This window comes from Sciurus vulgaris (genome assembly GCF_902686455.1).
Source record: "Sciurus vulgaris genome assembly, chromosome: 14".
Lineage (NCBI taxonomy): Eukaryota > Metazoa > Chordata > Mammalia > Rodentia > Sciuridae > Sciurus > Sciurus vulgaris.
This window is the reverse complement of record NC_136475.1, coordinates 24,451,093-24,584,819: the sequence shown is the minus strand read 5'-3', so window position 1 is coordinate 24,584,819 and position 133,727 is coordinate 24,451,093. Positions and strand designations below refer to the sequence as shown.

The 133,727-nt window shown below is 36.6% G+C and overlaps 3 protein-coding genes across 4 annotated transcripts; 2 read left to right on the top strand and 1 right to left on the bottom strand.

Moving 5' to 3' along the window:
• Nucleotides 1–15,439: 15,439 nt before the first annotated feature.
• PPP3R1 (protein phosphatase 3 regulatory subunit B, alpha) lies at nt 15,440–76,976 on the top strand. The gene is made up of 6 exons (XM_079111225.1): nt 15,440–15,989; nt 48,271–48,310; nt 69,541–69,717; nt 70,772–70,831; nt 71,445–71,629; nt 75,864–76,976. The coding sequence occupies exons 1-6, from the start codon at nt 15,987–15,989 to the stop codon at nt 75,909–75,911; spliced, it is 513 nt and encodes a 170-aa protein (XP_078967351.1). The 5' UTR covers nt 15,440–15,986; the 3' UTR covers nt 75,912–76,976.
• Nucleotides 76,977–77,152: 176 nt separating this feature from the next.
• On the bottom strand, nt 77,153–92,868 carry PNO1 (partner of NOB1 homolog). Of its 2 annotated transcripts, XM_079111503.1 has the most exons (7): nt 92,613–92,868; nt 92,234–92,383; nt 89,659–89,742; nt 88,280–88,340; nt 87,951–88,068; nt 82,681–82,751; nt 77,153–82,112 (listed from the first exon to the last, which is right to left on the bottom strand). In XM_079111503.1, the coding sequence occupies exons 1-7, from the start codon at nt 92,814–92,816 to the stop codon at nt 82,045–82,047; spliced, it is 756 nt and encodes a 251-aa protein (XP_078967629.1). In that variant the 5' UTR covers nt 92,817–92,868; the 3' UTR covers nt 77,153–82,044. The 2 variants fall into 2 exon arrangements, with proteins under 2 accessions (XP_078967629.1, XP_078967630.1); XM_079111504.1 differs by lacking the exon at nt 87,951–88,068.
• A 431-nt stretch (nt 92,869–93,299) lies between these two features.
• Nucleotides 93,300–118,516, top strand: DNAAF10 (dynein axonemal assembly factor 10). Its single transcript, XM_079110881.1, has 8 exons — nt 93,300–93,497; nt 100,121–100,221; nt 102,960–103,090; nt 105,232–105,333; nt 110,709–110,824; nt 111,682–111,816; nt 114,155–114,252; nt 117,077–118,516. Exons 1-8 carry the CDS (start codon nt 93,315–93,317, stop codon nt 117,282–117,284), a joined length of 1,074 nt encoding a protein of 357 aa, XP_078967007.1. The 5' UTR covers nt 93,300–93,314; the 3' UTR covers nt 117,285–118,516.
• Nucleotides 118,517–133,727: the final 15,211 nt, after the last annotated feature.

Below are 133,727 nucleotides of genomic sequence, written 5' to 3'. Positions count from 1 at the left end.
TCCCACGCATGAAACTCTCACTGGCTTTAAAGAGAACTCTGCATGCAAAAGACACATGGGGGTGTAGTTCGGGAGGAGAATGGGGATAGTAGGCAGAATGTGGGTGAGTTAACATTCCAGTGTGTGTGTTAATTCTAGTGCTACCTTTTGCTGGTGTGCCCCAGTTATAACTTGGTTGACAAAAGAGAAGCTTTTAATATTGATGATTAAACCTAATCAGTCACCTAGAATTAAAATATATCTAATTCCACCATAGAGAAGCTCGATTTCAGATTTGTGGCTTCCTATCTATCCTAAGATCTTAGAAAGATTTTTATTTCTAAATGTTTTTAAACGATTTTCTTCCCCGTGGACTCCTATCTCTTCATCTGTCTGGGCATTGTAAATTACTTCTATGACAAAAAAGAATCCCTTGCAATATTAGAGTCTAATCTCTAGTGACTTTTCTTCTTAAAAAGAAAAGGAAGTCCCCATTAGTTTTTTGTTAGTTACATCAGGGCAGAGAAAACATTTTTTTTTTTTTTTTTAATTCCAAAAGCTTTCTGTGATGCTGTCTTTCAAGGTTTTTCTTATTCCCAGAAATAAAAGTAATATGTGACTAAGGGATATTTGATGATCTTTTTATAAAGGGTTAACACTCCCCACTTCAAAAATTTTGCTCTAGGAATCTGTTCTGTAGCCAGCAGACTAAAATGAGGTTCTGAATTGAAATGGTTGCTGAGCCCAAGAAAGGAAGAAGTGCCTCTGCATTCCTTCCAGAGACTACAAACTCTCCTGCTTTTGCCCTGGCAAGTTTCAAAAGGTCTTTTAGAAACAATAAGAGCATAAGCCTTTGGAACTGGGAGGGATGATGCTGGGCCTTCATTTATTTTAAGTCCTTTATTTTAGAGATAATAAAAATGCATCCCAGACATGATTCTATGAGGCATGTTTTCTATTTCTACTCTTTTTTAAAAAAGTCATTTTAAATTCAAGTCCCCATTAACAGTATTCATATACTACTAATGTGTTGGGACCTCCAAATTTGTTGCGATTGCTCTATGTCCACATGGTAGAAGAAATAGGGGAAGTTCAAGTTTGATCTCCAGAAAGGACTGAAAAAATGCAGAGCAAAACACAGAATGAAACGTAAATGCCCGATCTAATTCACCTCCATCCAAATTAGTAAAACACATTATCAGATTTCAGGATAATCTGTTGACTGCTTTGCCAAGAAATCCTTCCACAGGGACACTCGTTTTCATTTTATAAGTCTGATTAGCCAATTAGTGGTCTTGATTGAAACACATTTGAAAAAGCTGAAGAGGAGAAATCAGATTTAAGAATGGATGTGAAAACACCAAATCAGGATTTAAAGGTAGTTAGGTGTGATCTTCCTCCAGTCATTGTGAGCACTCTGTCCTTAAACATTCTAAATTAACTTAGGTTTAATACATTTTGGAATGATGAGATAAGACGAGAATAATTGAATTTAGTTTACATATCCAGAAGAATTCATCACTTCTCCTTAATTACACATCTGTCTTCCTCCAACTATCACATTCTTGATTATGTGACTATAGCAGGACATCTGTAGTGCTCTGTCCAACCCACATTAGGAGACACAACACCACTGGCCACAAAGTATCTCTTGAAAAATACAGGCCACTTAAAAAGGAAACACTTGGACATTTTGAAACATGCAAATGAAGAGAGATTCATTTTTATGACATCAAGTCACAGAGTTCCAATTTTAAAAAAAACACTTTTTTCTTTCTTTGCTTTGCTTTTTGCCATGCTGGGGGATTAAATCCAGGGCCTCAAGCATGCTGGGCAAATTCTTTACTGTGGAACTACATTACCCTATCACAAACTTTAAAAAGAGCTAGGAATGTACCTCAGTCCCTCAGTGGTACAGCACACTTGAATTCAATCCCCAGTACAAACAAGCAAACAAAAAAACAAAACACAAAAATCTCTTCCTATTTTCCTATTGTTTTCTTGTATTTCTTTTCTTCTTTTAGGCTCTTGCACTTATTAACTACTATTGCTCCAGTCTCTGTCTTCATGGATCTTGTTAAAAGAGTAACAGCTAAACTTGTAGAACTGAAAATGTAAGAAATAAAAATTAATTTAAAAAATATTTCTTAGCTTTTCAAACTTATTTTTTATTCTCAGATTTTCACTTTTCTGCCTTATATTAATATAATTACAAACTCCAAACATGAAATATAATCATAAAATGGTATTTATGGAGTGCTACATGTTCAGGCAATGGAATCATAAACCACAGTTGTGGCTCAAACAAAACAAAACAAAAAAAAGATAGTTTAAAAATTAATTTTCTTCCATCTCACCCCAATTAGAATGGTGATTATCAAGAACACAAGCAACAATAGGTGTTGGCGAGGATGTGGGGAAAATGGTACACTCATACATTGCTGGTGGAGTTGCAAATTAGTGCAGCCACTCTGGAAAGCAGTATGGAGATTCCTCAGAAAGCTTGGAATGGAACCACCATTTGACCCAGCTATCCCACTCCTTGGCCAATACCTAAAGGACTTAAAATCAGCATACTACAGAGATACAGCCACATCAATGTTCATTGCTGCTCAATTCACCATAGCCAGATTGTGGAACCAACCTAGATGTCCTTCAATTGATAAATGGATAAAGAAACTGTGGCATATATATACAATGGAATATTACTCTGCCATAAAGAATGATAAAATTATGGCATTTGCAGGCAAATGGATGAATTGGAGAATATCATGCTAAGTGAGATAAGCCAATCTCAAAAAAACCAAAGGACAAATGATCTCGCTGATAAGTGGATAACGACATATAATGGGGGGTGGGAGGGGTTAGCATTAGGGTTAGGGTTAGGTTTAGGGTTAGGGTTAAGGAGGGCGGCAAGAATGAAGGAAAGAAGGACTGTATAGAGGGAAAAGAGGGGTGGGAGGGGTGGTGGGGGAGGAAAAAATAACAGAATGAATCAAACAACATTACCCTATGTAAATTTATGATTATACAAAAGGTATGCCTTCACTCCACGTACAGAGAAACAACACGCATCCCATTTGTTTACAAAAAAAATTAATTTTCTTATTCCACATATCTGCTTTTTATGTATCTTGGAAACACATTTACTGTATAAACAAAATTGTAATTTAAAAAGTGTTTACTGTTACATATTACTATCTAATGAATAAAAGCCCTGGTTTAGGAAACAATAAAGAAGACTGTATGTCTGCTATTTCTATATCGAGCTCAAAACATTCCAAATGAGAAAATGTGGGTGAGTTTGTGGTCATGAATGTCTCCATGATCTGAGTGTTTATACAGTTAGAGAAGTTGGACTATTGCTTTTCTTCTCATCTCAGCACTTGGGCTTGCTGTCATGGCTAATGGACATGCCATTGTAGCTATTATATGAACTTTTGGGGCCCTTCTTTATGGAAGGAATGGACTTTAAAAAAAAATAGTCTTAAGTTTGGGTTTAGGTGTCTTACCAGAGCTCTCCAAGTCAAATATGCCACAAGAACACATGCATTGGTGAGAGAAACAGTTATAAAAGAGCAGGATCCTATTTCATTTAGAGAATAAAATGAAATGCATTACACAATACATGGGTGTACACATGACACACACATATGCACACATGACATGTATACACAGATATGGTCATGCACCAAATTGTAGAATAACAGTGATGAAAAGCTTGGGTTTGAGAGTCACACAGACCTGTGTTCATCCTGTAGCCCTAGTACTTAATCTCCATTCTTCTTAGATAAACAAAATGATTTTCAGTTATCTGACAAGACTTAAAAACAGCCTATGGTAGAGACTTCAACATGCTTAAAATTATATTTTATGAACTACTAAAATTGATTTCCATGCTTTTGCAGCCAAACCTACGATTCTTTATGTTCTGCTAACCAGTCAGGCTCAGATCCCTCCATGCTTCTCCACTAATGCTGGGTACTTGAGAGCTCTGTTGGGGTTCAAAGTCCTTAAAACTGGTGATCACAATAACACTCCCACCTGCCACTACCTAAGCATCCTGTAGCCCTTGTCTACTATCACAAGAATATGGCCATCTCCACCACTGCTTGAGCTGAGTCTTTTTAGACTCCTTCATGATCTCAACCCTATGTGGATGTGAGATCTCAAATGCATATCCTTTGAACACCAGGATCTTTTAGTCTTGGGCCTCTGAAGACCAGTCTTTTTCTCAAAGCATCTGCTAAAGGCAAATGATCAAAATGCAACATCTCTGCTGTTCAGATTAATGAAGTTTTACACTATACTGAGACTAACCATTACTAATTAGACTTAACATTTACATATTTAGGTTTAACTTAAAATTAATACTTGTATGAAACAGGTTTGATTTTATGCTCTCTTTAGCCTATATCATTGAGAAGAATTTCTTGTGTTGCTGCAGAACTAAGACAAAACCAAGAGATATACTCATACTTAAAGAAGGACCATACAGTGGGTTTTAGACTTCTCAACTAGAAGAAAGGTCTTCATTCCATACTATCAAGGTAGTTTTGCAACGAAGAACAGACTGAGTTGGGTGTGGTAGTGCACATCTGTAATCACAGTAATTCAGGAGGCTGAGATAGGAAGATTGCAAGTTCAAAGCCAGTCTCAGCAACTTGGTGAGGCCTTTAGCAACTTAGCAAGATCCTGTCTCAAAGTACAAAAAATAAAAAGGGATGGGCATGAGGCTTAGTGGTTGACTGCCTTTGGATTCAATTCCCAGTGCCACACAAAACAAAACAAACAAAAACAAAACAAAACAAAACCAGACTGCAGTATGTCATGGTGGGTAGTACTCATATTTTGCATTTACTCAACTGCATGACAGAGGGAAATTGTTTATTCATATCTAAGGATTTACCCACCATTGTAGACAGTGCAATCGATTTTGAAGTATTTTCTATAATCTTCTTTGTGAAAATAAAACCATCCTCCAGTTCTTGGGTAGATCCACTCTAATTACTAATTTCAGTGCCTTATAGGATCCCATAAAGAGAAGTAAGGAAATAAAGGGACCTAGAAACTAAGTGTGGGTTGGAAGGGAAAGTAGGATGCGGATTGCAAAGGATGGGTTTTGATATCAGTATAGGGGAAAGAATACAGCTGAATTACAAATTTCTGGGAGGACCTGGATGCAGTTATTGTGCTGGATACTCTACTCACTCTTTCAGTTTTCACTGTTCCCATTGCTATTTGCAAAGTCATTCTTTTTTGGCAAACTGCTTATAAAGCTACAAGTGCTGATTGGAAAGGATACAAGTCATGCTAATTGTAAAACCTTGAGGGTAAATGAGAGAATCTCCTTGCTCAGGTAGAGTAATAAATGATTCACATAGTGGTGTCTTGGAACTAAAATGGGCAGCAATTTTGACATAAAATTGAAAAAGTTAATTGAGGTTAAGAATTGCTACTGATAAATTTGTGCCTAAAGTAAAATGGGTCCTGAAACTCAACTGCTTTTGGGTTTAGGTAATCTACTCATATGTTAATCTCTCTCTTCCCTCAGATGTCACTTGTGTGGCTGCATGAACTCTATCTGATTTTCATTATGATTTTAAAATGCTCTTTAAAATTACAGAACATACAGAATTCACTGGAGAAAACTACTTACCAAACATTTCATATTTACTCATTTTTATTTAAATTACTTTCTTAGAGATACCATTTCCTCATTCTGTCAAAATGCATAAAATATATCTGCACTGTAATATCCAGTTGTAACCTTGAGAATTTTAGCATTATTGTAATTTGTCATTTATGCAGAAATAAGATCTATTTACAGTTTCATAAATTTTATCTTTTACACTTTTATAAATTGTTTTAAAGAACATATTTTAGAAGCCTATTGATTAATTTTAGTGATAAAATAATGAATAAGCAGACATGGCTCATTTCCTGAATTCACAGTTAACATTATATTGTATAGATTTATTCCTACTAGTATATTTCTTTAAAATATGCCTTTATGGATACTTTTAGGTTTCTTGAAAGAATAACATTATAGAGCATATGCTAGTGAATATTTTAAACTTGCTTATAATTTGGGCCTGAAAAATCAAATTTCTATGGTAGTTTAAATCATTGTAAAAACTAATAATATAATCAGTCAATTCTTTTTCTATACAGAAGATATTTCTAAATAAGAATATTGCACAAAGAACCCATTCCACTAGGAAAACAATGAGAATGAAATGCCTAGAAAGGAAATCAGGCTTGTAACTGTATCTAGTTATGATACTTTTGTCAAAGCAAAATTGTTTCAATATATCCATAGAACATAGCATAAAGTAACAATGTAGACTGGTTTAAACTTCTGTCCATTATTTTAGGTAGGTACCATAAAGAGAAAAGAATGAAACGATATAAAATTTTGTATAATTTTGAGTGCTATATGTGCTTGGATAGAGAAACACTGTAAAGTACTGTGTGTCGCATATAGAATATTTATACAGTATGAATAGGTGGGTTATATGAACAATAGGTACAGATTATACTTAAATATTACACACAGCTGACCCTAGATCATAAGACTTTTTTTTTTTTTTTTTTTTTTTTTTTTTTTTTTTTTTTTTGGTATCAGGGATTGAACCAGGGTACTTAACCCTGAACTACATTTCAAGTCCTTTTTAATTTTTTAATTTTGAGATGAGGTCTTCTTGCTAAGTTGCTGAGGTTGGCTTTGAACTTGCAATCCTCCTGCCTCAGTTTCCTGAGCCACTGAGTTACAGGCATGTGCCATTACACCCAGCATGAGACATTTCAAAAAGACAATATCTTCAGCTATTCTTTTTAATTGTCAAAGATTTCACTTTTTAATTGTATGGATAGTTCAGTATGTGTCCTTAATGTAGTATTTGCATAAGTTATTTGCCTCTTCATTTAAGAAGTAATTGATAAATCAATTTTGCTTATTTTTAAGGTTATCCTGAAATTTTGAATTAAGAGGATTATCTCTTCAATAGATAACAGAGTCAGCAGCCAATGTCAGGACAGCCTTAATTAACCCTTACTGAGTAAGTAAAAAATTGTTGCTATGTTAGATATACTGTCTTCAAATCTAGCCATTGGATACATATGCAATGTTCAGCATAGGCAAGATGGGTTAATAATAACAAAAGACCTTAAATAAATATTCTTAGAAGAATATTTATATATTAAGGATATGGACTCTTTAGTGTCATCCATAGGTTGCATTTTTTCCTGTATATAGAATAGAAAAACTAAAAAATGCCAAAAACAATCAAAAGTCAAACAATAAACAAGGAAATCATCCCAACACATGACAGGGGGATCATTTCCTTCATCTACAAAAAAATTCTTACAGACAAATTTCCCCAAGAAAAGTGGACCATGTCCACAGGGATATATTATTAGACATTAAAAGGTCAAAACTTAATGGTTTGGGGTTGTAGCTTAGTGGCAGAGTGTTTGCCTAGCATGTGTGAGGCAAAGGTTCAATTCTTAGCACCACATAAAAATAAACAAATAAAATAAAGACATGCTGTCCATTAACAGCTACAAAATTTTTTTAAAAGCTTAAACAAATGTTCAATAAGCCAGTAAATTTAAAAATGCAAGCTGAGATTTGAGTTGTTTAAAAACTTATAAAACCTACATTTAGAAGAAGCATCGATACACAGTGTGCATAACTGTGGGAAATGGGCACTGCCGGTGAATATGTACAACATCACAAACTTTCTTGAGGGAAATTTGACCAAACATATTAGGTATTTAAAAAAATCATACACACAGTTTTAAAATGCTATCATCAGGTGCGGGGGTACAGGCCTGTAGTCTCAACTACTATGGAGGCTGATGCAAGGGCCTCTCTCTCTCTCTCTCTCTTTCAACCTTTGTTTTGTTTATGTAAGTGATGCTGGGGATCCAACCCAGTGCTAGGCAAGCACTCTACCACTGAGCCACAACCCTAGCCCCCAAGGGTATCTCTTGGGCACAGGAATACAAGGCCAGCCTGGGCCATCTCACAAAACAAAATGTTTTTATCCTTTGGTTCTATAATTCCACTACTATAAACATATCCTTTAAAAAAAATAGTTTTTTTTAGCGACCCTGTTCAGAGGCAGGCTATATTAGGGAAAAACCAAAAACAGCAAAAATGAAAATTCATAGGGGTTATTAAGATAAATTTAAGGCAGGTGTTAACATTACTGAATATATAAGAATTTAAAAAATAATATTCTTGAATACCAAAATATGTGAGAAATAACCCTAAATATTAAATGGAAAAGTAATAAAACACTGTTACCAATTAATACATATACATAAGATTATATATATATATTCAAATATAAACAATGAGTATGGCAGTATGATTACAAATGATTTTCCTTCTTTGTACTTTTCTGTATCTAAAATATTTTCTATAATAATCATATTATTGATCCAATAGTAGCCCTCACCCTCCCCCCCCCCACCACCAAGGGATCCTTTAGGATTAAGCTATTCCATTTTTTTTTTATTGTAAACAAATGGGATACATGTTGCTTCTCTGTACAAGCTATTCCATTTTTGTCACTAAACAATTACTCAGTGTCCAGAGTCAGGCAAAAGAGAACAATGTTGCTCAAAAATAGTAAAGCGATATTCAGAGTAGTTCCCTCTAATGGAAAGAGTGGAAGTAAAGGACAGGCAAAGACAAGTTACTAATTGTTACTCAGTGTCCCCTACTCCCTCCACAACTCTACTTAGAAAATGCCATTCTAAGCTATACTCCAGTTGTGGTTTACCCACAGCTAAATGGCACAATAGTGGCATTTATTCTCCATTCCCAAGAGAAGTCAGCAGGGATTTGTGAAGTCCACCACCTAAAATCAATTAAGCCCTAGAACATATGAGTTATAATCAATAAAATGTTCCCTTTCTAGGAGTCAGCCTGATCCTGAAGTATATAACTTTTCAAATATAGAATGAGTTAATAAATGGATATTCTAGCTGAGTGTGGTTGGCGTATGCTTGTAATGCCAGCGAATTGGGAGGCTGAGGAAGGAGGATCGCAGGTTGGGGACCAATCTTGACAATTTAATATGGCCCTATCTCAAAGAAAGGAAGAAAGGAAAAAGAAAGGAAAAGGAGATAGTGATGGTGGGAGGTTGGGAATATAACTCTTGTATAGCACCCCTGAGTTCAATCCCCAGTATTCAATACCCCCAAATGAACAGACATTCTAGTTTACTCATTTCCTTTATTTTCAAAAATAGCCTGTTGGCTGGGGATGTAGTTCAGCGGTAGAGCACTTGCCTAGCAGGCACCAGGACCTGGGTTTGATCCCCAGAGATGGGGGGGGCGGGGTGGGGAGGTCTTACTCTTTTCCCCTTTGGGAGCCACAATCTACTTTTTCTCTGTGAAAAATGCTCACACTTGAAAGAACTGAATTCAGCATGTTGCATGCATGAACTCCTGATTCAGCACTTAGGAATGTTATTTTTAGATAGACTGTATAAAACTATATACAACTGAAATACTGATCCTTTATTTATTAAAGATCTAAGAACCATTGTGAAATAATACAATTATCTCTTCCTTCATGCCTTTTCTAAGTTCTCTGTGCATTTAAAAATCTCTATAGTATTCTGATTGCTACTTGAAATCTACGAATGCTATGGGTAAAAGGTAGAAATTGGATTACAGCAAAAGTCAAAAATACTTAGTGAACACAAAGTACAAGTTCATGAATTCAATTAACCATTAATTCTATTTAGTTCCTATTTTTTATAAGCTTTTTATTGCATTGATCTTGAAATAGCTACATTAAACACATTTTATTATGGAATATATGCATTTTGGTAAAAGTACGGATGGTATTCTTTAACAAGTTTGTCTTCAGTCTTGCTACTGGCTACCATTTTATGATAGCTCAGATATGAACTAAATAACTATCCATATTTCACACAGAAATGGACTGGAGCCACAGGTAAGATTAGAACCAGGGCCTCACTCTGGCCTTGAACAGGATCTTACATGGTGAGCTACACTTGCAGATATTTTTGAGTATATAAAAGTATTAGTCAAGAAGTATGATGAATTGTGCCACAGTATTTCTATTTTACTTTAAAATCTTATTTTCTGTCATGTTTAGGTAAACAGTATAAGTTAAATGCTCTTAGCAAACTACTAAAATGGAAATATGCTCAAAGACCAAATGACCAGGTTTTTTCTTAGCAGTCACAGACTTTTTCTTGGCATTCACTTTTATGTACAAGAGACTAAAGAAACAGTGAGTTTTCTAATTCAGAGGAAAGACTTAAGACAATCTAGGACATCTTACATCTTGATGGATATACAAAGGCATAAGCTAACCGCCTGCATACCTGCATCTGACTTGGTCCTCTTTGACCACACTGCATGAACCGCTCAGCAGCACTGTATAATGATCACCCTTTGACCTTGAACTCCTCTCCTTCAGCTTCCAGGCATCACTGCTCAGTCTTCTGCACTTCTGGCAGACCCATCACCTATTATTTCCTTTCTCCTTACTACACTTAAATGGAGACATGACCTTTAGTTCTTTTTTTTTTTTTTTGTCTTTTCTTTTTTGCTTTTGGAACTGAGGATAAAACCCAGGGTAGGTTTCATGAATGTGAGGCAAATTGCCGCTGAGCTACATCCCAGTATGCTTTTAGTTCTGTTTTGGGCCTGGCTCTAATGCTTCTCTGGTCTCTGTCCTCTATTTTATGAATTTAATAGTCATCTTTATGCAGATAATTACTGAGTTGTTAACATACTCCTATATAGAAAAGTAATTAGTACAGAAAAAGAATAAAGTTTATAAAGAGTGTTAACAAACTACCTTTAAAATCACTGTGGGTTTTTCCTCCAACACACATTGGATGCTGATGTAAGAGGTTTAGGAATAAATCCTAGGAAACCCCGTCCCCCATCCCTTTTATTTTGGGCATAGCGTTTAATATAGAAACAAGTTATACAATCAATTTGCCTCAATCCCTCCCCCCGCATTCTTCCTCATTTATGAGCTTTCCTGCCCAGTATGGTGGCACCTATAGTTCACTACTGAGGAGAGTGGAGGACCATTTTCATCAAAATCAAGACCAGCCTGGGTAACAGTGAGATTCTGTCTCAAAAACTGAACAAAACAAGGGTTGAGGAAATGGCTCAGTGGCCAAGTGCTTGCCTGGCACACATAAGACTCTGGATTCGATCCCCAGCACACCACCACATCACCTCCCCAAAAACAAAGTCAACAAAATTTGTCCTAATTCATGTTTCATTTAAGTAAGGGATAGAGGTTCTATTCTGAACAAATTCAATGCTATTAATTCTCTTGTGGAATTGGAAAAGTTGTATAAAGTCCCTACTTTTAAAAGTGGTTATGTTTAAAATGAAGGAAAAAATTCCATCTTGTACTTGGGCTGTTCTCTCCAAACACATTAATTCATAAAGATAAATATTTTAAGAGTATTGTTTTCTACTATTGTGTTCATTCAATAGCAAATACACAGAATTTCAGTTACATTATAATCTAGGCAGGCTTTTATAGGAAGGTCATTGTTTATAGGACTCTTTGTGAAATGGTTTCTATGGAAAAATGAGTTTCCAAGATGGAATTTAGAATTTGTAGCACAAACCTCTACTACTTAGCAAGAAAGGAATGGCCCAGATTCTCTGCCAATTCAGGTGCCAGGGAATCCTTCCTTGACCACGCCTTGGAGTAGGGGGTTAGCTTTCACCCTTGCTTTCTCCTCACTACAAAAAAGGATTCAGGGAAGGAAGGTGATCTATTCTCCAGGCAACCTAAGCACCCACTCACAAGGGAATTTTAGGTGCCCAAAAGGTACAAAGTATTTTAAAATCTGGGATTCTTGAGCTAGGATATTCTATCTAGAGAGTTGATGTTTCCTCTAAATCCATGTTAACAACATGTATGTACTGAAAAGGAATTACTTCATGTGGTTTTCTTTGACTCTTGTTTATAATTGGCATTGTTTTCCTATGTATGAGTATTAAAATTGAGTATGGTTTGTAGCTGACATTAGAAAATACAATCATAAAAAAAAAGTGGATACTTGGGGGAAATAATGTACTGGAATACTGTAAGGAACAAGAATGGTGAGTTGTTTCTTCTGTAACCCTTAAATGTTATATAAAATATGACAGTGATAAATCATTAAAGAGTAAAGCAGCATTTGGATATCACTAAGACTGAGAAGATGTACAAATCATAAAATAGCCTGTAACATTTAAAACTTTTTTTTCTTTCTGGGGATAGAGCCCAGGGGCTCTCTACCACTCAGGTACATCCTCAGCTCTTTTAAAATCTTTATCTATCTATCTATCTACCTACCTACCTACCTACCTACCTATTTAGATGTTGAGGATTGAACTCAGGGGTGCTTTATCACTGAGCCACATGCCCAACCCTTCTTATTTTTATTTTGAGGAAGGGTCTTCCTAAGTTGCTTAGGGCCTTGTTAGATTGCTGAGGCTGGTCTCAAACTTGAGATCCTCCTGCCTCAGCCTCTGGAGTCACTGGGATTACAGGCTCACACCGTCCATTGCATCTGGCTAATTTTTTTTCTTTTGAGACAAGGTCTTGCTAAATTGCAGAGGCTAGTCTCAAACTTGCAATCTTCCTGAGTAGCTGGGATAACATGTGTGTGCCATGGTGCCTGGCTCATTTATACCTCCTTAAAAATAATTGTGAAGACATCCAAGTTTGAGGTTGCCAATGATCAAATGTGACTGTAAACACTGTTCTCTTTTAAAACTTTCCTTAATTTTCTTTCTCCCTTGCAACCCTATTACCATCTCTGTCCCCACCCCCATCACTAGATAAAGAAAAAGTTGAAAATATCAGTTTCAATTTCTGTTTCAAAGTTGATCTTGACAGCTCTATTTCATTCTAATGTTCATGTCCAGCTTCTATCTCAATATTTCTACTGGGATTACTCATCAACTCGAAATTTGGGAAAAAAAAATTTGGGGTGCTGGGATTGAACACATGCTAAACACATACTATACCACTGAGTTATATCCCTAGGCCAAAATTCTGCATCTTTAAAACCAAACTTCTCTCTTCTCAGTAACCACACTTGTCCCCACTTCTCTTTTTCTCTCAGTGATATCATTGTTTTCTATCATCCAAACTCAAACTAGTCATCTTTTATCTCTCCACATCCACTAAGTTGCATTTTCAGTCCATTTTTGCTTTATGTCTTTCATATTCACCCTTCCTTTCCTCTACCACTGGTATTTATCACCACATGCCTGTTATGATTCTTTTAACTGGTATCTGTTTTTGGTACCTCTCCCTTCAACTTACCTGACATAGCACTTTCTGATAAACATTTTTGGTTGCTAACATTTCTAGAAAAAAATAACCCACAAAAACATGAGATTTATTGCTTGTTTATTTGCCTAATTTAAAAAAAAATGTGTTTGCTTTTAGCACTTATTCCTTCTAATACTAAGCTTCAAACCAAGACTTAAGGGAAAGAAAAGCAGAATGACCACTTACAGTTTCTTTATCATCCTGGTGTGTGTGTGTGTGTGTGGGGGGGGGTTGGGGGGAAGACCTGGATATTAAATTTGCATTTTGGACTTATTTCTCACTGGATTCAAAGAAATTCATTTCAGGTCAGAGATCACCTGCAATAAACATGTATTTTATGCAGTATACCCCTGAGAGAATGTTAAGTGGTGAACTGTGGTAGATTTGCTGGAAGAGTAGGAGTAAATAGATTGGCCTTACTTCTGGTTTTGGTCAGTAACAGAGACTAACCAATCTTTCACAATTTCCAGCTCTCTAATTTCTGATTCAGGTTCACAACAGATATTTGTTGAATGATTATAGTAAGTTCCCTCAAATATAATGAAATTATGGGTTAATTTAAATCTACTGCATTCTATATAGTTCAAACTACTTCTTAGTATTTAATGTTCAATAAAAATGATAACTTGATTTTTACTGAAAATGTCCAAGGGACATTCCTAAGTGCAATAACAATAGCTCTGAGAAGTAGAGATGAGAAAGGAATTGTTTACATAGTACTTTTACAAAAAATCATCTTAATTTTATGATAAAATTAATTTAAAATGATATATCTAGAAAATGTTACCCATATTTAGCAATTAATAACAAGTAGTAATACATCTACTCAAGAAACCCAGATCAAATAGTGGAAGTAACAGCGTTACTTCTTGGCCTTTTCTCGATACGGTTACTCTGTGATACAACTTGTATGTCTAATTACTTTTCCTCATTCAACCCGACACAAAACCAAAGAAGCTCTAGAGAGAGGGAGAGGGGGAGAGGGAAAGACACACGCACAGCCTTTATAAGAAAACGAGCTTATCATACAGAAAAATAATTAGCACAGAAAAAGAATAAATTCTCCTTTTAACAGACCGTCTTTAAAAACAGTATAGCTTTTTATAAAACTACCCTAAGAATTTATCAATAAGGAATTCTATTCACTCAGAAAATATTCTATCTGCTCCTTTAGAGATACATACACATGCCTGCTTGCATATAGACTTAAAAAGAAATAATTGGTTAAAATATTTGCAAAATGTTTTCTTTTCATTATTCTCATCACACCTGTCCTGACGATTTTCTTTTTTGTCTCGAGCATAACTTTTCTTCTCATGCTTTTCAGAACTTCTTTTCCTATTGTAGTCTGAATTTCCTGCCACCAGAATGGATATAGCTCTACTAAAGGGATTCACTGGGCAATGTGCCTTGGAGTATTTCTCAAAAAAACAAACACGGCTGCACCCTGCCAAAGAGCAACCTGGAAGGTTTACGGAAATTAGAGCTGGGTGGGCAAGTCTTTGCGGGAGTGGGAAGCAGCCACTGTTGTCCAGGGGCTACCCAAGCTCAAGCTGCGGCCAGCTTTGCTTTCCTTGTCTTTCCAAGCGCGCTGCTGGCCGCCACTTCGCTACAGCGTGGTCCTGCGGGTGCTGCACTGGAGTGACGACAGTCCAGATGCGCCCTGCAGTTCTGTAGTGGGTCCAAGTTGGTACGCAGATGCAAAGATACCTTTGATTTCCACTAGCCCCAGGACTAGTGGATTTTTCCTCTTTTTTTGGTGCGGCGCCTGGGTGGTTCTGACACCATAAGGCCGCTCGTCTGCTCCTCCTCCCCCACGAGGCGCCCACTCCCGGGCCCAGGTACCCCCTCCGCTCGCTGCTCGCTCACCCCTTCGCGTTTCCTCCCTCCCGGGGCACCCTCGCATTTCCTCCTCCTCCCTGCCCTACCTTCCTCCCAGCCCGCCTCCAGCCACATGACAGGAAGGGATCCGCCACACGACGTCACGGACGTCTGCGCCCCCGCCCCTAGCCTCCCCCCACCCGCCCGGCACGCAAAGGGCGGCCCGCGGAGGGCGAACGTGGTCCGCGCGCTCCGAGCTCCCCAACCAGAGCTCGCCAGAGCGCCGCGGCGGCAGCCGCCGAGCCGGGCGCGCGGGTTCCCGGATGTGCGGCGCTCGCGGAAGCTCCACCCCCGCCGCCGGCCCCGCGCGCCCCCGCCCTCCGCCCCGCGCGCCACTGCGCTTCACTCTCCCCTCCCTCTCCCGCCCTCCCCTTTTTCGTGCCTTGAGGTTGCGGGTCAGCGCGAGCCACTGCAGTGAGTCCGTCACGGCTCCGGCGCGAGCGCAAGGCTGCAGTCCCCGAGCCGCCCGGCCCTCTCGGTCCCCTTTCCCCCTCCTCTCTGCCTCTCCGCCTCTCCTTCCTCCCGCCGTCTCTCCTCCCGCGCGCTCTCTCTGAATCTCGACCTTAATTTCTTTCCCCCCGCCCTGCCCGCTCCCTCGCGTGCCCAGTCACCCAGCCGGCGCGGGCCCCGCGGCGCCACCTCCCCTCCCCCAGCCCGCACCCCCTCCCCGGGCGTCCCGAGGGCCGCAGCTGGGCCGCCGCCGCCGCTTCCTGCGGAGCCCGTCAGAACCGACTTTTAACCGCGCGAGCGAGCCGCCGACCCGCCGAGCAAAATGGTGAGACCTTGGCTTCCCTCCTGCACCATCCGTCCCCGCCCGCCGCTGCCGGGCTCGGGGGAGAGCCCAGACGACCCCGGTCGGCTTCCCTCGGTGGAAAATTCGAGAGACCCGGGCCCCACCGGTGCCCAGCGGGTGCGGACGAGCCTGCACTGCCCGGTGCGTTGGCGGCCGGCGGGGGCGGCGGACCGCCTGCTTGACAGGACCGCGGCCGGCCTGGCGCTGCAGCTGGGCCCCCGCGCCCGCCCCCGGGGCCTCCGGGGCGCCCCTCGGCCGCCCCACCCGCGCCCGCCGGGATTCCGCCCCTGCCTCGACCCCCGCCGCCCCCGCCGTCAGCCCAGTCGCTGCGCGTTACTCCTTTCGCAGCCCTCCTCCACGTGGAGCCCCCTTACGCCCCCAGACTCACTCTCAAGTTGGAGGGTATTCCGAAATCCCGTGGAAATGAAAATATGTGGCAAATGGCGCTTTATGTAAGACCCACTTTCTGTCTAGAGCTGCTGTTTCTCCCACTCACTCCCCATTTTCTACCAGTGAGTCTTGGCAGGAATCCTGCCCCTTACTTCCCACCTCTCTTGTTAGTATTTATTTCGCTGCTGTTTGCAACCTTCGGGGTTTCTTTCGTTGCTGCTTCTCCCTCTGCACTGGCGAACCGGAAGGGTTCAAGGTGTATAGTCATCAAAACAAGACAGCTTGGTCTTGGAGAAATGGGGATACTCGTTTTCTGTTGTTTTCTTAACTACCCAGGGTTTTTTATTTTCTTTGTTACCTTCGTGTCTGTCTCTCTTGGGCTGGTTGTTTTTGAATCATGGCGATTTAAATTTGTCTTTCCTTACCCTCACATTAATCCCTAGGTAGAATTCACTGCTGTAGTGTTTCAGACCGACGCTAGGGGTGTGTCTCCCGCCTGTCACTGTAGCCAAGAAATCAACGACGCCCTTTTAGCCTGTTACCTTACCGGTTTACTAGCTCCGGTTAGCCGGTGTAGTTTCCTCTTTGTAATCAAGAATTGTATATACATAGTGGGAGAAATTCCAGGTGCTATTCCGTATGTACCAGTTATTTGAACATGAGACTGGTTTGTTACACTTCCTCTAAAAAGCCTTTGAACAATTGTCCGATTTTTAGACCGATGTTGGATATTACCTTGCACCTTTAATTGTGTAGTAGTCCACCCTGTCTGTAGAATTTAGGTACTTCAGAATGCGGAGGTGGATGAGTGAAGAGAGAAGTTCTGTTGATTGCAATTGAAAATCAATTTGGTAGTGATGGTGAGGGGAGAAAAGGAAATTAAAATATTCAAGTAAATCAACTTTATTTAAAATATTAGGTGAATGATTAAGTGTTTTTATTAGCATACTTAAATCCAGACTAGGAAAAGACTTAATAAATGAGTCATAATTTTTTAAGAAATATTTTTTAGTTGTAGATGGACACAATACCTTTATTTTTATGTTTATATGGCGCTGAGGATCGCACCCAGTGCCTCACACGTGCTAGGTGAGCACTCTGCCACTGAGCCACAACCCCAGCCCCGATTTGTGATTTTGATATGTGGAGGAAGTTTTCCTCTGCCAATTTGGGAAAACAGTTTAGAGACAACTTTCCTAACCAAAGTCACAAAATTTTGTGTTTTCCAGACTACTACAGGAAACAATTTGGAAAGGTGAGATATAGAGTACAGCCGTTTTCTTGGCTTAGTCTTTTGAAGTTACAAATTGCACTTCAGTGCTTTAATAGAACTTCTAATGCATGTATTTTACTGATCAGGATCTTAAAAGATCTTTGTCTATTGCACTGAATTTGCATAAGTTCTGCCATTATTCTACACCACCAACGCCTTAGCTCTTAAATTTGTCCTTTTGGTACTCAGTATTTCCTAACCTTTTAAAACTTTTTTAAGATGTGCTGATGATACTGTTTTTCTTCCAAGCCATTATTTTTCTGCCCTTTCCAACTTCCTTTTAAGTTTTCTAGTATACCTTTGACTCTTTTCTCTTCTATTCTCCCAGTACCATTTTAGGACCTACATAATTTGTGGTGACAGTGATTTCTCAGCTTTAGGATTTTGGTCTGTTGAACATAGCATTGGTTTAGAAATGTGAAGATCATTATCTATCTATAACTCAGTTTTACCATATGTTTATTGACTCACTCAAATAAATCAGGCTTGAGAGGTGTCTAGTTAATTTTCCTAGTGAATTGAACATGGAATTCTGAAAAATTTCACTCCCTTTTGGATATTTCTATTATAACTTTTGCTTTTGGTATCATGAACAAACTTATTTTTGTAATAGATTTTACAGTATTTATATAAATGAATAATTCAAATAAGGAGAACATAAAAGGGATTCAGTTCCATCTCTTAAGGACTTTTGCTGATAGGTATTTTAGTTGCTGCCTTTAAAGTAGTTTTCTTCTTCTTTTTTTTTTTTTTCCCTGAGCATTCGTCTTTTCCTTTCTTCATCCCCATTTGAATTAAGCATCCAGGAGGATGAGATTATGTATATGTTATAAAAAATATGAGTACTGAGCTCCTGGGAATTTTCCCTGAACCAGGTTGTTTTTGGTGGAATAGATAATGTGGATTTTGTTCTTGAGGCTTATATAAACACAGTCTATTAAGTTTTGTTTCTTAAGACAACTTTATATTTTATGGACTTTGTCTTTGCACTTTTCAACTTTTCGTTATGATGATCTTCATCTCCATGATATTATATCTTGAACTTAAATTTATTGTCTGCCTTGACAATTTTTTTCTTTTTCTTGAAAAAGGCAAGCAACCAGTCTTAAGGCCACAGAATTAAAATTCATGTCAGTTATGAGGAGACAGTTTCTCCCCTCATGTCCCATAGTGGATGAGAAAATTAAAATGGTTCATGATACAAGGTAAGGAAGCTGACTAAGGGTCGGCAAGTGAGAGCAACAGACAAGCATAGAAGAATCAGGCATCTATCATTGATAGATAGGTAGGCACTGTAAGGAAGTCAGGTTGGGCCAGGAGGATTAAGCAAGTCAGACAGACCATCCCCAGAGTCTGGAGCAAGCAATGGGGACTTACTCATATTAAAAAATACTTGTAGATTTTGTCTGCTCTTTGCTGGTTACTGTGTTTTGTGTTGTGGAGGATATTAAGGTAATTAAGGCAGGTTTTCTACACTCACTTATGTGGAGAACATGAGACAAATGTCACTAATTGTAAAATAAGTTAGCATGTGTTAAATCTTGTAAGAATTCACACAGAGCATGATAGAAAATAGAGGAAAGAGTGAGATACGTTGGGAATTAGGGGAGGCTTTATGAAGAAGGTAAAAATTGTGCCGGGTCTATTCAGATTGCTGGGTACAGTGGCCCATGCTTGTAATCCCAGTAGTTTGGGGAGCTGAGGCAGAAGGATCAAAAGTTGGAGGCCAGCCTGGGTGACTTAACAGGATTCTACCTCAAAAATAAAGGCTGGGGATATAGCTCAGTGATAGAGCATCCCTGAGTTCAGTCCCCAGTACTGTCAAACAAACAAACAAACCCCAAAGAGGTTATTAGAATTATAAAAGAGAGAGTTGGAAACATCTAGAAAACACTTTAAATCCTGAAGGTATGGAGAGACAGGATGTTCTCAAAATGTGGTTCCTGGACCAGCGGCATCAGTAGTCATCTAGAAACTTGTTGGTCTCCGCCCTGGAACATCTGAATCCAAAACTGGGGATGAGCCAAGCAGTCTAGATTTTACAAGGCTTCCAGGTGATTGTGATGTATTCCAAATTTTGAGAACTACTGTTTGGAGAATATCAAGGAATGTATTTAAATTTTAGTCAAGTGTTCATCTGTTTAGCACTGATTTTATAAACATAAGACATGATTATTATCTCTAAGCACTTAATCAAGTGGGGTAAACAAGACCATGATTATGCAGTATGGTGTGCAATTGACAAACAAAATGGGGTGCTATAAGAGCATGTGGCAGGCTAGAGGCTTTATCCAAACTGGGATTGGGAATCACTCAAAGCTTTCTAGAAGATAAGGTGCTTAAGCTGAGTCTTAAAAGAGTGAGTATTTAGCCAAGGGGGAAGGATACTTCTAATAGGGAGCTTATGCTCAAAGTCGTAAGAGGCCTGAGCTGTACAAAGCATTTAAAGAACTAAAATGCAGACAGAGCCTGACTAATAATGGTTTGACTTAGATTTTTCAACTTTATGGTAGTGTGAAAGTGGTAAGCATTCAGTGGCAACTACTTCAATATACATTGACCATTCTGATTTTTACTTTCAGTACAGTATTCAGTGAATTTTGTGGGATATTCAGTACTTTATTATGAAACAGGTTTTGTGTTAACGTGATTTTAGCCCTACTGTGGGCTGATGTGTTCTGAACACCTTTAAAGAAGGCTAGATAAATTACGATAGATTTAACAGAAGGTAATTCCAGTGTAAATTAAAAGTACATTAGTTTAGCATGATTGAAGAATAGTGGAGTAGTGTGGAAGGGAGAAAGTGTCAGGGAGATTCAGGCTAGATCATAGATGGGTTTTATATATCACCTGAGGGAGTTAAATTTTTTCCCCCTACAATCTCAATCTTGTATTTATAACCAGGAGAATGGACATTGTCTCATTACTTTAAGAAAGAAATCAGTTTGGTGGCATTGTGATATTAAAATAAAATGGATAGATCTAGATATGGGAATCTATTAAGAAATAAGTACAGTAATTCATATGAGAAATAAGATCCTGATAGAATATAGTAACAGCGCAGCTGGAGAGAAGCAACGGTGCAGATGGAGAGGAGGGTGTGAGATACATTTAGGAGGTAGAAGAGAGGACTTGATGACTGTTGGATTATGGGGAAGAAAAGGAGAATCCTGCTTTGGTGACTGGATAGGTGATAATACTGTCCATTTAAGCCAGTATTTGTTGAGCACTACTTGGGTTAGGTTCAGTTCTGGGTTATATGGCAAATACTATACCTGTCTTCCAGAAACTTAAGTTCGCTGGGATGACCATTAATTTCATCTTTAGTCTTATCTTTGGTAACTAATGCTTGGAATGTTGTGTTGCAAGATTCTAAGTTCTGTAGACTAGAGTGCTCTGAAAATTAATAGTGCCCTGCTGCACGGTATCTTGACTTTAGGAGGTAGCAGCAGAAGGTTGCTTGCCTGGAGGTTGAAAGCAGCACGTATGTTTGTGCGGTGATTCTCAAAATGTGGATCTTGAAAAAGCAACATCATTTGGGACCTTGTTAGAATGCACATTCTTTTAGGAGATACAGAAGAAGGAAATTTGGGGGAGTGATGAAGGTTTCTGTTTTGGACGTGAGTCATCCATGTGGCTATGGCCAACAGGTATTTGACTATCTATATCCAGAGTTCAGAAGAGAGATCTGGATTTGGATTAAAGATTTGGGAACTGTCTATATTAGGCAGTAGTTGAAGCCATGAAACTAAATTAAATCTTAAAGAGTATAGAATGAGAAGCAAAGAGGGTAAACTCTAAAGAGCATTGCATCTAAGAGGCAGATAGAGGATGAGGAACTTTTGATAGTTACCAATGAATGGCCAGAGAGATAGTTAGAAAATTGAGTGGTGCCAGATTGAAAGGAGTTTTAAGGAAAAAGGAGGAAGAAGTAAATAGATACTATAGAGATTAGGAAAGTAGCACTTAAATTTGTCTTTTGGAAGGATTAGGAAAGTTCTTGTGACTTTAGCAATAGTTTGTTGTAATGGCAGCAAACAAGGCCAGGATGTAGTGAGTTAAGTAATAAATGGGTGGCTAGGTGTTGAGTATTGATTACTCTTTTTTTGGGGGGGCGGGGGGTGCTGGGGATCAAAGCCAGGGCCTTGTGCTTACAAGGCAAGCACTCTACCAACTGAGCTATCTCCCCAGCCCCTTGATTACTCTTTAAAGCTTTCAATAGAAGGAGAGAAAATGAAGGCTAGAAGAGTCAGGTTTGAGGAAGGATTTATTTTGGGGTCAAAGAAATAAGCCAGGAAGAAAAGGGAGAGGTTGTCTTTTGAATTTTTTTCAAAGGGAAAGGATGAGATTATTGACAGTTTGATGTCCCTAAGGAGGTAGGAGTCAACATGACTCCTAAAATAAGAGGAGGGTTTTTTTTCTCACCCTTTGACATAAAAGGGAAGGAAGTAAAGATAAAAATTGTTATGTTGTAGCCCGAACAGGAAGTTGTTTTAAATTGCAGATGGCTTTAACTGTTTGACTTCAGTTTGATTCCATTGGGGAACAATTGATTAATCTGGAAATAAGTTTCTGGATGCTTTGGAAGAAGTGGAAATTGTAGCGGGGAGTGTAGCTTTGTGGTATTACAGCTGTGAAGTTATAAGGATTTGAAAGTGAATAGAGATGGAGACATTTTAAATATAGAGTTGAAAAGAGAAACTATGAAGAAAGTCATTAAAGGATGTCCCAACCTTTACAGCCTTTATTAGCTGTAAAGATAGTTCTAAATTATTAATACAATATAGGAAAGTTAAAAGAAGTTATTAGAATAAGGTAAGTTTGGTTTTGGAAAGTGAATTGTTGGTCTTGAGACATTCCATTGAACCTTTTTAATGAAGAAATTTAATAGTATACTTGAAAGAGGCAGAGTTGAAATGTTTCTTAAGTTGATAGCCGAAGGATGGGTTATGATGAGGATTAAGAATTTACTGGTGGAATTGGCCATTAGAATAGTATTGATAATGTTTAAGACAACTCGGTTAAGTCCTAGGTGCTGAAAATAAGATCTCAAGGGAGTATAATCTGTATGACTATGGAAGCCTGCCTTTTCATTGTTAGATTCCAAATATTTGGTTATAATCATATTAAGCAGTGTTCAAAGAAGAAATGTGAATAAATAAGTAAAACAAAGAAATAGGTGATGATGAGACAATAAATGTCAATTCATTTTTGAGATATTTGTGAAAAAAAGGACAAAGGATAGTTAATTTTTGTGATTTATAGTTAAGAGTAAATTACTGGGATGGAGGAGGATGTAGATATCCTTTAGAACTGGAAGAGAAGCCAGAAGAAAGAGCTGGGCTGTCTGTGGCGCATCTGTAATCTCAGCTACTCGGGAGGCTTTGCAGACCACAAGTTTTGAGGCCAGCCTGGGCAATTTAGTGAGAGCCTTTCTTAAAGTAACATTTTTTTAAAGACCTAGGGATGTAACTCTCGTAGAGTGCTGTGCTTGGCTAGCATGCATTGGTGATTTCAATCACTATATTTAACTCACTGGTGAATTTAATCACTAGTAGGGTGGGAGGAGAAGAAAAAGAAAGTAGGGACATCAAAAGAGAGAAAAAAAATCAGTCAGAATGAGGCAACTAGGTCCTGGCCTTAGATCCGTCTTAATAACTGTTTATACCAGGTGTCCTAAATCTCAGTGTCTCAGGATAGTTTGAGGGAAGATCATTTGCTGAGTTGAGATTGAGACTGAGACAAATGGGGTACCATTGAGGGTAAGAGCTGTGGAAGAGGATTGTTATTGACTTGGGGAAATTTAGTAATAATATTTAGTAATATTACTAAATAGTAATAGAATCTAGGAGAGGGCAGTAGTGGGTCAGTGACTTAGAAAATGAATCTAGGAAACAAGGGTTCTAACAAGAGAGATTAATTCTTTGCCAGTCTTTTTAGTCATTCAGATTTATTCATGCTTTTGATCAAGTTACGCAGGTCTAGAGGGAACCATTTTCTGAGTTTACTATTGAACAGTATTCTTAAAATTTTTATTTAAACTAAAGCTACTGCATCGATATATTTGCTTAAAAATTCAAATGATGCTGAAGGATATAAAATGGAAAGTCTGTCTTCCCTAGCCACTCCTCCCCTTGTGTTAAGTTTTATGTATATTCTTCTAGGATGGAGTTCAAAAATATTTTTCCTTATTTCTTTTATGTGAGCATATAGATTTAAAAATAATTTTTATTAGAAAAATTACAGAGGGGTTTAGTGATAGCATGCTCCAGGTTACTCATTATAATCAGTTTTATTCCAAGGTTTTAAATCATAGTTTGAATGTAAACATTGAGCCCAAAACAACCTAATAATTCTAATTAGTTGGCAATTTTATAATGATTTAGGTTGTTGGTACTTTATCAAGAGTCTGAAACTATGACAATATTCTTATGAAATTATTCTTAGAACAGTTTTTGTACTTATTTCCACTTACCATCGTATTAAGCATTAATTACACAGATAACAAATTCTTGAAAAAAAGACTTCCAAAATATAGTGGATAATGCATCTATTTTATTTCAAACTTTTACATTAAAATTTCTTTATTTTCATTTTACTAAATAAGCCTCTTTGGAAACTCTTACCCATTCTCTCCATTCCTGAATTTTCTCTTTACCATTCCATATTCCCTTCATGGTCATGTGTTAACTGTTAATTTTAGCTAATATATGAGTCTGGGGGCAGGAACAAAATTTTGATAAACAGAATGTGACTAATACATGTTTTTTGTTTGTCTTTAGTTTTCATAGTCTTGTACTCTAATACTTAAAATAGTTGATTTTTTTAAAAAATAGGAAATCCTTGAAAATTCAGCACTAATTCAACAAATTTTACATTTCCAATTTCTTTCCTCAGAGAGTTGAGTTTTCTTTTGTTTACCTAGCTCTTGTGAGAATCATAGGGAAGACCACATTGGTAGTACTATTGGTTTCCCACAAAACATTTCTGTAGATGAGATGTCATAACTTGTTTTACTGGCAGTGTTACTAAATTGACCTATGCTTTGACCAGGTCTCTTTTGTAAACAATGCAGAGTATTCATTTTTATTTGTATGTTAGAATTAAGTAAACATTTTAAAACCCAGGAACAGCAGGATAAAACATAGCAACCTGTAAAAAGGATCAAACCTTTATTCTTGGTACTTATTAGAGCTATTTAGCACTTTTTATTTTTTTACCTCCTATCTAGTTTCAGGAATGGTTTTCTTTTATATTCTTCTGAGTGTGATGCACAGGTAAACCCCTTTTTAGGTTATAATAAGCTGACATTCTTTAGTATTTGTAAGGCAATCTTTAATAAAGATTAGACTCTCAAGGAAAAATAAGTGCTAGTGGGTAATGAGAAATTGGTGATTTTATGTCCGTTTATAATACAGTTTTTCTCTTCAATAGAATTTTAAGAAGTATAAACTAACTCATAATCTTTATCAAATAAAAGAGTTTATGATCACAGGTATATTTCAGGTCTGCCTTCTTGACTGACTGTTGTGCCTTAACCTTTACAATCTTATTTTTTTGACTCTTATCTCTATTTTCTCATTTTCTTGTTTTTCAAACCTCTGCAGTTCTGTGATGTGAAGGTTAATAGATATTTGCTGTACATAGTTGTCTACTGTTTAAACTTAATGTGAATTCAGTTCTTCACTTAAAATAACTACATTAAAAGTACTCGGTAGCTACTTGCAAAGGTATTACATGGTGAAAGAGCAGGAGTATGGAAGCTCTGTTTTCTCTTCCTCTAATAAAACCACCAATCCTGTTATGGGGACCCTACCCTCATGACAATATCCAACCTTTATTACATCCCAAAGGTTTTATCTCCAAATACCATCAAAATATATGTTCTGAGGACTATGTTCTGCCCTCATAGTCCCTAAAGTCTTAACAGTTTCAGCATCATTTCAAAAGTCCAATCTCATGTGAATCAAATATAAGGGAGACTCAAAAGCAATATTCCTCTCCGTAGGTGAACTCGTGAAACTAACAAGTTATATGCTTCCAAAATACAATGATGGAATAGCTTAGATATTTCTTCCACTAGATATTCTAGTTCATTGCTCTGTGTCCCAAAGTTCTAATACGTGAATTTGTTCTTTGCAACTGCATAACAAAGATGGCCCTTGCTCCAATTTTATTACCTTATTCCTCATTTTTCATCTGAGACCTCATCAGAATGGCCTTTATTGTCCACATTTCTACCAGCATTTTTGTCAGGACCACTTAAATAATCTCCAAGAAGTTCTAGACTTTTCCTTCAATTCTCTGAGCCCTTACCCACATGGTGTTAATTTGTGAGGGCCATGTCCTCATGACCTAATCATTTCTTAAAGGTCTCACCTCTTTTTTTTTTTTTTTTTTTTTTTTGTTGTAGGTGGACACATTGCCTTTATTTTATTTATTTTTATTTTATTTATTTTTATAAGTGCTGAGGATTAAACCTAGTGCCTCACACATGCTAGGAGAGTGCTCTTGGAATTCTCTCTTCTCTTGGCTTCTGTTGACATTTTTTAGTAATTGTTATTCTTCCCTTTTGACCATTTTTAGTCTTCGTTGCTAGCCTTTTATCTGAGTTTGGTTCAAGTCCCTCTTAAATATGATTGTATCACTTTCTCATTTAAAAATACAGTGTATTATAAAGTCTAAAATTCTTGATACAACCTATAGACTCCATAATTATTTTGTATTTTTTAATGGAAATATTTACTCGTAAGCGGATACTGGTATGGTCATACTCTTTTCTCCCCTTTACTACTACCTATGTTATAAGGGCATCATTAATTGTAATCCGTGTAGTGTCTATAATATAAATTGACTTATATAGTATCATTAGACAGGAAAATGTATGCCATTCCCAGCATATTAACATTAACCAAGTGGTGTCATCTAAATTCCAAAGTAGCAGGCTACAGAAGAATATGGTACTGTGTAAGGTACAGAAAAATATTGTGTACTGTTCATTTACTTTGCATTTTTCCTCTTGACTCAATTTGGCCATTTATCTGTTTTGGAAAAATTTACACAATTTCCTAGATCTCCATAAATTTTTCCTTGTTTCCATAACTTATCTTCGAATACTTTTTTTTTCCTATTACTCTTATCCGTACCTTTAAAAACTCCTTATTATCTTATTTGTTATTTAGTATATCTTCATGTTAATATTTTTATTAGGATTTTTATTGCTTTTGTTACTACTGTGGTCAGAATGACTTTGGTTTTGAAGTGTCTGCACCCAACTCTGTTTTCCTTAATCCATATTATTTTCAATGTGTAGTTTTAAGAACATGAATTTTTTTGAGGGAACATAACTGTTATAGCAAACATGCTCTTCCATTTAGATCCCCCAAATGCCTCTTGAATCAACTACTTCTTTACTCCCATTGTCACTGAAACATTTCATTCTCACGTGAACTATGTGTCTATAGCCTACTTACTGCTTTTTTTACTGTCTCTAGTTTCTTCCTCCTTTATCTCTCTTCCATATTGCCACCTGAGTTTTTCTTCTGAAATGGAAATCTGTCAGTGACTTCATTTAAAAGTGATTGTTATATCTTTTGGTCTTAAAAATTTACAACTCCTTTGCATGGTATTTATGCCAACCCTTATTTCTGGTCATCCTAATGTGACCCAAACTGCTTGTTTCTTAAATGCCTTATTCTTTTGCCCTTATTTGGTGCCATTGTACTTTCTTCTATCTAGAATGTCTTTTCCCTTTCTTTTTTGGTGTACTTGAGAGAATTCTGTGTTGGTGGCATTTAGTGAAAACTTTCCTAACTCCCTCAGGCAGTTAGTGGCTGTTTATAAGTAAGTTTCACTGTAGTCTCTGCATATTATCAGTATGTTTACCTGCCACCCCTCCTAAGATCTGTGAGCTCTTCTAGGGCAGGTGAAGCATTTTTTAATATCTTTGTAAATCTAGTCCCCTTTGTGGTATTTCTCACGTGATGCAGAGATGCACTGATGCTAAGTTGTATTTATCATCTAGAGCTAGGTAGATCTTTGCAAGTCTTGTAGATAAATGCTTTTAAGGCCACAAGTAAGTTAGGTACAACAGGAAAGCCTTCAGAAAGGAAAGTGTTATTGATTTTAAAAATTACAGGACTTCTTTTTTTTTTAAATGTTTCAAGATTCTTATATGTCAGACTAGACAGTTTAATTAAGGGAAATTCAAAATTTATGGTTACTTTTGTTTACTTAAGGTAATTTATCTTAACATTGTTTTTTGTTTCTGAAATTCTAGGAATAGCTGATGAAGAGATGACAATTTTAAATCTTTAATTTCCTTCATTTAGCCAACATTTAATGTTCATGAATTATACATATCAAACACAATGTCAAATACAAAGCTAAAAAAAAAAAAAAAAAAAAAAAACCAGCCACAGATATGTCATAGCATAGACTGAGTTAGGCATGTGCAGGGAAAAACTAGTACAATGTAAATTCTTCAGTAGAATGATTGTTAAGATGGTAGGCTTTTTCTGGCTACTCTGCTTGGCAGTTGCTCTGGCAACTGGACTTTTTATTACTGATTGTAGTCACATTACTCATGGAGTTGTATAATGTCAAGCAATAGTTTTAAGAACTGAAAAAATATTGTGATCTTTTTGTTTATATTATTCTTCAGTGAATTTTATTTGATATTCTGGAAAACAGAATCGGACACTTACGTTGGAGTACACTGAAATCTTTTTTTTTTTTTTTTTTTCTTTTTCTGTATCTGTAAAATGGCCGCAAGACTGCTTGCTTGATTCAGAATTCTTGTGGGTACTGGGCTAGATAATTATCTTAAGATGCTTGATAACTTGCAAAATGTTCTTTATATCTTTATAAAAATGAAACCACTAGAAACTAGTGTGTAATTTTCTTGGCAGGTTTGGTTTTCATAATCAGTTCTTATTTCTGTGGAGTCCTCTCTGTACAGTAATATTGATTATCAAAGTATAAAAAAAGTATCAAATGTATCAAAATGGCTTAAACAACAAGGAATGTATTATTTGAAAGCATGAGGAGCCCAGAACTGGAACGTAATAAAAAAGTGATGTTTAGTAGTACATCACTTTTATTGAGGACATAAGCCCTATTTACTTTAAAGCTCTATTGCCAGGAGAGGGCTGTTATAATATCAGATACCAACATCCGACAAAGAGTAGGAATTATTCCCTAGTGTCTCTTTCTTATTAAGGAGGAAAACCTTTCTTGCAAGTCTCATGGTAGGCCTTTTTTTTTTTTTTTTTTTTTTAAGGTCTTATTATATTCATCCTGGCTCTTTCATACTAGAAAATGACCAAATTCCTTACTGTGTCAGTTAAGTTCTTGTAACCTGGCCCTTGCTTACCTTCCATCACCAGGGACTGGGCCTTACAGTGCTAAAAGCAACCTCATCAATATTTTATTTGATACTCCGAACAAATGTCACAGATTACTGATAGATTATAAATAGTGAAAGCTGTTATCTGGCTGCTGATGTTATACTGTCTTTCTTGCCTCACTATTATATAGCTGTCCCCTCATGTGATCAGCCTTTTCATCAAAATATTTTCTCTGTCTAGTTTCCCTAACCAAAATTCTGCTTCCACTTTGAAGGATACTATCTTCCTTATTAGCCCTTTGAAGTAAAGAGGGCTATTTTTGGTTAGAGGTGGGTGTGAGTTGTTGACATTGTTTTAGACCACAAGTTGGAAATTGTTTTCTACTTAGAACCTGGTAGTAAATATTTAGACTTTGCAGGCCATATAGTGTCTTGCAGTGATTCAGCTTTGTCATTGTTGTAGGAAGCAGCTATAGATAATTCAAAAACAAATGATCATGACTGAGTTCCAAAAATAACATATTTACAAACACAGATGATGAACAGTTTTTTATATATGATGCCAAAGCACAAGCAACAAAAGAAAAAAGATCCACTGAACATTATTAACAATAACAAATTTATGCTTCAGAAGACACCAAGAAAATGAAAAGATAACTCTCAGGAGAAAATGTTTCCAAATCACATATGAAAAGAGACTTCTATCAGAATACATAAAGAATTCTTAACAACTCAGCAATAAAAAGATCTAAGTTTTAAAATAGGCAAAGGGTCTTAGTAGATGTTTCTCCAAAGAAGATATATAAATGTGAATTGCACATGAAAAAATGCTTAGCATAATAGTCATTAGGGAGTTACAAATCAAAATCATAGTGATCTACCACTTCATACCTAATATGGTGTCTGTCATCAAAAACACAGGTATTGTTAAAGATATGAAGAAATTGGGCATCTCTATACATTGCTGATGGGAATATAATTATAGTTATTTAGAAAATAGTTCTTCAGATGTTGACCATAAACACACACACATATCCAAAAGAAAGTATGAAATGAAGCAAAAAATCTATACCTGAATGTTCACAATAATGTTGTTCTGAATAGGAAAAAAGAAAAAAAAAAAAAAAAAAAAAAGATCCAAACCTCTCTTGACTAGTGACTGGATAAATAAGATGTAATACAGTCATACAATGAAATATTATTCAGCATTAAGAGGTACTGATTCTGGTAGCAAGCATGGGTTAACCTTGAAAATATTCTGCTGTGAAGACATTTGCAAAGGATAACATATATAATTCTAGTTATAGATAGTATCAAGAATAAGCAAGTATATAGAACTAGCAAGTAGATTAGTGGCTACTTAGGACTGTGGTGGGAAAGTTGGATGATTACATTTGGGGGGTGATGAAAATACTATAAATTTCATTGTGGTAATTAATGGCTGCATAATCCTTGAATGTACTAAAACCCTTGAATTGTATACTTTAGGTATCTGGATTCAATGCTGTATGAGTTATACTGCAATCAAGTTCTAATAAAAACAAACTAGTGGTAGGACTGACTTGGCCTGGGTCCATTGTTTGATGAGTCATAATAGACTATTCTTCATTCTCCTGGGAAGGAATTTCCTTCTTTGGAATGGCACCTTACTATATCTCTTTTATCATTTACCCTTTTCTGGATACTCCAGTATTTCATTCAAAATTTAAGTACCTGTTTCACATCTTCCTTTAAGTTTCAGCTTTTTACTTTAGGTTTATTAGTATCTAACCTTTAGTGTTCCTTGACTCTTCTGGTTGGTTGACTTATACTTTCTCCCTACTTTATTTTGACCATAGTCAGTGTGGATTCTTATCATCATCTAAACCATCTCACTGCTAGAACTTTAGTTTCTCTTTTTTGAGATTGTTTTACCAATTCCAGTTACTGAAAATGCTGTGCCTACAGAGTTTTGGGGTTTTGGGGTGATTATGTGTTTTAAAACTTAAAACATACTACCCAAAGTAGTATTGCAACCTACAAGTAGCGGGATGATTTCCATATTAAGGTATTTGTTTTCCATCCTTTTACTTCTCTTGTCAGCTGTCTTCACCTGTCTCACACCCTCTTATTGTCATGTTTGTGTACTTATGACTCCTGTGTTAAAGGAGTGACACATTTAAAATCACTATGCATGCCCCTGTGAGTTGGTAGTGATAAGCCACTTGAATTTAAGTGTTCTAAGATGAGGAGAAAATGACTTCAGTAACATTGCTTCTTATATAAGAGAGTAAGACTGTGGCTTTATGATATAGTTAAAAATATTACAGGAATTATCTTAGTTTGAGTTCAAATTTGGTTTCTACCACTACCAGCTGTGTGATCTTATGCAGGCTGCTTAATTTTCTTGATACTTCTATTTCCCCCCTAGATAGTTTGGAGGATAAATTAGATAACGAACATAAAATCTCTAACAGAGTGCCCAACATGTAAATGTTGTTTCATTTTTTTTGCATGTACTAAACATTAACTTTCCTTTTTTATCCATAATTGTATACACAGTTCTTCTAAAGATTATTTTCTAGATCCATTAGTTTCAACCTTAAAAAAAAAAAAACTTTCAAAACCTCACAAAATAACATTTACTTTGTTTAAACTAAAAGTAATCATTAAAATTTAAATTAATACATCTGAGGTGCCTGAACGTAATTTAAGAATTGTTTTTTTTCCTCACATTTTTTAAATCGGTGCATTATAGTTGTACATAATGGTGGGATTTGTTGTTACATATTCGTTCATGGACTCACTATGACAATATAATTTGTCCAATATCATTCCCTAGTATTTTCCTTTTACCTTCCCTTACCCGCCCCCTTTCTCCTCACCTGGTTCCTTTCCTCCATTCTACTGATTTCCCTTTGATTTTATAAGATTCCTGGCCCCTGACATGTTTCTTTTGATTTTTGCTCCCTAATTTCCACATACAACCCTTGACCTTATGAGTTTGGCTTACTTCACTTAACATAAAGTTCTCAAATTCCTCCATGTTCCTACAAATGACATAATTTCATTTTTCTTTATGGCTGAATAAAACTCCATTGTGTATATATACCACATTTTCTTTGTCCATTCAGCTGTCAGTGGACACCTAGGCTGGTTCCACAGTTTGGCTATTTTGAATTGTGCTGCAATAAGCATGGGTATGCACATATTGCTATTATGCTGCCTTTGGAATAAATACCAAGAAGTGATAAAGCTGGGTCATATGGTAGTTTCATTCCTAGTCTTTTGAGGAACCTCTGTACTGTTTCCATAGTGGTTATACTAATTTACAGTTTCACCAACAGTGTAAAAGATGTTCCTTTTCTCTACATCCTCTCCAGCATTTATTATTGTTTGTATTCTTTTTTTTTTTTTTGGTACCAGAAATTGAACCCAGAGGTACTTAACCATGAGTCACTGAGTCACATCCCCAGTCCTTTTTTATAATTTATTTAGAGACAGGCTCTTGCTGAGTTGCTTAGGGTCTTGATAAGTTACTTTTGATCCTCCTGCCTCAGCCTCCTGAGTCACTAGGATTACAGGTGTGTGCCACCGTGCCCGGCTTGTTTGTATTCTTGATGACTGCCATTCTAACTGGTGTGAGGTGAAATTAATTTCAAAGAGTAATTCTGTTCTCAGAATAAAACCAGATAAAAAGAGATAATGGACTTTTTGTTTCTGTTATTGGTTTTGGTAAACTTAGACTTAAAAAGATTTCTAATAAAGCTTTTGCTGTGTGTCTTGCTGCTTAAGAGATAGCTTTATACCTTTGGGAGTGAAATCTTATTCTTAAATCCTTCAGTTTATTAATTGATTGCTTACAGTGTTTTAGGTACTTTATAAAATACCATTCTTACCTTTTTGGACATAATACTCAATATCTTGAGAGGCTTTAAAAATGTCGAGAGTTTCATTTCTGGACAGATTGGGAGTTGGCATACAGAGAAAGTAGCCATTTGCAAATAGACTGTGTTTAAAGTTTATATATCAGTTGTTTGGGAGTTCATATATTTTTCCAGTTAAAAAATAAAAAGGGGTTTGTGTAATAAGGATTTACAAAAGCATATTTCATTGATACTTAAAATATTTAAGTATCTGTATGTCATGCGCTGAAGAATAACTAGTGAACAAGTGCTTTGCTGTCATAGAGTTTGTAATATAGTAAGGTAATTATGAGAAACTAGGATGGGAAACTGATGCCATGTGTAGAAACATCTCTTTGTGTTTAACTTAGGTTATAGTTAAGATAGAATCTTGTCTCATCCGTAGTCATAGTAATTGTGTAATTATTTTTTCTGTGAAAGGGAGACCCAGAATCATGTAGTTTACCTTTGTGTGATCAGTAAATATGGAAGTACTTGTGATTTTATGTTATAGTTAATCAGCAATCCATTTTGAAAATTTTATCTTTTTATTTTTGTACCAGGGTTTGAACCCAGGGACACTTAACTCTACTACTAATACCCCCAGCCCTTTTTTATTTTGAGACAGGGCCTCCCTAAGTTGCTGAGGCTGGTTTTGAACTTGTAATCCTTCTGCATTAGCCTCCTGAACTGGGATTACAGGTGTATACCACTGTACCTGGAGCAAATTTTATCTCTTAAGGTCATTTAAAAGATAATTTTATAGGGATAGTGTTGGTAATTTCATATTGTCTAGCAACATGCATAATTATAACTGAATCAAATTAAATTTATACTGTGCTTTAAATATGATTTATAGAAAGAATTCAACTAACAAAAACTGGGGAGTAATTGTTGTTTGTCCCTTTTGCTACTCACAACACTTTCATATTAAACATTTTCCTTGCTTAATTTCCAGAACCCTATTTGAAAGTGAATTCTAATAATTGAATGAATATATGTGACTATATATTTATATACATCCCCATATACTTATTCTATTATGGCATAAGAAAATAACATAGATTATGATAGAACAATAAAGAATATTAAAACCTTAGAACTATATGCTCTCGTTTTCTCCCCTGTATTTAATCATTTGTTTTGTCATTGGTGAATTTTGCCTAGTTCTTTAAATGTTGGTATTTTACTTTTTGATTCATGTTCCTTTTTTTAATTTTATTTTACTTTTCTTTTCTTTTCTTTTTTTTTTTTTTTTAATTTTGAGATGGAGTCTCACTGTGCTGCCCAGGCTGGTCTTCAGTTCCTGTATTCAGCCTTTAAAGTGCTAGGACTACAAGTGTGCACTGCTGCACCCAGCCTCATGTTCCATTTTTGGGAGGTCTGGGTACCAGGGATTGAACACAGGTGTACTTGACCACTGAGCCACAACCCCAGCCCTTAGAGACAGGCTCTCACTGAGTTGCTTAGCACCTTGCTTTTGCTGAGACTGGCTTTGAACTTGCGATCCCCCTGCCTCAGCCTCCAGAGCCACTGGGATTACAGGTATATACCGCCAGGCCTGGCTCATGTTCCATTTTTAATGATTTCTCCCTTGGTTGGGGAAAGTGATCAAAAGCTATTAATTTCCATAGTTGTGTCTTAGGTACGCTCTTTCCCCTAAACCCAGTTTCTGTAATTACTTGCTGAATGTCTGCTGGGATATCCATAGAATTCCTACTATTTCAAAATTAAAATATGCAGTATTTATACTTTGATCATGCCTAGCATATAGTATCACATTTGGGCATTTTCCCCTTTCTTCTCTAGTGATTCTGTTAAAGGATATAAATAGTAGGTTTTTACTGTCTTCACATATGGAAAAAATATTTCAGAATATTAATTCAGCAATATAAATAGAAATTTATACAGTAAAAGTTGTACTTGATCTGGACAGCTCAGTAAAAGTAATAAGGTGTGTTAGAGAGCAATCATAGTATAAATGGAGAGATGAATAAATTAAATCAAAATAGGGAATTTTTCATTAAAAAATATCATTAATGGTTCTCCACTAAAGAAACTAGGGTTTTTAAAAGAAAATAACTAATTCTAGGACAGGGACTAGGAAAGTGCAATGCATGTCTCTAGCATCTTGTTCCAGAATATAAGGAAGTATTAAGAATGGTGTGGACTTGTCAAAAGCACATAAGAATGAGCCTGAAGGGGAGGGACTGCCAACTGATTAAATATTGGGCAGTTAAGGTATCCTGTAACAATGGTGATGTTATGTGCAGAACAATGAATTCACTTATCATCATTGCTAGCAATCATAGAATTTAGTTCTTAATGGGAAGGCCAAGTGACAAAAGTTAACATTACCAGTAATGAGAAAAATCAACATTATCTACCTCCTGATATTTGGAAAGAGCACATATTACCACCTCTCTGGTATTTTACATGAAGTGCATAACCTGTATCTAAACATGAGAAAGCATCAGGCAGATCTGTTGAGGGCAGTCTATAAAATCTCTTTAAAACATCAAAGTCCAGACATGAACAGACTGAGGAACTCTTCCCACTTAAGAGTACAAAGAAGTGAGACTACAAGTAATGCAGGTTTTTCTTTTTCTTTTTTTAAAAAAGTTTTGCTATAAAGACTACTACTGAAGCTTCTTTATGTGTATTACAGGATAATATAAAATCTTATGATAGAAACACAGTAGACTATTAGGACAGGTAGAGTAGATCTATGGTCCACTGGTTCTTTTGCTAAATGGGATTACTTTCATTTTCTTTGGTGATTTTTCTCTTTCAGTTCCTTAAATGTTCACCCTGTTGGTGATTTCTAAATAGTTCTTAAGATTGACAATTTTCAGAGTTATTCAGGTATACTTGAGGATCCACATGGTGTTTTCCAGGGAGTCTGTGAGGTCAGACTGTTTTTATAACAACATTACAACATTGTCTGTCTTATTACTGTGTTCACGTTTTTATAGATGGTACAAAAGTAATGATTGGTGAAATTGCTGGTACCTTAGCATGAATCCAAACAGTGGCACCACCATACTGTAGTAATAGTCATTATATTCTTTATTACCATATAATTGCAGTTTTAAAAGTTTATCCTTGATAAAGCAGTATTTTATTAAATATCAACCATCAAGTACATGTATTCTTAATATTGTATGATGAAGTGATGTATGTGTAAAGTACCTTTAATATGTGAAGTTATGATAGTTGTTTTGAGGAAAAGCAAGTACTTCCGTAATTTAGAATCAGCAAACATTTACTGAGCAACTACTGAGTTAGGATGGGTGGTACTGGGGTTTAAACTCAAGACCTTGTACATGCTAGGTAAGTGCTCTACTAGTGAGCTACATCCCTAGTCCTAAGTACTTACATAATTTGTAAAGTGAACTAGTTGCTTTTTTCATTGAATACCAAAACTACTTGAGAAAATAATCAACAAAATTCAGTTATTTAGATTTGTGTTTTGATACACATTTTCACAAAACTGAATAGTGAACCAGAGTCACTCAGGGAAAACAACAAGAAAAAACAGAATACCTTGGCAAAGAATAGAAGATGTAAGGAAAAAAACAAACAGTAACTTGAGAACTGAAAAATACAATAATTGATACAGTAGCCCTGTGAGTGGGCTTAAAAACAGAATAGAGCAGATAGAGGAAAGAATTGGTGAACTAGCAGAGAATAGAAGTTATCCAATCTGAACAAAAATGAAAATAGACTGGGGAGGTGGGGCACAGCAGTGTGCAGTATTTTGGGGAACTATGGGACTATAAAATAAATTTAACACTTGCACCATTGGATTCACAAAAAGAGAGGAAGAAGGGCAAGACTGGGAAAGTAAGAAATAACAGCTGAAATTTTTCCACATATACAAGAGAAACCTACAGATGAAGAAGCCAGGCAAGCATTCAACAGGATAAACCATTAGAATCCAAGTCAAACTTCTGAAACTAAAGACAGTCTTAAAACTGGCAGAAAAGAATATGTTTTATGAGACCACAGTCAAATGATAGCTGGTTTGCGTCCATCAGAAGGATAGACCAGAAGGAAATGATGCTATTTTTCAATGCTGAAAGTAAAGAACTATCAATGTAGAACCTTGAATTGGGAGAAAATACCCTTCTGGAATAAAAAGGAATAAGACAGTCTCAACTGAAGAAGACAAGAGTTTGTTAGCAGCAGACTTACTATAAAAAAGTTCCTAAAACAAGTGATGAAAGATGGAGTTGGAACGTCAGGAAGAAGGAAAAAAAAAAAAAAAAAAAAAAAAAAAACATACAGGTGTAAAAAGGGTGAAAACAGTAGATTGACTTTCCCCTTTTGTGTTTTCTAAATTGTTTGACAGTTGAAGCAATTTTAGGACAGATATGATTTTATGTAGAGGAAAATTTAACAACTATAAGTAGGGGAGGGTAAGATGATGACACAAGTAGACTATGAAAATTTATGTAAACATAATGTAGCATAGAATGGCCACTAAGAAAACTATACAAAATATATGCAAAAACCCTAGGTAAAATGAAATTCTGAAAATATTTAAGTAGCCCATAGGAAGACATGGTGAAATGAGAAACAGAGAATAAACAAACTAAAATGGCAAATTAATCCCTAATATACCAATAATAACATTAAATGCAAAACATCTAAATATGCCAGTTAAATACTAGCAAGTGAGTAGAGCATTACCCAACCATGTAATGTCTCCAAGAAGTTCATTTTAAATATAATAGGATAGCCAGGTTGAAAGTAAACGGAGGGAGAAAGATATGTTATGCAAACATGAATTCAGAGGAAGCAGATGTGAATATGTTAAAATCAGATAAAGGAGATCTCAGAACAAAGAAATTATTAGATAGTGGGCATTATGTAAGATAAAGTTCAGTTCACCAAGATGACATAGTAGTCCTAAATGTATGTATGTCAAACAATAGAGCTGCAAAATACACGAAGAAAAAACTGATAGAGCTCAAAGAAGAAATAGAGAAATCCCAGATTATAGTTGGAGACATCACCTCAACTATTCTCAACAAATACCAGAACAATCAAGCAGTAAAATCAGTAAGGATAAAGAAATATTCCTTAATGTGATCAGTCAGTAGTATCTAATCCACATTTACAGAACACTGCATTAAATTACGATGGAACCACGTCACCTTTTCAAGTAGACCACAGAACATATACTAAAGGTAGGCTATATTCTGGGCCACAAGAACAAATCATAAGGTCGACACCTTATGAGGCTGAGGCAGGAGGATCACAGGTTTGAAGCCAGCCCCAGCAATTTAGCCAAGACCTTGTCTCAAAATAAAAAATAAAAAGGTCCAAGGATGTGGCTAAGTGGTTAAGCATCTCTGCATTCAATACCCAGTACCAAAAATTTAAAAAAAATAAAATGAATAAAAAGGGCTGGGATATAGCTCAGTGGTGAAGTGCCCTGGCTGCTTTTAACCCACAGTACCAAAACAAAAACAAAAAACAAATGTCAAAGAATTGAAGGTGAAATCAAACTAGAAATCAGTAATTGAAAGAAAACTGGAAAAACTCCATAAGCACCTGAAAACTAAAGAACATATTTCTGAATAATCCCTAGGTCAAAGAGGAAGTCTTAAGGGAAATGTAAAAAATACATTGAACCTAATGAAAATAAGGATACAACATGGAATTTGTGGGACATAGCTAAAAGCAGTGCGGGGAGGGAAATTTACAGTTTTAAATGCACACCTTGGAAAAGAGGGAAAAAAATAAGTAGCTGGTGGTAGAATATATGTCTAACATTCATGAGGACCTTGGGTTTAGTCTGTATTCTACAAAAATTTAGTTCCTACCTCAAGAATATAGGAAAAAGATGAACAAAATGAAATCTACCTGAAACAAGCAGAGATAACAGAAAAAAATCAGTGAAATAGAGAAATAATAGACAAAATCAAGGAAACAAAGAGCTGGCTCTTCAAGAAGGATCAGTAAGACTGACAACAAAAGAAGGCACAAATTTCTGGTATGATGAATGAAATATAGGGAGTGTCATTATACACCCTGCAGAAATGAAAAAAAAAAAAAAATAGGGAACTATGAAAAGTTCTGTACACTTAATTTAACTTTGAAGCAATTCAAATTGGAGGATTTCCTTAAAAAACTCAAAACTATCATACTTCTCCCAATATGAAATACATAATTTTTACAGCCCTTTTGCCTTTATAACAAAATCTAAAAAAGGACAGTATTAAAATTAAAGCAAATGGGAACATGTAGACCAGCATGCCTTTTATCAGTGTAAATCTCCAAAATCCTTAACAAAATATTAACAAATAGAGTTAAAAGAGTTACTTTTAAAAAATTATATGCTGTGAGCAAATAATGCTTATTCAGTCATGCAAGGAAGTTTACTATTTGAAATTCAGTCATTAAAATCCAACATATTAATAGGATAACGAAGAAAAATTCTATGATCTTGTACATCAGTTGATAAAATTGAGAAAACATTTGATAAAATTGAGCACCCATTGTAAAACCAAGAATACCTGTAGTAAAACAAAAACGTGAATAGAGAACTTTCTTAGTTGTTTAAGGAACATCTATAAAAACCTAAAACTGACATTATGTCTGATGGTCCAGGAGTGAGTGCTTTTCCCATAAGATCTGTCGCAAGGTAAGTATGTCTGTTTGTACTACTCTTTCAGCATGGTGTTGGAAGTTTTACCCATTTTAATAAGGCAAGAAAAGAATATAAAAGGCTTACAAATGGGAAAAGAAGAAAAACTCCCTATTTGCAGATGACACAATTGTCTACATAGAAACATCCTAAGAAATCTACAAAAACAACAAAACAAAACAAAACAAAACAAAAAAAAACCCCCAAACAATTTGTAGAACTAATAAGTGAGTCCAGCAAGGTTGTGCAGGGTACAAGACAAACATACAAAAATCATGGTTAATATTGGATAGTAGAGAAAAACAGGGTTGGGTAGTTTAGATGTCATTTATTTAATGGGAGATATATTTTAAGTGTAACTTTGAATAATAACTATGATTATCTCAGGCCCCATTATTCAAGAATCTTCTAAAAATTTAACATATACTATGTGCCTTAACACATCTGCTAGATTGATCGAGCGAGTTATAGAGTGCAATTATGATAGTATTTTTAGGTTTTAGGCATTTTTAGATTTTGTTTTTTCCTAACATTGTATTTCTATTGGAAAATTAGACACTAATAATGATACACTATATTAATGAGTATTCCTGCCATATGATAATGTAATAACTGATTTTTGTAGGATATTCACAAAATCCCTTATATCACATTTGCTGTAACTAAGGTTCTGATAGATTTATGTTGGCAACAACTCGTACTCCTGAGATCTATTGTTTTGTACAGGCCTATAAAAGACAGTAACATACTCTATTTGGTAAACTTTTTGTCTCCTGTACCAACCAATAGGATGCTTTGAAGAGTTTCTTGACATTCAGTTTCTGTTTTCTCCCCCTCTTCCTGTCTTCTTTACTGCTTGCTTTGCCCTCTTTTCTTAATGTCTGTATCTAAATATGTCTAGCATTTTCATTAGTAGTCAGTAATTTTGGTTAGAAGGACCTGTTAAAGTCATCTAGTCTAACTTTATATTTCTTCCATGAAGAAGTTAGTGCCTTCAGGGTCACTTCATGATTTTTTAGACAGACTTGTTGTGAAAGTTTCCTAGTAGCTTTTCTTGGATATTTCCTACTTCCATCTTTTGATCTTTTTATTTCCTCTGTCCAAATTATGTATCCATAATTTCATATCTTATAAGACTAAGAATAAGGAATATTTGTTCTAAAACAATTTTTAAGATGGTCAGTGATTTCAGGGAAAAAATTGATTTGATTAGGATAATTACATTAACTGGGAAGCAGGCAAATTTCTTTCAGCAGAAAAAGACATTTGGGTTGATTCCTAAGGTAACCTTTGAAGTTCATATAATTTAGCATTTTAAAGAATTTTTGCTGCATAATGAGTGGCAATTTGGGGATCAAATCAGTAGGAATTAGGAAAATGTCTTCCAAAGAAAAAAATTCTGGCAAAGAAATGAAGAAAATAGATTTTGGATCTGTATTTTATTTTATTTAGAATGACTTTGATCAAAGTGTCAAGATTTGGGAGAACAAAAATAAATTTTATTGATGTATTCTGTGAAGTTTATAATATTTTCAAAGGATATGCTCTCAGAATATTTAGATATTTATCTTTGTCTTACTAGTAGACTTTGGGAGGTGACAACATTGCCTTACTTGGTTATAGGCTCTCCTTGTGAACTATAAATATTACTTCAGGACTAGAATGCTGCTTGTTTAATTAAAATATGTGTAGAAGGTCCAAATGCTCAATATATAGTCTTGTGGAAAGGAAACATCAAGGAAAGTGAAAATCTAAATTAATAGTTGTACTTCTAAGACTTTATTGATTCTTAAACCAACTGTCTTTAACACACTGATACTTAAAATGCTGTTTACACTAAGTTCTAGATTGTTACCATGTAACTATAAAGTCCTTTCTCAAAATAAATTTAGGACAATGTTAAATCTGGCGAAGGATATTAAAAAGTAATACCACAGGTGCTGTCTTTATGGAGTTCAAAGTCTAGGGGATTAAGTAAGGGATGAAAGAATTATAAATGTCAAAATTGCTGTAACTAGTAATAGTTTTTGATTTCTGGGATTACTTTAAGATGAATCTGGAAAATGTTATTAATGTTTTTTGCTACATGTTTCTTATTAAAACAAGACTCCTTATCATTTCAAATTTTGAATATTACAGTTATGAAATTTGATTTATAATTTTAAAGAAAGTGATGAGATTATTGAGATTTATGAATGTTACTAATGAATTCCTTTAATATTTAAAAATTTTTTTCCTAGACTGTTTACTTAAATATTGTTAAAGATTTTTGCATCCGTGGTTATGAAGAAATTCTAGACTATGTGTGTGTGTGTGTGTGTGTATGTGTGTAAAATAATGTTTGACTTTGGTATCAGGGTAGTGCTAATAACTTCAAGAGTTCAGAATTATTCCTTCTACTTTCTCAGGTAATTTTTAAAGTGAAGTGCTTTTTTACTTTTTACTTTTGTTTTTGTTTTGCTTTTTTGTGAAGAGCACATAACTGCATCTTTTTAATTGAAATTACTAGACCAATTACACGTAACATAATTAGTATAATTCTAAAAATGTTTGCATTTGAATCTATAATCTTGCTATTTACTTTCCATTTCTCATTTGCTTTTTAGTTTTACCTGTTTGTCTGCCTTCTTTTGAAATGAGTATTCTTTATGGTTGTATTAGTTTTCTCCTGAGAAACAGAACCAGTAGGAGAGAGATGTATCTATAGAGATTTATTATATGTTTCCTGACATGATTATGGTGGTTCTGAAGTTCCACTGCCTGTTTTCTGTAAACTAGACATTCAGGAAAACTGGTGGTTTAAGCTTGAAGGTCTGGAGGCAGAAGAGTTGATAATATAAATTTCAGGCCTAGTCTGATGGCTTGAAAAGCAAGAGGCACCACGGGCAGGCCAAAATCAGCTTCCCTCTGCCTTTTTGTTCTAATCTGATACTTAGCAGAACTGATAATACCCACCTACTGCTTGCTCACTTTGCCATTTCAGATGCTAATATCTTCCAGAAAAACACCCTCAGCAGACACATTCAATCTTTAACTGGTTATCCCTTGGCCTACTCAAGTTAACAAATAAAATTAATCATAAGAATAATCTATTTCAGCCCACACCTGTAATCCCAGTGGCTCTGAAGGCTGAGGCAGGAGGATCAGGAGTTCAAAGCCAGCATCAGCAAAGGCGAGGTGCTAAGCAACTCAGTGAGATCTTGTCTCTAAATAAAAAACAAAATAGGGCTGGGGATGTGGCTCAGTGGTCGGTCGAGTGCCCCTGAGTTCAATCCCTGGTGCCAGGCGGGGGAAAATTCATTTGGTGTCTTTTTTTTTTTTATTTTAAAGAATGCAATTACTCTAAGGTTTACAAATATACATCTTCAATATGCCATGTTTTACCTTTTTTTATAACGACATAATGTTTCCCTTAGGTAAGATCATGACAATAGGATGCGGTTTTTTCTCTCACTTTTGGTGCTGTTATTTTACTTGTACACTTTATATATCCCATAATATATTGTTATTTTGATTGTTTTAAATAGTCAATTATATTTCAAAGACATTTAATAATGAGAAGATGTCTCTATATTTAATAGATATGGAAAATGAAAAAATTCTCAAGATAATGTGGCCTGGGAAAAAGGAGTGAAAAAGAAGGCCATGCACTGACAGCCTTCATCTCCCAAGACAAATGTTTTCCAGGTGCCAGCTGCAGTCAGGAAGGAAGTGTCTTATCACCCTTAAAGAAACAGTCTCTAGGAGCCATTAATTTCCTCCAAAGTAAATCCTCTCCAGACACTGCCCACAGACCCCCGACCCAAAAAAGTTCAAATTCCTGAGTGCACAAGGAAACTGGTATGTTTACTAGACCCTCAAAATAATCTATATAAACCCAGTCTCTTTCTTATTTCAGTGGCTCATTTTCCACCAGGAAAGTGGGTCCTCTGGTGCCATTTCATCCCTGCATCCCCCGTTCCGGTGTGAAACTTTGTTCCTGAATAAGCAGCTGAGATGAATTTGTGAGGTTTGCGTCCTGCCTGGTCTTTTTGTACTAACAATATTACCGACATATTTTAATTTTTTGGTCTAGATCTAACTGTCCATCTGGTATCATTTTATTTTGCCTGAAAAGTTTACTTTGACATTTTTTTATAGTGAACATCTGTTGGAAACAAATTCGGTTTTTGATTACCTGGGAAAAGCATTATGCCTTAATATTTGAAAGATATTTTTGCTGAATATAAAATTCCTAGTTTGACCCCAACCCCACACCAAATCCAATTCTTTAAGTAGATTTTATTATTTATTGACCTTCTTGTTATTGAGAAAAAGATCTGTAGTCATTTTGTCATGACTACAGATGGTACTTTTTTCCTCTCTAATTACATTTAGAATTTTCTGTATCACAGGTTGGCAAATTTAATTGTTTCCTTCTGCTTTGGGTTCATTGAACTTCTTTGTGGGTTTAATCTTTTCTTCAAATTTGAAACAGTTTTTACCATTTTTTTTTAAATACCATACATGTGCGTGTGTAGATGCAAATTTAAATTTTCTTGATGAAATTTACATAACAAAATGAGCCATTTTAAAGTGCAGTTCAGTGGCATTTGGTATATTCATAATGTTGTATGATCACTATCTCTATCTGATCCAAAATATTTGCTTCATTCGTGAATAGACACTATAGCCATTAAACAGTTACTCCCTATACCTCCCTTCTGCAGTGCCTGGCAACTACCAATTTTCATTTTGTCTCTATGGATTTAATTACCAGGAAGTTTCATATAAATGGATTGATATAATTTGTGGCCTTTTGTGTTGGTTTCCTTTACTTAGTATGTTTTTGAGTTTTATCCAAATTATAACATCCTGTTAATATTTCATTGGTTGTCATATATTGTGAACTTTATGTTGTGCTGGATTTCAAGTCATTCCTTTAAATATTGTTAGTTTGTTTCAACACACTTAAGTTACTTGGAATCAATTTTGAAGCTAGCTTTTAACTTTCAAGTATAGGTCTAGAGCAGCATTTAATTCATGGCTAATATAATCATTCTAGGACTCCCTTTAGTACCTGGTGTGGTCAAAGGTTTCTCTACTCTGGCTGGTGGGAACATGAATTATTTCCAGTTTTGAACAAGCTCCAAAAATTGTTCAATCTGCTACTACTTCTTAACCTGGCCTTGGGAAGTTTTCTCTTATACCCAAAGTCTGGAAGGAACTTTCCTGCAGATTTCCACAGTTCTTTCTCTCTGCACCTCCTTTCTCTAAGATGCTCTTCCCCACAAATCTAACCTGTGCTTTTTGAACTCCACGTATATCTTACTTCTCAGTTTGACAACAGCATGTACCAGTAATGTAACTTGGAAACTTTCTCTAGACAATAAACTGGGATAAACCTAGGGCTTACTTCCTTTGTTTCCTTGTATCAGCAGTCTTGGATGTCTGAAAAATCCTTTTTTTGGTGGGGGGCGTACTGGGGAATGAACCCAGGGGTGCTTTATCATTGAGCACCATTATTTTTATTTTGAGTCAGGGTCTTGCTAAATTGCTTAGGGCCCCAGCCTCCCAAGTTGCTGGAATTATAGGCATTCACCACTGAACCCAGCTGAAAAATACGATTTCATGCTGTTTTACAGATGTATTAGTTTTTATACTGGACAAGTAGTTTCACATAGCATTAGTTCTTCAAAGATCTTACTGAATTTTCTGATCAGTATAAAGAAATCTATCTTGAATTCAAGCAAGTGGATTTATCAAGTAATCTTGCCAATAACTTGGTCATATGGTACAGTGTTGATTTTTGCAGCTCACTTGTTAAATAATATAGATTCAAAACTTTTAGTTTTAGAACTTGTTCTTTTCAGATAAATTTTATGGTTTTGTTGAGAGATTCTCTCAGCAGTAAATACCCTCACATTATTGAATATGTCTCTCGTAGTAGCTGTCATTATTTCAGCATTTCCCAGCCCTATATTGGAGCTGTCAGCTAGAAATTTACTATAGAACTAATCTTTAAACATGCTGGCTTCTTGTAATTGATATATAAAAATTTGCAAAATGAAGTATGTTTTTTGTTCAAATATAATTGAACAAATTTAAGCCAGGTACAGTGACACATGTCTGTAATCTCAGCTACCTGGGAAGCTGGGCAGAAGGATTGCAAGTTCAAGGCCAAGACTCTGTTTTAAATTAAAAATAAAAAAGACTGGGAATATGGGTCAGTGGTAGAGTGCCCCTAGATTCAGTCACCAGTACCAAAATTGATTTATTTAAATAAAAATATTTATTTAAATGTGCATTTGTTTTTGCTTTAGATTCAGGGATAAACAAACTATAACTCATAACCCAAACTTAAATGAAATACTTGCTGATAAATTTCATAATCCCTGGGAAAAGCTCTAAAACTTTTACTATTGACTAAGCATGATGAACACTGAATGTGAGGCAAAATTATTTTGACTACTTTGACAGTCATATTATGCCATGTTTTTCTTGATAAAAATTTCAGAAAAATCTTTTTTTTTTTTTTTTTTTTGAATGGCCAACAAATCACAACATTCTTGCTATAAAAGTTTAAACAGTACAGAATGTGGAGTAAAAAAGTGGGAATTGTAGGGTAGAAATGATGCTGCTGCTTGGGAGGGTAACTAGAGAAATAAGTCTGTCTCTTAAAGGACTTTTCATGGCTTTCTGAAGACTGTTGATCTTTATCCTGAAGGCAGTAGGGAGTCATTCCATTTTAGCAGGGATATGATATGATCAGTTTTGGATGGATTGAAGTTGCAGTAACCATTTGGATATATGGATTCCAGATTCACAAGAGAAAAGAAATATTCAGTGTTCATGGTAAAGTCCTAGGAGCCTGGCCTGGCTGGTTCTTGGGTCTTATGGATACTGGCTAGCAAGAGTAATAAAGATAAAGGAGATTAATGGTATCATTTATATAGAATTGATAACACTGTAAAGGTCAGTGTACTGGCAAAACAAGGGCCTGGTTTCAAAATCCTGCCTGAAACTACCATATAAACATATTACCTTTCTTTATAAAATGGTAAGGGTACTCATTTAAAAAAAATTTAAAAATAAAAATTCACAGTAACAGTGAGTAAGTAAATACCAGTGTACTCTTTTTTTTTTTTTAATACTTTTTAGATGTTGACAGACCTTCATTTTTATTCATTTATTTATATGTGGTGCTGAGAATTGAACCCAGTGCCTCACACATGTCAGGCAAGTGCTCTACCACTGAGCCACAACCCCAGTCCACCAGTATACTCTTGAAAACCTTGCAGAAAGCATATTGAAGAGGAGAATAAGGAAAATGAAATATTTTAAAATTTAGGCACAGCAAGAATATGTGAATAATCATGGTAAGAATATTAAAGTCAACTAATAGGCAAAATAAATCTTCTCAATATCAGGTTCTATTTTTTTGCTATTTTTAATCTTCACTTTAATATTTATTTGCTATTTAAAGTGACTTAAAATTAAATTAACAAATTCTGGAAAATTGCATTTACCTACTATAATTTTCAAGGAAGGGACTAGTTAACTGGCAACCTAAAAAGAATTGAAGATGCTAATTTCCTGCTAATTTTTACTTAGACCTTAAGTTTACATAGGATTAAAGACAGTTTAAAAGCCAGCCAGTTATACTATATGATTTTCCCCCCAGGCTTTTTTAGTTGTCTCTTAGGATATATAACTGTAATCAGATACTCCAATGTCAATTCTCTTGTACACTTATTGGTATTTATTTGCTAGTCAGGTTTAGATAAATGGAATATAGAATGCTTGGTATTCAATTTAACACTGAACTTTAAAGATTCAATTTATATTACTTTTTCTGTAGACATTTTAAAATATCTTCACGTTTCCACTTCTGTGAATCTGTTATACTTGGAATTTTCACTGTTCTAGAAGTACTTATGGTACTATTGGTAATCAAATGATATGATCTATACTAGATATTTAATCTCTTATCCAGTCCTCAAAAGTTGTTAAATGTAGGCATTGACTTAGGTCTGGTCTGTAGTTTTTCTAGAACATGTTTTTCCTTACATATATATCATATAGAATCCTAGTATAGGAAACAGCTGATTTTATACTTTTTTAAAAAAATAATGTAGAGTTTCAATAAATTGTAAGACTTCTCATAAAAAGAAATATTTGAAGTAGATTTCAAGTGATTGCCTGTCTTGGACTCACCTGCTCATTAATATTTCCCATATTTTAATTGTACAGCATGTAGAAAATTTTCTTTCATGCAGGTATAAATGGTAGTAGGTTTCTGGTTTTTCCTTTGCAATTTCAGTAAACTCTTTTCTTCAATTAAATAGAGATAGTAGGAGAAGTCCCCCCCCCCACCCCCCGAGTTCTCCAAAATGAGTTCACTCAGCAATACAAGTTAGAACACTGACAGTATCCAATATGTGAAAATTTGGTTTATAGTATATTTAGGGTATATAAATATTTGAAATATATTTTAATCAAATGCTTGCTTAAATTCTAAGTGGCAGAGCCACAACTCAAGCCGGTTTGAGTAAAGAACTCTTTGTACCATGTTGTATGACTTGCTTCCTTATTAAGTTAAAAAAAGTTCAATTTATAAATCTAGACATAATAGTTTATAACTTATTTTCCTTTGTTTTGTGACTTAAAGTGTTTGGTAGATTTTAAAGAAATTGGTGCTAATCTTATGATTCTTTCTTTTCTTTCCCCAGGGAAATGAGGCAAGTTATCCTTTGGAAATGTGCTCACACTGTAAGTTGAATATTCTTGTTGTGAAGAATTTCTTTTATAAACCTGTATGTCTGTTTGTGCATGTATATGTGATCTACCTTTATAACGTATGTTTGTCCATATAGCAAAGTTAGCCCTTTGGTGTTTTAAGATGGGTAATGAATTTGACAAATTGGTTTTCAAACTACCAGAATAAGGAGATTTTTAAATAGACTTTATTATTAGTATCTGTACTAAACTGTAATTACAAATAAAACCCCAAATCTCAGTGACTTAACAGAAGTTTTTCAGATTAAGAAAATGTCAGTGTAGATGTGTTGGAGCTTTTCCTGTTTGGTGACTCAGGGGTCCACACTTCTTTGTTTTGTAATGCCAACAATTCTATGCCTGATTACCAAGTGATCTGCACTACTTATGCTCACATTATGTTTGCAAGAGTAGTCACACAGACCAACCACACTGGCATGACTAGAAAGTACACTTTCACTGTATTGAGGAAAGAGAAACAGACAAGGTGCATAGCATCCATTAAATCTGGGGCTTTGTTTTGTTTTCTGAACAAATGAAATTACTAATTTTCTTATTAGTGTTTTAAATCCTTTAAAATAAGGAAAATATTAATGGGCAGGGGTAGGGGCAAATTCAATTCTCTGTTTTTATCTGACTAAATTGCAAATTTTCAGAATAAAATCTGTTGTCTAAAACCTTTTTCTAATATTTAGAATGTTTTAAACTAAAAAAAAAGTTTTGTATTTTCATATACATATCTGATAGAAGCTTAATAGTTAAAAGATTGAGTTAGAATGAGCTAATTTACTAGTATTTATATTGCAATAAGATCTTTAAAAAAAATACTTAGGCCAGTGGTCTGATCACCTACAATATATGATGGTAGCCCTTAAATGGAATGCTTTATCAAGGACATGCTAGTTTTGACAACCCTTTAAAAAAATGTAGGATATACCTCTACAGTTTTCCACTTCAACATATTTTAGTTTTGTTTTATTACTGTTAGCCCTTGGTGTTAGGAATTAAGTCTTTAAAAATGTACTGTTTGAGCTGGTCATGGTGGTGCACACCTGAAATCTAAGTGATTTGGGAGATTGAGGCCGAGGATTCCAAGTGCTGGGGCAAGCTTCAGCAGCTTGGCAACACCCTGTTTCAAAATAAAAAATAAAAAGAACTGGGGATTTAGCTCAGTGGTAGAGCTCACCTGGGTTCATTCCCCAGTACTGCAACGCAACAACAACAACAACAAAATCACTGATATATAGGGAACAAACATACCTATTCTTCTCATAGTCTATGCTAGTCGTATTCTAGTATTTAGAAGTAAGACTTAAGTCTTTGATAATTCTGTCCTTATTGTGGTTCTATTAATTCAGTCCTGTCTGCCTTACTGTTTCTCTACCTCATTCCCCCTACATCTTTAAATCCTAATTTCTTTGTCTTCTAAGCAACTTTATTCCCTTAGTTGTTTTAGTTTCCTTTTATATTTTTCAATTGTAGTATGTCTGTTGGTGTTGACATCAACATTTTATGTTAAGGGTGGTCAACATCATTTAGACCTTTTGGTATTTAGAAACTTTAAAACTGATAAGTGTGTATCTCAGATTCCTTTGGACCAGAGTTCTTTTTGTTTCTGCCATAATGTACTCATGTCAGATTTATAAAGTAGAAAATGAGTTGAAGTTTGTTCTGTTTCGATTCTGATTGTGATTTGGGTTTTTGTATGGGTGGTGTTTTGGAGTCAAAAGCTGTCTATTTCACTATGCAGTTTCTTGATTTTAGTTTGGTCAGTATGTCTTTTGAAAACTCAGTTCTGCAGTGTGGCTTTGTAAATTGCTTCCCTAAATTACCCACCCCTTGTCTTTTAATGGTTTCTAATATTAAAAAACATCTCTGCTTTAACTAGCTAGAGTTTGATTTCGTTGTCTTTAGTTGAACCCTGAATAATACAATATAATTTCAGGAATGATATAGGCTATATTATTAAAGGTAATGGAAATTTAGATTGATTATCTGACCTGGTTGGATTTGAAAGTAGTGAGGATCCGGTTGTCAAGAAGAAAGAAAGAAAAAAAAAGAAAGAAAAAGAGCATTGGTAAACTATGGCACAGTGATTAAAGAGTGAACTTATTTATTTTGTGATTTCATAAAATAAAATACTTACTGAAGGCAAAATTTGGGAAGGCAAAATTTGAGAACAAAGAGATACTGCAAAAGATTTTCTGGAGAAAATGAGGAACGTGAAAAGTCTGATTACTTCTGACTATCCTCTAGAGAACCTAAAGAAAGAAAATCAATGCTAAGTAATTTTGTTTGAAGGACCATTTGATAGACTAGGAAGCTTATGTATATTCTTTGGAAAAAATCAGATCTCTGGTTTGAAAGTGCAGTGTTTGGGAAAAGGAGAGAGATCCTTATGCCTGGAATGGAGACCATTGGTAGGTTAAGATACCATGAGATTCCTGAACTCCCATATCATTCTCTTCTTCAGAGAAAGCAGCCCTTTTTAGTTTGTTTGATGAGACTTGGTCCTACCTTGCTTGGGGACCTCTTACCCTTGCAATGAAGTGTCACTTCTCTATTATATTGTTAAAACCACTTTTCCCATTGCCTTTTATGTTTTGAGCAAGTCTCCCTTCTTTCCCCATAATACTTGTCAGTTTCTTTTATTCCCATCACTGCTTTTACACTTTATTTTCCTTATAGCATGAAGAATAAACAGGAAATTACTTAAACTGAAATTACTTATTAATTGAAATTACTTAGTAATCCATTTTACCTTCCATTTTCAAATTTCTATAGTGCCTTAAAAAATGCTAATATTTATGACTAATTACTATACTCTTTCCATCTCAACCACTATTTGCATTTCACTTCACTTTTTCCTCCCAAACTTGCCATTGTGAATACCTTAGTTAATTAGGATTATAGGTGGCATGCATTTCTGTCTTAAATGTGAAATAAAATGTTAACATTGAGAATGTTGTTTGAATTGACCAAAACCAGACCTAATTATGTATACAAGGGTTGCTAAACTGCCTATTGGCAGTTTTTATTAAAAAAGTTTTGTTGTAGTAGACATGTCCATTTGTTCACATGTTGTCTGTGGTTATTTTTGTGCTGCAGTGGCAGAGTTCAGTATTTGGAACAGACACTATGATATAGTTAACAAAACCATATCACTATGACTTTTTTACTACTTGACTTTTCATAGAAAAAAATTGCGGAACCCTGTTGTAGCCTATAGTGGCATTTTGGGTTTGAAAACTAGCATTTCTGTCACTATTACATAGCTAACATCTCTGGGATATTATCAAGACAGGGAAGTTACAGACTGGTGCTTTTGGTGTTATGTATACAGATCTCTAATTATTATTCTGGCATTGTTAACGTTAGTTTTTAACTGAATCGAAAGGGTTTCTTTCAAGATTATGCTTTGCCATTTATTCAGAATGTGATACAATTATTCCTCTTGTTGTTGGTAGCATGAAAGGATGTGGAGTCTGTAACGAACAAGGTTTCAGACTAATAGAGTTGGAGTTCCATGTTACTAGTACAGCTCTGATAGTGATGATGTTCCTAGGAAGTTAAGTTTTTTCTCCCATCAGATAACAGGTTGTAAGGAAACTGTTACTTCCCAGATTTTTCTTTTTTGTTCTCCCCTTAAGTCTGAGACTAAGACTAAGTATACTAAAGCATAAGACCCGGTGTATGTTCCTTTCTACACATTTAGAATGTCTCATGCCAGTTTTATTTTATTTTTTTAAATGTGTGGTAAATATTTAAAGTAGATTTCATACACTATGAAAGCAGTCCATTTCTGTCACTAAGGATCTGTAGTTAACAACTGGACCATTCTACCAGTTATGAATATCTGAAAGTTTCCTGTGTCTATTATAGTGTTCCCCCCTTCTGTTCACTGTTTGGTTTACTCTAATATAATGTATTTTTTATCATATTTTATGTATAATTTGGATGAATTTCCCCAAAATGAACTTGTCCACATTGAAACAGCCACTTTTTTGCCCACCCAATGATTATAGTAAATTTCTTTACTTTTTTGCAAAACCTTTTTATTATTGGAAGAACTTAGTATTACTGCAAACAGCTACTATAATTTATAAGATTGTTAAAACCAATGCTTGATGCATTTGATTATTTATACTTCTCCGATCAAGTTAATTCCTCTCATGTTTTCTCATGCCTTCAAGCCTAGCTCAATTCATTGTTCTCTTTGAGACCTTCTATAATTGTCCAGGCTTCAGTGTCTCTTAACTTTTTTCACAGTTACTCTGTTTCCTTCTTTTCATATATAAATTGTCCTTTAAAAAGGTAGAAAGACTGAATGATAAGCTATACACAAACATCCACAGAGTGCTTACAATCTAAATACTGGAAAAAGAGGCATACATAAAATGGCAATGTAAGTAAAGTATTACTAGAAATAAAAGCACAGGTTCCAAAGAGGGAAAATCACCTTTGGTAATAAGCAAATTAAGAAAAGCATCACGGAAAGGCTGATGTTTGAAATTGTTTTTGAAAGCTATATAGGATTTGAAAGTTGATTAAATATTTGACTGGTCTTGGTTGTTTCTCCCTTCCAAACTGCTCAAATTTTACTCATACCATCAACATTCTATCCAGACTTTTAATTCTTTGCAATTTCTTATCTTTAATAAATGATTTTGCCTTCTAATTCTTGAGAAAACTGAAGATATATTAACTTAATTGTTTCCTCACCCCCACCTGCACTCACTCTGCCTCCTTTCCTTCAGTACCAGGTTGGAGTTCTGCCTCTCTTTTTCAAGGTTAGCCTTTCCACTGTGTTTTGGACCTCCTCCTGTCTTTAGGATCTTACTTTGTTAATTTCTCTCTCTTTTATGTCTTCAGCGTGTCTCTTTCTTCAGTTTAAAAATACAATCAACTTTTCTTTGATTCCAATTCTGCATATGTCTTTCAGTTTTCCTCCATTCTTCCTCGTATTTGAGCTTCTCAAAAGAAGAATGTACACAATTATTTCCATTTCTTTATTTCTGCTGATTTCTTGGCCTGCTGCTGTCTGGCATTCTGCTGTTACTCCACTGAAACTGTTAGTAAGGTCACCTTATTTTGACACATTTCCTTAACTGGCAAGTGTGGTGGATTCAGAAAACCTGTAATATAATTTTTGACTTTAGGGAAATTTGAAATCAAATAATTATTACTTTTCATATGTAATAATGTTATTATGATATGTTTTTAAAGAGTATCTTCTAGACATAATAATTTAGCTGAATAATTTCAAGGAAATGATACTGGGGATTTGATCTAAAATAACTGAGGCAGTGCTATAAATATAATATTTCTCATGTGTTAATGGTTAAAATTCAACAATCAATATATGAGATTCATTATACTCTTTAAACATTAGTTTTGCAGATGAAAATTTCCTTTGTTTCTTTTTACTTTTGTGCTGTGAACTCATGGTAGTTTTATTTAAGTTATTTTAGGCTGTGTGACTTTGTTTCTGTCTATTGGCTAACCTGTCTGGACTGGGAAATGTATACTTTTGGAGTGATTTGCTCCAGGTTGAGCTTAGTTGTAACTTGGCATGATAACTTGGAACAGTGACTGAATGCATGATACTACTTTAGATAGTTTAAACAGAGGACTAGATTGGTCACAGTTCAACTAATTTTTCATTGTTGATAAAAGCAGTATAAAAGTGAATGGTTTTGATAAAATTAGTAAATACATGGACTGTTTTGTAGAATGAATTTAGATGGAAAATCCTTTTATCTGAAAAGATTTCTTAACTTGGCTTTCGTTAGAAGATGACCCAGGAAGAGCTTGGCAGATGCTAAAGGAATGTTTCTTTTTACATAATCTGTAGAAACTTTGAAGATTTTCTGCCCATTAGAACACTGCTCCAACTTTGCATAAACAATTTTCACATACTAGCAGTTTTGTTTCTAGTTTGAATATTTACAAATGACTTGAAAGTTTGGACTAGTGATTTTGTGCTGTTAATTTCTGCTTTTAATCAAGTCTCAGAGGTTTAAGAGTTTCTATTCTTTACCTAGACTGAGATTTAGCTTTGTTTTGATTTTTTGTTCCTCCTTGGTGATGTGGGTCTAATTTGGGACCTAATGCATGCTAGGCAAATGCTCTACCACTGAGATACATCACTAGGCCCTTGTTTTTGTTTTGAAAACAAAACTTTTTTGGAGAAAAAAAAATCAAACTAAAGTTCATTTGATTTCTTCCTTCATTTCAGTATTTCTTTGTTTTTATTCCTATATTGTGGATTGATTTAACTTACTTCACTTTTTAATTATATGTACTTGAAACTTTCATTTCTGGTTTACCAAGCCTTTATTCATCATATCAGAAATCTTTGGAGGAAATCTTTTTGTGTGTGTGTGGTGCTGGGGATTGAACCCAGGGCCTTGTGCTTGTGAGGCATATACTCTACCAACTGAGCTATCTCCCCACTCTGGAGGAAATCTTTTTACTACCATTAATAGTTCAGTTTGAATGTGAAAAGGTCAAAGTGTTTTTGAAACATTGTATTTCTGTAATACCATTTATTTTATCCAGTGAAAGTTACTTAATACTTCTGTATACTTTTAGTAAAGCACTGGGGTTGAGTAATGAAGAGAAAGATGTTAATCTTGATTTGTTCTTACAATCCTTTTGTTTTTAACATCCCTGGTTTCTCTGCTATGTTTTGGATATTTCGAGTTGTAGACAAGTAGTCTTAAGAAAAGGGAAGATTTATCTGTTTTTATTATCCACACTGTCAAATGTTAGTATCACGGTAACGCTCACAGAATTACAGTTTCAGTTATGAGGTCTGTGACATTTTAATATGATTATCTGCTATGAAGGTGAAGTAATTTTGTAGCTAGTATGTGGAAGCCAATTACCATAGGTGGTTAAAAAGGCCTAGCTGTCCATCTAATAAAAGTATAAGTTCTTGGGTCTTTCCAAGACTGTTAGAGCAAAAGAATAAAAGATATGAAGAGTATAAGAAAAGAATAACTTGGTTGAATGAATACACAGAATAATAATATTGGATCAATAGAAATTCCAGGAGCTGTTACATAAAATGGAAAGGGTAATACTCAGTGAAATAGTAGGAGAGAACTTCCCTGAAAAATTGAATCATCTAATTAAAAAAATCTTTTCTGATTGCTGAGAAAGTTAAATGAAAAAAAAATATACATTTATTCTTTACTTTCATTATAATTTTAAAATTTCAAGAATAAAAAGGAAACCCTAAAAGCTTCTTGAAAAAGTTATCTAAAAAGAATAAGAATCTACTGACAGTGGACTTAGCAGCAGCAGATGCTAGTAAGCAGTAGAGTCATTTGAAGTTCTAAGTTCCTAAATCCAAAATTTGATATACTAGGCAAATAGTCACTCAAGTGTGAGAGCAATTAATGGCATTTTTCAGAAATTTAAAGACTTGGGGAAAATTTACTTTCTCTAAGTTGTTGAGTATGATTCCAGTAAAATGAAAAAAAAAAAGGTCAATAAAAAGATTGAAATGAAATTCAAAAAGATACTGGTACCAAAAGCTATTGGTATCCCTACGATACCAGTAAAAATCACAGAATAACAACAATGCCATGGATCTTGAAAACGGTTCAAAGTAGAACAAAGTAAAAGACAACACTTGAATATGCATTTGTGTGTGTGTGTGTGTGAGAGAGAGAGAGAGAGAGAGAGAGAGAGAGACATGATGGTGGGGGGGGGAGGAAGGGAGGAAGGAAATACTGTATTTTCTTTTTTCCAAGAGATTGGGGTGGAGAGTAAAACAAAACTAAATGAAAGTACAACTTGCATTCAGGTGCAGTTGATAAAATAAGAGGAAAACCTGGAAAGAGTGCTGGATTGGGATTGACTTATGAAACAAAGAGAAGCAAATTGTTCAAGTAAGATGTATTATTGAACGAGGAGACAGTACACATTTTGACTTAATGAAGAGTATAGTAAACAGTGAGAAACAGTTTAATATGTTTCTGTGATCTTATAAATCCATGCCTTTTCATCAACGTACCGTTTTGATTTGAACCACAATATAGATAAACCAAAAAGAGAAAATCAACAATACAAACCTTCAGCAGGAAAATCAGTAATATACAAATTGGGAGATGGGTTAGAGGAACATCTTAGAAATACGTGATCTAGTTTTTGTCTACGTGGAATTGGAATACTTGTATTGTTCCCCTTTCTTCACATTTATACCCAAAATGCAGATTAGAGGGGTTTAGCAGTAATGTGTAGTATCTCTTAGCCTAAGCCTCAGTGCTAGCTTTTCAGATGGAATCAACAAAAGAAATTAGATGAGAAAGCATTTCAAGAAGTCTGAGTTACCCAGCTTTGCTGTTGAGCTTTACAGCATTAAGCACTCAGCATGTACCTACCTCTCTAGGTCTGTTTCTTCATCTTCAGTGTTTCATTCTCAAGTCTTCTTTCAGTCCTTTATATTTTATGACTTTTCCTTTCTTTTTTCTTTTTGGTATCAGGGGTTGAATCCAGGGTACTTAACCACTGAGCAACATCACTGGCCCTTTTTATTTTTTATTTTGAGACAGGGTCTTGATAAGTTGTAATCCTCCTGTCTCAGTCTCCTGAGTTGCGGGGATTAACAGGCATGCACCACCGCACCCAGTATATTACGTGGCTTTTCTGTGACAGATTTTGTGATGAAAATCGCTGAACTCTGAATTCTAAGAGTGTACAATTCTAAGAGTGTACTTCTAGGGTTATTGTCAAGTGTTTAGTTTGTCTTTGGATAGACAGCATTCATTTGGCTGAGTGAATTCTAGTGTTTTGGGTCATTTTGGCTCATATCTTTTCTATAAGGTAGGAGGAAGTAAGTGGTACATGGTGTTTACATTTTGAAGGAGCATTCTAGAAGAAAGAAAACACAACTACCATTATCAGTAATGAAAGAATTGAAATCACCAATGTTTAAAGGATAACAAGAATGTTATGAATTTTATGCCAATAAGTTCTGCACATTAGATGAAATGAACAAATTCCTTGAAAAACAAACTACTAAAACTGACCCAAGAGGAAATAGAAAATCTTAAATTCTTTCCATTAATGAAACTGAATTCTTAATTAAAATCTTCCTACAAGGAAAACTCTAAGGATAACGAACTTTACAGGTAAATTCTGTCAAACATTTAATGGAAATAAAAATTATCAATCTTACCTAAATTCTTTCAGAAAATAGGAGGTGATATTACCTTGATAGTAACAAATACATTATAAGAAAAGTACCATAGAACATAGACCAGTATTCTCTATGAACATATGTCCAAAAACCCTTAAATGTTTGCAAGTCAAATCTAGTAATGTTGAAAAAAGGATGTTTGTTACCCATTCATAAATTAAGAACAGAAGGGAACTTTTTCAGCATGGTAAGGGGCACCTACAGCTAACACAATGCCTCACCTAAGATGGGGGGAAAATGCAAGAATTTTTATTCTCATCACTTCCAATCAACATTTTATTAGGACTTGTAGTTACTACATTAAGTCAAGAAGAAGAAAAAGGTATTGTGATTGGAAAGGAAAGAATAAACATCTTTAATCTCAGATGACATTATTTTACTTACATAGTAAACCTAGCAGAGTAAGTTAATTCAAAAAGATCATTGACTGTAAGGAAATTATCCAGAAATTGGGAGAGTTTCTAATATGGTATCACAGCACAATTGGGAAATTAAATTGACAAGTGTAGTTTATAATAAAAGCCATGAAACACTCAGGTATAAATTTAGCTACATGTATATAAAATCTGTATACTGAATTAAAAAATTTTACCAAGAGAAATATAACAGTTCCTAAATAAATGGAGAGATATTACATATTTGTACATTAGATTTGATATTAAGATCAGTTTTATTTGTGCTGATCTGTAACTTCAGATAATTCCAAATTCTAGCAAGATTTTTGTAAAAGTCATCAAAGTGATTAATATTTAGTGTGGAATTGCGGGGATCTTACAAAAATAAGAATTTGAAGAAGAAAAACAAAGAAGACAGTGCTCCCTGAATTAAAGATTTAGCATTAAACATAAGACATGGCGTTAGATAGACAAATAAGTAGAACAGACAAGAGCATCCATAGCCCTGTGTGTGTGTGTGTGTTGTATAAGTGTGTGTAATTCATTTTTGACAGAAATGCCACAGGTACCATTGTAAGGAGAACCTTTTCAACAAAACGGCTGTATTTCTGTGTGAGATAGAATGTTTCCTCTGCTCCTGCTTATACCGTATAAAAATTACATGGATCATAGATTTAAGTATAAGAGCTAGAATTGTGAAATATCTAGAAGAAAGCATAGGAGCAAATCTTCATCACCAGGGATGGGTAAGGATTTTTGGTATATATAGAACTGAATCATAAAGGAACAAACTTGGATTTCATCAGAGTTAAAGTTTTTTGCTCACCGATTGGGATAAAATACTTGAAAAATCTATACCTAACAAAGGAGTCATTATCAGTACACAAAGAAAATTTCAAAATTTTGAAAAAACTCAGTTTTTAAAAGCACAAAAGATTTGAATAGGCAGTTAACAAAAATATATGAAAAAACAAACAAAACCACATGCTGGCAAAGATGTGGAGCTACTGGAATTCTCAAATGTTGATGATGGGAGTGTAAAACCACCTTGGAAAACTGAGTTTGTGAAAATTAAACCAGGCTTATCTTGTGACCCAGAAATTCCAGAAAAACAGAATAGCTCAAATTGGTCAACAGCAGAAATGTCTAGCAACAAGTGAATGCCTAAACAAATTTATATACCTTGCAGTAAAAAAAGAGCACATTACTGACATGGATTAATATCAAAACCTTGGCAATGTAAAGAAAATAGACACAAGAGTACATATTATACAATCCCATTTATATGAAATTCTAGACAGAATATAGTTGTAGCAAGCAAAACCAAGGTTGCCTGGGTTTGGTGAGAGGAGGGTGAGTGACTGCAAAGGGGGGCGGAATGTTTTTATTGTGAATGTAGAGATGCTTACATAGGTGTATACATTTTGCAAAACCTATAGAACTATGTACTTAATTAATTTTTTGAGTACCATTCACCAAGTTGGTTTAACTTTTTTTTTTTTTAGCATTTTAATTATAATTTGGGAATTCTTTTGTTGCTGATGTCTGCCTTTTGCATATTTGATAATTGCTTGATACTTTTTGAGGTATGTAAGAATTACATTTTAGAAGCACCAAAAGCACACATTATCTCTTCCATTCTAAAATAATAAAATATTTCTAAAAGCTACATATTTTAAGTGGATGACAGTTTTTCATATCTAATACAGTACAAATGTATGTGACTGTGTATTTTATAATGTCTTTCAAAATAATGGTAGCTCTCTCTTTGCCATGTTCATTTGGCAGTTGAACTGTTTTATGCGGTATATGAATATTAAACTACTGGTCTGTAAGTAAAATCCTTATAAAATCTGAGGTTTTTGGAGCTACCTTATAAGGTTTTATGTGCTACGCCCCCTGGTGGTTTTTACTTCTCATTTGAGGTAATGTGAAAACACAATCATTACCTTTGTAGGACATGAACAAAGACTTTAAAACTTTTAAATTAGTATTTATGTTGACAAGCTTCTCAATAACTTATGTTGATAACACCATAAGGTTTGTTCTTGTGGTGGTTTGTACAAGTGTTATTCAATACATGTTTCTCCAGGTTATTTTGCTATAGCTGATAGTTCTAAAATACTTGAGATGTTCTGAAATCCTGTATTGGAGTAATATTTACTAATAATTCTCATTTTATAGTGTAGTTCTTAATTTCTTGCCATATAAGAGAGATTGGGGAATCTCTTTTTAGAAATATTATGTACAGTCAGGATGAGCCTGGAACATCTTATGGTGCCAGAAATTAAAGAAATGCTAAAAAGCAAAACAAACAAGAAAACCCACAGAAAACAAACAAAAACCCAAAGATATTGCTTATAGGCTTCATAAGAGCAAGCCTGAAGTAGCACCTAAAGACCAAACCTGGAACAGTTTGACCAACAAAGGAAATAATGATAGTGTTGGGTTTTAACTCATATAGTCAAATAAATATAATTAAAAGAATAAATTGAGAAAATACCATTTTTCTTTTTCATAGGAGCATCTCCATAAATGTAGAAGAGGGAAAGAAATTGATTCTCAGGCAAATATCACAAATGTTGCAGACATGACCCACTGATGGATGCTAAAATTAAGTCATAATTTGAGGAGAAATAGAATATTTGCATTTTCTCAAATATCTTCCCCCAGGATACTTTCTAACTTTAAAAAAAAAAAAAAAAAAAAAAAGTGGAGAATTGGCAGACACCAGAGATTGAAGTTACTATTGCTAGTTGTGGGATGTGTCAAATTATTTCTGTGGTGTTTCTTCCCCAATACCTATATTCATTCTAATCATGACAAAAACATCATTAAACTTAAACTAAAGAACCTATCACAAAATGCTAGCCCAAAAAGTGTTTTTTTTTTTTTTTTTTTCCTTTGCGGTGCTGGGGATCGAACCCAGGGTCTTATGCTTGCAAGGCAAGCACTCTACCAACTGAGCTATATCCCCAGCCCTAGCCCAAAGAGTTTTATGGTCATAAAAAGCAAAGAGAAAAGAGCTGTCACAGATGGGATGAGACTCAGGAGAAATTACAAAAAAGAAATTATAGAAGTAATAAGAGTCTTCAAATGCTCCTCAAACAGGTTGTCCAAAGGTTAACATTTACAGATTGAAGTTAGTCATCAAAATCAAGAAACTAACATTGGTAAAGTAATATTAAACCACATATTTTAGTGAGAAAATGGTGAAATTTGAAGTGTTCTCCCCATTCTGTCCAGGATCCCAGACTGCCTTTAGTTATTTCTTTCAAAATACCAATTCTAGGAGGATTTTTAAAGTTTAATGTGTTTGATTTTGATTTTGTTGTTAAATCATTATTTGATCTACTGATTATAAAGTGGACATTAAGAATTTTCCTACAGGAGTAATAACTCTATTATTGCCTTTTTCTCTTTACCATTATTGGGAACCATCTAAAATTTGAGGAAAGTTCATTTATTTATTTATTTTTCATTTGTTAAATGAACACGTTTTTATTACTAATAATTAACAAATACATAAGATTTCAACTGGTAATGAACAGAAGATGGAAATTAGGTTCATGGTAAACGAGAAAATGCTTAACTCTCCTGAAATCTTAGCACCTCTGAGTGATCTCATATCTTTTTTTCCACTGATGACTGGTTTTCACCCTTTTCCCTTGATTTATGGCTGTCCATGTTTACTTGAGCACTTTTGTGAAAGCTTATTTTTATTCCATTGCATTCTGTTTCTTTTCCTTTTTATTCTAATAAACCTCATATTTGAAGTAAAAATTTGGACTTCCTCATGTTGTTCTTACTTTTCATAGTTTGAGAGGTGGCTTAGCATATATGTGTTAATAGCTGTACTTTTAGAGCCAAACACCTAGTTCTCTTCTCTACTATTTTGGAAACCCTTAAAATCCACCCCCCAAAAATGAGAGAATTATGTAAATATGGTAAAAGGAATTCATTTGTCTGTCTGAAAGATGGATGAATATGTAAGCTTCTATCTTTATTATTATATTGCTCTAATATAATATGTGCAGTTGAAAATATTAAAATTTACTATAGCAACGTAAGCTCTCTAAAAGAAAATTCTTAACCATTTTGTGTGATAACATTAATGAGATTCTGAAATCACTTGTTAGAAGTTGTTACCATCTAAATTTACATATATCTCTGAGAATACTCAGAGTGCACTGATCCAGGTAGGAGCTCAGCAGTTTAATTCAGTGTTTGTAAGCTTTTCATCAATTTCTTATTAAAAACTTTTTATGTGTTATAAATTGAGAATAAAATATCTTAAGTTTATAAGACTAGTGCTTTTTCTAATATAATTTAATTGAATATATGAGTATTTTTTGCTATTAAAAAAAAGTAGCCTTCCTAAAGGTATCCTTCTAAAAAGTGGAAAATAACATGTGTTTTCAGTTGGCAAAACATGTGAAAAAGAGTATCTCTGAGTCACAAGTTGAGTCAGGAGGGTGAGGTTTGTTTGTTTTTCCTTGTTCATCTCTTTTTAAGGGAGCAGGATCCTAAGCTGTAGGCTTAAAAAAAAAAAAAAAAAAAAAAAATTTTTTTTTTTTGTTGAAATGTGTTGCCACAAGTTGGAATTTGTTCTTTAGTTCTAACCTGGTACTGAGTGCAGATCTGTAAATATACTTGAAAACATTTAAGTGCTAACATTTAAGTGCTATTTAAGATGTGATTGATCCATTTTAGAGATCTCTGCCTAATTCGTAGGAGGTTAGTAAGTGCTGGTATTTCAAAAATTGAAGTCTTGCTTCATACTCTAATATTCTGCCACACATCTAGACCATTGCTGGCAAGTGAAAGTACTTGCATAACTGCTTCTCTGGTTATAGCAGTGACCAAATAAGTCACTTTGTTCATTGTCTAATAGAGCATTTTACTACTTGTTTTTGAAAATCGTATTCTTAGATCTTGGCTTTAAAAGACATTCATGGCTTTATTTTCCAATCTAGACTCAACTAGATAGTATGAAGTATTTAGTCTGCATCTTAACTCATCTTTGTAACTTAGCCGGAAAGGAGGAAAAGGAGGAGGAAATAAATGGGCGATTGGAAAAGAGATACTGCCTCCTTACACATTTTACTGGCTTCTTAAAATTCAAAGTGAGGGGGCTGGGGAGATAGCTCAGTTGGTAGAGTGCTTGCCTTGTAAGCACAAGGCCCTGGGTTCAATCCTCAGCACCCCCGCAAAAAAAAAAAAAAAAAAAAAAAAAATTCAAAGGAGTTTCAGGGGCAAAAGGTGTGTGGGAATGTTGATCAATAGAAAGATTAGGTAGAGCTCATTCCATTTAAGTCATACTTAGGGGTTGTTTAAGAAGCCATTTGTTGTGAAGGTAAAGTGTGATCATTGGCATTTTGCCTTTGAGGAAAGTTTTATGTACTCATCCAGAACAACTGTCAACTACATATAATATTTTGTAAGATATTTAAAACAAAAGGAAGTTAGTGGATTTTAAATGTTACCTTACGGGCTCTTGCCAGAGTGAGTTAAATAATCACACAACTGTGAGATTATATAGTTAATAATACTCTCCTTTCTTTAATCAGAAAAACTAATGGTATTCTCATAAAGGAACATCCAGGCAAGGACCTTCCAGCAGAGAGTTCATAAAGAAACAGAGGTGTAAAGTGTATATCTGAGCAGAATTGTACCAAGAGCTATGTAGCTAAAGAAAAAGTGGGGAAAGAGGATGGAAACTTACACTAAAGCTAAATATTGTCAAGGGTTTTAGGTTTTTGATCTTGTTTGTTGTTAGAAGCCACAAGAATTAAAAAAATATATATTTTTAGTTATAAATGGACACAATATCTTTATTTATTTTTATGTGGTGCTGAGAATTGAACCAGTGCCTCACACGTTAGGCAAGTGCTCTGTTACTGAGCCCCTCAAAAAAATTTTAAGCATAAGAGCCAGCAGTTTCACTGATTTTGCCTTTTAAAAAGAATAATGGTACCTGGGCTTGGTGATACATACTTGTAATCCCAGCTACTCAGCAGGTTGAAGCAGGAGGATTGCAAGTTTGAAGTTGACCTGGGCAGGTTAGCAAGACTCAAAATAAGGGTTGAGGATGTATCTCATCGGTAGGGTACTTGGCTAGCATGAGTCAGTCCTTGGGTTCCATCGCTAGCAACATTCACATGTTTGTGCACAAACACAAACAAAAGGATTAATGTTGGCAATGTAAAGGAGGAAGGATTGAACCAAATTTATTTGATGATTTTCTTCTATTTTACTTTCCAAAAAGAAAAAAAAAAAATCCTCTTTTTCTTTCTTTTTTCTTTTTTGTGCCAGAGGTTGAATCCAATGCCTTGTATATGTGCAAAGCACTTGTGCACCCCAGAATCACACCTGCAGCTCCTTCAAAATTCTTTTTTTTTTTTTTTTTTTTGTGGTGCTGGGGATTGAACCCAGCAAGGGCCTTGTGCATGCAAGGCAAGCACTCTACTAACTGAGCCATATTCCCAACCCCCAGAATTCTTATTTTTATTCAAGACTATGAAAGACTGTCTTCCTGATTAGTAGGGTTTTCTAGTTGACAATCCTTTAAATGCCTCAATTTCAGTTTCTCATACTAGTTACTTTCTAAACAGTTATGTATGTCCATGCTTCAACATATGGAATATGTTTTCTAAGTATTATAGTGCTGCCTTTCTTCTTTTTCTCTTTCCGTTAATGATACCCGCTAGAGGAAGTGATTTGTCTACTTTTGTGGAGATGTCATTTTTTCTTTTCCACTTCTAATATTCCTACTGATTATTTTTCCATTCATCACCTTTTCTTGTCTATAGGACAAGGCAAGTATGGAGAGGAGGGTACCTTTTTAGCAAAATCTATAAATTTCGAGAAACTGAATGATTTTGTTACTGAACTGAGGTCCTTGGGTCCAACATCGGTGGAAACAAAACTGAACCTGAAAAAAATTTAAGCACAGACAAGGATTTTATATGGGGCTTCTGCCTAAGCCAGAAAGGAAATGACACCAGTCAGATTTTCAACTTTTATGGCATCTGCTATGTAGGCAGGAGCTTTGTGTCTTGATGTCATCACTTGTAGAGGTGGGATCTTAGTTTTGCCTGTGCTTCCATCATGCTTCTTCATGCATTATCTTATTACCATTGTGTCTGCATCTTGGGGAATGTTTTACCATGCTGATAAGGTAAAAGTAACTGAGTTATTTCAGTGACTGTTCTTTGCATGTGCCTTTTGCTAACCATCAGGAATTTGTTCCTTATCATCTGAAAAAGTGATGTTATTTTCAGAATGGGACAGACTGTTGTCCTATCTCCTTGGCCTTGTCTTGGTGATTTTACTTTGTCTGGCTCCATTTTTTGTTATTTCTGCTGCCCATACAATCTCCAAAGCTGATTTTAACAATTCACAATAACTAAATTAAGGAATCATCCCAGATGACGGTGAGTAGGTGAATGGATTAGGAAAATGTGGTAAACTCCATTTTGTGTACATACACACACACACACATATGCACATATATACATACACACACACACATATGCACACACACACACAAAATGGAGTTTTACTCAGCCATAAAGAAGAATGAAATTATGCCTTTTTCCAGTAAATAGATAAAAGTGGAGAACATCATGCTTCATGAAATAAACCAGACTCAGAAAATCAAGGGTTGAATGTGTCCTCTCATGTGGATGCTAGAGCAAAATAAGACAAAGCAGGAGAGGGATTGGATATCATAAGGTATAGGAAAGATCAGTGGAGTAGGAGGTTAAGAGGGAGGAAGGAGGGACAGGAAAGGGGAGGAAATTTAGAATGAATCTAACAAAATAACGTTTGTGCATATATAAATGTACCACAGGGAACCTCACCTTCATGTGTGTGTAGAAAGTACCAGTCAAGGATGGATAAATGATGAGCAAGGGGGAAGATCAGTAAAGGGAAGCAGGTGGGAGGGGGGAAGCAGGAACTGAAATGGAGTGGTTTGGATTCCATGCATGTATGATTTTGTTAGGATGGAACCAGCTACTATGTATAACTAAAATACTCTATTTAAAAAAATAAAAGCTGAGCTGACATTTCAGCCTCTCATCTCCTGGCATGTGACCTTACTCCTGTAGCCTTGAAGACTGATTCACTTTTTAATTTCTTATTTTCTGGTGTGGCTCTTAATCCTAAAGGGTCCTGTTTTTTCATAGGAGTCCCTGTCTCAATTTGGTGAATGGTTTGGTGTCTGGTTAGTTTTTCTTTAAATATTGATGGCATTTTGACGAATAAGTTTTAAGTCTCAAACATTCATCGTTAGTATTTAAACATTTATTGAGCATCTATTATATGCCATATATAGGAAACCAGTGAAAAAACTGGGCTGAGCCTTGGGATAGAAGAGACATGTAAATAAATAAGGGAAAACATTTGTAAGACACTCCTTACCCAAGAGTAAGGGTATCTGAATACCTAATGGTTAAAGGGAAAATAAGGTTTATTTGAATATTTTGCTTTTGTCATCTGTTCTACTAAACAACTGTTCTTTAATACAGCAATAAAATGTTTTATACATTTGATGTGATCATGAAGTGTATATTTGAATTTTTATCAGATTATTTCAAATGTGTGTTATTTTACTGTTTGAAGTGAATATTTTCATTTATTCAGTGTAAAGTTTTCTCATAAGATACAGTATGTGTGTTCCTGATAAACCATACGTAGTACAAAATCATGTGTAGGAAAAATATCAGTAGACCAGACACTGACACAATTTATAGAGCACTGACAAACAGTAATGATCTTTAAAAATATAAGTACAGATTAATTCTGGCATTTATATTAAACACCACAGTTCACTTATGAGCCTTAAACATTTATTTAGAGATACAAGTTCTTGAGGTCATTTATTTCAGTAGAAACTAATTTTAACATTAATGGCAAGCCAATGAATATAGCCACCTTTATTAATAGTATTTCGAGGGCAGGTAGTAAAAAATGAAGAGAAATTGTATTTGTGTCTTCATCTGTACCCTTGGTTTTCACCAGAAGCCTTGAGGTTCTTGAAACCTTTAAACTTGTTATTAATTTCTCTACAGGAAGATACTTAACCCCCTCCCCTCTTGGTGCTGGAAATTAAACCCAGGGCACTTTACCACTGAGCTCTCTCTCTTCAGCTCTCTTTATTTTGAGTTAGGGTCTTGGCTAAGTTGCTGAGGCTGCCCTTGAACGTGTGGTTCTCCTGCCTTAGCCTCCTGAGTTCCTGGAATTAAAGGCCTATGCCACCAAGCCCAGCAGGAAGGCACACCTTCTTTCCTTAAGGTTTTTATATATTAAGACTTTCTTTTTGAGAAAACCTGCCCCTGATCTTTTCATAACATAACAGACCGTCCCTGACTTATGATGGCTCAAAAGCCATATATACCTATTTAACAGAAAATATACTTTGAAATTTGAATTTTGATCTTTTCCTGGTCTAAGTGATATGCAGTGTAATAATCTCAAGATGCTGGATAGCACCGCGAGCTGCAACTCACAATAAGCCCCATGATCATGAGGATGAACAGCTGATGTTATACAGTGTACTATTTCCAATGCATATATTCAAAAAATTATATGAGGTGTTGACTATCTTAGTATAAAATAGGCTTTGCATTAAATAATCTTGCCCAACTGTAGGTTATGAGTGTTCTGAGTGTGTTTTAAGGTAGGCAAGGCTAAATCATGATGTTTGCTGATTTGGTTTATTATATACATTTCGCTTTTATGATGTTTTCCATTTATCATGAGTTTATTGGCATGTAACCCCATCATAAACCTAAGAGCATTAGAAGAATTTATGAAGTTTGCATGCTGTACTGACATTACTCCCCCGTCAATTATACATGAGCTAATCATATTAGAGTCTTAACCTATATTTATATTCATATTACAGCATTATCTTATTTAAAGTAAAACTATCTAACCAGACACCAAACATTCAGCAAACTGAAATAGGGACCCCCCCTTCCCTGCTTTCATGAAAAATAGAACTCTTTAGGATTAAGAGATTAAAACCTTTCTGGGAAATACTAGAGCATTATCTGTAGCATTATCAGTCTGTACTTTAGTAGTGCAGATAATTACATACAGTTGTGTAGCATTTTAGTATAGAATCTTTATAGTTTAAATATGTTCTTATTTTTAAGTTCCTACAATGAGGATGCCAAACATTTAAACTACTCAAAACAGCAGTTGGGCACAGTGCTATACACATGTAATTCCAGTAACTCAGGAGTTTGAGGCAAGAGGATTGCCAAGTTCAAGGTCAGCCTAGGCAACTTAGCAAGACCCTGTCTTAAAAAAATAACAAGGCAAAAAAAAAAAAAAAGGCTGAGGATGTAGCTCAGTGGTAGAGTGCCCTGGGCTTAATACTTAGTAATCGCTGGAATAAAACTAAACTAAAAACCAGTTGTGGTATCTTCTCTAATATATCTGTGATATATATATATATTCATGGGCAGTGTGACCTTTGCCTTGTTAATTTTCTTTAAAAAAATTGGTGGCTTTGTTTTAATTTTTGGTATATATTTGTATTATTTCTTTAAGCTGTGATCAAAAATTTTAATCTGAATTAATCTTATATTTTAAAGGAATGGACAATAAAATTTAGAAGAAGATGACTTAAACCCTTTTCAAGAACATATGTGGGAAAAAACCTTTAGCTGGGTGGGTGGTGCCACCTATAATCCCAGTGTTTGGGATTATAGCGTCTCAAACTAAAAAATATTAAAAAAAGGCTTGGGGTGTGGGTCAGTGGTTAAGTGCCCTTGGGTTCAATCCCTAATACCAAAATAAAACAAACTGACATGGAATTTTTATTTAAGTACATACAAAGTAATGCAAACATTTATTATATTTTATTTTATTTTTTGGTGGTGCTGGGGATTGAACCCAGGGCCTTGTGCTTTTGAGGAAAGCACTCTACCAACTGATCTATATCCCCAGCCCACATTTCAAGATGTTGAAATGTGAATTTTGTTAGCTTTTTTTTTTTTTTTTTTGGTTTTGGTCAGAGAAGTAAAAACTGTATTTTAGTTATTAATACTTGCAAAGAGTTTCAAGAAGATCTAAACTAATAATATTCAAGAGGCTGGTCACATTGCCTCTGAGAAAGGGAATACATGTGATGGGGTAAGATAGGAAGGTAACATTAGAATTTTTTGAATTTTGAATAGCCTTTGAAGTTTGAATCAAACTATTAAAACCAAGGTAAATTAAAAGAAAGTGAAAATGAATGAAGGTACTTTAGGTCAGAGCAGAGATTGATTTAGCTTGTCTAGTAGGACCTCTGTGATCAGCTTAGTGATGTCAGTCTTCAGATATTTTGTGTGGCCTCCATGATCAGCTTAGTGTTGTCAGTCCTGGGATATCTGGGTACTCTGTGTATAGTTTGTTGTATGTTATGGCAGGGACAAACAAACAGAAAGGTAACCAAATAAAAATATTTACGTTGTACTCTATTAGGAGAAATTATTTAATCGTATATGTAACTCTTTTAATGAAATTGGAAACTATTGGATAACCACTGGCTTTTTTTTTTCCTATAACCTTTATAAAATCATTTCTAAAAATCTTGCTTTTTTTGTGTTTCCTTTTAGTTGATGCTGATGAAATTAAAAGGCTAGGAAAGAGATTTAAGAAGCTGGATTTGGACAATTCTGGTTCTTTGAGTGTGGAAGAGTTCATGTCTCTGCCTGAGTTACAACAGAATCCTTTAGTACAACGAGTAATAGATATATTTGACACAGATGGGAATGGAGAAGTAGACTTTAAAGGTAAGAAAAATAGGTGTTTTTTGGGTTTTAATCACAAGTTGTGTATAGCCTTATAGCTCTATATACAAAAATGTCTGGAACTTTTATTTCTTAAGTCTTCGTTTTGGTGATTTTATAATACAATATTATGTCAAAACCTTAAAATCCTTAGTATAAACATTTTGATGAACCAGGATATTTTACTTTTTGATTCATAAGTGTTCAAAGTATCTTTTAGGGCACTCTGCCCCCCAAAAAGGAGATTCAGTTTTTCCTTTGTTTTTAGAAAATAATTTTCACTCTAGGGTAACTTAAAATATTAGAAGTTGCAGTTTTTAAAAATCTTTTTTCTTTTTTAAGAATAAGACCTACATACTAAACAGTTAAACTCTAGTGATAAGGATGTGAGTGTTATATCATAGTTTTAATTTATTTTAATCAATCTAGATTTTACAAGGACATTGAATAGTGTACTTTTGCTAATATTAACATGATACATCATTTTATACTTTAATTCTATACTAAATAAGTAAATAAAGATCTCATTTCACTAGTAATTTGTTAGCAGGTTTGTCATTTTAATTTGAGAAACTGAATTATAAGTGAAGGAATTTAAAACCAATTATGATTTAGTGTTTATGAGGTAATGATGAAAATAATAAGTTTGCATGCAGTTTCCAACAGTGTATTTAAATGATTCAAAATTTTAGGACAGTAATCCAAAATTACTTTTGTTTTGGCAAAACAGTTTATAGTCTTTTCTTTAAGTCTCTTTAATTATATTCTAAAAGGAAAGAGTTAAATAGCTTAAATAATTTGTTTTTGAGTGATATGGTTTATAGTACTTAAATATTCATTCAAATTGATTAACCTTAGAAGACTCCAAATAAAAGAAGACAAACGTATAGCCTTGATTGTGGATGTTTTAAATTTGGCATTTTCAATTTTCAACACTGCTAATACGGAATTGTCTTGTTCAAGGAAATATCCTTTTGTGGGTATGTAAGGGAAATATTGGTTTTCTATATAAAAAATTAAAGTTCTGATTTGTAAACATTTAACTCTTGTTATTCAGAATTCATTGAGGGAGTCTCTCAGTTCAGTGTCAAAGGAGATAAGGAGCAGAAGTTGAGGTGTAAGTATTTTACTTTATTGACTTCATTATTCCTCCTAAACTGCTACTATCCCATATTACATTTCAGACTTCTTTTAAAATATTCTAAACAATTGCTTTTATTCTAGACTCTGAGACATAACACAAATTTTACGTTCTGATGAAAATCCTTTAGGACGTTTTCAACTAGTATGTTTGAATACTGTATGGTTATAGTTTTTAGTTGTATAGAAGAAAATTAGAATTTCCTTCTACTGAAAATAGCCATATAAACTACATACATGGTATGGATAAGAGGGTTTTTGTTGTTTTTGTTTCTAATGAAAGTAGCAAGAAATGTTCTAAAAAACCTAAGAGACTGGACCTGTTGTTAACATCCCTAGTTCTAAGTAAGGTTAAATAACCTAGGCTACATACACTGTTGGCCCAGCCAGTCTTAACTCTATAAGCCCATCCTCTTAACCAACTATGTTAATCCCACCAAAGGGCAACATCTATATTTAGGAAGAAGTCATCCTCATAGTCATAATTCTAGATGTTTGGTAATTTACTGTTTCTCACTGAAAGTACTCAATGTGTGATTGCCTTACAACTGCCATTGATTTTTCTTCCTGTTTTTTTTTTTTTTTTTCAGTTGCTTTTCGTATCTATGACATGGATAAAGATGGCTATATTTCCAATGGGGAACTCTTCCAGGTGTTGAAAATGATGGTTGGGAACAATCTGAAAGATACACAGTTACAGCAAATTGTAGACAAAACCATAATAAACGCAGATAAGGATGGAGATGGAAGAATATCCTTTGAAGAATTCTGTGCTGTAAGTATGAAAGAACTGATGACTTATTACTTATATTTTAAAATTAAAGATGATTTAATAGATAATTTCTTACGGATATTTTGCTCTAAAATGTATATGTTCAATTTGTCCTGATAGCCCCATCCCCATATTCAAAGTCCTGAAATGTGTTGTTTGATTTATTAATAATTAACAATCAGTTATTCTCAGGAATAACTGTTCTTAGTTATTCTGTGATAAAATGCCACAGGAATGGTACTAGTAACTTTTGCTTATTATTAGCAAATTACAAATTACAAATTACAGCTAGGTTATTGTTATGATTTATTTTTAAAATGGCCTATTTGAAAAATGCTTTTGTGGGAAATATAAGTTCATGAATTTCACCTAGAAATACTGAAAGTACTTCATAAGGACAACAGAAATGGGGAGTCCCTGTTCATCCTAATCTTATCTGCTATACATGGTGATTTACACCCTCCTTTTCCAAGCTTCTGATAGATAGTTGTTGTGGGGTAAGGGCTCTGTGTAGAGTTGGGACTCCAGTTATGGGAGACCTAGAAATCCAAATCTAGATAGAAAATGGAGCAGTAGCTTAGCTTCTCATGTTAGTGATTTTCATCATTGGATCCATGGAATTGGCACCACTTATTGCTTCCAAACAGAAATACAATCACTCAATTTTATTTTTCTATTTCTGCCCCTTAAAGCAAGAATATTAGCTCTTGATATGTTTTAAGGAATTATAATTGCAAACTGGAAATAGAATACAGAAGCATCCAGAATAGAGACAAAGGAAACAAAAAAATTTGAAAATTTTTCAGTCATGGTTGGATGCTTCTATAGGAAGTTTTCCTCCCCTTTCTTTTTCTTTTTCTTAGTTAAATCACACAAGGTCACTTTGTTAGTTAATTGTGTGTCGTGCAAGGAATGTAGCTACTTTGGCATTTCAGTAGAAGTTCCTACTATTCTCAGAGCATCTGTCTTCCTTCTTTGCAAGAGGATACTTAGCTTTATATTTTGTTTCACAGAGTAGTGTGGTACATAGTATAAAGAATGGGTTAGCCAGGTTCAGTGGCACACACCTGTAATCCCAACAGCACAGGAGGCTAAGGCAGGAGGATGGCAACTTCAGAGCCAGGCTCAGCAAAAGTGAGGTGCTAAGCAACTCAGTGAGACCCTGTCTCTAATAAAATTCAAAATAGGGCTGGGGATGTGGCTCAGTGGTTGAGTGCCCCTAAGTTCAGTTTCTGGTACCAAAAAAAAAAAAGTTTTATTTTTCAGAACAGTTAGGTTTAAGACTGCACTGTTGCAAGGTGATACTGGTGTAAGTGTTGGCTATCCCCTTGTGTTCGTCCTCCTTCACCATTGCCAAAGATCACTGAATGACTCATAAACTGGCAAATGGTTGAGTGTGACATGAGACCAGGCTGGTAGTGGCATTGTAGACAACAGTCAGTTTTTAAAAGAAAAGAAACAGTCTCAATTCTTGGAGGAATAAAATACATGAAAAACTTCGCTGGAGTAGTAGAGATGTTTATGAGTGAAGACAGTGCTGGGGAGCGGATTGGGAGGACTGAGTGCCACAACCCTCTCTTTTCCCTCTGTGGCAGCAGAGGGTGACAGAGGGTCTGGCCAAAGTGGACAACACAACCTGTAATCCCAGCTACTTGGGAGACTGAAGTGGGAGGTTTCCAAGTTCAAGAGCAGCCTGGACAACTTAGTGAGACCTTTTCTCAGAAATCCAAAAGATGCTGTGGATGTAGCTCAGTAGTAGAGCTCTTGGAAACTTCAGTTTAGAGTTCCATTTTAAAAGCTGTAAGACCTGAATGCTTGGGATCCCAGAAGAAGAATGGAGGGAAAGAAATCATGAGTAATAAGTCAAGAAAATATCTCAGAACCAAAAGTTATGTATTTCCTGACTTGAAAGGGTTTACTGAGTACCTAGCATAGTAATATAAAACTAATCTGGACATAGGCACATTGTCATGAAATTTCAAACCAGTGGGAACAAAGAGATGGGCCTGCAAATTTTCAGAGCTGGGGATAGTAAGGTGGAGAAAGGAGTTGGAAAGGGACGTCATACAGAGTCAAGAATCATAATGGCACTCAGTTTCTCAGTAGCAGAGTTGGAAACCAGAAGAAATTGCAATATTTTGCAATTCTGAGGGACATAGTTATTTTCCACCTAGAATGCCCTATAAATTCAAATTAGGTGGTAGAAAAGACATGTTCAAGTAAAGCTTTCCTTTTTTGGGAAACTACTAGAAGATTTTCTCATACTGTAGTGTCATACTATAAACTAAGAGTATACTGTGGGATCTCAGAATTCACCATGAGAAAGGAGGAGGAGACCTCCAGGATGATGGTCCAGAGATGAGGCCTAAGGAGCAGAGTATAAATTGCAGTAGGTTGTGAGGCTTTAGGAGTGCCTTCCAGGCAATAAAATCAATAAAATTACATTATATGTGTTTGAATGTATTTAGAACAAAATTTGGGGATTGAATTAATGATAGAAAACAGCACAGGAAATGATCACCTATTCATTTTACTAAAACAAATGTGTAGGAAAGAAAAAGTAATACTATGCAATTTTGTTCAGCTACTACTAATATTTATATATAGATATATGCAACTTTCTATATATGTAGTAGGTTGACTTTAATTTAATATACTTGATTCGGAAACAAAATGATAAAAAGTACAAAAGTGCCAAGTAGAACATAAAACATATTTTCATAATAATGTAAAATGGCTAATTTCTGTCAATAGAAATAGAGATAACCTTAGGATGTGGAGGATGGAAAATACATAGGGTAGGAAATGGAGTGGTATATGTAAAAACTGAATCTTTTATCTTCTGTGGTGGAATGCCCATGGAAAGTGACAAAAGCTTTAAAATCAAGAAAAAACAATGTAGGAATGTTATTTTCTGATCTAAAGGTAAGCATTCAAAGTCAGCTGAATTTTTTATAGCGATTCTTCATGAAAAGAAATAGTGAATGAGGGCAGGGTAGAAGCTGCTCATTTCACAGCAGGGCTTATAGACTAAATGGCTCTTTATACTGTATTTTTTTAAATATAAAAGTATTTTTAAGAAGCTTAGGTCAGGTGTGGTGGTGTATGCCTGTAACGGCTAAAGCAGGAGGATTAAAAGTTCCAGGATAGCCTGGGCAATGTAGACCCTGACTCAAAATGAAATTTTAAAAGGGGCTGGGGATGTAGCTCAGTGATAGGGTGCTTGCTTAGCATGTGTGAGGTTCTGAGTTCCATCCTCAGTATTGAAGAAAAATAACACAACAAAATGTTTAAGTATAAAAATAATACAGATGCCACTATACAAAACAACATGGATTAATCTCACAAACATAATGTCAGGTGAAAGAAGCCAGACATGAAAGAGTCTATTTGTGAAATGTACAAAAACAGACAAAAGTAATTCCTGGTGTTTAAAATTCAAGATAGTAGCTATGCTGTGATGGGGATGGGGGTGGTAAGGGGGGTTTGGTACCTAGAAGTGGGTCAGAGAGGAGTTCTGGTAATGGTGTGGATGTTGATTACTTGGGTGTTCACTTTGTGAAACTCAGCAAGCTGTGGATATTTATGACTCATATTCTCTTTATATAGATTATATACGATAAAATATCCCCTCAATTGTATATGTGATTACACTTTTAGATTACTATGTCAGTATTCACTGAGGTGCATATAAACTCCATGGAAACATAATGGGTAGAAAATTTTATTTGGAATTTTTTAATACCTTCTGGAATTACAGTAACAGTAAAGACCAAGTTCAGTTTTGAGGATAATTTTTATGGTAACATCTGGTTATTGGATAATATTGAATTATTAGAGTAAGAGTCAACAAACTACAGAGCACAGGACAAATCCTGCTACTGGCCTGTTTTTGAACTAATGAATAGTTTTTACTTTTTTTTTTTTTTTTTTTTTAGGTTTTTTTGTTCTGTTTTTTAAAAGAAGATGCAAAAGGAACCACATTCTGGCCTTTTGTAGAACAAGTTCGATGACCCTTATATTAGAACACAAAAATGCTTATTACTGTAGAAGGAAGAAACCATGAAATTCTTACTGAAGGCACTCAAATATTTTTGTAAAAATACAGCTTCCAAAAATGGCTATACTAGTATATTTTTAAATTCAAACTTTAAAATTTTATTTTGATAAGATGGTTAGACTACGGAAGGCATTTCTTAAATGTCGCTAATGTTGCTTTTTTCCCTGGCTGTTGCAGGTTGTAGGTGGCCTAGATATCCACAAAAAGATGGTGGTAGATGTGTGACTCTCTGAAGAGTACCATCCAACACTTTTGCTTTCTTCTCCATCTCTGAAGATCTGCTCAAGACGTCCAGCAATGCTCTCTGTGTATTTAAATGGAAGTATTTTTCTCTGTGAAGCCACATTTCCAACATGAGCCTCATGAAGCCAACTAAGTGTTATTGAACTCTTCTTCTCTCAATAACTCAGTGTAGCACTTTAAAGTCTGAAGGACAGCAACATGAAAAGAGCATATCCATGTGGTGGAGAAAGGGAAGGGGTTGGCTTTTTAATTTATTTTTCTTCATCTTTTATAACAAGAAAGTATCTATATATACATATGTAAATATTTATATATAGATATATGTAGCTTTCTATATATGTAGTAGGTTGGCTTTAATTTAATATACTTGATTCAGAAACAAAATGATAGAGTACAAAAGTGCCAAGCAGAACATAAAACATCCTTACTTTTATTTCACACAGTTTTATATGTAGATAGAAGATTGTACACTTTGAGCCGGGTGTTAGGCCAGCTATTTTCCTTTTCCTGTGCTTTCTCCTTTGAGAGATTGACAAAGCATTTGTTAATGTCCTATTATTTACCTTAATTACAGTTTTGTAACAAAGGAGTCTATAACTTTATTTATACCTATGAATATATTTCAAGGGACTAAATCTCATTGTTGAGCAGTTTTTAATCCATCTCTGGCTGAGGAGAAAGTATAGTTCAGTGCTGCTGCCAAGAGCTAGTTCTTGTGTTCATATAGTGACTGCACAATGCTGTGGCTGCTTCCTTCTGTTACTTTGTTACTAGGAGCCATTACATTTATTAAATGTCCCTGAGTTAATGTAATTTTCAAGTTGTGGTTTTATACATACAGGCCAGAAGCTATCTGAGGCAATCGTGATTTCTCTTTTGTATTATTTAATGAAGAGAACCTGAAGTAATCTTGTAACTGCTTAGAATATCCGTTTGTTTCATTATATATGGATGAATAATTTGTCTTTAAAGTCCTGTTTGAATCATGAATTTCCCTTCTGTGTTTCAAAAGACTTGCAGCTAATCTAAGAAACGTGATATTAATGTGCATGTTATGTGTATATATATATATATATACACACACACACACACACACACACATATATATATATAAACACCCACACATTTGTGATTTAAATGGGAGAAATCTTGCTAATCTATATGCCACAGAAGAGCAAAATTTTATCTAAATTGATACTGCATAAATTTTTTTTACCACAAAGCATAGGGAGCATATGATTTTTGTTTGCCCATATAATTGGTAATGGATGGTAACTTAATAAATTTGTGTGATATAAAAGTAGTGTATCATGTTCCACCACTTGATGTTATAACCCTTCCCTTTTCTGCAAAGGTACTATTGGCTGGAAGAAAAACATTTTGGGTAGCTTTATATGACAATTGTTTTTCCCTATATAGTTTTTCTATAAAAACTGGTTTTGTAATCATGAGTGGTAAAGGGCAGGACGAATCAAGGGGAATGAATCTTAAATTGAATACACCTGCCCGCCATCGCTGTTCCTTCAACTGAGTGCTGCACATCATGGGCTCTGTCTGTGAGAGAAAAATCCCGGTGCTTGGTGTCCTTGCATGACATGGAGTTTTGCATGTAGATCGATTTAAAATGTACCTCTTGTTTACATAATTTGCATAATTTTAAAAGATAATGTTGCCAAACTTTGGAAATGTTAATGTTCAAACTGAAAATCTCCACTACATGTAATTTTCTTCCTCTGGATCAGTACGTGGCTTACAATCCCAGCCAGTGGTTTGATCTGTTCCAGTGTCAACTGCCATGTGCTCTGCTTCAAGGGGGAACTAGTCTTTTGTGAATTTTTTGTATATAATTATTTGTTACAAATATTTTAGCAAATGCTTTCTATTTCTCTTGCTTGTGCATATCTTGGCTGGCGTTAAAGAAAACTAGTGCAAACGTTATTTCCTTACTGGGGAATGAGGGTTTTTCTTTCCCTTTTTTTTTTCCCTTCCTCTTTTTTAGTTTGTGTGTAGGGTGGGTAGGGGAGGGGGTGGTTTATGTTGAATGTTTAGTTTTTCTTCTGCATGATACGTCATGTTGTGGGATCTTTAGAAAACTTCATACTGTATGAATAAGAAAATAAAATATTTGAAACTTGCTTGAATGTATTCAGTGGTCTTTGATAGACTTCCACAGCTCCAAGGTAGTTTTTCCTCATTCTTTTAGATTTCTTAAAAGCTCTTAAAATGACATTTGATTTTTCACTTTTAAGTCACCGGTAAAATTTATCTGCTTTGTTGCTGAGTAAAACACCAAGTCATTACAAAACCCCATAGTACTCCCCCACCATTACTTCTGTAATTTCTCAATATTCACCCATTCTCCAGACATCTTAGCCTTGTTTTGGTACCTGGAGCTTTCAGTCTGCTCTCATCTTCTGGTTACCAATTTTAAAATACACATACACCTGGGTCTCCTTTATACCACTCACCCCACCCCCCACCCTGTTTGTGACATAATTATGTACTTGCCCGACTCCAGAATAAAATGTTTGTTCAGCCTAAGTAAATGTATGCATTTAAGCCCTAGATCTCCTTTAACTGGTTGTAACCGTCTTTAAGAGTACCCAGGATATCTATCCACTGAGTAAGATGGCAACCCAGGTAGGTAGGAGAAAATACTTGCCAACCATGTGTGGAAGTATTGATGAGGGGTTGATATTCAGAATATATAAAGAACTACAACAGCAACTAAAAACCTAATTAGAATAATGGCCAAAGGTCTTAAATACACATTTCTGCAAGACATAGAAATGGCCAGTAAACCTGAAGATGTTCAGCAGCACTAGTGATGAGGGAAGTGCAAATTAGACACAATGAGATACCATTTCATATTCACTATAATATATGGAATATTACAAAAAGGGGAATTGGAAGGATGTGGAAAAATTGAAATCTACTGGCACTGCTGGTGAAAATGTCACAGTACGACCACTGGGGAAAGCAGTATGGCATAAACTCAAAATATTAAATAATTCACCATATGATCCAGTAATTCCACTTCTGCGTATATATACCCCAAATAAATGAAAGCAGGGACTCAAATAGATTTTTGTACACCTATGTTCTTGGTAGCATTATTCACAATTGCCAAAGGGTGGAAACAGCCCATGTGTTCTGCAGATAAAGAGATAAAACCTGGTACACAATGGGATTTTTAGACATAACAGGAAGGAAGTTTTGACATGGATGTTATATAACATGGATGAACCCCAAAGATGTTAAGTGAAATATGAGATTCCTGGAGGGGGGAAAAATCAAATATAGAATGGTGGCTGCCAAAGGCTTAGGGGAGAGAATTGAGAATATTAAAAAATGATGGGTATAGCATTAGCTGCAGAAGATAAAGTTGTGGAGATCAACAATAGTGAAGGTTGCACAATAATGAACTTTGTCAATTGTATGTACAATCGAAAGTGGTTTAAAGTGCTAAGCTATTTTAGAACTTTCTTTTCTAAGGGTAGATGGTAAGTAAATTTCAATCTTTCATAGTTTTCAGAACTTACAAAGAAAATGGTGTTCAAGTTCAGGTCCTGAAATACTAATTCTTAGTCTTCAAAAACTTCCCACACTCAAAATTTTCTCCTTGCATTAAACATTCAAGTCCACTGCTATTTCAATCTTTCACTTCCCTTGGGCATTAAAATCTTTAAGCTAACCAGATCAAATGAGTGAGTCCTTACTCTCTCAAGCCTCCTGTAGACTTCACTGATTTCTCTGACCAAATAAGTAATTGATTTTTTGTACAATACAAGTATTTTACAAGTTGTAGAATGGTTATATATGTTGTCACTGCATACTTTCAGTAATCTAACATTAAACATGCTGTCCCACCTTAACATGGTTGGTTGGCTCCAGGATCAGGAAAACCAGGTCTCTTTCTCACATGCTCAGCAAACATGAGGTTTCTTCCCCACCATCATAGATTCAGGCAGCCTAAAAGTTGGAGCCCAAATCTGGAATGATGAGAAAGCCCAAGGTCTCCTCCCTTAGACGCTGAATACTTAAAAAAATACTCCTCTCTCAGGCCCACCCCCAGGCAACATGTTAATTACACCAGTAAACTGTAATAGATCAGGAATTGTGATACTGAGTATCCAATGGTCATAAGAGGCCTTAGGGTGACAGGCATACATGATAATTTCAGTAAAGCACAACAAATGCTATAGAAATATGGATAAGTCTGAATAAGATTTGAAAGACGACTTAGGTCTGTGCCTTAGAGAAGGGTTTAAAGTGGTTTGATCCAGGCTGTTGAGATAAACTACCAGTGTGATATAGTCAAATTTATTACCTTCTTCTGCCTTTATCCATTCCTATTCCAAGAATTAGTTCCCCCCTAACACTTTGTCTCCCTTTAAAACCCACAGGGCTACTACGCCCCAGTCCCCAAAAGGGGTGTTATGAATTTCTTAACTAAAGGGGGCCCAAAACAAGTCCTTCAAGTTCAGCATCCCAAATTTTTAGATACCAGGGAAACATATTTGCTCTATTGTATTACTGATGGTAGCAACTACATAATAAATCCTTAAAAGGAAGTAAATTCTAACAATAGCAAAACATTATTTCACTTTAACGTAGAGAACCCAAAGGTTTTCCAATCAAAATTATGCCCTTTACTTCTTACCTCGGTTCCCAAAAAACTAACAAATCATTTATAGTTGCCTAGTAATGATTCATTTCAATCCAACTGCTTGGAAAACTGGATTAAAGCTGTCAACTTTGTTTCCAAAAAAGTATATATTAAGGAGTGTCCCAGTGTTGAATGGGCAAAGGGTGGTGGTGGTGGTGGACAATACCTCCTAAAGACTGTACAGGCTTTAGTACTAAGAAAGTCAACATACACTTGTTCAACAAGGCAAGTAAAGGATTCTGACACCTACACACACTCTCCCCATGCCAATGGGTGGGACATTCTCAGCTGGATTTTGGTATGTAAGAATATTCCAACCAAAGGGATATAAAAAGTAGCTTGGGACAGTAACGCATGTAACTGATAGAGAAGAAACAAAGCTTAGTAAGACCACATTTAATTCTTGAGTGAACTTCCTGATATTCCCATCATTACAAGTTTTGGTCATTTTTCATTTGTACCACATAGATTTCGTCCTTTTAAAAATGAATAAAATAATCAGATCATAGACACTAGTTTATTACTGAATTTGCAGAACAGTGGTTTTCTTGGGAGGGAGGATTTTTTGACTACTTCACTGATTAGGAGAAATATACCTAACATCTTAATGTCTGAATGCTTTGTTAAATATTTATTTAAAAAATGAAACTTTCACATCAACCTTGTGATGAAGGTCTTTAATTGTACAAACTTCAGAACTGGTATAAAAGATTAGCACTTACTGGTTCATATAGTATAGTCAAAATTGCTGCTTATGATCCGATTTTAAAGTATTCGCATAATACCAATATTAAGGAAAGGTCATGATTCATAGGTTATCTGAAATGATTCTTTTAATTATAATTTACAGAAATGTTTATAAATAAAAAATTAAAATTCATAGAGAACTGTTTAAGCAAGAAGTTTCCTCTAGATGAGAGAATTCCAAATTGCAAATCTGTTTTATGTGATTTAAAATAAAAATCATGATAAACTGCTAGTTGTGGTCACAGATCTGTAATTTCAGCTACGTGAGACTCTGAGGCAGGAGGAGTGTAAGTCTGAGGCCAGCTTGGACAACTTAGGTAGATCCTATCTCAAAATTAAAAAAAATAAAAATAAAAAATAATAATAATAATAAAGGGCTAGGGGTGTATCTTAGTGGAAGAGTGCTTGTCTACTATGCATGAGGAATCTCTCAGTTCAATTCCCAGCATCAAAAAGAAAAAAAAAAAGCTAACGTGTAGATATAATAATAGAATTAGATTTTGACATTTAAATTATCCTAAAAGCTGTCCAGTGTGAATACTATTAAACCTTTGCTTTCTGTTTATACTTCTTGCTGAGAAAGGACCCAGGCTTAAAGTGATTGAAAAATACTTCACATGGTTTCATATGATCACCTTCAGAGTATAAGGTCTTTTTCTTCAGAGTCCAAAGATAAGATAAAAAGTCTCTGATTTGAAATCAGAATCGATCTGCTGCTCTGCTAGCCACAGCTCGAATATTGCCATAAACCTTCGATGGAGGATTTCCTGTTTAAAAAAAAAAAAAAAAAAAAGTCTATAGATACTGATATACTCACATAGATGCAACATGGGAAAAGGTATGCAACTCCTAATAAAACCAAGGACATTTTTTTAAATTAGATCTATCTTATATCATGAAAAGAACCTACAGAAAAGTATACCCAAATATTCTCAGAGTCAAAGGCACTGAATGTCAAGAAAATTCAAAAAGAAGCCCGACCCCAGCAACGGGAGAATCCCCAAGTTTTCTGAGTAATGTGGACTAAGGGAAATGAACTGACTGAGGTTGTTCAGCAGCTCCCCTCATGCTCCCTATTCTGGAATGGTTTTTCTATGTACTTACTCAGTGGCCAGCACCAGAGATTTAAGTAATATTACCCAATAAAACCTTTTTCTTCTCTAGAGGACAAAGGAAATCTGCGCAAAATATTTCTATATTTTTCTCTAGGTCCACATTTGCCAACTTCCAAGGGCTTCTCCACGGTATCCTTAATATTACCCTAAAACTTTGCAAATGTGGTTCGAGTTCCTAAATTCCCTATTCTTTCTAGAGAAAATACAAAAAAAGTACTACCCAGGATGAGATTGCAAATGGCAGTTCTTGCCATCTTGATGTTTTGAAAAGAGCCAAGGATGTGAACTTTCCTGAAAAAGACAAAATGAGACGAGTTAGCCACAAACAGCATTTCCTTACCTAAATCCTATAATCCAAAGACTGGAGAATCATGATAGATTCCCATTTCTACATGAAGGCATGGGTAATGGTCACACAACTCTGTAAACATCTAAAGAGTGAATTTTAAAAGTGAATTTTATAATATATGAATTGTATCCCAACAAAAATTTATTTAAAAAGACAAAAACTAAAAACAAAGATTTCTTTAACAATTTTTGTTACTAGGGCTACCATTAAGTGCTTTCATGTGCTACGGTTTTATATACATAGTCTCATTTAATCATCACGTGAGCTTTTATTAGGTAGAAGTTATTCCCATTGCATAGACAAGAAAAGAAGTTTGTAAGAAATCAGGAAACCTCGGGCTTGGACGTAGCTTAGTGGTAAAGCACTTGCTTAGCATATGAACAAGGTCCTGGGTTCAATCACCCAGTACCCAGATTGGGGAAGAAATCTAGAAACCTGTCCAGGACTACACAAGGGCAGAATTGGTGAATGAACACCCAGAGCTCCAAGTAAAAGTGTACTTAAATAATAACATACTTCAGTTTCAACCGCAAAGCTTTCTAAAGATTATCTAATTTTTTTTGGTAAGGTAAGAATCACTGGACCTTTTTAAATAGATATTCTTCATGAAATGACTCAAATAAGGTTGGTAATAAATAATTTTTCTATTTTGAGTCTATTTTCACTGTGTCCTCTACAACAGTTAAGAGCTAAATTTTCCATATTCTTCAACTTCTGCTAACATCCTCTTCATGTTACTGCTTGACTAAAACCTACCTCTCAAATGACGGTTTTTCCTGTAGGAATTGTGTACCACTGGGGCTGGAGGGGACAGGGCCTTCTTGACTTCTCTTGCCATCTTCGGACACTCACCACTTTAAAAACCTTTAGCTTTGAATCTACTCTCTTTAGGTCTACTAATCTGCCTTGCTGTGATCTTCAATTGTCCCCACAGATCACCCTCAAAGACTTTAGCTCACTCCTGGCTCACTGTCTTTGACTACTGTCATCACAATTCCTGATAATTTCAATATCGATTAAGATAACTAACTAACACTGTAGCCTATTAGGTCCTTGACTTATTTCATACCAATACTGGATCTTGTTTTCCACCTTATTCCTTCAATCCTGCCAGGACTATCCCATTTGTTTACAATAAAATTAAAAAAATAAATAAATAAAAATGAAATGGAAAGTGAAAAAAAAAAAAAAAAAATCCTGCCAGGACCTTTGGATCTAATGATCCTACCCATCTTCACCCAGCCCCCTGCCTCACCCCTAACTCCCCAACACACATACCCTGCTTCCCCTCATCTGGTCACAATCATCCGGTGGCTTACCACTGACTCATGATAATAGCCAAAGTCCTTATGGTGATCCCATGGTGCCATTATTCTCTCATTCCCTTGTGGTGTACTTCACCAGGCCCATGAGGCCTCCTTATGCTGCCAGACATGCCCTCAACTTAGGACCTTTGTGTTTTTCCTTCTCTCTTAAATGCTCCTTTTCCAGACACCAGCAGACAAACTCAACATATATGTATGCTCCTTCCTCAAATGCCACTAAAATGACAGTTCAGACTTAACCCAAAAGGAAGATGGCGATGGCAGTAATATATTCTGGGAGGTGGAAAGCAGATAGATGAGTACTTTGTAGAACCATGTAAACTGACACCTAACTAGGCAGTGGGAACACTCAGAAGCAGAACTCAAAGAAAGAGACACTGAGAACCAGGGATTCTAACAGCAAAAAGGGTAAAGGTGAAAGGAGAAGTCAGTAAGAGATAGAGGGAGGGTGGGGGGTGCACAGAAGGCTCCAGGAAAGATTTCTAAAATGTCTGACACAGCCAAATACACCAAGAGGAGATATAAATGATGAGTAGCTCTTTGCTAAATCAACACACTGAAAATTAAGAAAGCACATTGGGCTGGGGAGATAGCTTAGTCGGTAGAGTGCTTGCTTTGTAAGCACAAGGCCCTGGGTTTGATCCCCAGCACCCCCCAAAAAAAAAAAAAAAAAGAAAAAAAAAAAAAGAAAGCACACTGACATACCTCCTCAAGTGAAGTCAAAGTTGCAAAGGAGAGAGAGACCAAGGATTTTCACCTGACTCAGCTATAGAATATATTGAAGACTGATTTCTATTTTCAGGGAACACTGACCCTGGTCTAATGAAAACCACAAAGTGGCTGTATGGGGAAGAATAAGTTGGAGCGCTAGCAAAGTTAAGTGTGTGCAGTGTGCACAGAAGAGGGTGTGAAAGAAAGCTATATCATCATCTTTCATCACTGAAAAATAAACTGACAAGCTGTATAAAAGGAAGATATTTGGAAATATAGAGATAAATTATTATTATTTTTGAGTCTCACATTACCCAGGCTGGCCTCACATTCACCATCGCCTGCCTCAGCTTCCTGAGTAGCTAGGATAACAGGCACCTGCCATTGCACCCGGCTCAAGACAAATACATTTTAAAATTAGCTAAGAGAGATGAAATGGTTCCACTGAAGAGGGCGAAATGGAGATAGGTGGTAAACATTTTTGGTTTTTCAAACTACATATATATCACACTCATAAAAAATTTATTTAAAATGCAGCATGACAGAGGAGGAAATATAGAAAAAAAGAACAAGTCAAGTATGAGTACTTTTGCTACTAAAATAACCAAACTAATGTGGGGGGTGGCAATAACAGCTGCAAAGGAATACAGATCTCAAGGCACGAAGGCAACAGTATTTTCCATCTGGTATTCAGAATACATCTGAAACAAATTGTTATTATTTTTACATATTGTTCATACTGTACTGGTCTATGCCAGGTTATTAGCAACTCATTAAAACTAAAAGAATAAAATTATGGCATTTGCTGGTAAATGGATGGAGTTGGAGAATATCATGCTAAGTGAAATACCCAAGCCCCAAAAAACCAAAGGCCAAATGTTTTCTCTGATAAGTGAATGATACATAATGTGGGGAGGGGTGGAGGGTAAGAAAAGAACGGAGGCACTTTGGATTGTGTAGAGGGAAATGGGGTGGGAGGGGGTGGGGAAGGAAAGATAGTGGACTGAGACAGACATTATTACCCTATGCACATATATGATTACATGAATGGTGTGAATCTACATTGTGTACAACCATAGAAATGAAGTTATACGCCATTTGTGTACAATGAATCAAAATGCAATCTGTTAAAAAAAATTTAAAAACCAAAAAAACTAAAAACTACCACTTACAACTGCATAACAGTGTTTTATGCCTACTTTATAACATAAATTGTTAAACATGTGGATTTCTAATTAACCTATTTTCAGCAAAAGCTTATTAAAAAAAGCACATCTCTTAAATTTCAAGTAGATTGTAACAAAAATAAAAAAGATACAGAAAGTAATTCTATTGTAACATTATTCATAATACCTCCCCCCAAATGAAATAACTCAAACATCTATCAACTGTGAATGGATATACAAAATGTAATGTCTATGCAATGGAATAATACTTGGCAATAAAAAGGAACTTCTGATACACCTAACAATGGAGAAACCCAAAACATGCTAATTACAAGAAGCCCAACACCAAAGCTTTTGTCTGTATATTTCCACTTACATGAATTTCTAGAAAGGCAAAACTCAGTGATAGAAAGTAGAGCAGTGATTATCTGAAAGCCGAGAGAGGGAAGAGACATTGAAAAGATGCACAAAGGAACTCTATGTATGATGAACTACAGGACTATGGTGGGGCTACAGGTCTATACTACATTTGCCAACTCATTAAACCAGACATTTAAATAGGTGAATTTTATCATATGTAAATTATGCCATAGTAAATGGTTTAAGTTCTAATTTAACACTACTAAATTTACAAATTAGAAATTTAACAATTACATTTAAGTCATAATTTCATAAGTAAATAATTTTTATCTTTGGAGTTCTAAATTAACAACTTTTAGGGTTATATTCAATATTTTAAAATGTGGTTATCATTTCCACAGTTTTGAAATTTCCAGTATAAAACTATTCCATGGCTCCACATTTCAGACTCTAGGCTCAACCCCAAAACGATTAAAATAGAATACACCTGGCTTCAGATAGAGGGCCACCAACACAATATTGTAGTTATCTGGGCTGGGCGAGGTAGTGCACACCGGTAATCTCAGTTGCTGGGGAGGCTGAGGCAGGAGGATCTTGAGATTAAAGCCAGCCTCAGAGAAAGCAAGGGGCTCAGCAACTCAGTGAGACACTTCTCTAAACAAAATACAAAATAGGGCTGCGGATATGGCTCAGTGGTTGAGTGGCCCTGAGTTCAATTTCAATCCCTGGTAACCCTCCACAAAAAAAAAAAAAAAAAAAAAAAAAAAAAAAAAAAAAAAATAATTTTAGTCATCTGTAAAGTATAAAGTCTAAATTTTAGATCCTAAATAATGATGACCCTCTCAGTTTGAACAAACTTAAATGAAATTATTTGTGGATTTAGTTGCAAGCAGATCCCTCCTCCCCTTAGTCAACTGCTTCATTTCCCAACTTCATAGCGTTATATAAACTTCGAGTCATGTTCCAGACCAGTACAATCCACAACCTGGCAGCAGAGCAGATTCGACCTTAGAGAGGGGTAATACCAGATTTGCTTTTAGCACCTTTATCCTCATTAAGCCCATATCATCTTATTCATGTTAACATATAACTGGCAGTTATTTTTACCCAGTACTCAATACTCATCTTCCTTTTATGAAAGGATTTGAAATATAACTATACACACAGATACATAAATCTACATATGTAGAATATAGGTTATATGTAAAATATAGGTTATATGTATTTTAAAGGAAAGCCTCACAATGGTTTGAAATACCTACTGCATACTCTACCTTAACGAATAGGTTCTCTGATTTAAATCTTTTCCCTGATTTAAATCTTTATCTGCAATATATTTTCTTTTAATAGTGATTCTAAATATTTCCCTTATTGCTAAAGGAAAAAACGCTAAAATTACTGAAATTTTCTCAACAAATTTAATCTTCTTTCAAAACATGACTATTCATTCAGAACCATACACTGACAAATATTTAGTGGCAACATTAAGCATAAAGTGCAACTGTTATGACTTTTTTTGAAACTAATAAAAGATCAAATATAAATTATGATAATAATTTTCTCATGATCAGAAACTTACACATCAGCCAAAACTATCCGTGTCCGTGTCACATTCTCTATGGTGAATTTGGTTTTTCCTCCTTTGCCAGCAATTCTTCCTATTGCCCTTGACAGGTGGTCTCCCTTTAAAGGCTTAACTAGAGAAGAAAAGCAAGACCTCAGGCAGCAAGCTACTCCAGGGCATCATCCCATTCCACAGAAGTCTAATCATTAACCAAATTTCCCTACTAAATGACAAAGTGCTAAAAACACAATTCTATTGATGCTATTAGAAAACTGAAAGTTACAACATGATACAAAGTCAGCAACACAAAAGGACAGTATTTCAGGAGAAGACAACATGCTTACCATCTGTAATTTCAAAAGACTCGAGGAAGAGGTCATCCAGTCTGATGAGGGCAAGTGCATCCTAGAATATAAAAATAAACACTGTGAAGGAATTCCCATTTAAACATCAAGAATGAGTGACAGGAACTAAAATTCAGACTCTATAGTTAGAAGGACAAAGTCTTAAAAATTGACCAATCTATTAAAATGTCCACAATGGAATTTTTCAGGTTCCCATTTTTTTTTTTTTTTTTAATAAGAAACAACCTTTATTTTATAAAAAGTCTGAAAGGTTGAAAAAAAAAAAAACCTAGGAAAGACATATAAAAGAAGTAAACATCTAGAACGTCAATGTACAGGTTATAAAATTCATTAGAATTTGGGCACACTTCAACTTGTTACCTCAGTGCGTTTAAATTTTCATAGATAAAGATTTATAAAAAGAGGAGTATGCAAATTCTCAGTGGTAATTACTTTCTCCGACCTAGTTTTGGTACTACTTACATAATTGTCAAAGGACTAACTGAACACTTAGTTCACATTTTTGGAGGGAGAAGGTAATTCCAATAGAAAAAAATGACTAGATAAATGACATAAAAGCAATTCTACAACTCTCTATGTGGTTTGGGCAAAGTCAATTTCCTCCTGTATTATATCCTCAATTTGTATTCATATCTGCTATTACCTATATCAGATACTAAAATGACAAACGCACAATACATTGTTATAAAAAAATTTGGAGAAAGAGTTTTACAAAAACCCATCAGTATTATAAATTAGCTTTCATTAGAAAACTTCACTTTACAGAAAATGGCAAAAATATGTTTTCACAGAATCCTTGTCACTGAAAAAAGCTGTAGTCCTTCATCAATTCATTTAACAAGTTTGTTCAGCACCTACTATATGCTATGGACTATATAAAAATAAGGGATTGGAGAGTAAGGAAAATGGGCAAATTTGTGGAGCTTAATTGAATTAAGAATACATTTAGAACAGAGAAACAACATGTATCCCATTTGTTTAGAATAAAAAAAAAGAATACATTTAGGACTGGTGTGTGGCTCAGTTGTAGAGTGCTTGCCTAGCAGATGGGAGTCACTGGATTCAATCCCCAGGACCACATAAAATAAATAAAGTACATTTTTATTTTATTGTAAACAAATGGGATACATGTTGTTTCTCTGTTTGTACATGGCATAAAGGCATACCATTTGTGTAATCATAAATTTACATAGAGTAATGTTGTTTGATTCATTCTGTTATTTTTTCCCTTCCCCCCACCCCTCCCACCCCTCTTTTCCTTCTATACAGAGCTTCCTTCCTTCATACTTGCCCCCCTCCCTAACCCTAACTCTAACCCTAACACTAGGTTCCCATTTAAATGTCATGCAACCACTCACCTCTACCTGAAACCCAAGAATAAAGGCTTTCACAAAATCAGCTGCTTTTGTCAGAGCGCTAACATCTTTGGTTTCTTTACAAGTCTAGGTGGGGAAAAGGGTACAGATGACAATGAAAAAGAAAGCATTTTAACAAAATACTAAAAATAATTTTTCCCGTTATTATAATTCCATTTGCCACCATCCTTCTTCAGCATAGGCTATGACCCAGTTCTGGGGCATTGCCCCGAGCTGGGCAGTTCCACCCAAAGACTGTCAAATGACTGAATGCACTGTATGACTGATCAGACTTCTGAGGTTAACACAATATTCCTGTGGCACAGCCCAAAGTATCACACTCTGAAGACCCTCAATCTTTTTCATCCCTTCAATGCCCAAGCTTATCACCTTCTTTTTCTCCTTCAAGCAGTCATCTCTGAAAGTTCTGACCTAATCTTCTTCAATTACCTACATGCTGATTGTCTTCCAATCAATAACTCTGGTACTAACTACTTGCATGCCTGGTACTGAAGGGGGAACCAAGAAAGGTTTAAGCAGGGATTCTGGCCTCAATTTCTAACAGCAAATTAGCCACTATTCATAAAATGTCTATTTAGTATGCTCTAAATAGCATACTTGACACCATAGCTCTGATCTTTTTAACAATCTTGCAACCTTGAATGTTAAGCGATATACTTTCTTTTTTGTAACTACTAGGTATTGAACCCAGGGTCCTGTGAATGCTAGACAAGTGCTCTGCCACTGAGTTATATCATCAGACCTTAATATTTTTAATTGAGATAGGATCTTGCCAAGCTGCTCAGGCTGTCTTTGAACTCGCAATTCTCCTGTCTTAGCTTCCTGAGTAGCTGGGATTACAGATGTCCATCACCATGTCTAGCTTAATATACTTTTATATGTTAAAAAACTAAAATACTAAAAAGTAAAAATAGATAAGATTGAAACACTGACTCTAAAACTATTACTTCTACTTTCCCACCCAGATTCACAATCTGTTTGAAGAGATCACATATCTGACAAATTTAAAACCATAGAAGACTGTATAATGGGAAAAGTATCCAGCATTTTCACATTTAAAACTAGACTACAGTTACAATCCTATATGATTTTGGGCAAGTTCCATATATACTCTAGGACTTAAGCTTGTAAAATAAGGTCAGAAAGGAAGGTCCTGTGTGGTTCCTACTAGCATTAAGTCACTTAGCCTGATGACTTTGGCCAAGATAATTAATTTCTTTGATGCTGTGTCCTCATATCTATAAGAGGGTAATAGTATCACCTAACTCTTAGAGCTGCTGCCCTAAAGAGCAAATTACACAGTGTGTGTCTGCTATATGGCAGCATCAATGTTAGTGGAATCCAAAGTGTTGATCCTATAATAAATGAGAGCAAACACAATAAAAGCTTAGGCAAAGAAGAAAGAAGAGAAAATGAGTAGGGAGGCGAGGCCCTTTTTCAGAAAGCAAAGCAACCAAAAAGCATGGACAAAAAGAAATGGGGAGAGATGAACTCATAAGTGGGTCTCCTACTTGAAAGGCAGTGGAACACTTAACTTTTATCCTTTAGAAATGCTGAGGATGCCATGACATTAAAATATAAGTATTGTGGTCTGAGAAAATTAATCTGGCACAGAAGATAAAGTAGAGAAAGGCCTAAAATGATGATGCAGGGTATTCTATAAGGAAACAAGAATTCTTCAAATGAAATCATAAATGCCTGACTGCAAATGATATTGGGAGCAAAGAGGGGTTCTACCATCACATCCTATGATATTTGAAACATACCAATTATTTACAGTAGTGTCTCTTTGTCCTGATGATGGTATAAGAATCCTCAGAAAGGAAAATACAATTAATGTTGTTCATTGATTCTGGTTCAAAATTGGGACCCAGAAAAGGAAGTCCAGAATCAACTAATGTTTAACTCCTGGACTGACACCATGGAATGACAACAAATGTACACATACATGTGTAAAACATTCATTCTCAAAGTAAAACACATCAAGAGTACCATTAAAACATACAGTATATTGAGTCAGGCACAGAGGCTCATGCCTGTAATTTCAGCAGCTCAGGGGCTGAGGCAGGAAGACTGCAAGTTCTAGGCTAGCCTCAGCAATTTATGGAGACCCAAGCAACTTAGTGAGATCCTATCTCAAAATTTTAAAAATGAAAAAGACTGGGGATGCGGCTCAGTGATGAAGCACTCCTGGGTTTAATCCACAGTACCAAAAATAAATAAATAAGAAAATAAAGTGTTTTGTACTACAACAAGGATTTAAATTTATTTATACACTTCTGGGTATGGCAATCTCTTTACTCTGCTTTTCCTCAACACAGAACGTTACAGAAGATACACACAGAAAGCCAGTGTTTTTGTATGATCACAGAATCAATTTTGGAATTCAATTTATATTTGTACTGAATGATGATTTTGAATACATTTGATAAACTCATGATATATTTAAAAACTATTTAATGGAATAAGTCCTATGAAGGAAAATCTACTTGTACTTTTTCATTCCTGGAGTACTGAAAAACTTGGTGTATCCCCAAATAGGTGACATTCTCCTTACCCTGATTTCTACATTTCTTGATTTCAAGTTAAAGCGTATCTGAAGTCCCAAATGTTCTACAATAGGAGTAAATATCTTCATCCAGTTCTCTTTCAATGGTGTGTATCTGTTCGCTGGGACTGGAATTTTCCGTGTTTCTTCTTTTCCACCCTGCAATTAAAAAACGAAACAAAACAAAATAAAACTCGGGGCCACGCGTGGAGAAATGTGGGTGTGGGGTAGAGTTATAAAATGACAGCAGACCTACAAAAAGCTGCTCTTTAAACCAGTTAAACTTCAGAAGAGTCACTTCTCCAAAAACCTCACGGCAGCAGAACCCTCACAGCTTCAACAACATCCAGAGGCTACCAGCCTGACCCGCCTCTGTCCCCTCCAGTACCAGAAGTCCGTCCCCGGAGAGGGGTGGGAAGACGGGCCTCTTCGCCGGTCGGGCCTCCTCGGTGTCCATGCGGCCCGCGTCCCCGCTCTCCCCTGCTGCGGACAGTTGCGCTGCCTGTCGTTTCTTCGCCCGCCGGCCTCCCTTGCTGATGACTTGAGTGAAGCCGTCTTCGGCACCAGCGGTCTGGGTCTCCATCTCGGACATCTTCACAGTCTGGCCAGAGCTTCCAACTCTAACACGTGCGCTGCTGCACTGCGCAGGCGCACGGCGCAGGAGCCGGCCTTCGCCAATCAACATCGGGGCTCCGCCCCCTTTCTAAGAGGTCCCACCCCGGGGTCCTGAAGTAGAATCTGGGCGAGCGTATGCCTGAGCTATCGTAAAATATGCCTGATTCTTAGGGTGCCTTCCAGCCGCTCAACTCACAGCCAAGCCACTTAATAACCTCTCTCTCTATATATGTGCGAGGGTAGTTAGTCAAAGCGATAAATAATTTGTTGTGTCTGTGGAGAAACGTCTCGTGCGATCTCAGAAGCACATTTGTCATTTTCGGAGACAACTAAGTCCAAATTGTTAGGGCTTCTGGAGACCAAGTACGGCTAGCGGGAAGGACAAACTGTCTTTAATGTTTGGAGTCTGGTTTCCAAGTTAGTTTTTTGTCAGAGTCTGGGTGTGGCTGTTGTTAGAAGTGGCGTTAGATAAACCATGTCAGCTTTTGAGAAGCCTCAGATCATCTCCCATATCCAGAAGGGCCTCAACTACACGGTGTTCGACTGTAAGTGGGTGCCCTGCAGCGCCAAATTTGTGACTATGGGCAATTTCGCACGGGGCACCGGCGTCATTCAGCTGTACGAGATCCAGCACGGCGACTTGAAGCTGCTTCGAGAGGTGGGTGCCAGGTCGAGACGACCCAATTCCAGGCTATGGACTGCCGTAGGGGGCGAGTGCATCTTCTGGGGTCTACGTTCCTCTTTGCCACAACCTTCGTCCTCCGTTCCCCCAAAGCATAATTTGAGCTGTGCAGGACGAGAGAAGTTGATTGCAGATTGAGAAATGCTTCGGATTTAAAGCTTGTCTTTCAAGTTCTGAATGATCCGCAGGCCAGTACCTACACGCCCTGCCAACCCCTTCCCGCCAAGCCCAGTACAGGAAAGCGCTAAGTCTATTGGAAGTGACGTTAAGATTTCGCAAGTAATTCAGGACTAGGCATTTTGCGATTGTTTGTAGAGAATATTTTAGTAGGAACAGGTATTAAATGATCGTTCATGCAAGTAGAACCAAAACAGGTACCAGGATACCTGCAGTGTAGTTGAAAGAGAAACCATACACTTTTCATTCTTTCAACTAGTATCAACAGAGTACCTGGTATTCCCAGGTATGTGAGTGGCAATGTCGCCTGTCCCATGGTGTTTATTTTCTAGGGGAAGAGATAATCAGTTAAATACGAACCAAGATGCATAAATCAAACCGAGTTCTCTAACGCAAACAAACGCGGTTCTATGAGAATAAAAAGAGATTTGAACTGAGTAGAATCTATCTAGGCCAAGCTAGGAATAGAGAGTAACTTTTCCATAGGAAACAGCATGTGTGGAAGCTCAGTGATAGGAGATGGTTCATGTCCTTGAGAAATAAGTGTGGTAAGCAGGAACCAGACGTTGCAAGATCTGTAGAACATTTAAAAATATATCCCTTTTAAAAGAAAAAAAAAAATAGGACATCATTGCAGGGCAAGACCAGATTTACAAGTTTTGTAAAGATCACTGATGAAAGAATTGGAGAATTATGACACTAGCATTTACAATTGTTTTTTGGAGACAGGTTCTTGCTATATTGCCCAGTCTGGCATTGAATTTGGGATCCTTTTGGCCTCCTGAGTAGCTGTAACTATTCAAGCACGAAACACCATGCCAGACTAATAATTAGCATTCTATGGCTGTTTACAATTTTAAAAATATCTTTTTTTTTTTTTTTTTTTGGTGCTGGGGATCGAACCCAGGGCCTTGTGCTTGCAAGGCAAACACTCTACCGACTGAGCTATCTCCCCAGCCCATAAAAATGTCTTGATTTGGTTCCCTGAAAAAAAATTATCAGCCTTAATCAGTTGCATGCATAGAGTTTTAATAGACTACCAGTGCAGGGAAAGTTGAGAACTCCAGGGATCAAAGACTAGGGAGAGAATCGACTTGGAGGAGATAGGAGTTAAATGAGTAAGTAAAGGATGAATACCTTTTGGATAGGCCAGCTTAGATTAGAAGATAGTTGTGGTGCTGCCTACTTTAAACTTTCCTGAGTGCCTGTTTTCTTGTTCAGTTTGTTCTCTAGCCAAGCATTCTACTCAGAGTTTCCAAACATGGCTGTTTTCTACCTTTCTTTATATTCTTCATCACTTAGCTTCCAGTTTTTTTGTTTTTTTGTTTTTTAGTTATTGGGAATTGAACCCAGGGGCACTATACCACTGAACCACATCCCCAATCCTTTTTATATATATTTTTTTGAGACAGAGTCTCATTAAGTTGCTGAGGGTCTGGCTAAGTTACTGAGGCTGACCTTGAACTTGTGATCCCCTTGTCTCAGCCTCCTGAGTTGCTTTGTTAGTGCACCACCATGCCTGGCACCTGTTGCTGTTCTACTATCCCATTCAGATTTTCTGATGTGTGAAGACCTTCCTGATCCCCACACAAAGTAACTTTTCTTTACATTGCATTCCTGTAATACTTATTATCCTTATTACCTATGCCAGAAATATACATTTTGAGCCATTTCTGTCTAACTGGATTTTAAACTCCTGGAGAGTAGGACAATGTGTTTCTTTATAACCACAGTGTGTGGTTTATAAGGAGCAACTGCTCAATAAATTATTTGTTAAAAGAGTGGGTGAATGTATGTCTAAAGTGGGATATAAGTTGGGAATTTTCAATGTTGATTTAGTGATTATTAGTCAAGTTGGAGTAAGGGGCTTGAACAAATGGGAAACATTGAAATACCAGAAACTTAAAAGTGAAGTATTAGGAATAAGTGCTAAATTGGAGCTCAACCAGAGAGCATCTATAGACTTATGACCTTTTTATTAATAAGAATTATGATTTGTACATATTTCAGTTATACACTTATTCCAGCAAGTGAAGCAGTATTCTTTGTCTCTTAGAGTTTCTAGAGAATTCTAGCAAATAAAATAACTTTTTAACTAAAGGAGTATCTGTTCATAATAGAACACTTAGAAAATATAGATAGGAAAAAGAAGGAAGTATCACCCATGATCTCAATCTCAGGAATAACCACTTTTAAAAATTTCACCTGAATCCTTTGTGTCTGTTTTTCTACAAGTTACTGAGAACTTTCTCTTTCAAGATACTATGCTAATAAAAGGACCAAAGGTACTTGGGAGATGAGTCCCTTCTCCTAAAACACATACTGTCTAAAAGGGGAATAATGCAAACAGAATATGTATTTAGGAACTTTAGTTATATTTAGCAGTAGTGGTGCAATGGAAAAGAAACAGGGTAAGTACAGGTTCTTTGATTCTAATCCCTTACTGTGCACCAGTATCATCTGGGTGTGTTTCGTTATTGTTTATGTGTGAGCATGTTTTAAAATGTTGATGCCTTGGTCCTACCCCTAAAAATTCTTGGTGCAGAGGTATTCAGTTTAGACTAAGGTCCCAATATTGTTTTTTTTTTTTTTCCTTTCTTTTCTACCAGGTAATTCTAAACCATTGGACCAGATGGATAATTTATTAAAAGCTTAGAAAACAAACTTGATTTATCATGTTAGAGCTACCCCAAGACATGCACCAAAGCCTATGCATCTAAGACTAGGTACAAAGGAAGCAAGTCAGTCTTTGTTGATATGGCCCTTGTCTCATTACTCCAAGGACTGATAGGGAACAGAGGGCAGGGCCTCCAAATACAGTTGAAAAGTTTGTGGCACAACATCAAATATGTATAGCCAGTGTTCTCATCTCTTTTCCCTTCAACAAGTCTTCCCTATGTGAGATTTCGTCAGTTTATAAAGTGCCACTTTTTTCTAATTGGCACAAAAATACCATATGGACAGGGATGACCCTGAAAAATGAAATCACAGTTGTGAATGTTTATACTATAAAAATTAGTAGTAAACTAATAAAGGTCTGCTTTTTTATCCCCCATGTTGAATTCATTGCTTATTAGCATTTGGTTGACTAAACCTTTTAATGTTAATTAAGTAGTGCCAGGATGTGGAGGAGGAAGTACTGACAAGCTGTACTAGACCTACCCACAGACAGAACAAAAATAACTTGCATGGGAATTATCGATCATGGGCTTCTGTAATCATGTTAGCATATAATTGTAGCAAAGAATACCAAAAGCTAGATCAGGTAAACCATCACTGAACGTCATTTTCAGTATCACACAGCAAAAATTATTTATATTTACTGTTTTCTTGTGGAAGAATCTTAGACCAAATAGATCTCCATTTAATTTTAACCATCAGTTTTCTGGCAAAAAAAAAAAAAAAAGTTACTGACAAATTCTGTGCATCTTTTCTTTTCCTTAGCTAAAATATTTGACAGAATTAAGAGGGAGGCTTTTCGTGGACTATAAAAAATTAGTTTCAATAATGTCCTCTCAGTTTAGTTGCTGTTATGATTTCCATGAACATCTGAGGAAAAAGAAACACATGTCTGCTTTTAGAAGTCTGTTATCTCACAGAGCTCAGCCCTTCTATGCAAAGTGCAGCCCTTGCTGCATGCAGAAGACAAGGTGTTAATATATTTTAATTTGCTTTTAATATAGTTCAATTTGATTTTTCTCAACAGATCATTTGTATCTATATAACTGTGTTTCTTTGATACAAAAAGAATATGAGGGAGCATAATAATACCATATGCTGATCTTGTAAAGGTCTGAATAAGAGCAAGGTATAGTGGCCCGTGCCTGTAACCTCTGTGACTCAGGAGGCTGAGGCAGAAGGATCACAAGTTCAAGGCCAGCGTTGGAAACTTAGACTCTGTGTCAAATTTTTATAAATATATAAAAAGGACTGGGGATATTGCTCAGTGGTAAAGCATACTTGGATTTAATCCCCAGTTCCTCTCCCAAAAAAGACACAAGTGAATGTAAAAAACAGGATATCTGAATGTAGGTTTAATTCATACCTGTGACATTTAGCTCACCAATTCATTTTAGGACTGGCACACTTATTTGGTATTTCGAATATGACTCTCACGTTTACAGAATAGGGGTTATATAATAATAAAATTGTTGTTTAATGAATTCATACATAGACCTGGAGTAGCCTCCTTTGATAGAAAGAACTTGGAGACTACCTGGCACTTAGGACCTAAGCTTCATTCTGTGAAGCTGTTTCCTCATCGTGAAAGTTGTGTTCCCAACACTTAGCTTACAGGTGTTATCAAGAGAAAGGATGGTCTCTTCTGGAAGAATGTCTAGAACAGTACCTAATATGTAGTGGAAGAACATCTAGAACAGTACCTAATATGTAGGTGTTTGATATATGGATGGTATTTTCAAGATTGCATGTAATGATTACCAGAAACTGCTTCAGAGCCATGGCACATGAAGACCTGCTGGGAGAAAAGGGAAGGAAAAAGAAATGAGATCCAGCATTGGTTTCTCTCTCCTCAGCACTAGGGCTGAGGGACTAGTAGATGTTCATGTATACCTTCATTCAAAAAGTGGTGAGCACCCACTAGGTGTTCAACAAATGAGAGAAGTTCTTGTTCTCATGGAACTCACATTCTAGAAAGGAAGGATATAGATAATTCAATGAATAAAATATTGTAGTTGGTAAGTACAATAAAGATTAAGTAGGGTGAGAGATGGTGATCTGGGCTTTCCACTTAAGTTTGGAGGGGCAGTGAAGGTCACTTTGAGGACGTTGCATTTGAACTAAAATCTGAATGAGGAGAAGGAGGGAGGCATGATGATCTGGGGAAAGAGCAGCCCAAGCAGTGGAAAGAGTAAATGCAAATGCCCTTGCATAGAAATAACCTTGGTGCGTCTGAAGAACCCAGAAAACTCATTGGTGTGGCTGGAGTGCAGTAAAAAGAAAGGGAGAAGCAGGACACAGTCACAGACAGGTGGGGGCAGATTTCAAAGCATTTTGTATATTTGGTATCTCATAGGTCTTGATGCCACTTGGTGAGCCTGTGCCTCTTAAACATAGACATATTTTACTTCTTTCCTTACTTTTGGAATCTATGCAGTGATAAAGGTGAAAATATCTAGTATAAGGCCTGTTATATAATAATAGGCTGATCCTCAGTTCAGTTTCTTTCTTTGGAAGGTATCAATTGTCAAATGCGTGCCTAATGAGTATCAGAGAATCTATACTTTGTGTTACTCTTGGGGACATCATGAAATATTGGAGTAGTTTGTTCTGTCTCAGCAGAAGGAAATAAACCTAAATATGCAGAAAATGGTCTAGAAGGGTGAGGATTATTTTTAAAAAATATAAAAAGGATTCATTTTTTTCCCATTTTTCTTTTGGTTGAATTTCTGTAGGGAATGTGTTGCTTTTGTAAGCATGAAGAATTTTCAATTGGAAAGGTCGTAAGAGAATAAGTGAATAGTTTTGTCTCATTGAGGCTGACAATTAATAGGAGGTGTTATAGGTCAAGAGTTGTGGCATGGAGCAGGCATCAGTAGTAGCCTTATCGAATTCCAGATTCCAGAGTTTCCAGGGACCAAAGCAGCAGGAAAAACAGTTTTACTCATGCGATTATATACGACACTTGGAGGAATAGCCTTTTAAATGAAAGAAATCTCAAAAGATTGACTAATCCATACTAATAATCTTGTCTTGGTACACACAGGTGAACAAATCTCTTTGCATTAAAAAGTTCCCAGAGCTGGGCTTGGTGGTGTGTACCTGTAATCCCAGTAGCTGGGGAGGCTGAGGCAGGAGGATCATGAGTTCAAACCCAGCCTCAGCAATAGTGAGGCACTAAGCAACTCAGTGAGATCCTGTCCTCTAAATAAAATACAGAATAGGACTGGGGATGTGGCTCAGTGGTTGAGTGCCTCTGAGTTCAGTACCCAGTCTACCACCACCCGCCAAAAAAAGTTCCCAGAGCAAGTGGGACATAAGCATCTTCAGTTTTTAGGACTCTGCAGGGAAAACTATAAGACACATAAATGTCTTTGTTTCTGCAGCCATCTGGAAAGAATAGTATCTCCATTATGGTCTCATTTCCACTGAGGATCTTAAAGAATATCACATTAAATGCTGACACTCATATTTGCAAACCAGTTGAGATGGCAGAGTTGTAAGCATTTGAATGTCTCATTTGAGAGATAAGAAAAGCAAATTAAAACTCTTTGACAGTTATATACTTTTAAATTAGGGAAAATGGCTAAAGAAAGAATATGATAATTTTTAATCAGAAAATGTTTTAATTGCCTTTTATATTATGCATCTTATTTAAACCCCATAATAGAGCCATAAATGTTGTGGATTATAAATAACTGCTTACATAAATAATGTTTCCTCTCTTCCCTGCTGCTATCAAGATTGAAAAGGCCAAACCCATTAAATGTGGAACATTTGGTGCAACATCTTTACAGCAGAGATATTTAGCTACTGGAGATTTTGATGGAAACCTTCATATATGGTAAGATTATTTAGACAGATATGCACTTTCTGATTGTCTTACTACTCTTCCTCAGAAGGCATTTGTAAAATGTTAATTTTAATCATAAAAGTATGGAAATCCTTTTTAACATGCATTTTAATCATAAAAGTAAAATGTTAATTTTAATCATAAAAGTATGGAAATCCTTTTTAACATACATTTCTAAATTTCACATGGAAAATCCACTGAAAACCTATTTTCATTTAGATATTTTGAATAATATTTTCAATATTTATTTCCTCACATGCTGTTCGTTGCTTGCATTTAATGCCCTTTTCCTGTTAAGGATACAGTATACAAGAAAACACATATATAACATTGAAAAATTCTTGTTTATATTTCAGCAGAAGACTTGGCATTACAGAATGATGCATTGAGTTTTTGTTTAATTTTTAATCGTTTAAAGTTTGCCCTTTTTGTGTGCATGTGCGGTGCTGGAGATTGAACCCTGAGCCTCCTGCATGTTAAGCATAAAGTTTGCTCTTTTTCTTTATTTTTAAAAATGCTTTAACATTTAAGCACAACTTTTTAGGAACACATCTGTTGAACAAATCAAGGTAAACCTGTTTTGAACAAGCATAATCACAATTGTTGCCAAATGCCTTTAATTCTTATGTCTTACCTATAGCTACTTCTTCATATTTAGAGTTAAATGAATTGAAATTCCTCTTTAATTACTCCTCAGGAAAATCTGTTATTTTGATTGTTTAAGTATACAGTAGTGCTCCAGGAAAAACTATATTTCCCACATCCTGGGGAGGGGTACTGGGTATTGAACCCAGGAATACTGTACCACTGAGGTATACCCCTCCCTTTTAATGTTTTGAGACATGATCTTACCAAGACATGATCTTCGCAAGTTGCACAGCTGGAACTTGGAATCCTCCTGCCTTGATTTTCTGAGTTGCTGGGATTATGGGCATGCACCTTGTGTCCACCCCTTCATTGTGAGTTTTTTGTTTTTGTTTTTGTTTTGTGGTGCTGGAGTTGAACCCAGGGCTTTATGCAGGTGAGGCAAGCACTCTACCAACTGAGCTGTATCTCCAGCCTTTCATTGTGTTTTCTAATATGACCTTTGTTGAGTCTCACTTAGACTGTCCATCTTTATCTTAAGATCATAACATAAAACAGAATGAAAGTGATTTCCCCTTGCTTCAACTGCTTAGTAATTAAATTAGTATTTAGTCATTATTTCTTATATACTGTATCATATATTTTCAAAGAAATTGGGAAAAAAAAGCCAGTTTGGTTTTCTTTTTTAATATTTCTTTAGTTGCCAGTGGACCTTTATTTTATTTATTTATATTTAGTGTTGAGACTCAAACCCAGTGCCTCATACATGCTAGGGAAATGCTCTACCACCGATGCACAACTCCAGCCCCTGGTTGTTTTTTTTTTTTTCAAAATAAATATTTTTCAATATAAGAACATGTAACAACACTGTTGACCATCTCCCTAACAGTTTCCTAGTATAGTACAAATATTGCCAACTTGTTTTCATTGATAAGTCTTTACTTTCATGTTTAAAACAAGTCTCATTTTAAAGTCTGTAAAAATTGTAAAACAGTTCTTTTAAGTGGAATTACAATCCTGTTTTGTCTTTTGATTCTTTCATAATGATGGTATAAAGTTAAACATCTTCTCTAAATTAGGCCAAACTAACTCAAATATTTTTAAAAAATCTTGTTTTAGTTGTAGGTGTACACAATACCTTTATTTTATTTTTTATGTGGTGCTAAGGATCAAACCCAGGGCCTTATGCATGATAGGCGAGCACTCTACCACTGAGCCACAGCCCTGGCCCTCAAAATGTTTTTAGTGAGCTTTTACTAATCTTGATCTAATAAATTGAGATTACATTTCATAAATAGTCACCTTTTTAAAATATATGTTCTCGAAAACTGACTTACTAAGAAAAATGTGGAAAGAAGCTACCATATAAAAGCAAAAGGAAGAGGGAAATGGAGGGAGGCAATAAAGGGCTGTGTGAGCATGACCTTGACCAGCCATTCATCACCCAGCCAGCTAGTGTAGACATAAGTACTAGTGGAAGTTGGCACCTGACTGCCCTTTTCTGCACTAACTTTGAATAGATGAACTGCAGCCAGGTGGGGTACAGTTATTATGACAAGCATGAGGAATCATTAAAAACTATGTCACTGGATGAAAATCAGTATGACATTCAGTGAGAAAGAATACATTATGGGCTGGGGATATAGCTCAGTTGGTAGAGTGCTTGTATACCAACTGGAAGAAGATTGGGATCCCATCCCAGAGATCCTGCTTCATAATGTCCAGGGATGAGTCTGTGAATCTGCATTTGTTAACACGCACACCTGCTAATTCATATGTGGAAGACCTAAATAGGTCATCTTGGAAGCACACTAAGTAAAGAAGGCTCAAGAATTCAAATTCCAGGTTGAGCAATGGCAGTTCTCATTGGGGGCTTAAAAGAACCAGAAGTGGAGAGGAAATTTAGAAGTGAATATATAGCAAAACTCTTGTTTTCAAAACAAAATTTAAGTATGGCGTACTTCTTAAAACTTATTAATGGGGCTGGGGAGATAGCTCAGTCGGTAGAGTGCTTGCCTTGCAAGCACAAAGCCCTGGGTTCAATCCCCAGCACCGCAAAAAAAACCAAAAAAAACCAAAACTTAGTAATGGACTTAAATGTTTGGGACATGTGGTCTAAATAAGAAGCCATGTTTTCTGTTTAGGAATTTGGAAGCTCCAGAGATACCAGTGTATTCTGTAAAGGGCCATAAGGAAATTGTAAATACTATAGATGGTATAGGTGGCCTAGGAATTGGGGAAGGAGCACCCGAAATTGTGACTGGAAGCCGAGATGGTGAGTCAATGTATTCTATGTATTTAAAAAAAAATTTAATGGAGATCTATGTGCAATAGAATGTCGTCTCTGCCTGGAAATCCCCTTTGATCACCTTGACCCTCTAAATCTAATAGTTTTGCTCTGCATTTTTAATAGGCAAGTTTGATTGCTTACCCCTCAATTGTTTCAGACTTTTGGATATTTTAAGATAGAGCCATAGCACTTACTATTTTAGTGTTGAATAATTCAACTACTAACGATGATAGTTTCCTCTGAACCTTGAAGGATTTAAAATGTCTTTACAGGTTTTTGAGGCAGCTGACAATATAGTGTGGGTGGCAGCTTTTCATTTTCTTTTTTTTAAAAAGCAGAATCAGTACTTGTGAAAATTGTCATATTGACAGCTGCCTGAAAACTGAAGTCCCGTAGTACATCCACAGGGTATGGTGGAGAGCTGCAAGGGCACCAGCGGGGCTTTTCAACCCTGCGGTACCAACAGGGGCCAGATCTCTTGGTGTCTGAATTTGTTCCGAACCACTCTCATGGAATCTGGAGTTTTTGTTGCTTTCACAAGGGCTCCAGGAGAGGTTGATAGCTTAGTTGGTTTGGCAAGTTTTTAAATGGCTGCACAAAACTGAGGAAATTGTTTTAGAAGAAAAGTTCTCTTTGTTACTTGAGAGCAGCTGTTTTTAAAATCATTTTTTTTCCAATCATAAAAGCAGCATGGAGCAGAAGGAAAAATAACAAAGTCTATCACATTACTACAACTATTAGATTTTTCTTTTCCTTTCCAGTTTTATATACAATGAGCATAGTTATAAGCATGAATGCTATTATGTGTCTTACTTTGTTCATTTAATGTTTGTCATACACAAATATTGCTCTTTCCATAATTATTATTTTAATGACTATACAATATTCCACTGTATGGATTTACCATAGTGTATTTAACCATGCTGCTACTAATAAGCATTCAGTGTGCTTTAAGTGTTTTGTTTATTGTTTTGGGAGAATGACTTAAAAATAATGAAGAAACACTTATTGTTATATACGTGACTCTTTTGGAGTACACATGTTTTATGATTCTTAAAATTTGATGTCAAACTTTCCTAAGTACTTGTTTACATTGTCAGCTGTAGTGGGTAAAGTAGATTTTCATTCTACCCTACTGGCATTCATTTTCTTTTTGTTTTTCCTCTAATTTTATAGATGAAAATGGCACTCCCAACTTGTATAAGTGCCTTTGTACATTTGCTTAGTAGTTCATGAATTGTCTTTTTATGTTCTTTACTAATTTAACTATTGCAATTTTACTATAAATCTTACTAATTTGTATAAGCCCTCTAGAGTAAGATGATAATCTGTTGTCATATTTGTGGGAAGTTTTTTCCTCCTTATAGGAGCCTTTTAATGACCAGTTTTATCCCTGGAGAAAAATCCAGTGGGCTCTCTCCCGCTTTCTGAGTTTATTATTCCTTTGAGGGATTATTTGCCCTTTTCTTCTTCTCTGCCAGATATTGCCTTTGGGGCGTTTTATTTAATGCATTTACATTTCTTATAAGCAGTGACACTAGTTAGTAGTTCCTCTAATATGAATTAACATGAGGAAGTTGAATTAAATTGAGAAGAAATATTTGTTAATTTTACTTAATATTTCCCTTTTCACTATTGCTCCAGGGAAATTAAACTTAATTGTATATGAAATAGTAGTTTAAAACACATATAAGAAACCTTGGATGTAAGAATTAGAGCTTATTCTTCTGTATAAAAAAATGCCAAAGGTCATATGGATAGTAGGGGGAAAATAAAAATTAAAACCACACTGATATTATTCTAAATAAATAATACATCAGTTTTAAGCCAAAACAAAATAAGGCTTGGTTTGAATTACATAATATTTGTGTTTATGTGATCAGTCATAACTTGTAGATAACTTAGGAATAGTTGTTGGGTTTTCTGTGTATCTAATTACTTGGAAATCATGTCAGACAGTAACATAAATAAAACAGCCAATTAGAAGTCAGAAAAATGTGAATATTTTTCAGCTGTCTTCATAACTATATTATTGCCATGTGCAAGGAAGGCATTGGAAGAGAATGCAGAAAGAAAATGTGATCACTTACTATTGAATTTTGCCAACCAATTTTTATTCCTGACAGGAACTGTGAAGGTGTGGGACCCAAGGCAGAAGGACGATCCTGTCGCCAATATGGAGCCTGTGCAGGGAGAAAACAAGAGGGACTGCTGGACTGTGGCGTTTGGTAAATCGCTGAAGGACTCTCGCATTTGAGGTTCAGATGGAAAAAAGCCCGGTGCTTCAGAAAAGCCCCAGGAGCCTCTGACTAGTCTGTTTTGTGGATTATTCTGATGGCTTACTGAGGCAAATATATTGGTTAATGTCAGCCTCCAGGGCCAGGGTTTGAATCTGAATTCTGCTACTTATCATGTGGCTTGAGGCAAGCTACCAAATTACTGTCCCATGGTTGTTTCCTTTACAAAGTAGAACTAATAGAAGAACCACTTAGTGGTGGTGTTTTGAGAATTCAGTGAGTTAATAAACACAAAGTGCTTAGAATTGTGTTAGGATTATTGAATGTTCAAAGGATTTTCCATTATTATTATGTGCTTCTGTTTAATTAGGTGATATTGACCTAGTTTAGAACCCACTGCCATTAATGGGTCTAAGCAGAGCCTCAAATGTGAATGATAACCTGACAAATCTTACATTTTATGCAGTGTTTACTTCTAGAAAATATGTGCCATTCCAAAATTATTTCTTACAATTCAATAACTTTGTTCATTTATTCATTATTAATATATTAATATTGACTTTGTAGGATGAATTGATGCTTGCTCTAGGATTTCTTACTGAGCACCAAAATTAATTTTTGCTTTTAAAGGATATAAGACAATTTTAGCTTGAACCTCTATTTTATTACTGCTTTTACTTAGTATAATCCTATAGAGATAACAGGAATGAAAAGTAGAATTTGACAATATATATGAACTCTTCAACTTTTTATGTTTTTTTTAAATTAGGCATTTAGTCTTCCAACTTCTTTTTTAAAACTTTTATTTTATTTTTAATCAACCATACACAGCATATATATATATACACATACATATTTATGGAATACAACATGTTTTGATTTATGTGTACTTTGTAGAAGGGCTAAATCAAGCTACTTAACACGCATTACCTATAAAGGGATGAATATGTCATTCTAGGGCATTGATTATTTAAATTAAAGGCACATGAAAGGTAGCAGATGCAAGATAATCACTCTGAATCTTCCTGATGTTTCTTAAAAGCAGATGAAATTCCCATGTGAAAGATACAACATCCTTATGCTGAAGAAAGAGAAGCCAAGACCAAGAGAATTCTGTGAACCTTGTTTTTTTTTTCTCTTCCTGTCCCCACCACTCTACCCATCCTCTCACTCCCCTCTGTGTAATACAAAGTTCCTTCATTCTTCTGTGCCCTCCCCCCACTATGGATCAGTATCTGCTTATCAAGGAAAACATTCGGCCTTTGGATTTTTAGGATTGGCTAATGTCACTTAGCATGATATTTTCTAGTTCCATCCATTTACTTGCAAATGCCAGAATTTCATTCTTTAAGGCTGAGTAATAGTCCATTGTATATATATCCCATATTTACTTCATCCATTCATCTGTTGACGGGCACCTAGATTGGTTCCATAGTTCAGCTGTTGTGAATTGAGCTGCTATTAACATTGCTGTGGCTGCATCACTGTTGTATGCTGATTTTAAGTCCTTTAGGTATAAATTGAGGAGTGGGATAGCTGGGTCAAATGGCAGTTCCATTCCAAGTTTTCTGAGGAATCTCCATACTGCTTTCCAAAGTGGTTGCACAGTCTACAATTCCACCAACATTGTATGAGTGTACCTTTTTCCCCATGTCCTTACCAACACTTATTATTGCTTGTATTTTTGATAATTGCCATTCTGACTGGAGTGAGATGAAATCTTAGAGTAGTTTTGATTTGCATTTATCTAATTGCAAGAGATGATGAACATTTTTTCATATGTTCGTTGATTGATTATATTTCTTCTGTGAAGTGTCTCTTCAGTTCCTTAGCCCATTTATTGATCAGTTTATTTGGGGTTTTTTGGTGTTAAGTTTTTTGAGTTCTTCATATATCCTGGAGATTAGTGCTCTGAGGCGTGTGTGGTAAATATTTTTTCCCATTCTGTAGGCTCTCTCTTCACATTATTGATTGCTTCCTTTACTGAGAAGAAGCTTTTTAGTTTGAATCCATCCCGTTTATTGATTCTTAATTTTATTTCTTACACTTTAAGAATCTTGTTAAGGAAGTCATGTCCTAAGCCCACATGATGAAGATTTGGACCTACTTTTTCTGCTATTAGGCACAGAGTCTCTATTCTAGTACCTAAGTCTTTGATCTACTTTGAGTTGATTTTTGTGCAGGGTGAGAGATAGAGGTTTAATTTCATTTTGTTACATATGTATTTCCATTTTTCCCAGAACCATTAGTTGAAGAGGCTATCTTTTCTCCAGTGAATGTTTTTGGCACCTTTGTCTAGTATGAGATAACTATATTTGTGTGGGTTTGTCTCTGTGTCTTCCATTCTGTACCATGGGTCTGTGTGCCTGTTTTGGTGCCAATACCATGCCATTTTTGTTACTGTTGCTCTGTAGTATAGGTTGAGGTCTGGTATTGTGATGCTTCCTGTTTCACTCTTCTTGCTAAGGATTGCTTTGGTACTCTGAGTCTCTTATTTTTCCAAATAAATTTCATGATTGCTTTTTCTAGTTCTATGAAGAATGTCATTGGGATTTTAATAGGAATTGCAACATATCTGTATAATGCTTTTGGTGTATGGCCTTTTTGACAATATTAATTCTGCCTATCCAGGAGCTTGGGAGTTCTTTCCATCTCCTAAGGTCTTCAGTTTCTTTCTTTAGTATTCTGTAGTTTTATTGTAGAGGTCTTTTACCTCTTTTGTTAGATTGATCCCCAGATATTTTATATTTGGGGAGCTATTGTGAATGGGGTAGTTTTCCTAATTTCTCTTGCATTGGATTCGTCACTTATGAATAGAAATGCATTTAATTTATGGGTATTGGTTTTATATCCTGCAGCTTTGCTGAATTCATTTGAGTCCTAGAAGTTTTCTGGTGGAATTTTTTGGTTCTTCTAAATGTAGAATCATGTCATCAGCAAATAAGGATAGTTTGAGTTCCTCTTTTCCTGTTCATATCTCTTTAATTTTTTTCATCTGTCTGATTGCTCTGGCTAGAGTTTCAAGGATGATGTTGAATAGAAGTGGTAAAAGTGCATCCCTGTCTTGTTTCAGTTTTTAGAGGGATAGACTTCCAACTTCTAAAAGATTATTGTATTATAACTGTGAACAATAATAGAAACTTAAGATATGTATTCTTTTTTAAATTTTTTTAAATGCACACATTTATTTTGTTTATTTATTTTTTGTGGTACTGGGGATTGAACCCAGGGCCGTGTGCTTGCGAGGCAAGCACTCTACCAGCTGAGCTATCTCCCCAGGCCCAAGATATGTATTCTTAGAGAAATTCCAGGATCAGCATTTAGAATGATTATTTTTGAATTGGTATGTTATTATCTTTGTATCCACGAAAGCCTTTTCATTGTTGATCTCAGGGACATTAAGTACAATGTGGCATAAAAGGACATTAGATTTTAACCTGCTTTAGCCTCCCCAATAACTAGAACCACAGGTGCACTCCATTATGCCTGGCTTGAGAATTTTGTGTGTGTGTGAATGCCAAGTATGTGTAAAGCACTGTGGGCAGGCAGGGGTAGAATAGGCACGTATTTTAGCTTCAAGAAACTTGAGCAACTGAGGCAGTAGGAACACAAGTTTGAGGCCAGCCTTGCAACTTTGTAAGACCATGTCTCAAAATATTTTTTTTTAAAGGGGGGCTAGGGCTGTCGTTCAGAAGTAGAGCATTCCTAGGTTCAGTTCCTAGTAGCAGAAAAAAAAAAGCTTGTAGTTCAGTGAAGAGGACATAACATCTTCACAAAATGCAGTATAAGATAACAGCAGTAAAGGACACTGAGAGGCATAGGTAGATGCAGAAGAAATCCAGAGGGAGAGGTGCTTGGGAAGGAAGAGCATTTTGAGCTCAGACTAAAGATTCATAGGATTTTAACACTGAAATTGGGAGGAAATTTCAAGCATGGGGAATAACTAGATAGTGCCCATGAAAGTATCTTGAAGGGAATAGTGGTGGACATAGCTTTCCAGAAAGCTCTAACTATGTCTCTAACCAATGGCCAGAGGTGTTTGGGTATTCTGGAGGTAGTAGTAAGCACTTGACGGTTTTTGCACTGATGAGATGTGGTCTGAGCTTTAAAAAAAAAAAAAAAAAAAAAAAAAAATTAACTGGAGATGTCTGATGGGAGAAGTGAGTGGTGCTGGGATATGAGTGCAGAGACTTTTTGCAGTCTTCCAGGTCAGAGAGGTAAGAAACAATGAGAGTGGAGCAGAGAGAATGGTTCAGCAGATGATACTGTGGTAGAACAAATAGAATTTGGCCATCTTTTGGATAAGAAGACATAGAAAAGAATTATGTCTCAGACAACTGAATTTTGGGACTGATTATGGAAAGCTCCAGAAAGGGTGGCATGGTTTGTAAGGGAAGATGGTGAGGCCTGGTTGGGACATGATGAGTTGAGATGCTGGAGTATCATCTAGAGGGAAGTGTTGGGCTGCAGTTCATGAGGAGGAAGTTGGAGGCAGTTATAGAATGAAGGCACTGGGATACGAGGTCCAGATAGCCTGCACGGTGGCACGACCTCCCTCTCCCTTGTCACTTTTTTCATAGCAAAAGGTACCAGAAGAAGAAAACAAAACAAAACAAAGCAAAACAAAAAACCCTGGATCCTCCCAGGGTGAATTTGACTAGATTATGAACTTATTTCATGTAGGATCATCCATAATATTAAACATATGTCACAGCCTACTTTGCTTTAATTCCTTACAAAGACAGAATAACACAAAGAACAACATTTTGCAAAGGATATTAGTTTTAAAGCGCTTCTATTTATATTCACATATAGTTACTGCCAAGAAAGCACTAGAAGCTTAACTGCATTTGTCTTCCCAGACTCTTCTGTGTTTGAACTATAGTCTGATAGACTTTGCAGTTATAGTATATTTTCTTTCAACTTATAAACTCTTCCATGTATCCCTTCAGTATAGAATTTCAATGAGTCAACTTTTTAAAAAAATTAAATACAAAGTTAATAATCTTGACATCCTTTCAGGATTGATAAACTGGGATTCCACCTAGTGTAATTTTTTAAATTAGATTTGTTGTAAGTTATTTGTGTAGTTTCTTAATATTTTTTATCAGCCTTCAAATTAGCATTTATAAAGAACTGAAATATATATATATTTTCCCATTGTACTGGGATTTAACCCAGGGGCACTTTAACACTGAGCAACATTCCTAGTCCTTTTTACTTTTAAATTTTGAGACAGGGTCTCACTAAGTTGCCGAGGCTGGTCTTGAACTTATGATCCTTCTACCTCAGCCTCCCAAGTAGCTGGGATTACAGACATGTACCACTGAGTCAGACTCTCTGAAATCTTGTATCTTGATTTCCAGGCAATGCTTATAATCAAGAGGAACGTGTTGTTTGTGCTGGCTATGACAATGGGGATATCAAACTGTTTGATCTCAGAAATATGTCACTGCGGTGGGAGACAAACATAAAAAATGGGGTAATGTATATTCTTTTATTTAATGTATCACTAAGATATCTTTTCTAAAAAAATATTTTTTGGATTTGTAAATGGACAAAATACCTCTATTTTGTTTATTTTTATGTGGTTCTGAGGATCGAAACCAGTACCTCACACATTCTAGGCAAGTGCTCTGCCACTGAGCTGCAGCCCCAACCCATAATGTACATTCTGATGCTATTTAATTTCTCTAAGCATGTTTTTGTCTCCCTTGAATTACTGCAAAGTCCTGAAAGCACCTCTCTTAACCAATCTCATCAACTCCTCTGCCAATGATTCTTAACCTTCGGGGGCCAAACTCTTTTGAGAATCTAATGCTAACCACGTATCCTTTCTTCAGAAAATGAATACATAACTCAAATATGGTATGCACAATGTCAGGGAGTCACCAGCCCCTGAGGCCCAATTGTGGGCCCTCTGAGCCATGGAGTATGACATTAAAATAAGCAAATAAGAGCCCTGTTTTCTGCTAATATCAGAAAGTCTGAAATAATAACAGCATTCCCAACTACTTCGGAATTGTAGTTCCTGAGTTGTGCACCTTGACTGGAAAACATGGTACCTTCCTGTTTTCTAAAGGTAACTGTGATTGAACTGTGTTAAATAATGTAAAAAGGTACATTTCTATTTTCTAAATGCATCCACTGACCATGGGAACCAAAGACAAAGAAGGATAAAAAAAAAAAATAATAAAAATACTTCATGTATTGATGCAGTAGATAAAATGATTAAATGTTTTACCTGGTCATATTATATTAGTAAAGCTGTTTTGCCTGTTTAGAAGAGCGTCCTGAATATTAACAAGCCTACCAATAATATATATTTTCTTTTTTCAGGTATGCAGCTTGGAGTTTGACAGAAAGGACATAAGTATGAATAAATTAGTAGCCACATCTTTGGAAGGAAAGTTCCATGTTTTTGACATGAGAACGCAGCATCCAACCAAAGGTTTTGCCTCTGTCTCAGAAAAGGTAAATATGAGGGAAATGTCTTTCTCTGAAGAGGAATGATAACTTATTTAGACTAATAAATACAATTAGTCACCAAGGTTCCTCCAGGTCTTTATGTGAAGGGAGAGCTATTTTTGTTATATTCTTGTGGGATCTTGATGAATTTTTTTATGTGAAGAGTAATTTCCCAGAGTATCTCAGCTTTAAATTTCTTGAAAAAGTCCTCAGATAGGAATCTACTTTTGTAGTTTAGGAACAATCACAAAAAAAACCTAGGAATGTGATCAACAAAACCCAAACTTGTGTTTTCTAATAAATATATTTGTATGAATACCTAATTGCATGCCTTTCAAAATATATCAGTATATAACTATTATGTCATTTTATCACATTTTACTTTATATTCTACTTTGCTATATTAAATGAAAATATTTAAAGCACCAATTGTTGCGATTAGACCATAGTAAATATTTTAAAATATTTTATTTATTGATTTTTACTTCACCTTATATTTGGGGTAACTTAGAGGGAAACATGGTATTATAGCATTGGAAAAATAGATGAGGAAAGCAGAATAAATGGAAAATACTGATAAAAAAAGAAAGAAAGAAGAAAATAACATCTAAAGAAATTACAGGGGCTGGGAATATAGCTCAGTTGGTAGAGCGCTTGCCTCATAAGCACAAGGCCCTGGGTTCAATCCCCAGCACCTCCAAAAAAAAAAAAAAAAAGAAAAAAGAAAAGAAATTACATAAAATTCATGCTGAAATGTCTTGTTACTTCCAAGAGATGGGTTGTAAATGTGATTCTGAGCTTCCTTGATATAAAAGAAAGAGAGCTCAATAGACTAGTTGTTTCCTTGAGATTAAAATGTACAAGTTGCTCAGTACTTCACCTCCTCGCTCCCTCTCCCTTGACTGTGGATTGTGTAGGATTTCTCAAACTGTCCTATTTTGTCTCATCGTGATTATAGTCATTATTATTATTGTGTATAAACTAACTGCTTAATGAACTAAATTCTTAATAAGAAAGCCACAAATTGTAATATTGTTTTTCATTTATTGTTTCCGAACATTCTAAGTATCTAGCTACAACATATAGCACTTCACTAAATTCTTCATATACAGCTTGCCACACATTTCTCATTATCTAAAAATAGTAGTCTCCTCTCCAAAAATTTTTGGTTTTGTTTAATCCAATAATTGCTAAATCTGTCAAATAAATGACTGGTGTGTTTTAAGAGGTCATTTTCCCTCCTTTTGTGTTTTTCCTCAACTTCTAGAAGAAAAAGGAGAACTTCAAGCTATAAAATAAATTTTATTAAATTTTGACAGCTTGAACCTAATCACTTGGGAACTTTCACACCCTTAAAGTGTATATTTTGAGATATGTGTTTTTATCTGCTAATGGTAATGCTCTCAAAAGGTACTAAAATAAAAATGTCAAGACCAATCCCTCACTAATGTGACGCCAGCCCCACAGCTCCTGCAGGCTGAAGTCCTTATTTCATCCCTTGCTCTTTCCCTCCTCCCTTCTCTGTGCTCAAGTCCCCCCGCAGGGAACATAGGTAGCATTGCCCGGACGGATTTACTGCTGTCATTGAGGTGCCAACAAACCCTTAACCTTTTGGTTGTCATGTTTCTTTTTGTTTAATGTGACTGATAAAGGCCTTGGCTTCTTAAGACAGTAAACACTGTCTTAATCCCCATGGTCCTCCTTTTGAAGACTGGGCAAGTCGGATGGCAGTAAATGGAAGATATGGCTCTCAGAGCTGTGGGTTAAAATTCAGTCTATAAATGGGAACTCTACTCTTTCTGCTCAGTCTTGCTGGGAGCCTAAAACTGCCCTCAAAATGAAAGTCTATTTAAAATATCAGTTGCTACTTTTTTCCCCTAGGAAGAAGTATGTTTTTGTATTTTTTTTTTTTTTTTTTTTCAGTGCTGGGGATTGAACACAGGGCCTTGTGCATGTGAGGCAAGCACTCTACCAACTGAGCTATCACCTCAACCCCAATGTTTTTGTTTATTGAGTGGTTTCCCTCTCAGAATAAATAAGAGATATTTAGATATATAAAATTTATTCTGATAATGCATGTTAAGTGGACTCTTGATTTATTATCTTTTTTTAATCCAGTAGAACTTTTTTTTCCATAAAGCAATAAAGAAAACTGATGCTGCTCCTAATTTCTGATGGACTCCTGTAAAGTTCTGTAGCCATTTATAAAGAGGTATGCCAGAAAATAACTTAGTTCCTGTTCTAACAGCTGAAGTTGTGGTAGGAAAGATTCTTTGTTTACAAGCTTGCTGTCTAGGATGGCATGTAGCGTGTAAACCAGTTGTGTGCCTCTCATCCTGTCTAGGCTCATAAAGCTACTGTGTGGCAGGTCCGACACCTGCCACAGAACAGAGAGCTCTTTCTGACAGCTGGAGGCGCCGGCAGCCTTCACCTCTGGAAGTAGTAAGTCTCTACCAGTGCACGCTGCTCCTTTTTAAGTTACTTGTGGGTGTAAAGTAGGATTAGATTGAACATTTTTGTCTTTTTTCCTCCTTTGACTTCATTTCAATATGATTTAAGCATTCCTGGTGTTACATAACTGTTGTTTTCTAAGTATTTTTAAATGAAGTATTTATTTCACACTTAATAATTGTTAGCCTCCTTTTGACATCATTTGCCTTCATTTATATGAAACAGATTAGGAACAGTTTTTTTTTTTTACAGATTTGAAATCATATATCTTAATTATAAAAATTTTGACTCAAGAATTTGTCAAGTATCATCTTTTGTTGTTACAACACTACTTCTATAAGGTGGAATATAATTAAAATTTGTAGTTCTAGATCCTGATAATTCACTTGCCTGAATTCAGATGATGTTATTGAGAGAGAACCAAAACCAGAACCCAGGGCTCCTGATTGGTCTCCAGAAGAAACTTTGTCATTGAGTTTGCTTTCTGTGTACACAGACAGGATGAGTTACAGTTAGAACTGTGACCATGCACTGTCCCCTTAGAATTCCAAGGGCGGTAAAGTGGTAGATCCCAGGTTAGATACTTATTTAAAAATTAGGAGTCAAGTGGGATGTGGTGGCCTGCACCTGTAGTCCCAGCTACTCGTGAAGCAAAGGTAGGAGGGTTACTTGAGCCATGGAGTTGAAGGCCAGCCAGGGCTATACAGCAAGACCTCCATCTCTAAAGATAAATAAGTAAAAAGCAAAAACTAAAATAGAGTCAGTGGTATTTCTGAATACTATATTAGCAAGCAAAATACACTTGGATGGAAAAAAAACAAAATCTTTCCTTTTTTTTTTTTGGGTGCTGGGGATCGAGCCCAGGGCCTTGTGCTTGCAAGGCAAGCACTCCACCAACTGAGCTATCTCCCCAGCCCCTATAAAATCCTTTTCTATGCATTAATTCCTTCTAGAAACCAGAAGGAAAAACAGGGTTGCAGTTGGAAAGTGCTTGTTAAAGTATTTAAGGGATATAACTGGAAAAAAAAAATTCCAGAGCAAATGCTTTTGACTAAAACAATAGGTTTCTGTGGGCAAAAAACAGAAGAAAAGTTTAGGAGTTCTGGGGAACATCAGGTGGACAGGTCATTGGTAATTTGCCCAGGACCTTGGCCCACTGTTCTTCTGGATTCTTCCAGTGCAGTCTCCATCCCACATTAGGCTCTGCCAGCCCCTTAGTTAAGCTATGTAGTAGAGCGCCTTGATGACCAGACTCCTCAGGCTGCTTGCTTGAAGAATAAGTACCAGTTTTCTTGTATCCACACATGGACATGTTTGCGGCTAGAATTTTTTACTATAAAAGATTTAGTTATTTTGGTAAAGTCGGGTCTGTATGCAGTTAGAATTTCACCTGCATCTTAATATGAACTTTACTTCTAACCATAACAAGTGTCTAGTCTAATTTTCAAGTGGTTTGGAGCTTTGCTATCAAGTATTGTACTAACAAAGAGAATTGGCTTCAGGTAAATGATATTTATCTTGATTTCCATTTGTCAGTCTGCCTTGATAGCAGTACAATTAAATTGCAAATATTTATTGAGCACTTAACCAAAGGTTCCTAGAGAACCTCATCTAGTTATTTGAAATTTGTTTCTTGAATGAATAGATCAACATGCTGATTTTTTGAGTATTTGAAACACATACACACATATATGTTTAAAACTTTAATGGATAATATGGAGATTTTAGAACATATCTTTAAAAAATCTGATAAAAACTGGGAATCACGCAGGGTGTGGTGGTGTGCACCTGTTTCCAGTTAAATAACTGCAGCCTTTGTCAAGAGACATGAAAAAAGTCTGTATTTAAGCTGTTTATTCACATCTTCTAATTAAAATACTATATCGGGTTTGAAAGAAAGAAAGAATAGTAGGTTTTCTACCTATAGCCTCTTCCTTGATTTCTGCTCTGCTTCTGATTTGCTTTGTGCCTCTTAAGCTCTGGGCTTTTTTTTTTTTTTTTTTTTTTTTTTTTAAACATTTATGAAGTAAAAGGTGCTGCTGTAATTGTACTGAAAAGGCTTCACAAGGCCTTCTAAGGAGGAGTCCCTCTGCATTCACTAGAACACATCTCTAGGGGAAGGGATTTCTCCCCTTTACCCCCAAATCTAGACGAAGAAGTATTTAGTTGTTAAACTGCAGCTCATCTTATTAGTTTATAAATTTACATTTTCAGTTGAAAAACAATTATTCTTAGAATTGCTGTTTTCTTATCATTAAGCAATGATGTTTAGGTCTAAAATCTCTCCCCTGTAGCTCCTCCCTGTAGAAATGGTACACAAAAGATCCTTAGGCTTGGATCTGTATGAGGGAACTCAGAAAGTGGGGTCACATCTGCATTCTGGAAGTGTTTAGATGAGGTTCTGCAAGTCTTACAGCTCTTGCCTTTCCATGTGCTGTTTACCCATGATGTCTAGTTCAAATCTAGAGATGATTCTAAATTACAGTAAAAGATTATATACCAAGACAGTTTACTGAAGAGTGCTAGATAACCTAGACCATTCATATTAAAGAAATATAGCAAATGCAGAACAGAGATGACATTTAGAAGTTTTTAATAGAAATCACCCTTTTTCATGAAACCTTTTGGGAACAGGGTTGAGGTTGAAGGAACTTATCTTTATTTGCTTACAACTCAATATTGGAAAGATTCTTAAAATGTTTGTTAGTTTCAGTAATTAACTGAGAAATTAAAATAGTCATTGGAGTTGATGTAAAAAACGAAATTGGTGAATGCTGAGATTTATCTCCTCTTCACACTTTGATCTTGTTTTCAGTGAATACCCTGTTCAGCGGTCAAAGAAAGATTCCGAGGGAGTGGAGATGGGAGTCGCAGGTTCTGTCAGCCTTCTGCAGAACGTCACCTTGTCTACTCAGCCCATTTCAAGTCTGGACTGGAGTCCAGACAAAAGAGGGTTGTGCATCTGTAGTTCATTTGACCAGACGGTGAGAGTCCTGATTGTTACAAAACTCCAGACAGTTTGATCTGAAGACTTGGGACTTGAAAATTTCATGAAGGACTCAGAGAATTCAGGATATGTTCTGGGGTCTTCTGACTCTCATTGAACATGCTGGATTTGGCCGACGAGTAACGGTCTCAGACACAAACCTCCAGTCCAATTTCCGGCCTCTCTGTGGGCCTTTGGTGACCTGAGAGGACACTGGCTTGCTGCTGAGTCTGGGGGTACCACATTTCCAGGGCCAGTTCTTTTCTTCTCCCCTCCATTTCTCATTCAAAGTCAGGAGCTGAGCACCCTGTTGTGCACCTGTGGTCCCAGCTGCTAGGAGGTGGAGGCAGGAGGATCACTTGAGCTCTCAGGCTTAAGACCAGCATGGGCTCCATAGTGAGACCCCTGTCTTTAAATAAATAAATAAATAATATAGAATAAATTTAAAACAAAAAAATCAAAATTAATTGTTCTTTATATTTAAACATATTTTAAATTTGTTCCGTATCCCCCAAGTTCCATATTTTATTTTTAGACTTGTTGCATTTGGGTGTTTATGTTACAAGAATTGCTTCACCTGGTTTAAAACAGTTTGCCTTAGAACAACTACTCTGAATTAATCTTCGTAGATATATTTTGAGAGATTTCAGTGTCTTTTTCTGTACAGAATATTGTTTTATGATGTATCAAAAATGACACTGTCAGACTGGATTTACGTCACTGCTTTCAGCAGTGTAACTCATTAGATGAAATACTTTGATTTACAAAGACCTCTTTTTACTTAAAATATGAGAGCTAAGTTAGTGAGGCTTGGTCGTTTACTGTAATAAGTGATGTTGAGATGTAGAAGACTGGGGACTTTTTGTAGCCTTATTTTTTGTTAAAGGTTTTAAATGTATTTCATAAATAACCTTTTTTTTTTTTTTAAGCCCCTGGAAGCTTTGATTCTGTTAGCAGTAGTAATAAAGTCAACACCATCACTTCTTTGTGCTTTATAATGCACATGTACCTCTTGGTTCACCTTGTTTCTTTTCAGTCCCATACCCTTAGCTAAGCCTTGGGAGGGAAATACTGACTGGGTGACGTTCTCATTAATCTACTCTCCCCACCCCCAATCAAGAGAACAGAGCCATTGATCATGTGCAATATGTAAAATTCATGTGATTTCAGAGCTTAAAGGAGAGTTATTTGTTTGGACTATTAAGTTCAGAAAACTTTTAGTTCCCAAAATGTTTTATAGAACAATGTTGTGGGCATAATTATAAAAGTAAAAATTAATTGAACTTAAAAAAAAAATCTGTCCTCTGCCATGTTTTTTTTTCTCCCAATATTTTAAGAAAAAAATGGAAATTTTTGTGAAAATCTCTTAGAGCACTTACGTTGGTGGTATAATTAGAGAGATTTAAGTCAAGAAAAATAAATACATGTATTTCATAGTGACATACATTGTAGAATTGTGGGGGCTGGGGATCAAATCCAGGACCTCACACATACTAAGCACATGCTGTACCACTGAACTACATTCTGCAGCCCCTGAATATCCTTTTAAATATACTTAGACAAAACCTTTTTATTCTAATTTTTCATCATTATATCTCTGTTATACATCCTTGAAAGAAAAAATACATGCAAAGTTAATTTGGTAGGGCATTTCTTGCATTTCTCCAAATTCAGTTTCATCCTTGATCACTCAATTTTTATCTTGTTTCTTTTTTTTCTTCTCAGTCACTTTGAATTCAGAGTCATTTGTAATCATGTTTCTCCTTATAATATTGTCCTTTGTACCTTAAGTGTTGGACCTGGTGCTGGCAGATCTGCGTCCAAGCTGTCACTTGAATGATGCAGGTACAGATGCTAGGTGATAGCTGGGACCTCCTCCACATCTGAGGTTCTGGGGTCTCACCACGTGACATGGGCTTCCTCAGAGCACAGTGCCCGGGTTCCAAATGCGAGGGAGCATTCCAAGAGAATGGGCAGAAGCCACATTGTGTTTTCATGGCCTGGCCTCATAATTCACTTAGCATCACTTTCTCTACACACTATTAGTTGATGCAATCACAGCTCCCTTCCCAGAGTTCAAGGTGAGGAGACAAACTCCACTCCTTCCTGGAGGCTTGGCTAGGTTCTGGAAGAGCATGGGAGACGTGAAATAATGTGACTAATTTTGGGAAATACAATCTGGCAGTGATTATAGGATGCATCCCACCCACCTCTCCACACCCTTCCCTGCTCCTGATCTGTTAGACATGACTAATCAATCATGGCGCTCCTGTTTCCTGAGCCTCTCAAGCCTTATCACACTTTTAGAAGGCACTACCAACTGTTGACAGGTGAGCTCAAACTTATTTACTCTCCTGAGTCTAGAGAGCCATGACTACAGAGGCCGTCCAGCCTCTAGACCAGCAGTCATTGGAACCCCCTCCCATCCTTGGCTTTGTATGTGAGTAAGCCAAGAAATGAGGACAAACAGCTGCCGACTCCAAAATGGCACTCCATTCCTAAGTAATAAGGGGTGAGCCCTTCAGGTACCATAATGCCAAGTTTGCCAACTCGTGCACCCTCTTGCTCATGTCAGTTTGTCTGAGGTGCTGTATAATGGTTCTGAGGGCTTCCTGTAAGTATGGAATTAGAGGCAGATTTTGACAGTCTCAAATAACTCATCCAGGCTTTAGTTAAACCTGAAGGCCTGGGGCTGGGGAGATCGCTCAGTCGGTAGAGTGCTTGCCTTGCAAGCACAAGGCCCTGGGTTCAATCCCCAGCACCCCCCCCCCCAAAAAAAAAAAAAAAAAAAAAAAAAAACCTGAAGGCCCTTCTTACAACAGTGAGGCTCTAGGATCTTGAGCGCATTTTTAGTGCAAGTCTGTGCAATTTCTTTTCAGCATCCAAATATAGCAATTCACCGGTTATGGTGGTGAATTATACTGTGGGGTGTAGGACCTTACAGGTAAGAATTTTCTCCTTTGTGTTACCAGATTGTGCCCTCAAGTGAGTTTTAAGCATGTAGGCTTTGGATATAAAGCTGGCTGTACAACCTTTTTATAATATAATGATCTGCAATCAGGAGCTATGACTAGTTGGAAAAATAAGTGTGCAGTTGTCTTTTTGTTTTTAAAAACACTGGTTGGTTATCTTTACCAACCTCTTCCCTATGTGTCTAGCCACTCTCATTGAGTGTGTGGCCCCACCTCACTACCCCTATGGAATTAAATTACCAAGCTCCTATTTGCACAGAACTCTCCCTGTGAGATGGGCTATAACCAGCAGTCCCAATAAAACAGGGGAACTGATGCTGTTCTCCTGAGATAGCCTGGAGGCACTGCTCTGTGCTGCTCTGACTCTTGGAACCTGTTGACAGAATTTCTGTCCCTCGTCCAGCCAGCTGAGGACTCAGTGCTGCTAAGACGATGTCCTCTATCCCACTCTCACCCCCCAGCCCTGAATGCTGCTGGAGTGGTGGGCAAGTCTGTCCAGATGACGCTCCTCTCCCTTCCCTAAGGGTTCAGGGAGAACAAGTGGTAGCCTGAACATGATTTTGTTTAGACCACGTGAATCTGTGCCGCTGGGTGGGAGTCCAGAGGGGGAAAGACTCACTTCGTCCTCACTCCACAACATCCTCCATCAGCAGTGAGGAATCAGAACAGCCCAGAGGAAGCAGATGCAGGCTGTCCTCACTACACCCCAGCCTGCACGCAGTTGTCCACAGGTTTTGTATATTTGGCATCAAACGTCTAGCTTGAATGAAGAAATAGCACTTTGGGTGTGCACTCTCAGATTGTAGAGCACGGAATAAACATGAGCTCTGTTCCTAGGGAAAAACTGAGCAACTACTGCTGTGGTGGTGACCAAATCAGGGTGCGTTGATGCAGGAGTGCTGGGGCGATTTTCACAAGAATTATTTAACATTGAACTTTCTTATGGTGTCCTGTCCAACCCTATCCTTCAGCCAATTTAACATCACGTCACAGGGAGGCCCCACGGCACATACCTGTCATCCCTGCCACTTGGGAGGTTGAGGTAGGAGGATCCTAAGTTTGAGGCCAGCCTCAGCAACTTAGTGACACCCTGTTCCAAAATAGAAATGTGCTGGGGATGTAGCTCAGTGGTAGAGCACTCCTGGGTTCAATCCCTAGCAAAACAAAACAAAAACAACAACAAACCAATCTAGATCACTCAGTGATGTGTAATAAAATTAATGACATAATGACAAAATGTGTAATTAGAAAAAAAGGTCAATCTTACCTCTGGCCTGTTTTCTTCTACTTATCACTATTGAGTAGGATTAGTTTCAATGGTAAGTTATTGAAACAAAGATTTTTATGTTTCTCCCCTGTCAAAATTGAGTAGGTAGGGCTGAGGTTGTAGCTCAGTGGTAGAGTGCTTGCCTAGCACATGTGAGGCACTGGGTTTGATCCTCAGCACCACATAAAAATAAATAAATAAAATAAAGGTATTGTGTCCATCCACAACTAAAAAAATTAAAATTAAAAAACTGAGTAGGTAATCTAGCCTACTACAATGGCCCCACAATGACCCGATGCTTAGCTCCTCTATCTTGTTTCTCCACCATTTTAATGATGTATCTTACAACTCACCATCTAATGTGGCTGCTCCAGCTTCAAACATCACATCCACATTCCAACCAGCAAGAAAATAGAAAAAGTAAGAAAAAGGACACCCGGCTACTTTAAAGAACATCACTTCTGCTTTCATATTGGTAATGACAGTCATGTGGTAGCACCTATCATAGATTTAGAAAGGTAGACTATTCATCAATAATATTGTCAACAGACATCTGGAAGTTCTGGTCCTGAGGAAAACAGGGAAATAGATATTAGTAGACGTGTGGCTCTGCCACAGTGTGCCAGTCAGTCCAGCATAAAATCTCCCTGGCTAAGCTTTCCCATGAGGCAAAAATTAGGGTGTCATTTATTCATGCTTCTCTAAGGCCATATCTGGGTCTGGGCTTTAAATACTCCCGTTTGAATCTTCTCTATCAGATAATATAATAAGATACGGAGGACTCACTTCCTTTGAATCACTTTTATTATCCTTATTTAAATCTGTGTGTGTGTGTGTGTGTGTGTGTGTGTGTGTGTGTGTATGTGTGTCGCTGGGGATGGAACCCATAGCCTCTAGCATGCGAGGCAAGCACTCTACCACTGAACAAAATTCCCAACCCAGTGTAATTTTAATTTTGAGACAGGGTCTCCTTCAGTTGTTCAGGCTGGCCTTGAACTTATGATGCTCCTGGCTCAGCCTCATGGGTAGAGTGGCTGAGATCCAGGTGTTCACCACCAAGCCTGGTTTATGGCTTATTGACCTTTAGTCACATACAGTGGAGTCCCAGCCCAGTACAAAAATATGAAAGGAAATCCTCCCACCCCAAACTGGAATTGATCTCTCCTAAATTTCTTTTCTTTGGAATTTTTTTGTTTATTTTTTTAGTTGTAGATGGACACAATACCTTTATTTTATTTTATTAATTTATGTGATGCTGAGGATTGAATCCAGTGCCCCACGCATGTGAGGAAGGCCCTCCACCACTGAGCTACAACCCTAGCCCTAGATTTTTTTTTTTAACTTCATAATTTCTTTTAATTTCTAAGTGCTTTTTCTGTTCAGAGATAGTCTAGGCACATGACAAAGGTGAATGGAGCTTCTCCCTCAGGCATTCCCATGAACAAAAGAAACTTGAAGGGAGAATAGTATATTTAAGATCCAGTGTATATTGGCCTTGAATCACCTTGTGGGTGATTCCAGGGATACGTTTTGCATTTATAAACAAGAAAGTGTTTTTCTGAGAACACCAAAGGATTATCCAACTCTAAAAGTGATTTTATCCTTTTTCTACTGGAAAGGCAAAACTTTCTGGCATCTACTGAGAGTTCAGGAGATATGAAATTCAATTATGCAGAGGCACTGTCAGATCTGCCTCTCAAGATTCAGTGACTTGTCCTCCCTCTGGGAGGGCGGCGCTGTCTGCTAGAGCTGCGCTTTCCGGGTCCCAGGCCTTTGTTGGAACCGAAGACCCAGGGGCGCATTGCCCCCTTGTGGGAAATGTAGGCATTGCAAGCCTTTCACCACAGAAGAATGGATTTTGCAAAATCCGCACTCACAGTAGGCACACAAGTCAAATGGGACCCTGAGAAATATATTGTCTTATAGAAATTCCCCCCCAAATGTACACATAAAAAACCACTTTGTATATTATAACACAGCATAGGATCCTGTTTGGTTTTACACAATGAGTATGTCAGACAAGTTTTATTATTGCTTTATTATAGATTCAATCTATTTCTAGCATCATGAAAGTTTAATTCCAAAAGAAAAGATTTGGCTTTTTATAAAGCAATGAATTATTTTATAAAGTAAATAGTATATGTGTGTATATGCACATGTACATACATATATATATGCATATATACATATTATCTATATATATTCACTCTCCCACTGACAATTTATTCTGAAGTTCTGATTTTAATGAAGTAGTCTCAAAGCAAGAACTTCTTTATACCATCACTTATCTTCCTGCAAGAACTCTAGGATTTCTCCCCACCGTCCTTGCTCCAGAATTTGTGTGTGATATTTTAAAAGCCATTTCTTCACTAGCAAGTTAGTGAGTAGGAGCCTTCTACCTCTTCCCCCAGCCCCCACCGCCCTCAGTAGCACCGCACGGCTTGAACAAGCAATGTGGAATCAATGGTGTGGTCAAAAGAGACTCAGCTCCTCTCCCTCATGCAGGAGGCTGAGGACACTCACATCCTGCTCCTCATCTTAAGCCTTTTCTTCTTTATCACCTAAGGCTTTCACAAGATGTCGTGCTAGAGGAAGCCTGTGGGCCGGCTGCACCCACTCTGCAGTTGTGCCCTAGGTGTCCTGACCCCATAGTCCAGAGCTCTTCCCACCAGCCACCCTGAGGAGGCTGCTTAGCTTTCCATTCTCCCTAAGAAGCCAGGGCACCTCTTAGTATAGCCAGCCAGAAACTGAGAACAGGTGTGCAAACAACACCACCATTCAGAGGTGATAAGGGGAAGCAAATAAACCACCAGGGAGGAACAGGAGCAGGGCTTTGGCCTCCCACCCCAGTAGATAAAAGTGTTTGATCTGGGCTGAGCACATCGCTTATCTGCTGAGAGATAGCATTCACACTCAGAGGGAGTCTGTGGTTGCAGGAAACAGGTTTGGGACCCTGTGGAGCACTGGCCTGGTCTACCCACCTGCCTGAACTAGACAGAGTCAGGAGCAAGAACTAGGAGAAAACTGCCCAGCTGGGGAGGGGGCTCTGGACATGCTAGAAGACAGTCACAGAAGTCTCTGCAGGGGAGCCCTGGTGGCCACAGTCTCTTCCAATACACTGAGTGCCACTTAGGGCAGCCTGCTATGGATTGTCCAAATCTGCTAGATGGAACTTCTTGGGAGAAATGGCAGAAGCTTCAATATCTTTCTCATGTTAAGACTGTTGAAGCTTGGGATTCTAGAGAAGAGTAACTCAGAGGGAAAAGCATTAGCATGCCTCTAGAGCCTTCCGATTAGGATCACTTTCTTAAAGGGAAGGCTATGGTTTGAATGAGCATCCCCCAAAGGTACATGAGGTCTGGGCTTGGTTTCCGAGGTGGCAGTATTGGGAGGCGCAGTGGACCTTTAAGAGGTGGGGCCTAGCAGGAAGTCCTTAGGTCCTTGGGGCATACTCTCAAAAGAGATTGTGGCACCCAGTTTCTTCCCTTACCCTTTGCTTCCTGGGTCAAAATACAAGGGGTTTGCTCCATCACATATCTCCACCATCGTGCACTGCTGGGACCAGAGGCCCAAACCAATGTGTCCACCCAGTCTTGGTCTTTCAACTCTCTAGAACTGTGAGCTAAAATGAACTTCTCTCTACTTTATGAGTAGCTTGTGTCAGGTATTTCACCATGGTGATGAAAAGCTAATACAGATAATAATATTGACAACAATGTTATTAATAACTTAATATTATTGAGTACATGCTTTGTGCCAGGCACTATTGGCTATTTCTCATGCATTACATTCCTGAATCTTTCTCACAAGACTTTGAGGTAAATAGAAGGGCTTTTGACATTTCCGATCAAGCAAATAGACTTCAAGAGAGTAACAAACTTTCCCAACATCTCACAGCTGGTAAATTGAAGCACCAAGAGTTAAAAGATGGGTTGTCCAACTCTGAAGTCCAAACTCAACTGACTCCATCACTGTCACATAGAGGTGGAGGTTGGTTGGTGCACATTTTCCATCAATTTCACCACTCTTTTTTTGGGGGGGGGCGGGTGCTGGGGATCGAACCCAGGGCCTTGTGCTAATTTCACCACTTTTACTTGGGAAAGTTAGAACGGTCACCGCTGTGAACATTGATGTCGGAGAGGCTTCTGGTGAGAGTGGAGAGAGGAAGGGGCCATGCTGGGTGCTGCTTTCTACAGGCCCTCAGCCACTCCCTGCTTCTGTCCTGGCTCTGGCAGGGGCCCAGATTGCACCCCCATGCTCACACCTCCCTCCTTCAATAAAATGGGCACGTAACAAACACTACACTTACCAGCCAGGTGTGGTCCATGGTGGCCCATGAGGATGGGCCTCCAGGATGGGCCTCCAGGGAGGGTAAATCCAGGAATGGAGTCTGGCGTTGATCTGGAGACCACTCTTCCTGTCCCCAGCTGCTCACCTTGACTGCATCTATGTGAGGCACAAATCAGCTTGGTTCACGTAGAAATCCCTGACAGCTGGGCAGTTTTTTCCTGTGCAGGTGCACGGATACCTAGTCCTAACTACCAACTTTTTTTTTTTTTTTTTCATTTTCAATTTTTGGAGGGGTAGACAGATTCAGAAAGAGTAAACAGTTTTGTCCAAAGACATATTAGCATTTATTGGACCCCCTGCAGAGACCATAATCCACACATTTGAGTCCTTGATATAAAACGACCTAGTATTTGCACATCCTCCCTGAACTTTAAATCATTTCTAGATGACTTATACCACCTAATACAACGTAAATGCCATATAAACTGTCATTATACTGTGTTGTTTACGGAATAGTGACAAGAAGAAAAGCCCATGCATATTCAATACAGATGCAAACTTTACCCCAAGTATTTTCTGTCGGTAGTTGGTTGAATCTGCAGATGCAGAACTCAGGGATATGCAGGGCTGGCTGTATTACTTGTGAGAATTCAGACTTGAATCTGGTCCCAGACTGCTTGCTTGTCTTTCCAGCACAGTCCACACTTGCAAAAGTAATGGGAACAGGCATCTCTTCAGCACTTTATAATTTAGAAATATTTTCATATACATTATACAATGTGTATGGTTTGGGATTTTTTTTGAGCTGCAAGCAACAAAAATAGACTCTGGATAACTTATACTAAAGAGGAATCTATTTGAAGAATTTGGAGTAATGTTCAATCAGAGATTACGGAAACTACCAGACGAGCAACCCACTAGGGATTTATTACAGGGATTTGATCTGAGGCAATGTTGGGAGGAGGTGGAGGAGTCTCTTTAAGCCTTTTGTCCTGGGTTGATGCTGGAGTTTGCAGACTGCAGGGTAGAGAGTTGGAAAGGGGAGACGGGTCTGGGGGAGGGTAAGGAGAAGCAGGGTCCTACAGCTGGAGAGCAGGAGGCAGGACAGAAACCAGGTCTCTAACCTTGGGTGCTTGCTCTCCCACAGAAGTCAGGCTTCTTCATCACAGAGCTAAACACACACCCCTGGCTCAGAAGTCAAGAGATGCTAAAGGAGGATCCTGAAAAAGTTAGAGCCTTTGCTGGCCTGGCCACTGCCTCCCACTAACAGGTGGCCCCAGATAAATGACAACATGTGTGAGCTGCAAAAATGGCTGCTGCTTCTTGTACAGCTTCCAAGTCCTGCTCCAGAATCTTTCACATTCCCTGGAAATATTCGGGGAGGGGAATTCTGGAAAATGGAGTTTAGCCTCTCTGGTTGGCATATTAAAAAGCCACCTCAGGGGCTGGGGAATGTAGCTCAGTGGTAGGGTGCTTGCTAGCGTGGGTGAGACCCTGGGTTCCATCCGTGACACATGGTGGTGGGTCCCGGGAGAGCTTCCTCAGGCAGCTCATGGAATGAGGAAAAAGCTCCAGGTCAGACTTTGGACTGGAGAGAGCAGGGCAGCTGGGGGGCTAGGTCACAGCTGGGTGCTCATCTCCCATGCTCAATTTAAGTCTGAATCACTTGTAATGACTTCCCCCTCATACAGCTTAACTTCCCAGAGTCCGCTTTGGTGTGGGTCATGTGTGTACCTCTCGGCCAGAAGAGTTGACTGTCCCAATCACATTGCACCTAATGAGGAAGAGCACGCTTCCCAAAGGGAAGTTAAAGGGCAGTTAGAGCCAGAGGGAAGCCATGCCTGCCGCTCTTGTGAAGCCAGGAGGGATGAAAACAGGTCTCTCACCTGCTCAGGGCAGCGTGAGCCACACCCCCAGGTCAAGGGTCTAGACAGCGTCTTTCTCATACTCTGTCTTGCCTTGTCTTTTCCATACCGGATCCCGAGACTGAAGCTGAAGTGGAGACATCAAAAGGAAGCCCAGAATCAGCTCAGGTCACCACCCTTACTGTCAGAGGCCTGTGTTTCCTAGAATGGTCCCAGAGGTTGCCTGAGAACCCAGAAGTTCACAATGACGGCTTTAGTTTCTGTATACCACCCCAGTTCCACATGTTTAATTAGCTGGTGTTCATCAAGGGTTCACGAGAAAACCGTGTGGTATAATGATGAGGCCTGTGTTCAAATCCTAACTCCACCCTTCCCAGCCAGGGGACGTTGGTTAAATCCTTTAACCTTTTTTTGGTGAGCCTTCTTTTCTTCTATCTATAAAACATGGGAGAAAATAATTACCTCACAGGTTTGTTGTGAGGATTTAGTGAGTGAGTATGGGTAATGGCGTTGGAACCATCTCTGGTGCACAGTATTGGTGCTCAACACACATTCAGGCCTGCTTTCATGAGCCTGAGGTCCTTGGACAAGTTGTTCAACGTCGGCAAGCCCATACCTGCAACCTGTCAGATGGACAAACAAGTGGAATAAAGTAGGAATAACAAGTCCCCTGGAGACAGATAGAGCTTCCCTTAGGGCCAAAGGGCCGTTGTGAGGAGAGGACCGGCCTGGTCAGACCGCAGAGAAGACCATCTGGACCCAGTGTATGGGAAAGAAGTCTCCAGAATGGGCGTGGGAGAACCAAGAAGAGGATGTGGAAACCAAGATTGCAGACCCCTTAAGGGCGGGGGAGAATGTTCCGGAGGCATGAGGCATGAGGCCTGGCATGAGGGGCAGGTGCTGAGTAATTACTCAATGTTCATTACCAAAGGACAGATAACGCGCAAAGGAGCGAACATAGCCACGACTGCCAGTCTCAGCCCCCAGAGACTCTCATTAGGAACCAGCAGGGGACACCAGCTTTCAGTTCTGGGCCCCCAGGTCTCCCCTCCTCACAGTTCTGCTCTGAGCAACCCGGGAAAGCAAGGAGATAAACAGACTGTGTTAATTAGTGCAGCTCTAGCCTCACTGCCTGTCTGCCATGGGAAAAGGGCTGTTCCCTTGGGGTGGGCTGTTATTTACAAGGCCTGGTGAGGCTGGAGGTAAGTGACCTGGTGCTGGGAGAAGAGATCTCCGAAGTCAGTATAGAAGGCAGAAGAAACCAGGGAGTCAGGCCCCCAGCAGCAGCAGGCCCACAGCTGCATAGCCCTCCAGGAGAAGCCACTTGGATACATCTGGCGGTGCCCCTCTGTCTTGGGATGCAGCTAGACTTTTTTGAAAATCAGAAAAGCTCAGGGGCATGGGGCTGAATTGATTGCCCTATGGAATGGGATGCCCTCTGACCTCTGAACCCAGTGAGGTTCACAAGTGTGTGGGTGGGGGGTGGGGGTGGGGGATGGGTAGGGAGGGCAAATGTTTGCAGGACATTAAAACAAGGGGAGAAGCAAGTTGTCTGCCCTCTGGTGGTTTGTCATATGCTAAAATGCAGGTGGCATGATCTTTGCCATCCCATATCACAGGCGACCTGCAGCAAATCAGAGGGAAAGCAAAAGGTCTGCTTGCCGATCTCTCATGGGCTAAATAGCAGGCACTCCGGTAAGGAGAAGGAGTAGGGATCAAACCCAGGGATGCCTTACCACTGAGCTATACCCCCAGCCCTTTTTATTTTGTCTTTTGAGACAGGGTCTCCCTAAGTTGCTTAGGTCCTGGCCAAATAACTGAGGATGGCCTCCTTCTTGTAATCCTCCTGCCTCAGCCTTCTGAGTCACTGGGATCACAGGTGTGGGTCACCATGCCCAACACCTAACATGCTGTCAAGGAGGGAGAAGTGAAGGCTCCCGTCCCTTTCCTGAGGCACAGGACTTGTCGTGCCAACGTACTTAAAAGATTCTCAGTCAACCAACATTTTCTGATTATCGGCTATGTGCTAGAAGAATTAACATACAGTTTCCTTATGTCATTATTATAACTCTAGAGAGTGGAGTTTGTCATCTCCATTCTGATGAGCAAATGGAGCTTCAGGGCTGTTAAGTGAATTGACAGGCCCAGGATTTTTCTCCAGTTCTGACTCCATATCCAGCAGGCTAAATAACTCAGGTGTCCGTGATGTGTCACTTATAACAGAGGTCCCCTGGGTTTGATTGGCCTGTGAACTTCTACCACACCTGAATTGTGTTTGACAAGTTCTACAGGACCTGGGGTAGATGATAAAAGAATCTTATGTGCTGTCTTAATTTACCAAGCGAAGTGAAATCTGATAGGGGCCTTAGGACCTACTTGCCAGGCACTGTCTGCAATCCTGATCACCTGCAGGGTGGGTGGTCCTTATTTCAAATAGGAGAGGATCCTGGGGAGGGAGATGATGGACTGTTCCAATGGTCAGTTGGAAGGATCCTGTGGAGGAACGTGAGGAGAGCCACTTCTGCCCAGCACCCACCAGGGCCAGGAGCAGGCTGGGTTGCCAGTAGGGGGCCATTCATCTTTGGAAGGCCACAGGCTTTGCATTTATTCAATAATAAGTATGGATTTTTAGGCTAGACAGACTGTAACTTAGAACAGTAGTCTCTCTGTTGTGCTATTTGTATTCATCACTATAATAAAATTGTCTAATTGAAAAAGTCCGTATTGACAAACCAATGGGAGGAAGATTGATTTAATAGTAGTTTCAAATATTATCTGTTATTTTTTAAAAAAATTTAAATTTGTTCTAATTAGTAATACATGACGGTAGAATGCATTTATGCACTTTTGTATCATACATAAATGGAGTATAATTTTTCACCTTTCCAATTGTACATGTTGTAGAATCACATCGGTCATGCAGTCATATATGTACATAAGGTAATAATGACTGATTAATTCTACTATCCTTCCTATCCCCATATCCTCACCCCTTCCTTCACTCCCCTCTACCTAATCTAAAGTAACTCTGTTCTTCCCTGGTATCCCTCCCCCATTGTGAATTAACATCTGCCTATCAGAGAAAATATTCGGACTTTGGTTTTTTGGGATTGGCTTATTTCGAGTAGCATGGTATTCTCCAACTCCATCCATTTACTGGCAAATGCCATAATTTCAGTTTTTAAGGCTGAGTAATATTCCCTTGAATATTTATGCCACATTTTCTTTATCCACGCATCTGTTGAAGGGTACCTAGGTTGGTTCCATAGTTTGGCTATTGTGAGTTGAGTTGAGTTGATATGGCTGCGTCATTGTAGTTTGCTGATTTTAAGTTCTTTGGGTATAAACTGAGGAGTGGGATAGCTGGGTCAAATGGTGGTTCCAGTCCAAGTTTTCTGAGGAATCTCCATACTGCTTTCCATAGTGGTCACACCAATTTGCAGTCCCACCAGCAATGTATGAGTGTACCTTTTCCCCCACATCTTTGCCAACATTCATTGTTGCCTGTATTCTCTCTCTCTAGCTGTCTCTCTCTTTTTTTTTTTTGGGGGGGGGGGGCAGGTACCTGGGATTGAACTCAGGGGCACTCGACCCCTGAGCCACATCCCCAGCCCTATTTTGTATTTTATTCAGGCAGGGTCTCACTGAGTTGCTTAGTGCCCCACTTTTGCTGAGGCTGCTTTGAACTCTGATCCTCCTGCCTCAGCCTCCACAGCCACTGGGATTACAGATGTGCCACTGGGAAACAGATGTGCACCACTGAGCCTGGCTTGTTTCTGTATTCTTGATAATTGCCATTCTGACTGGAGTGAGATGAAATCTTAGAGTAGTTTTGATTTGCATGTCTCTAACTGCTAGAGATGATGAGCATTTTTCATATATTTTTTATTGATTGTATTTCTTCTTCTGAGAAGTGTCTGTTCAGTTCCTTAGCCCATTTATTGATTAGGTTTTTTTTTGTGGTTTTTTTTTTTTTTGGTGTTAAGTTTTTTGAGTTCTTTATATATCCTAGAGACTAATGTTTTATCTGAGGTGCTTGTGATAAAGATTTTCTCCCAATCTGTAGGCTCCATCTTTACATTATTGTTTAGCTGAGAGCAAGTTTTTTAGTTTGAATCATCCTATTTATTGATACTTAATTTTACTTTTTGAGCTTCAGGGGTCTTGTTAAGGAAGTCAGATCCTAGGCTGACATGGTGAAGATTTGGGCCAATTTTTTCTTCTAGTAGGTGCAGGGTCTCTGTTCTAGTGACTCAGTCTTTGATCCACTTTGAGATGAGTTTCCTGCTGGGTGAGAGATAGAGGTTTAATTTCATTTTGTTACATATGTATTTCCATTTTCCCCAGAACCATTAGTTGAAGAGGCTATCTTTTCTCCAGTGAATGTTTTTGGCACCTTTGTCTAGTATGAGATAACTGTATTTGTGTGGGTTTGTCTCTGTGTCTTCTATTTTGTACCATTGGTCTATGCATCTGTTTTGGTGTCAATACCATGCCATTTTTGTTACTATAGCTCTGTAGTATAGTTTAAGGTCTCGTATTGTGATGCCTCCTGCTTCCCTTTTCTTGCTAAGGATTGCTTTGGCTACTCTGAGTCTTTTATTTTTCCAAATGAATTTCATGATTGCTTTTTCTAGTTCTATGAAGAATGTCATTGGGATTTTAATAGGAATTGCGTTGTATCTGTATAATGCTTTTGGTGGTATGGCAAGTTTGACAATATTAATTCTGCTTATCCAGGAGCATGGGAGGTCTTTCCATCTCTTATGGTCTTCAATTTCTTTCTTTAGCATTCTGTAGTTTTCATCGTAGAGGTCTTTCACCTCTTTTGTTAGATTGATTCCCAATTATTTTATATTTGGGGCAGCTATTGTGAATGGGGTAGTTTTCCTAATTTCTCTTTCGGTGGATTCACTGCTGATGTATAGGAACGTGTTTGATTTATGGTTGTTGATTTTATATCCTGCTACTTTGCTGAATTTATTTATTAGTTCTAGAAGTTTTCTGGTGGAATTTTTTGGATCTTCTAAATATAGAATCTTGGTGTCGGCAAAAAGTGACAGCTTGAATTCTTTTATTCCATGGAACTCTTGGACATTTTTTTCATTAGATAGGTCTTATCTTAAAGAGGGCTGAAGGTGTTATTCTGGAAAATTCCTGAGAGTGAATAAGGACTTCTTCAAGTACAGGAAGGCTTGTAAATGCTAAGAGAAGTCATTTGGTTTCTGGTGTGCACTGGAGCGTGTGTGTATGTGTGTGTTGTGTGTGAACGTGCACGCACATGTGTTTAGATGTGTATGTGAAGGTTGATTTCTTTAGGTGATCTGAGTTGATGATGGAAATTTAAGTTTTTCTCTAGTAGTGGATTGCAAAAAAGAAGGAAATGAAGGGATGGAGATTGAATGCACAAGGCTGCATGCCTGGTTGCACTGACCAAGAAGGACGGTCTGCTTTGGGAATGGGCAAGGGCACCGTGGCAACAGTCCTTAACACGTGACTAGGCTCAAAGAAAGCCTCGGGCAAGGCAAGTTCACCGGGCAAATGGTTGAGAGGGGCACTTTGTCCTTTAGGAATTGCATTCTGCTGCATGTAACAAAGACCCCCAAATAATAGGCTTATTTTCTCATCTAATGGAAAGCAAGTTGCAGGGTGCCTAATGTCACATGATTCAGCTCTCTATGGTCTTTCTGATTTCCCTGTTTATGTCCTCAAGATCCCATCATGGCCCACGACAGCTTCTGGAACATTAGTCATTAAACCACTATGCAGGTTTGAAGAAATGATAAAGGCCAAAGGGTAGAGAGTGGCTTATCTTCCAGCCAGTATGCCAGTACATCCTACTCGACACAGCCACCGCAGTTCAGAGACCAGAAGGCAGCCCTGTGTCCACCCTTAGCTCAGACAAGGCTTGGAAATGTCATTGGCTAGGTGCACTGCCACACCGACAAAGCAGGGATTCTCTCCCTAAGCAACTTGGGGGAAAGAATATGAAGTTGGCATTAGTACTCTCTGTCATGAACACATGACTCTGGCATGGTTTCGGGGAAAAGCAAATTGGCAGCTTCCACCAAAATATCTCTTCGTAA

Coding starts and splice junctions, on each gene's coding strand:
- PNO1 (XM_079111503.1), bottom strand. CDS start 92,816: ATGTCCGAGATGGAGACCCAGACCGCTGGTGCCGAAGACGGCTTCACT. Junction 92,384..92,612: donor TCTCCGGGGACGGACTTCTG/GTACTGGAGGGG, acceptor TTTTAATTGCAG/GGTGGAAAAGAAGAAACACG. Junction 82,113..82,680: donor CATTTGCAATCTCATCCTGG/GTAGTACTTTTT, acceptor TTTTTTAAACAG/GAAATCCTCCATCGAAGGTT.
- DNAAF10 (XM_079110881.1), top strand. CDS start 93,315: ATGTCAGCTTTTGAGAAGCCTCAGATCATCTCCCATATCCAGAAGGGC. Junction 93,498..100,120: donor ACTTGAAGCTGCTTCGAGAG/GTGGGTGCCAGG, acceptor GCTGCTATCAAG/ATTGAAAAGGCCAAACCCAT. Junction 111,817..114,154: donor TTGCCTCTGTCTCAGAAAAG/GTAAATATGAGG, acceptor CATCCTGTCTAG/GCTCATAAAGCTACTGTGTG.
- PPP3R1 (XM_079111225.1), top strand. Junction 48,311..69,540: donor TTTGGAAATGTGCTCACACT/GTAAGTTGAATA, acceptor GTTTCCTTTTAG/TTGATGCTGATGAAATTAAA. Junction 69,718..70,771: donor TGGAGAAGTAGACTTTAAAG/GTAAGAAAAATA, acceptor CTTGTTATTCAG/AATTCATTGAGGGAGTCTCT.